Source organism: Typopeltis vanoorti, chromosome 18 (assembly GCF_054136105.1).
Source record: "Typopeltis vanoorti isolate ZY-2024b chromosome 18, IOZ_Tvanoo_1.0, whole genome shotgun sequence".
NCBI lineage: Eukaryota > Metazoa > Arthropoda > Arachnida > Uropygi > Thelyphonidae > Typopeltis > Typopeltis vanoorti.
In genome coordinates, this window is record NC_143566.1 from 57,260,694 (window position 1) to 57,371,651 (window position 110,958).

Sequence of the window (110,958 nt, forward strand, 5' to 3'; positions counted from 1 at the left end):
ATGCTATGTTGATGATGTGTTTGCTATTTGGCCACATGGTCCAGACACATTGGATACATTTTTAGTGTATTTAAATAGCCAAACATTAAAATCCACTTCACAATGGAACAGGAAACTAATGACTGTCTGCCATTCCTGGATATACTAATGACATGGCTTCCAGATGGTTCCTTATCTTTTTCTGTTTATAGAAAACCCACACATACAGGGAGATATTTACACAAACAGCCACGCCATCATCCAGCTCAACAGTATGGTATCCTAAAAACACTAACTCAGAGAGCTAGAGCTATTTGTTCCAATGACAATGCTCTTACTGCTGAACTCACTTAAGTCACACACTTCTTAGCCAATGGCTATAATCTCCACAAGATAGAAAAAACACTAAATGCTCCCCAGAAATCCCCTCCATTGCCTACCACACAAGACCCCAGCAAAACTGTTACCATCCCATACATTCAAGGCACGTCTGAAAAGATATCTAGAGTGCTCAATAAATATCAGCATTTAAACTTTATGTCAAATTGGCAACTCGTATCCATTCACTTAAGGACAAACTGTCTTCTTTATCACATCCAGGAGTTTATGAAGTGCCCTGTTCTTGTGACCGGGCTTACTATGAACAGACAAGAACTGTTGATATCCACCTTGGTGAACATAAAAAATACATATCGTGCTATCGTTATGGCATGTCGGGTTTAGCAGACCATGCCTTGGATATCACTTCACACAGGATCAATTGGAAGAAAACTAAAGTGCTACACAGAAGTCATTATGAGTCAGAGATTGTTTTTGGAATCAACAGCTTTAAAACATACTCCAAACCTCAAAAAATATGGCTGTATAAATATACCAAAAATCTGGGAGACAGTTATTTTAAGATCTAATGAATATTTGTTTTCTCTCTTTTTCCAACACAGATGGTGCTTAATTAGGACTTTAGTTCCTTGTGTTCATTACAATTTTTTTGTAACTAGTCCCACTGTTATACCAAATTGTTGTTTCATGAACTGTGATGAACTGTTTTTGTACTCGATTATATACTGAAGATGTAGGATATAATACCAGCAAAATATCAGAAAATAAGTAAATAATATTATTTTCTTATCATTCTGTGTTGTCGTCAATACTGTGAAAATAAATAACATAAAGATAAGATAATCCAGAAACCCAACTATAGAGATCAAACAGAATTTTTTCAAGCCAATTCAGGTCTTCAGTAAGTAGATGGGTAGTCTCACACTTGGAAAGAAATTCCTCTATCACCTAAAGACATTCACAAAAACACATGTCCACAGTGCAAACCCATATGACCTCTGGTTGGAGAGCATAAGTGCCATTCTCTTGGCAAACCAGGTTAGGAGATTATTCAGATCCCAGATGCCTTTCAACTAAATAAACACCTCTATTCAAAATGTCACTCGACGCAATAAAATATTAAAATTAGCAAAAACCTATGATGAGAGGCACCTTTATCAGATATTTTCAATCAAATGGTGAGTTAGCCTGTCTCATATGGAGGTGGAGGGTTTTTCCTCTAGGACTACAGTCACAGGACTGTAGTCCTGGAACTGTGAGATGGAAGAGATTAGAGCTTCACAATCTTATCTTTCTACTGTACATTATGGATTTCAGGTAGAGATCCATAACAGTCAACCTCCTGGATGGAGCTGACACCTGACAGGACAGTACATTCTGACAGATGATATAGAAATGTGGGAGGTTTCAATATACTGGAATGATGAGTAAAGTAATGAAGCAGCAAGTAATTCCCGAAAAGAGTCACTGCCACATCATAACTAGGAGAGAAACCTACTCTTTCAAATTTTCAGAAACAATTGTGTAGTTATCCCAGTGAAAAATAAACTTATCAGTTTGGATGCAAGTGAAGTGCATTTGGATTCTGTTTTATTTGATATGAATTTGTGTTTTTATTATTATCAATTTGTTATGATTAAACCTGTATTCTGTCTTGTTCCAAAGGACAGAATATAAACATGAATGAAGAGGGAAAAAACTTGGGTCCGTGGGTTTGGAGATGAACTATGAAGGAGTACTGAATAGCTGAAATGGATGATGATGAGCAGTGATTACAACTAACTGCTCTCAGTTCTGTAATGGGTCAAGAATATTTAGAGAGCTCTTACAGGCCCACTTCAAATATGAGAACAGTATTCAATGGTGGGAAGGATTTGTAATCCGTCCAGAGTTAACAGTTGTTCAGATGTAAAGTAATACCTCAAGTAAAAGAGAAAACCAAATATATGCTGAGCAGATATTTGTAGTATGTTTATTTATGCCAAAAAAAGATTGGAGAACCATCCTCCACTTCCAAGAAAACAGGAGCAGAGTAGAAATAAGACAGGACTGAGATATTTTACTAGCATTGGAGTTAACAAGTTGAAGCAAAACCCTCACTGAAGAAATGGTTTGGAGATTAAAATTTCAGGTTCTAAAAATTGCATGTTTCATTGTTGAATACACTAGTTTCTGTTCTTGTTGTTTAATTTAAAAGTCATAGTGAAGATGCCCTTGAAGGTTAAAAAATTTTATACTAATAAAAACATATACATAAGTTAAATCCATTTTATATTTATTGAGAAAAAAGAAGTACAGTGTACTGTCATCAGGAAAGTTATGAACCAGATTTTCAGTCAAATGGAAAAGTTAGGTGATCTACAGAAGGAAGAGAACTTTGTGGAATCCCAACATTAATTCAAAAGTCTGAGGATAAAGATCCATGAACTGTAACCTAGTTGTATAGGTTAGAAGAACAGACCACACAAAGGTAGCTTATTAAACAAGCATATGTCAAATACAAATATCTTAGGGATAACAAGAACTTGACTTCAAACTTTTCCATGGCATTTGTCCACAGATAGCAAGTAGATACTCTGTTGATTGAGGGTGATGGAATCCATACTGGCACTCACTTATTAACTGAGAGGTTTCCCAGTGAATAGAAGTTCAGTTAACAGTTTCTCCATTACTTTAGAGAGAACTGAAGTGAAAGGCATTGGATAGTAATTTGATGGAAAAGATTTGTCACCATTCTTAAGAATGGGTTGAATATGGACTAATTTTCAAACTAAGTAGCATAGATCAGTGATGGAGGAGGGAATAAAAAGGCAGCCTAGAAGAGAAGACCAGAGCATAAACTTTTAAAAGAATAACATAATGTACTTAATGTAATTATAACATAACTGTATGAATGTCAGCAAGACAGGAGACTTTTTGGTATTAAGTATGGACAAAATTCTGGTCTCTCACTGGTGAAAAATCAAAGGAGCGGGATGGGAGTTATTGCACGTTGCATCATTTTTTGATTACGACTGTTATTACCATAATAAATAAGGTATGTAATTTATGTAATGTGTATTACATAAAGAAATACCTTAAATTATTTACAGCAATGTGATCTATTGCAAATGCATAAATTTATGCATGTAAGTTTGAAAATTAAAAAAAAAAAAAAAATTACAGAGAACCAATGTGTGAATGTGGACAGAACATCATTCCTTTGGTTAGCCTGAATATGGGTTCCCCAAAGGCAACGATGAGGTTAGTTTTCTACTCATCCAAACTAATTGAACTCATTGTATATAACGTATACCTTATTCCTCCTTTCATTCAAACCAATTTCCAGATGATATCCATTATGCAACCTGGAAATTTATCCATATCCAGCCCACTGCTAACCAAAGAAGGATAACAAACCTTTGTCATCAAATTATCCAATTTCATTGAATCTGTTGCTTCCTCAAGTAACAGAGAAAATCACTGAATGCTACCTTGAAGCCTCTGAACTAATAAATTAATTCCTTCACTGTATTAATTCCATCACAGTTGATCATTAGCAAACATTCATGCTTAATTCATCCACCCTTGAAAAAATGCTGTGGAGAATCTCAAGTCAGTGCTTCTGATATTGCTAAGGCATCTGATCAGGTTTGGTACAAAGACTTATTAAATAAGCTCTCATCACATGCTTTACCTTTTTACCTCGACCAAACTGGCAGCTTTCTTTTTTTGTGTGATAGTAGATGGATACTTTAACCTTGCAACTAATGTTCTACAAAGCTCTTTTCTTTCATGTATGCTCTTCCTTCAATATATCGATGATATTTTCTAGCTGACTGCAAATCCAGTAAAGTTTAGCTGATGACAGTACTACACTTCTTTTTCTCATTTGACAAACCTTGCACTACACAGATTACCAAAATTTCTACAATATCAACTTCCAGAAGAACAATCGTATACCTTATTCCTCCTAAATTTTGATCTCCAAAACCATTTTTCAACAGGATATAGACAACTATGTTAAATATAATCTTAAGTAAAACCGAATCCTGTTTTATTTATCCTAAAAAAGTACTCTTTTTTCCCAATCTTCCTTTTGAAACATCCCAGTTTCTAGACAAAACGAAATGTCTCCTCTTGAAATTACTCTGACATCCAGTCTTTCTTATATAAACATATTATTAATATTACCTCCTCAGCACCCAAAATATCTCTTTATCAATTTATCATTAACTGTAAAGAAATGACAAATTCCTCTAATTATTGAATACTGTTCTAATATTTTAGAGCAGTAGTCTTAAGAGCTCACTTAAAATCCTTGACTTACTAGAGGAGAGAAATTAAGTTGATTAATGACCAATCTCAATAATTCATTATTTCACACAGATTTTCAGTTTTCTGCTGCTAGCATCTACTACAAATATTTTCATTGTCACTATGCATTAGAATGTTCCATGATAATTCCCCCCCCTCACTTTTATATCTGTTAAAATATGTGCAGCAGCCATTTAACACTCCTTCAAAGTGGACTCCAAATTGATAGAAAAAAAAATCAATAATTAAAATTATTAATTTTGACATTCATAGCACTAATATACTACAGGTTGAACAAATTCTCATGTTTGGGATTTCCAGATTATTAGGGGGAAGTCAACTCTCACTACAGAAAACAGTATTATACAAAACTCACTCACTATAACAAAAAGACCTGACCTAAGTCCCATAGGCACAATACTATTCTGAAGAACATTCCTGTTATCTTCATAAGTTTTCTATAGTAGGAATTGACTAGGTAAGGAATATTTCAAAGAGGTAAACCGTGAGTAGACATAACTATACATAAAAATATAACGGAAAAACTCACGTAGAAAAATTATTTAATGGTATAATTTTCGCCCGTGTGTCACAGGCATCTTCAGTACAATTAGGCACTGAAGATGCCTGTGACACACGGGCGAAAATTATACCATTAAATAATTTTTCTACGTGAGTTTTTCCGTTATATTTTTATGTAAAGGAATATTTCATTCTTACTACTCTCTACTCATTCAACTGCTCTGTAGTTAAATTTTAGTTTTAAGAATTAGTCATCTATGATAATTTTTATGGAAAGTTATACAAGAATTTAAATAAGATGAGTATGAACAACTACAGTACATAAAAAGAAATAATTGGAACTTTTATTGTCCTTCTCCTTCATAACCTATTGCAATGCCTTTCATTCCAGGGACCACATCTACAACAAGAGTTTCTCCCAATTTCTGTTCTAATCCTCTCCAACTGCGATTTGCCAAGAATTCTCCTAATAATAATGATAAGTATTATTATTATAATAAAAGACTGCTTTACTATATTTTACTAAGAGGTTACTGAATTTTTTTTTTTCTTTAGCATTTTAGTTTATGATATGTAAAATGCATATATGATAAATCAAAATTAGTGAAAAACTGCTCAAAATATTTATAGGTTCAAGTTAACATAAAAATTAGGTCTCTGAGAGCAGAAATACAAAAAGCAGGTACCTTGCTGATAATGTGAGGCCATACAAGAAATTCAGGAGTTGCTGACACAGTTTTGGTGAGATGTGCTCTGGTATCTGGAATGTGGCATATGTTCCCATTAGGGAACATATGGCAGATTCACCTTTTCCCGATGTGTCATTCCTATCTGACTAATTCCCAGGAACTAAAATTTGACCAGGTCACAGATAAACACAACAACTGTAGTGACAACTGCCTAATGTAGGTTCAAAATGTTAAAAAAGAGTAAGTGTAAAGAAATAAAAGGCTCACAGCAATATTTTATCATCAATCCCTTTAGCATGCTGCTGACGTATGCATTGCATTTTGATGGTAACAAAGGAGAGTAAGCTGTTCCTTTTTTGAAGCAAGGATGGCAGCACTCCTAAAATACTGGATAAAGTGAACAGTGGATGAATAGTATGTCATATTGCTGACTTTGTTAGCTGAGTAGTTAACATAGTTCTCCAAACCACAAGATGCTGGTTTGAATCCTACAATGGTCATGAATGTCTAATTGAGAGACATTTTTCATCACCAGTATGAGACCACAGATCTTCTTACTAGAAGCCTGAAGAAACTTAAAAAAGTTCTACATTAATTGATAGAGCAAGGCTTCATGATTACGTAACAAAAATGATAAAAATAAAATAAAAACCTTAGCCCATCCATGGCACTATGCTCTCCAAGTATATAACCTTTTGTGGACAAAAGTCATAAAAAATGATGGCAAACAACAAAAAATTTAATTTAATGTGGATTAGTAGAGAACTATCAAAAAATGAAATACTAATACCATTCTTACTGCAGCAAGATCAACTTTAGAAAAGCAATTTCATCTTCCTCTCGTGTGTCAGGCTCAATTACCTGTTCTCAAAATGAAGTAACTCGCTTTCACAAAAATGATATTAATGAAATGACAGGGCAGTTAATCATATCCATACAGATTGGCAAACTTGACTTCAGTTGAAAAGCCCTTATAAAGTTTCTTTGCATCCTAGATGGAATATGAATCCAGGTCTTTTAGCCAATGTTCATTACCAACTGAGTACAAAGGTTCCGCTTTTCTCAAGAATGCTGGATTTAATAAGTTTCTTGGATTGGATGCACATGGACTTTTAGTGCTACATATATATATATATAGCTTCAAACTCAGTAGCCTGATGAATTATAAGCCCCAAAAAGTAACCTGTGTTATCCAACTCCACATCTGAGGAATCTAGAAGTCATTCTTTAGTGAGTTCGCTATGCCTGTCAAATTTACATTAACACTAGCCTCTCCCTCATACATAATTAACTTTGAGTTACCAAATGAGATCTCTCCATCAACATTCTCTACACTTCTGAGCTCCAGAAGATTATTTCTGTCTTAGACACCTACTTACTAAATGTAGCTCTTCAGTATCTCTGCTGCTCTTTCAATAAATACAGCTGCCTTCTTCACTACAAGTTTGACCCCTGCCATCTAAGTAGTACCAGCTGACATCAAACATTGATGAAAAACATATGTAGTCAACATCTCCAGACATCCTTTCATCCCCAACAGACACAGTCATTCTCTCTAATTGACACATTTTGCCACATTTCCTAAGAAAATTATTAATCTAGATTTTCTTCACAATATCGAGCATAACTTATCTACCTTCTGGAGTGATGACACCAACAAACTCCAACTTTAGGTTTCTTCTGCACTACTCAAAGCTAAATAGAGACCCAACAGTCATTTAACTCTTATAAAAGCTGATACAAAAAGAAACATTGTAGTTATAGATATCTTTATTTACAACAAAAAAAAAAAAATCTCTCCTTTTATGCAATAGAATCACCTATCACAACCTCATTAATAGTCAGATCAACAAACTGTATTCTCTACTGGATGAAGTTGACACCAAAAAATTGAACTCATTGGTAGAATATCTTGTTTATAAAGTGAGCCAAAAATCAATACAGAAGTTTCCTCTCTCACCTATTGTTGACTGTAGTGATTCTCCTATGTATGCACAGCAAAATTCTCAAGTGCTCCAACTGGAGATCCCTAATCATTTATAAAACACTCTTCAGATTTCATGACCAAAAAAAAAAAAAAAAAAAACTTATACTTACAGAATCATAGTCAGTTTGACATTCAGTTCTTATTTATGAATATTCCTCTGAAGGTTACAAGATGTTAATTCTGAAGTAGTGCAAATTTTTATTCCTTACAGCCTTCTAGAACAACACTTAAGTAAATTAACTTAACATGCTTGTTATATATACTTGGTATTTATTATTATTATGTAACACCTCCAGGGAGTCCAAAAATCATTGAGGGATTTATATAAATTAAAAATGCCAAGAAATTATTTTCTTGGAAATATACCCAAGTGTAAGCAAACAAAGTTTGCAAGTGAAGTAAAGTCACAACTAGGATACTTGTATATACAAGCTAATCACATCAATTACCTTAGTATCCCATGACGTAAATCACACATCCTTTCAGGTATGTGTAATGCTATGCATTATGGAAAGGGCCACTAAACAAACCAGTTTCGACCTTTATTGAGGTCTTGTCAGTGGGACCCACATCCAAAAGGGATATAAAGGTTGAAGAAATGCAGAAGTTATATATTTCCCATATTCAACAACTAGCTCTGATTCCAGAGTATTTTAATAATATGCTGCTACACCTTTTTCATACTTCATCATCATCAAATTCCTGATATGTAACCTGAAGGAGTGTACAGGATATGATAGTACTATATGAAAATCTTACATTAATATTAACTTCCTATCTACAATTTTCCTCCAAATCAATCTGTTACCTGTCAAGACTTCAACATTATCAGATCTTATATTTCTATATTCTAAGGCATTTTTTACTGTATCAATCCACCTATCTCTTGGTCTTCCTCTTTGTCTTTTTCCTGCCAACCTGACAGAGAACATTTGTTTTGCTAATCTTTCCTTTCCCATTCTGCTTAAGTGACCATACCACCTGAGATTAGCTCTGCTGACACATTCCTGAATGCTAACAATGTCGAGTTCTTTCCTAATATCCTCGTTTTTAATATGATATTACTACTGATGCCATCTGTTAATGCTCTAATCTTTCTCAGGACTCTCATATCAGTGGTCTCTAGTCTTTGGTCAAGTTTATTTCAAATCCAGCTATCAGATCCATAAGTTAAAATTGGCTTGAACACTGTCTTATATACAACTAATTTAGCATTTTGACTAATTTCTCTCTTATGCCACAATTATTCAGTTGACTTTCTACCATACGAGCTTTGTTGATTCTGTTGTCTATTTCCATATTTAATTTACCATCTTCACTAAAAATCATGCCTAAGTAGCATGGTAGAATATCTTGTTTCTAAAGTGGGCCAAAAATCAATACAGAAGTTTGAAATGTTTTACTTGTTCGACAGGTTCTCAATTCACAATGCAATTGATATTTTCAATGCTTCTGCCTATTTTCATTGTCTTTGTCTTGTTTTGCTGACTTTCATACCAAATCTATTACAACAGTTATTAAATTTAGTCAGCGAATCTTGCAGACGTAGCTAATTTATATAGAAGTATAACATCATTCACATAAAGCAAAGAGCTGAGATTTAACATCTCCAATTTTCATATCAGGTTTAATATCACTTTCTTTCATAATGTGATCCATATAGATAATGAATAACAGAGGGGATAATGTACATCCTTGTCTTTTCCTACTTATACATGGGAAATACATGACTTCTGCATTACTTCAATGTTGGTATCCCTTCTGGGTCTCGCTCCCACTGACAACACCTCAATAAAGGTCGAAACCTGTCTGATAAGTAGCCCTGAAAAGTTTGTTTGGTATGTTTGGAGTTGTATATGGCGGTTGACAAGTGGCTGCTCTACTTCTTACACAGGAGAAAGTAGGGGAATTGTAATGGTTGGGAGGACTTATAAAGTGCAAGGAGTTGAGCAGAAGAGAGGGAGTTTTGAACAAAAAAATAAAAAAGCATAGCAAGTTTTTTAGAGGCTGAGGAGGCGATTAATGTAATGTGTTTGTGACAGGATAAGCTTCATGTGACAGTCAGTCCAAGAGAGGAAAATTGATCTTGAAAGGTTACTGAAAAACATTATCAAAATGTAAGTAGGAGTGAAATAGAATCTTTCTTGAAGGTAATAAGGCAGGACTGAGTTTTAATAGTATTGAAATTCACTAAGTTGTCTTCACCCATTTAAGAATGATAAAAAAAATCAGTATTAAAGTAATCGTTTATGGAAAATCTTCAGACTTCAATTATTTAAGTACTACAGAGTTTCTCAAATAAAGAGGAATGAAGAATTCTGTCATTAACATAACTATGAATAGGATTTGAAGTCGAAGAGAGAGGGGGTTCATTGTTATAAAGGTGGAGGAAGAGTACTGGTGAGAGTACAGAACTCTGGGATACTCCAGCATTGATAAAGAAATGTGATGAGAATAAGAGGAAATTTTACTATAGTAAACTCTTCCTATGGTCACAAGTTTGTTATAGTAAGACTCAACTGTATTTATCATCTTTTAATTGGGCTTGTCAATTGTACATGCAGATCCTAATGAAGTTTTTAGGCTCTTTTAATTTAATCGTTAATTTTTTTTCTTCCATTATTTTAAAAAGAATTGACTTTGCATATTCTGTGGAATGCAAAAGCACTAATTCAAATATGATTAACACTTAACTAGACAAGTCCAAATAATGACACCAAGTTGAATTTGAGTTTTTTAGTTCATAAATATATGAACTTGTAACTAAAAGTACTATATTCAAGTAAGCACTTTTTTTGTATATGTTCTTTAAATGTTTTTAAAAGTTATATTTCTTTATAGTGCCTTATTAGCAGATGGGAGTGATGATTGCATTCAACTGCAAAACTTAGATTTGAATCCTTTTAGGATGAGGAATATTTATAAGGAATTTTCAATGAAGGGCAAGATATATGGGTGTGAAAGGGCTTTCCCTATAAACATTGGTTTTAAGCACCCTGCAAAACAGGCAAACTAGACAGAGATATATGCTACTGGTAGACAGGTCACACTATGAATATATGATTACTACCCTATCACATTAGGTTTAAAAGAAACAAAGTTACCTAGCTATAAAGGGCCACTGAATCTAATATGATAAGGAAAGATTAAAAGAGATATTTCTTTGTGTATTTAAACTATTAATCTCACAATTAGCTCAGATTGAAAACTCTAATTATTAAAAACTAATAAATTTTTGAACATTTTTTAATATTTACTAATTGGTCAAACTGCCAGAAAAAGATTCAAGTTCTTTGAGTGAAAAACAATCTTTTATCTTGAATGTTACCAGATTTAGCTATTTTATTAAGAAACATGTTATATTCTTACCTGCTGCTTGTGCATGTAATGGGGCAACAATCATATTATTTCTAACAGCAACAGAGGAGTCAGCGATATTCTCATCATTAGAAATGTCAGTACTCTGTAAGCCAAATGATCTCATTTTTCCAGAAACTAAAGAAACATTATTTTCAAATTCCACTCCTGGATTTGTGGGTATATAATTTGCTGATCCTGTTTGGGAATAAATGTTTAAATGGTTAATTTATATTTCAGTAGGTAATAAAAACTTAATTTTGTTATTTTTAAGTAAAATATTAAAAAACATTGAACACAAATGTTCTGACAAAGAAGATTTTCTTCAAACAATTACTTAACTAAAATAACACATTAATAAAACTTTCTTAACACAAGTTATTAAAATTAATATTTTCACAAGATTATGATTCATCAATGATTTCAGAATAATAATGTATTCTAAGTGGGATGGATGCCAACATTGCAAACTAATCAAAGAGAATTTCATCAGTATATGTTATATTGGTGTAAACAATGCTGTTCAATGGAATTTATATTCCCACAGTCTATAATATCCATATTTTAAAATTAATATTGTCAAAAAAACATAAAAAAGTAAAGCAATTTAATAAATTAATGATTAGTTTTGTATATTACTATTGTGTACTTCTTCAGATTGATACAAGAAACACAAATAAAGAAGTATTAACAAAGAGATTTCTAAATAAAAAACTCATTTTTTTAATTCATTCAACATGTAACACATGAATGTAGGAATGAGATAGCACAAGCATAGGTATTATTGCAGGATATAGCATACTTTGTCTCATAGCCTAATTCATCAATATGTAGATCTCTCATGTACGTCACAGAGAGTTGATTTAATATCAGGCCTCAGTTTTTATTAGACTAGGTTGGAGGTGATATCATTTTGCATAAACTAAAGATTTCATAAACAAAATAAACATTAAACTTAATCCCATAGACATCCTGGATACTTTGGACATAAAAAGCATATTTACAAATGTTCCAAGAAAAAAAACAATCTCGATTTTAGAAGATATCTTCCCATCTAATACTGTTAAACTTTTCAAACATTGTCTAGAGAATCTGAATTTGAGCAGTCTGAAGGCTTAGCAATTTCTTCATATCTAGTGAACCTATACATGGAACAGTTTGAACAATCAGCTATTAAAAAATACCATGCTGAAACAAGATTATGGGATATGTGAACATTGTTTTCATCACTTGGCCAGGTTCAGAAGAATCCCTCAATGACTGACTTCAATCATCATCATCAAATTCCTGACATGTACCCTCAAGAGGTGTACAGGATATTATGATAGTACATGAAGAACTTACATCATTACTAACTTCCTATCAACAATTTTCCTCCAAATCAATCTGTTACTTGTCAAAACTCTAACATTATCAGATTTTATATTTCTGTCTTCTAAGGCACTTTTTACTGTATCCATCCACCTACATCTTGGTCTTTCTCTGGGTATTTTTCTTGCCAACCTGGCAGAGAACACTTGTATTGTTAATCTTTCCTCTCCAATTCTGTTTAAGTGACTATACCACCTGAGATTAGCTCTGCTAACTCATTCCTAGCAATGTCAAGTTCTTTCCTAATATCCTCGGTTTTAATGATATTAAAACTGATGCCATTTGTTCATGTCTCTAATCTATCTCAGGATTCTCATATCTGTGGTCTCTAGTCTTTGGTCAAGTCTTTTATTTCTACTTCAGCTCTCAGATCCATAGGTTAAAATTGGTTTGAACATTGTCTCGTATGCAGCTAATTTAGTGTTTTGACTAATTTCTCTCTTATTCCATATAAATTTATTCAGTTGACTTCCTATCATACCAGTTTTGTTGATTTTGTCAAAATATTTCCATATTTAATTTACCATTTTCACTAAAAACTGTGCCTAAGTAGCTAAAATGTTTTACTTGTTCTATAGGTTCTCCATTCACGATGCAGTTGATATTTTCAATGTTTCTGCCTATTTTCATTGTCTTTGTATTGTTACTGCTGATTTTCATACCAAATTTATTACAACAATTATTCAATTTAGTCAAGGAATCTTGCAGACTTGTACTGGATTTATCTGATGTGAGGTGGAGTCTAACAAGATCAAATACATAGTGGTGTATAGTTACAGACCTAGTGGATCAGTTGCTAATGATGAAGAAATGCATCATCAAATAAAGACAATGAGTGCCAAAAGAGTAATCAAAGTGGGAGACTTTAATTATCCAAACACTGATCAGGCAGCAGTACAACCTTATGAGAAGAATGAAACTGAATTTATTGAGCTGTTGTGAGACAACTTTTTCATATAGTATGTGAAAGAAGGAACTCAAGGTCAAAGAGCTGAAAGTTTATTTTTCACTCTGTTAGACTATAATAAATTTAGTTTAATCCTTTATCCAAGTGTGAACAAACAAAGTTTGCGCCTGAAAGTATCTTCAGGACTGGGGTAAGGTGGTACAACATCGGGCAACTCGTTGCAAAGGTGGAGCAAGCTAACATCACTCCTATCTCAGTATCTCCCATAATGCAAAACACATCTCCTTGAGATGTGTTTTGCATTATGGGAGATGCGTTATGTGTTATGCATTAAGGGAAGGGCCACTACCGAGACTAGTTTTGACCTTTATTGAGGTCTCTTCAGTGGGAGCCAGGCCCAGATGTGGAGATACCAGGCAGAAGCATTAGCAAGGTCATCTCTACCTATAGGAGTTGCCAAACGGTGTGCCACCTTTTTATTAAATTACTCTGGATTTAAAGAAAGATGTTGAAAGTTTATTTTTCACTTGGTTAGACTACAATAAATTTAGTTTAATCCTTTATCCAAGTGTGAGCAAACAAAGTTTGCGCCTAAAAGTATCTTCAGGACTGGGGTAAGGTGGTACAACATCGGGAAACTCGTTCCAAAGGTGGAGCAAACTAACATCACTCCTATCTCAGTACTCCCATAATGCAAAACACATCTCCTTGCGGATATGTATAATGTTATGCATTAAGGGAAGGGTCACTACCCAGACTAGTTTCGACCTTTATTGTTTGCTCACACTTGGATAAAGGATTAAACTAAATTTATTATTATTAAGGTCAAAGAGTGTTATATTTGATTATAGTGTCATGGGAGGGAGGCAATGTTCCCTCTAATTTTTTGCTGTGAGTGTGTGCAGAAATTTGCATGTGTGCAAAATTTGCCTTCTTTTGAAAAGTATGTGCGCATCCATACGAGTCACCGTACTGATCATTTAAGCAAAAAAGTTAAAAGATTTTAGTTCATTCTTTACCTTCTGGTGTCAATGGGACGTCAGCCAGGTCATCCCAACTCCCCACCATGTTCCCATACATGGCAGTAGCCTCCCCAGTAAATAGTCGGAAATCACGATTCACAAGCCTTGGGCAGGACTCGATCTGGGGACTTCGCGCATGCGAGGCCAACATCATACCAACCGTACCAGATAGGATTCTAAGTGTGTGTATTATTACCATCACCAAGTAAGTTGTGTGGCATCAATCACAGAGCTAACATAAATATTTTATATGTATTTAATATTGATCTGATTAGAAGTAAGAAATAAAGTAAAAAAAAAGATAACAATAGTGACTGATTGCCTTTAATTAAATTTTCTAACTTTGCAAATAACTCTAAACATACATAATAAAATATTCCCATTACTAATTCTCACCTTGTTAATCATTCATAATAAGTCTGTTACTAATTCTCATCTTGTTTAGTTCTAGCTTCTATCCGTTTATTTTTTCTCTCTTCTGTCTTTAGCATTCACCCACTCTTTATACACACTATCTAAATTAACTGAATTTCCATATAATTGGTAACTTTTCATTCTCATTAGCATATCCAAATGACATTCTCCTAAACGGTTTCTAAGTTGGTTTTTTATTTGATTCATTAGACTAAAACCTCGCTCACAGTCTGCATTAGATGCAAAGAAGGTTCCTCCAATATCCATCAACTTTGCCAAATCACAAAACTGCTCATTTTGAAGAGCAAATACAACCATTTGTATAAAATTTGATATCATTTCGCATTTAATTTTTTCTTGTACAGAAAATTTAAAATCATTAAACTGACTAATTATTTCTGTAGTATCATCCAGAAAATCATGATATTTAAGACAAAGGGCATTAACATGTTCACTACCAAATGAGAAATCACAATGTGAAATAGAGGAGATATCAAACACTGACCATTCTTGTATCTCATTCTCAGGGAATCTGTCCTCTAAATGTGCACATAAACAATTTATAAAATTTAACAGGGGCCTAGTATCTACTGGTTCAGTCTCTTCTTGTTTAAGTAAAGCATTTACTCTGTCACTCCAGCAAGCATCACCTTCTAAATACTGATTCCTGATTTTGTTAATCTTCCCTCTGGCAAAATGATGACTGTCTAGTGGTGTAAGGTAAGATTTTGCACAGGGAAGCCATTCTTCAAAAGCATCACTTAAAACATTAACAGCTACTTTGAATATCACGTTAGTTCATTTATTGTGACATTAATTAACCACGGGATCATTTGAATTGTCTTTTTCAAAATATGTGATCAGTCCCTCATAGTTTCTTATTATTGCCTGTAATGCAAAATGTCTGGATAGCCACCAACATTGCCAAGGGCAACACAAGAGCTAAAAGATATGCCTAGAGGCTAAATTTAATTAACTTGGCTGTATCTCAATGCGTGTACACGAATGTTATTATTTAGTCTACTATTTTAAAATTCCTTTTAAAAATTAGAGAATTTTGAAACGCTACAATATTTTTAATTGCACTCTAATTTAAGTTTTTAAAAGTATTGAATTATTTTTATTAAAATTATGAAACCATTGTTTTAATTCATCATGATCTTGAACTAATTTGATCAGCCAATCACGTTTGGGAATTTTCCATGAGTCAGGCCTGAGATGTAAACAAACCGCTCGCCATTCTATATGCTACTTAAAAATTACACATTTAAGCCACACCCCTTTCACTTTGGCATCAAATCGCTAGTCTCAAATAGGGTTACTGTTAATAATTTATAAGTTTTGTGCAACTTTGAGAATGTAATAAAAAATGTGAGGTTATAGGCTTGGACGTTGCCGAGTTACCGTATTTTTTAAAGAATTTATAGGTTAATGTTTAGGTGGTACTACTTTAATTAATAAATTTTAATTTCATCTTGAAAATCTAGTGTGTGCATATTTTTTGCTTTGTGCGCTAGTTGTAAAACGTGTACATGTGCACATGCGCACAGCTTAGAGGGAACATTGGAAGGGGGGGGGTCATTTAAAGACATAACTATTCTGTCTCCAGTTGGTCATGTTGACAGTGATCATGAGGTATTCACTTGGGAAGTGAGTAAAGTGAAGTCTATAAATGTTTCATTCAAAAAAGGTTACATTTTATTATGACCAACTGAGGAGTATGCTGGATTCTGTGCCATGATACTGATTGTTGGATGAGAAGAATATCGTCAGTACATAGAAAGCATTTAGAAATTACCCAAATGATATAATATCAGAATGTGTCATTAGAGTTCGAAGAATAAATAGGGTAGGAGTGAAATGGATCTGCAAGCTTACTAAGCAGGAGATTTGTCAGAAAAGGATTATGTGGAAGGAATACTGTGTGCACAATTATGAAAAATATAAGGAGCAGGCCAGAAGAGTCACAAATATTGTATGGAAAGCTAAGTCCGAGTATGTAAAGAAATTGGCTCTGCAAACTAAAGACAACCCCAAAGAATTCTATCATTATGCTGCAAGTAAAAAAAAAGAATGAATATGAAAGAATAACTCAACTGAATACAGTTGGCAAGCTGGTGACAGATGCAGAACAGATTGTTCAAGTAGTGAGTGTCCATTTTTGAGGCAGCCATTGTGAGACAGAGACCAACATGACAAAATATATAGCTGGTTGCTGCTATAGGCCAGAGGGTTCAGGAAGTGGAGGATATGCATCAGCAAATTAATATAATGAGTAAAGGTCACGTAATTATTATGGGGGACTTCAATTATGTAGATGTAGACTGGAAGGAGGAAAGATCACATGGCAGATAGGAAATGGAAATTATACATCATCTAAGAGATAATTACTAGAAATAGCATGTGATGGAAGGGACTCGCGGTGTGAGCATGTTGGATCTGGTCACAAGATCAGAAGATCCATCCATAAGCAAGGTGGCCACATTATCTCTGATTGAAAGAGAGAGAGTGATCGAGGCCTTGACTTGAGATGCTGCAAACGTGGGAATTTTCTGTCAAGAAGCTGTATATGTGGAACTACAAGGCAAGTGATTATGACAAGCATAGGAGGAAGCTTGAAGTTGTGCAAAGACATAAAAACCTGAATAGGATGAAATTTTTAGCAGTGCACTGAAGATAGTTAAGGAGTATCTAGAGGAAACAATCTCAGATTGTATACCCAAGGTCAGGAGGATCAATCAAGTAGGAGTTAGATCATGGGTAGTATCATTAATTAGAAGCTACAAAAAGGAAGTGTTGTGGAGGGTATATAAGTAGAAAGGTGAACAGCAAATTCATGAGCACCAGTACAAGAGTCAAGCAAGAAAGAAAGATAATCAGCATGGCAAGGAAGGAAAATCAGATTATGAGAAGAAATTAGCTGAGCAGCCTAAAGGAGTTCTTTTGTTACATGTCAAGTAAGAGGAAGAATGATTATGGAAGAATATCTTGAATGAGTGGTAATGGTAGTGAGATGACAGAAGCAGATAAAATAATTGAGTAACTGTGACCACTTTGTAAGAGTATATCATCTGATGTGAGAATAGAGGTGGATGAATTGTAGATTCTTAGAATATTGCAGAATCTCAATGTAAATATGGCTGTGGAATTAGATGGAATATATGTCAGCTAGCATTTTATGAGAATGTGAAAGGGAACTGGCAATGCCTCTGACTAGGCTGTTTAATTTAAGTCTCGGCTCTGGCAGAGTTGCAAGTGTGTGGAAAGAGGGCAAAATAGGAAAAAAGTTAAAAGAAAAAGTTAGTCAAAGAGAGACTTCAGAATGGGTAGATAAGAATATGATACTCTATGAGGGCAACATGGCTTTGTGAAGGGTCAGCAATGTCTTAGTAATATCCTAACTTTTTATAACAGAGTGACAGTTGAGTTGGACAAAGGGAATGGCTACATGTTACTGCTAGATTTTTGCAAAGGCATTTCAGAGAATATACATAGAACTCTGTTATGCATATTAGAACAAACTGGAATGCATATCAAATTGGTTATATGGATAATGAGTGTGGTTTTTGGACAGATAGCAAAAAAAGTAGTATAGGGAGAAAAAATCCAGGAAAAGCAGGTAACTAGTGGTGTGCTGCTAGGCTCTTTGCTGGAATCATTGCTATTTAATTAGTATGTAAATAATACAGGAAATATTTCCTGGTTATTGCAAAGTTGGGTAGTGTAATAGTTAACCAAGGTGATATGGAGAGCTTGCAGGATGATTTAAATATGCTGTTGATAATGGCAAAAGACCATGGTTTCAGTTTAATGTAGAGAAATGTGAAGTTATGCATTTTGGAATAAATAGATTATAAGTTATATGCCACATTGATGTAACTGTACCCAAGAAAATAGATGAAGCTAAGGATTTAGGGATGGAAGTAGACAGAGTTGCAGTTTAGAGGGTATACTGCTATGGCTGCCAAGGAAGCTCATAGGATTACTTGGCTATTTCCCCTACATCAATCCTATAATAATAGTTATAGGATTGATGTAGGGCAAGCATGTCAAACTCAAAGGCTAACACGGGCCAAATAAACAAGATTTAAGTTTATGTGGGCAGCAAAAAAACAAAAACTTCAATTTTCATAAAAACGCAGGTTTATTTTGAAAAGTACAGTATAAAAAAAGAAAAAGAACAATGATAAAATTAATGTTTTCTCCCTGACACTTGGCATCTCTTCTCTGCTCGGGGGAAATCTTGTTCGCAGTGATTACTTTCAAAACTGATCCAAGGTGAATGGCAGTAATTCTGGATTTGACAGGAGACTTATTTCCCTCCATAATTGTAAATAACTGCTCACACCGATAAGTACTTCCAAACATGGATATAATTTCATATGCGAATTTTCTAGTATTTTTAAACCTGGCAAATAAATATTTGTAAAATCCAGGCACGCCAACTTCACTGAATTTTGCCATCAAATCTGAATCGCACTGGATCTCAATTACATCCATTTGCATTTGATTAGGTACTGATTCAATATTTATTGAAAAAATCGAAGAAAACAAAGAAAACTTGTCTTCCAAAAATTTAAAATCTGCAAACCTTGTTTCAAATTCAGTTCTAAGGCTTACAATTTTTTCTGTGTATTTTTGATACGATGCAGTTTCACTTAAACTTGATTTATTCATGTTGCATGTCGGAAAGTGCGTTAAATCTTCATTTTTCAACTACTTTTCCCAAAGAACTAGTTTACATTTGAATGCCTTAACTTGGTCACACATGTTCATAATGATCTGATCTTTTCCTTGCAGTTTTAAATTTAAATCATATATATGTTTTGTTATATCAACCATGAAGGATAAATCTTGCAACCACACTGTGTCAAAAAACAGGTTTGTGTCTTGATTTTTAGTCATTAACAACTGACGTATTTCTTCTTTCAAGTCCCAGAATTGTTTAAGAATCTTGGAGCAGGATAGCCAACGTATCTCAGTATAGTAGGACAAACCGGAATATTCGCTGTCTAATTCACTTAAGAAAGCAAAGAACTGTCGCTGATTTAAGCCTCGAGATTTTATGAAATTAATGATTTTTTTGATAGATGTCAACACATTTTCCATGTTTATTACTTTCGCACATAATACTTCTTGATTTATAATATAATGCAATGCGTATGATGAATCTTGGATCCGTCATAAATTTCACTTTGTTTTTTTTGCAGTAATGCCACGAAATCATTGTTTTTTCCGGTCATGGAAGGAGCTCCATCTGTAGCTACAGAAGTTAATTTTGACAGAGGTAGATTGTATTTTTGCAGAAGTTCAAAAACACAGTTAAATATATCTTGTCCTGTACTAGTGTTGTGCATTGGTACTAGTTCCAATAATTCCTCAAAAATGTTGAAATCCATGTCACAAGCACGAAGAAAATGGAAAAAGCCTTTGAAACTAGATGATTTTGCTTTGATCTGAACACTTAAATTGTCGGCCAAATCAGTAATTCTTTCCGCAACTGTATTTCGAGACAAAGAGATTGTTTGAAAAGCCTTCATATTTTCAGGACAGATAATTTCTGCAGCTTTAATTAGACATTCCTTAATGAAATCACCTTCAGTAAAAGGTTTCGAGTGTTTAGCTATCAACTCTGACAAGACATAGCTAGCATGCACCACCGCTTCACTTTCTGGTGATACTATAGTAAACACGAACTGTTGTTTTTTCAGTCCCGACTTGAGCTCTTTCAACTTTTCTTGTCTCATTAATCCCTCGTAATTATCATATTTTGATTTATGTTGTTCATAGTGACGATTAATGTTGTATAACTTTGGTACACTGATAACATTATTACATATTAAGCAGATTATTTTATTTTTTACTTCACAGCAAAAATACTCCTATTCCCACTTTTCTTGGAAATTTCGATGTTCGTCAACAATTTTTCGTTTATTACTATCACTTGGTTTCGATAGAGACATGATGAATATTTTAATAAAAACTGATATTTTTTTTGAACATCAACTTACCAGACATTAAATAACTGCACAAATTAATAAGCGTAACATAAATAAACTTTATTTTTCTTGTTCACCGAAAGTGAAATATTTCCTGTTACGCACACCAAATAAGTCAGTTCAAACAAGACTGATGACTAGACGTGGGCGTGGCACGTGATAGTAGGTATATAATCGGCTGGTAGAAATAGTGGGGGAAATGGTTCGCCTGCATGTAAAGGAAATGCATGCAACATAGCTATATGTGGTAATCACTTTCATTGGCAAATGTTTGGCTGGGCCGCAAAAATATTCGTCAGAGGCCGCATGCAGCCCGCAAGTTTGACACCCATGATGTAGGGGAAATGTTTCAGCATGTAGCTAGATGGAATAGAACAATAGCTCATCGATGGAAGATGAGTAACAGTGTTATTAAGGATGTGAGGAGTATATTTTTTGCATGGAGAGTGGTGAATGAATGGAATGGATTGCCAGAGTTGAGAGTGCTTTGTCTGTTCATGGTTGCAAGGAGAGGTTCAATAGATACTGTGTGGAAAGCTTGGGTCTCCCACGATGAGTCTTTGGACTCCATTATAATAATAATAATAATAATAATAATAATAATACAGTACTCATCTGTCACATATCACACTGATATCAATTCAATATTTAGTCTCACAAATTAAATCATGTTTTTTTTTTGTTGTTATCTAATCCCTATCATTGCATTAGTCTTAATCTACATCATGAAGGAAACACCAGAAATTTCAATTTCCACAGAGGCCTGAGAACAAGGTCAGGATAATAAAATACATCCTTGGAGCAAATTTAGTCTGCAAGATAAACCTCTGCTCTATTTTTAGCAGAGCATAGGTTTTTCTTGTTTTCTAATAACAATAAATGCTCTACAAATGCTTACCTGGTAGAAGCTCTCTGAAGTCTGTGATGTAATCACTAGTCCACTGTCTGCATGGATTGCAAGCCATCTCTAATTCAAATGGAGTCACGATTGGCTGATAAAATTCCTTTGAATCAATCAGTGTGTTCTCTTGGCATGCAACAAGAACAAAAACATCTATTTCAGGAAAGTTTGCCAATTTAGCAGCATTTAGTTTACCTACAGAAAGAACATATGACTTTTTTCCTGCCTGTTTTATTAAAGTTTTTAGATGCTTAATGACTGATAAATAATTGACAACTCCCAAAGTTCCTACAAGGATTCCAATAATTTTTGCATCTTTAGCTTTCTCTATCATATAATAACGTTTCCTTAACTGTTTATTAACATCAAGTGTTTCTTCACGACTCTCTCCTTTTATTGGATTATAGGTGAAAAATTTACACTGGTTGAATGTCATCATCAGATTAATCAATGTCTGGTTTTCAGTTCCCACATAAAACATACAGTACTCATTTAAAGATATAGAATAAGGAAAACTAATAATCCTTCCACATTTAGTAATAACTTGATTATCATTTGTTATGCTTTCTTGAATGTTATTAACCACTTCTTCTGGAATAGTTTCTGCACAATGAGAGTTTCCTTTTACCATTTCAGGGATCTGTAATGTAGATATAATTAAACTCTTGTATTCTTTTAATTCTTCATGTAGCCTGTCTGTTAACAAGAAACATAATAAATGTAAGTATATAAACAGAAGTACATAAATTTTATTAATCAATAATTCAACACAACTACAGTTTCTGTAACTTTTTAGGAAACTATTTTTAATTTAAAATCTTTGACTTTTTTGTGGTTCATAAAAAATAACAAAAAATAAACAAAAATTACAAACCTTAATAATAATTGCAAAAGAAAAAAGTTTCCATATCAACTTACCAATATTCATGGCCTTAAGAGCAATTTCAATAATGTTTACTACTACCACGTTACAGTCATCCAAACCATACTCAGCAAGCAACCTCAACTGTCTACACCCACCGACCCCATTTGATCTGCTTTACTCATAACTTACTGCACCACTTGGATACATTCATTTGCTATCACTATCACTCTCCAAATTCTAATAACCACACTGACTTTGATTACCTATCATTAATGCTTGATTTTCTACAGAACAAATACGCAAACAGTAAGGTAATCTTTTATGGGGACTTCAATTCAGATCTTAAATAGCATGCCTTCTCTAACTCCAGAACTCAAGCGAGATGGGATGCTGAGGTATTTGCTATTAGCAATGGCTTAATACAAATAGTCCATCAGCAATCAGAATAGCAGATAATCCTCACCAACTGCTAACATTCGTGACCATTTCTTAAGCAGCTTTCCTTCCAAATACACTGCAGATGTCAGTTCTCCTTTTAGTAACTCAGCCCATAACCTTATCTAATTTCCCCTTCCTTTAGAACTCTATTAAAGCAGCCATTCTCATGCATCATAAAAAAGCCAAATGGAATAACCTCCATGACTTCTTCATATCAGAATGAAAGCCTGTAAGAATTATTCTTGAATGAAGTAAGAAAGATTGCAGGAACATAGCACTTTGTAAATTTGTGCATACTACACATACTGCCATGTGAAAATGGGTCAAGCTTATCTTATGGTTAATATAAGAAAGAAGTCGCCTACATATATGACAATGTGATCAGCACCCCCTAAAGAATCCAGAAGTCTGAATATCTTTACTAAAGTGCCTTAGATATAAGGCATAGAAATCCTGATTGTCTTCTGGAAGAGATGAAGCATGGTGACCATATCCCATTATTGGAATGGGAAGCCTGCAACAAAGAAAGAAAGGTGGATTTAATAAAAAGCAAATTTCTTTTGCAATACATTTTCTGTAGAAAATAACATGAGCTTGGCAGACAGTACATGATTTTGAAATTGGAGGATGATGAAATAGAATCTAGGTAACTTCCTGTGATACTTTTCATTATTATTAAGAGAGACCTCTAGGGAGTCAGGGACTCATCGAGAGAGGCCACATACTACACACACACACACTGCCCTGTGAGAGAAAAATCTAGCCCTCACCCCCTCCTTCTTATCGACATTCATTCTGAGCTTTCAAGGATGCCCTCTTGTCCTTTCCCCACCCTATATAAAATGAAAAATTCCATCAACTGAATCATAACATCCCTCTTTCTTCTGTTTGCAAGTGCCTGCTGCAGTCTACAAATTCTCAATCTGTCTTCATAATCAATATTCCACAATCCTGATATAATTTTTAACACTCTCCTTTGCACTCTCTCCAATATATCAGAATCACAATGGAAACCAGGAGACCAGACCTGTGCACAATAGTCCAAGTGAGGTCTTATCAAGGCCTTAAATCTTGCAGACTCACATCCCCCATATACCGCTTTTTGTTATCTGTCAGTCAGCCATCCTCTTAGCCATGCTAATATTTTATAATCCAAACTCATATTCTCTAATTTATTCAACAGTCTTCCATGCTGTATTCTGTCAAAAGCCAAAAGTATCAGAGTGTATCCATTCCCCTTGTGTAGTTCAGTGGTAACATTCGTATAGAATGTGAGTAAGTAGACCTTCCCTTAGTAAAGCTATGCTGCTCATGGCAAAGTAGAGATTCATATCAATCCATTTCTGAATGCGAGCCCTAACCAATTTTACCAAAATCTTCAACACCACTCCCGAGATACTGATTGGTCGATAGTTGGATACATCTGTCTTTGTGCAACAAGATTACCATACATTCTTTTCATTCCTGCAGAATCTTCCCTGTTCTGAGACTCAAATTATTTTCATACTCAAACTTAGCTTTCAGTTGTGACTATTCTAGCCTGCTACTCATATTCATAATGGATGTCATGCTTATGCATGTGGCATTCCTTCACATCATCCATTTCTTACAAATCCTTGCTTAATAAGATCACACATCAACTCCTATCCTATTTAATCTTCAAACACTTGGAACACATTCTGATATTGCATCATTTAAGTATTGTTTAAATGCTTCCCATGCACAGTCGATATTCTTCCTATCCAGCAATTAATACCATTCTGCTTAACCCAGTATATTCCTCAATTTGTCATAATTTTATGCTTTGTAGTTCAGCATGTAACCTTTCCTGAATGGAACATTCATAAACTTAGTCACTTCCCAAGTGACTAATGCATGAAACACCCTCTGACACTATAATCAAATCTAGCATTCTTTGACCTCGAATTCCGCCTCAGATAGTTGTCTAGCAACAGACTCAATAAATTCAGTTTCATTCTTCTCATGAGATTTTACTGCTACCCAATCAACATTTGGTTAATTAGTCTCCCATTATGATTACTCTTTTCACACCCATCGTCTCTATTTGATGATGCATTTTTTCATCGTTAGCAACCGATCCCCTAGGTCTGTAACAACACCCCACTAAAGGTGGAGAAATAGGACTTCCCCATTGCTTCTGACCTTAGTATCACCACTTCTGGTCTGGCTCCCACTGACGAGACCCCAATAAAGGTCGAAACCGGTCTGGGTAGTGGCCCTTCCCTTAATGCATGTCCACACGGAGATGTGCTTTGCATTATGAGAGATACTGAGACAAGGAGTGATAAGAGCCTGGTCCACCTTTACCATGAGCTGCCTCAGTCCTGAAGATACTTCAGATGCAAACTTTGTTTGCTTACACTTGGATAAAGGATTAAACTAAATTTATTATAGTCTAACCAAGTGGGAAAAAACTTCCAATATCTTTCTCTAAATCCAGAGTAATTTAATAATAAGGTGGTACACTTTTTTTGGCAACTCGTATAAGTAAATATGACTTCTCCATTGCTTCTGACCTTAGTATCACCACTAAGATATTGAGGTATCATCAGTGGGTCTAGCTCCCACTGATGAGACCTCAACAAAGGTCGAAACCGGTTGGAAGATTGGGTGATGAATGGCAATGCTGTAGCCCTTGAAATTTTAACTGAGGCTCAGCTGTTGCTGTCACCTAGGTCTCAGGTGGGGTGGGGGGTAATGAATGACAATGCTGTAGCCCGTGAAGTTAACTGAGGCATGGCTGTTGCTGTTACCCCTCGGATGAGATATGAGCAAATGAGCGGCTCTGCTCTGCTCAGTGGTGGGGTGAGCCTGCCACAGTGTAGAGCCAACCGGTTCTGAGAGTTCTTCTCAGTAGCAGAGTGAGCCTGTTACTGAGGGGAACAACGCTGAGTTTTTGGAGTTTGACCTATACTTGAACATTCAATAAAGGTCAAAACCGGTCTGGGTAGTGGCCCTTCCTTTAATGCATAGCATTATACATGTCTGCACGGGAGATGTGCATGAGTTACCTCAGTCCTGAAGATACTTCAGGCGCAAACTTTGTTTGCTTACACTTGGATAAAGGATTAAAAAAAAAAAAAAAAAAATCAGCTAACGCCTTTTTTTTTTTTTTTTTTTTTTTTTTTTTTATTCCCGTATATACGGGAGTAGGCGAGGCCATTTAGCCCTATCTAACTTTTGGAGACTGAGTGGGCAGTTCAATCTCCACTGGTACCCAATCAGAGACAGATGGCCCAAGGCTACCACTAATTAAGCGGTACGCAGTGAAGAGAGACGGCTCAAATGTGCCGCCATCTCGTGGTCCCTAAACCTAACACAACATATTTAATGTCTGAAATAATGTGGGTTCTACGGTCGATTTTCTTGAGTTTACAGGACGAAAAACCCGAGTTTCCGGGAGGAAAAACCTGCTTGCCCGTGCCAGAGATCGACTAACTCGGGAACCGGTCGAAAAAAGGCTTAGAAAAATTTCCTCTAGTCGCCGACTAGACTCGAAACCAAGACTTCCTTCGTGCGGCCTAGCGCGGTGGTGTGCAAACGCCACATCCACTGAGCTACACAGGCTCGGATAAAGGATTAAACTAAATTTATTATTAACTGTCATCAATACAATGCTGTATGCAGATGATCAGATTATATTACAAGACAATGAAGATGACCTTCAAAAATCAGTCTATGAATTAAAAAAGTAAGCCAACAGTAATATTTAAAAATCTTACAAAAGAAAATAAAACCATGGCATTTAAAGGTTGAGATCATGTTAGATCAAAATTTAATTATTTAGGCTGCATAATAACATATCTAAAAGATAAAGATATAGATGAAAAAACAATGAAATTTCAGGAAATTTCTGTGGAACAATTAAAAGGACACTGGGAAAAAAAAACTATATGGTTCAGAAACGTGGACTGTTAAAAAGAAAGATGAAAGCAAAATACAGGCTGCAGAGATGAGATTTTTAAGAGCAATTAAAGGATGCACAACTCAGCCATGCTTAGTGAAAACTTGACATGCCGGTCCCAAGCCCGGATAAATGGGGAGGGTTGACAGAGCGCAGGGCTAACAACACAGTCTCAGAAAAAAATTTTTGCTATGCAAACTGAAACCTTCCAAAGATACCGGATGAAGCAAAAAACAGAGTCCGGTGTCAAATAGTGGTGGAAGGCCTATGCTCCCAGGTGGAGTGAAGAGGATTAAGTAAGTAAAGGATGCACAAAATTGGACAACATAAGAAACGAAGATATCAGAAAAGAACTAGATATTTATGACATAAATGAAAAGATCAAGGAATATAGAGAGAAATGGAAAGAACATCTATTTAGGCTGGAAAGATATCGGCTATTAAAACAGGTGGATAGATATAGACAAAAGGGAAAGAGAGAGGAAGACCAGCTGCAAGATGAAAAGACCAATGAAGTCGAAACAGGCAAAGTCCTAATCCTTGAAGAGAAGAAAAAGTTTACAAGGTTGTCCTTGCCCCAAAGGGATATAGCTAGGAGATCTGAGTTCAGGTCCCTGGTTGTGATAGCACTTAAGGATTCTAATGCTTGAGCACTAACAAATTTGTTGAATGAAAAGGAGGAATGGAGTGTGCTGTCATCAGCAAAGCTATGGATAGGACTGGGTCTGTGAGAGCAGGTTATTTACATGCAAGAGGAAGGGAGGGGGTGAAAGAACAGAACCCTTGGGTACTCCTGCATTGGTGGGAAAATCTGAGGAGAGTAAACGATTCACCATGATATGTAGTGAGTGACCAGTGAGAAAGTTGGCGATCCAGTTGAAGAGTAAGGAAGGCAGACCATAGGATTATAGTTTGTTGAGTAGGCCCATGCCAAACCCAATCAAATGCCTTTAAAATGTCAAAGGCAACCACGTGAGTTTCTCCAAATTTCTCCATGGCCTGAGTCCACAGGTGGGTGGTGAAAGCAAGAAGATCAGCTGTAGACTGCGAGTGGCAGAATCCATACTACTGGTCACTGATTAGTTGATATATCTCTAGGTGGTTCAAGAGTTGGTTGTTGATGACCTCCATAATTTTTGAGAGAACAGAAGTGAGAGCAATTGGATAGTAGTTTGTTGGTTGACTTTTATCACCTTTATTTAGGATGAGCTGGATGTTTTAACACAATGCTGTGAGGTAGATGCCAGTTGAATAGGACAAACTAAAGAGTCAATATAAGATAGGCGTTAGTTCTGGGGCACAATTTTTTAACACAATGGGTAGGATACCATCAGGACTAGATGCCTTGTTTGTGTTCGGGTTGTTAAGGATTCTTCAGATTTCTTTTTGTTGGAAGACTATGGGAGACATGATGAGAGCCATTCTTTGTGGAGTGGAGGGAACTTTGTCCAGGTTTTGCTGCAGCATTTGGCCGTTTCAAAGTCTGACTCGGACTTGGTGAAGATTCTTTTACAACTGTTGTGGTCTGCAGTATAGGTAGAGAGGGCAGCTGGAATTTTGGTCTTGAGCCAAATGAAGTAAGCAAAGATTTTTTATTTTACAGCATTGGCATACTTTTTTTGAGAACCAAGGATTGGATTTTGGCTTAGAATTTGAAGTGGAATGAGGAATGAAAGCCTTTATTTCTGTGAGGATGATTTCTGCTATTTGTCTGGATGTTTGGATCAGAAGAACTGAAGCAGTAGATCCAACCATGGGAAGGAGGAATAGAAGTCATAGAGGTCCTCCTAGTTGGCATCCCTGTGGTGCCAAAGGACACAAAGACTGTGAACTGATGGGTGGAGGTCATTCTGCAGCAAAAGAGATTTGTATGAGGTTGTGGTCCAAGCAAGTTTTAAAGATAAGAACTGACAACCACAATATACCTGGAAAGGGAGATTATTAGGAAGAGGTCAAGTGTGTTGGCAAATTAGAGGGAGTTATCTGGTATTCTGGTGGAAAGATTGATGATCTGAGATATGCCATTGCTGATGGTGAACATCTCAGTATCCTTACTTTCTTGATCAGTGAAACTGGAGAAGGGGAGCCAATATGCGTTGTGGACATTGAAGTGGGGTGCTTAAGGGTCAAAGTTGTATAACTGAGAGGATACCTCCACATAGCCTTTAAAGGAATGCAGAGAACCAACCAGGGCTTCTGACCTAATGTCTAATCCTCACCTTCTCATGGGGCATCCTGTTGAGTATCTACCTGGATACTTAACGAACGAGGATGGGCTGGCAATTTGGGATTTAGCCGACCAAATTGTATTCTTATTGGCTTAAACCACAATATTAAATGATTGTACAACATGACAGAATTTCATGCTGGAGGATGGGGTGGCGTCTGGTTCCCCCCCCCCATTGTTTTTGCCAGGGAATGAAAATTCCCTGGCAAAATGAAAAAGTTTTAAAGCGAATAAAAGTTGAGCAGCTCTCAGATGTGAAATGTAGACTAAAATACACAAACATTATTCAAGAAAAAATGAAAGAGTTTGAGAACAGAAACCAAACCTTGAAGATTCAGTGGCAAGTCCTGAAGAAAACATTGATTGATTCTACCAGAGAGGCATTTGGTGAGGTTGTCTGCAAGGATAGAAAAATCAGAAATTCATGGTGCACACAGGAAGTTAAAGAGGCAGTGAAGGAAAACAAGAAAGCATATCAAAAGTTCTTGGCAAATAAGTCAGCTTGTGCTCTTAGAGAATACAGAGACAAATGTAAGAAAACTAAACACTGTAAAACTAGCTAAACAAAAGTCATGGGATGACTTTGGTAAGAACATGGGAAATAAGTATCAAGAAGGTGGCAAGATAGGGACATGGTCAACTGGGCAATGGCCAAGTGGGTGACAAAATAATAGATCAAATATGCAATGCTATTCTATTGTTCTACTACTGGGTAAATTTAAACAATAATTTTTTCAGAAACTAGTTAAAACAATGATCATCATCATCATCAAATTCCCGCATTGTACCCTCAAGGGATGTACAGGATATGATAGTACTACATGAAAAAAATTACATCATTATTAATTTCCTATCTACAATTTTCCTCCAAATCAGTCTGTTACCTGTCAAGACTCCAACATTATCAGATCTTATATTTCTATCGTCTAAGGCACTTTGTACAGTATCAATCCACCTATATCTTGGTCTTCCTCTGGGTTGTTTTCCTGCCAACCTAGTAGAGAACGCTTGTTTTGCTAATCTTTCCTCACCCATTCTGTTTAAGTGACCATACCACCTGAGATTAGCTCTGCTAACGCATTCCTGGATGCTGACAATGTCAAGTTCTTTCCTAATATCCTCGTTTTTAATATGATATTGCCATTGATGCCATCTGTTCATGCCTATAATCTTTCTCAGGACTCTCATATCTGTGGTCTCTAGTCTTTGGTCAAGTGTTTTACTTCTGACCCAGCTCTCAGATCCACAAGTTAAAACTGGTTTGAACACTGTCTTGTATACAGCTAATTTAGTTCCGACTGATTTCTCTCTTATTCCATATGAATTTATTCAATTGACTTCCCACCATACCAGCTTTGCTGATTCTGTTGTCTATTTCTATATTTAATTTACCATCTTCAGTAAAAATCGTGCCTAAATAGCTGAAATGTTTTACTTGTTCCACAGGTTCTCCATTCACAACACAGTTGACATTTTCAATGATTCTGCCTATTTCCATTGTCTTTGTCTTTTTATTGCTGACCTTCATACCATATCTATTACAACAGCTATTCAATTTAGTCAGAGAATCTTGCAGACTTGTAGCAGATTTATTTAGAAGTACAACATCATCCGCATAAAGCAAAGAGCTGACATTAACATCTCCAATTTTGATATCATGTTTAATACCACTTTCCTTCATAATGTGATCCATATAGATAATGAATAACAGAGGGGATAATGTACATCCTTGTCTCACACCAGATTTAACATTAAACCATCTTCCTGTACTTCCTTCAATTCTAACTGCTGACTTACAACTCAAATAAAGAATAAGTATTGCTTGATATAATGCCCCATTGACACCATATAACTGCAGCGTATTGAATAGCTTCTCTCTTGGCACCTTGTCATATGCCTTTTCCAGATCGACAAAACTTAAATACAGATCTTTGTTATATTCCCATGCTTTCTCGACTATTTGTCGTAAAGTGAAGATCTGATCCTGACAGCCTCTATTTGGCCTGAATCCAGCTTGTTCTTCACCAAGCTTTTCTTCTACAATTCTTCTCAACCGTTTCTCAAGTATACTTGCATAGATCTTGCCAGGAACACTCAGTAGGGAAATACCTCTATAATTCTCACATGCAGTTTTATTTTCCTTTTTATATATGGGTACTATGAGAGCTCTACTCCAATCATTGGGAATTCGTCCCTCTGTCCAGGCTTTCTGAACTATGCAGTGCAGCCACTGTAAGACTCTTATACCACCATACTTCAGCATTTCTGGTCGAATATCATCTACTCCTGCTGCCTTTCCACATTTCAAGTCTTTGATGGCTTTTTCTACTTCTAGTATGGATATGTATTCCTGACTGCATGCCTGGTCAGTGTTTTTTACCACTGTGCTGCCATCACTGCTTGTTTCATTTAACAGTTTTTCAAAGTAATTACTCCATACTTCAAGGATATCTTTTTCTCCCGTTTTCATGTCACCTTTATCATCTCTAATTCCTTTTACAGCACTCTTTCCTCCATTCTTAAGCTTCTTCAACAACCTCCAGAATATTTTGCCACCTTCTTGATATTTATTTTCTATATTCTTGCCAAAGTCCTCCCATGACTTTTGTTTAGCTAGTTTTACACTGTGTTTAGCATTCTTGCATTTGTCTCTATATTCTCTAAGAGCACAAGCTGACTTATCTGACAGGAACTTTTGGTATGCTTTCTTCTTTTCCTTCACTGCCTCTTTAACTTCCTGTGTCCACCAGGGAGTTCTGATTTTTTTATCCTTACAGATAACCTCACCACATGCCTCTCTGGCAGAATCAATCAATGTTTTCTTCAGAGTTTGCCACTGAATCTCCAAGGTTTGATTCCTGTTCTCAAACTCTTTCATTTTTTCTTCAATAATCTTTGTGTATTTTAGCCTACAGTTCACATCTGAGAGCTGCTCAACTTTTATTCGCTTTAAAACTTTCTTACATGTTATTCTTTTCAATATGAAATTCAATTTTATCCTGCTCAAGACTAAATAGTGATCACTTCCAATTTCAAATCCTCTGTACACTCTGGTGTCCTGCACCAGGGAGAAAACATCACTATCAACAATAACATAGTCAATGAGACTTTTCTTATTCCTAGCCTCTTCTCTCCATGTGAATTTGTGCACATTTTTATGTTGGAACATGGTGTTAGTAATAACCAGTCCATGTCCTGAGCAGAAATCCAACAGATATTTGCCATTATTATTAGCTTTGCTCTTTTCTCCAAATTTTCCCAAAATATTTTTGTATGTCTCACAATCATTTCCTACTCTGCTATTTAGATCCCCAACAAGGACCAACTTTTCATTTTTCATTGTGTCAGTTGCTTTTTCTAAAGCCTCAAAAAATTCCTCCACTTCTACCTTAGTAGAACCTTCTGTGGGACCATAGGCACAAATAAGTCTCATTGTCCAGTTCCCCATTCTCATATTTGCCTACATTACTCTACTCGAGACTGACTGCCATTCTAGAAGATTAGCCTCGTATTTTGTGTTGAATACTATGGCTACTCCTTCTTTTCCTTGATTGTCATTGCCTGAATATAACATTTTGTATTTATTGCTCAGAAAGATCTCACCAGTTTTCTCGCTTATAATTAAGTTTATTTTTATTGTGTAGAATTACGAAATTGTAGAGAAGTTATACTGAAATTTCCCATGCAAAAAATGAGTCAGCTAGTTAATAAACATTTTATCATTTGCTTTAGAAAAATTTGTTTTCGAAAAAATGAGTTTATATCATAATGAGAATATTAATTTTTGGTCGTTAAAGTCATACAATGCCCGTGTGGGGACACCTGTAACCCCAACCAGGAGCGCCCCCTGGTGGTTAATCGGGGAATGCTCGTCATAGTTTACACTATGAAGGGTAGGAGGGAAATAAAATACCTCCGGCGGACCAATAGGATAGCACTTCCCTCATAGGCCGGTCTGGGGACTTCGAAGGTGGCAGCCCCACCACCAGACTCAGGTGCTGAAGGCTAATCCCCTGCACACCTTAAAATTTCTCCCATTAAAAGAAATCACAAAGAGATAGCCGAACTGCCTAAATGGTTAACGACAAAGCGAGGAAAAAAGGTACAGGATGCAGAACATGGAACGTTAAAAGTCTACATGCAAAAGAAAACAAATTAATAGATGAATTTAAAAAATCAAGATTGGATCTGCTAGCAGTCATACAGGGTGTCCAAAATTCACGCAAGAAGTAATTTTGATAGAAAACACAGGTTTTTAATTAAAAATTGTAATTTCTTATTGATTCATAAAGTATACAGTTTAGGGTTATGCATGGAATAGCATATCGGGTAAATGGTCTCCACGGCTTTGCTGGCACATACGCACTGTTTTGTCAAAATTTTCCATGACTGTTTTGCATAAATAAATACCTTTATTAAAGCCACTAGTGTGTATTTAAGAAAACAGTAAAAACATAAAAAGAGGTGAGAATAGAAAGAAGAAAATATATGAAGTAACAGAAGGGAAACAAGAGTGCCTTCTATTTACTTTATCATCTTTTCTTCAAAATTCCACTTTCCAAAAACTTAATTTTGTCTTGTCTGCATTAGTACTTAATCCACTGATCTTGCTGAATTATTCATTGCATATGATTAAGCCATATTTGGAGAAACTTAAGATAATCTGCAAAATAGTGTATATAAATTAAATTTAATAATGAAATGATGTCAATTTCTCATGGGAAAAAAAAAAAAATAAAACCATGACATATGTATAGGAAAAATACCTATCCAACACAAAATAGTTGGTGAAAGTTTTTTCACTTGGTTCTACTATAAATTAAAGATGCCCAGAAATAAAGGTTTCATCATCAAATTGCTGGCATTTACCCTCAAGAGGTGTACAGGATATGATAGTACTACATGAAAAATTTACATCATTATTAACTTCCTATCTACAACTTTCCTCCAAATAAATGTTACTTGTCAAGGCTCCAACATTGTAAGATCTTATATTTATTTCTTCTAAGGCACTTTTTACTGTATCAATCCACCTATATCGTGGTCATCCTCTGGGTCTTTTTCCTGCCAACCTGGCAGAAAATGCTTCTTTTGCAAATCTTTCCTCTCCCATTCTGTTTAAGTGACCATACCACCTGAGATTAGCTCTGCTAACACATTCCTGGATGCTAATAATGTCAAGTTCTTTCCTAATATAATCATTTTTAATATGATATTGCCATTCATGCCATCTGTTCATGATCCTAATCTTTCTCAGGACTCTCATATCTGTGGTCTCTAGTCTTTGGTCAAGGGTTTTACTTCTGAACCAGCTCTCAGATCCATAAGGTTAAAATTGGTTTGAACACTGTCTTGTATATAGATAATTAGTGTTTTGACTAATTTCTCCAGGTGTGGGGACACCTGTAATCCCCATCGGATGCATCCCCTAGTGGTGGATCGGGGAATGCTCGTCATAGTTTACTATGAAGGGTAGGAGGGAAATAAAATACCTCCCGCAGACCAACAGGATAGCACTTCCCTCATAGGCCGGTCTAGGGGCCTCGAAGGTGGCAGCCCCACCACCAGCTCGGGTACTGAAGGCTAATCCCCTGCACACCTTAAAATTTCACTCATTAAAAGAAATAACAAAGAGATAGCCAAACTGCCTAAATGGTTAACGACAAAGCGAGGAAAAAAAGGTACATGAGATACAGAACATGGAACGTTAAAAGTCTACATGGAAAAGAAAACGAATTAATAGATGAATTTAAAAAATCAAGATTGGAGTTGCTAGCAGTCACAGAAACAAAAAAGAAAGGTCAAGGTTGCCAGAAAATGAAAGATGGATATATACTTTTCTATTCAGGGATAAACCCAAGAGAATGGGGAAAACAAGGGGTAGCTTGCATAATTAAACCAGATCTCAAAGAATACATTACTAAATGGCAACTAATAAACGAAAGGTTGTTGACAATCACTATAGATTTTAAATCAGACAACCAAGTATTCACTGTAATTGTTGCATATGGCCCAAACGATAATGCTAATAAAGAAATTAAAGATGAATTCTTCGAAACTCTTACAAAAAATAATTGAAGAAGTTCAAGGGCATATCATACTACTACTAGAAGACCTTAATGGCCAGGTAGGGAATCAAGTAGATGAAGAAACGAAACAAGTGTTGGGATCACAAGGAGAAATAATCTGGAATAATAATGGAGAAAGAATAATAAATCTTTGCCTTACAAATAATTTAATAATAGCAAATACAATGTTCAAGCATAAAGAAATCCATAAGGAAGAGCCCAATATATAATCTACCAGGAAAGAGCCCAATAGAAATGAAAAATCTATAATCGACTACACCATCATAAGCAGATCGTACTGGAAGTATACAAAAAATGCAAGAGTCTACAGAGTGTTGTGTCCTGAATAAACCAAGAAAAAGAATTACTATTTTTTTTATTCAGGAACAACTCTTTGAAAATAGGCAGAGAATGTGGTGTGTTGGCTATAAACTGGAAATGTATATATATGTATATAACACTAAGATAGGAGTAAGAAATTATATAAGAAATGAAAGAAAATTGTAAGACCTAACCTGTTATGTATAAGGGTCTGATAAAGAAATTATTTAATGTATTGAATTAATTTAAGAACTCCATTTTTTGTGTCATGAGATAGCAAAATCTGTAAGCCAGAGTCCAAGGGTCACCTTTTGATCGTTCAGTGTTATGTGTACAGGGGGGGGGGGGGAGAAATTATGAGAAAGAGAAACTAGAGTGCTTTCTAAGAGAACACGCCAAGAGCACGTGCAATGTAGTAGTGGAAGGAGCTGGATGCCGTGACGAAAACCCACATGACCGCTTTGGCGAGCATCGCGATATACAAGAAACACCGGGAAGAGCATGAAAACAAAAAGGTCAAGCAAACCCCACTTGAGGTTTTTTTGGTTCCTGTTTCATGACCTCTCGGATGTTGGTCCAGTCCACACCTACGGAGAAGTTCCAGGCCGTAGAAAGTATGAGTCATCTGCCGCAGCGTAAGGAATAAGGCTAGCTATTTTCTTGGACTAGGATAGCTATGCTATATCATGCGACTGAAAAACCAAGTAGATACCATCCGGCTAAGCTCCTGAGCCATGTCGCCCTTCCCACTGAGAATCTGGCCATACAGTTGTCGAAAGATGACCAGACGAGCAGCAGACTGAGAAGAAGCCTTGATGCCCAGACAAGGCAGAAGAAAGGAACGAGTATCATTTCAAAGACAGTAATGTAGACTCCTGTATTGTATATTCACGGTTAAGGAATTGTGTGTTTTCCATTTTGTGTAGTGGACTTATTATATGGAACTTTAGGAACTGCCTCCAACTTGGCATAGACCCATCTTTGTTTAAGAACTGTCTGCCTAGAAGGGCTCTATTTAATTTGTATGAATTAATTGTGTTGTGTTAAGTGATATAACTGGTGACCACGTGAGTGTAGAATGTGTGATAACTTGTGATGAGATAATGTTAGGTTACATATAGAGGTGGTCCAAGCCAATATGTTCACGTATTTCATTAGTAGTAATGAACCAGAGATCTTACTAAAATTTGATTCAGATTACCTAGAAATAAGACTTTCATGTATCATTTCTTTAATTAATAAATATGTTTCTTAGTACCTGCCTGATCTGGTTTAGTATATGAATTCAAACAGCCACTCATAAAATTATTATCAAACTTAGCGGGAAGAACCCACATGTATAATTTAACAAAGCGGACCACGACTGCATGCAAGAATATAGTGAACAGAAGTTAGAAATTTACTGTAGTTTAGTTACTGTGTATCACTCTGAGAGAGCCATCCTGGATAAGAGTCTCATCTATCCTCGGTATTGGCTGGCGCAGTTAAAAAATAAATTTGTCAATGCTTATCAGGTGGACTGTCTCAGAAGATATGTTTAATGGCTGCGTCTCATTCTAGGACAAAGCCCTAATCATTAAGTATCCTACACGTAATTAAACTTTAGAGCGGCCAAAGATTTTGTTTGTTTAAAAAGGGAAAAAGTTAAGAGAATAACAAGTTAAGTGTAGACTAACCTTAAAGGCTAAAAGGGACAAAAATATAGAAAAAGAGTATATAACAAGAGGTCCTGAAATAGGCAGTGACCACTACTTATTAGTATTGGAAACAATCCATAAAATAAAAGTTGAAAAATGTAGAAAAAGTAGCAAGGAAATAAATGTTAAGATAAAGAACTACAAACTAAAGAAAGAAGAAACAGCCATTGAGTATAAAAGTAAAATAGAAGAGAAGATGAAAGAAGTAGAAAAGAGATATATGAAGACCAAGATGTAGAAAACCTATGGTACAGGTTCAAAACACTTCTTCTAGAAACAAACAAAGAAATTTGTGGTGAATCATTAAATAATAAACAAAAGTAACATAAAACACCCTGGTGAACTGAAGAACTAAAAGAAGAAATTAAAAAGAAAAAACAATTATGGAAGAGATATATAACATCAAAGCTGCAGGTTGATAGAGAACTATACGACAACCAAAGAAATAAAGTTAAAACCTTAGTGAAAGAAGAGAAAAGAAAATGCTGGGAAGACTTTGAACATACTTTGGAACAAAATTTTAAAGGAAACCAAAAACTCTTCAGTAATGTTTTAAGAAGAATGAGGTAAGAGAAAGAATGCCCCATAAAGTTTATCAAAAATAAGGATGGAAAGTTACAAATTCCGAAGATATCATGGAAAGATGGAAACAGTACTTTCAAGAATTATTGGAAGATGCAGGACACGGAAAAAATAGAACCCTAAGAGCAAGACACAGAAGCAAAATAGAAGATCAGAGTGAAGAAATTCATGCAAATTAACTGTTAGGAGCAATAAATAAAATAAAGCTGGGCAAATCAGCAGGTCATGACCAAATAACACCAGAAATGGTGAAGAATTCAGGAACGAAAGCCATAAAATTTCTTTTACACCTATTCAATGTTGTATGGAAAAAGAAAATTATTCCCAAAGACTGGGAAGTAGCTATAATAATCCCTATATTTAAGAAAGGAGACAACCGCAAATGTGAAACCACAGAGGAATTTCGCTTTTAAGCATTCCAGGAAAATTATATACCCGTATTTTAGAAGCAAGGCTTAGGAATCAAATAGAGGATACACTGGATGAAATGCAATATGGCTTTCAAAAAAATAGAAGCACGCAGGATCTTATCTTCAGTCTTAGACAAATATCAGAGAAAACATTGCAATATGGAACTGTTTTATAGATTTTGAAAAGGCCTTTGACCGAGTTCCCAGACACTTAATATGGCAAACATTAAAGAAAAACAAGATATAAGATAACTTAATAGCAGTCATACAAAGCCTCTACAAAAGTAATAGAAATTATGTAAGAACCTGTAATAATAGATCAAAAGAATTTGAAACAAATGTAGGAGTGAGGCAAGGCTGTATCCTCAGCCCTCTTCTCTTCATTGTAGTAATGGATGAAATTTTAAAGGCATGCCAAACAAAAAAGTTCCACTTAGGATATAGGAAACTGAAAGAAGCCAGGATTTCACACGTGGCTTTTGCAGATGATGTAGTGATTCTAGCAAATACAGCTGAACATCTGCAGTACAATATCAACATTTGGTATGAAGAAACAAAGAAAAGGAATATGACTATAAATATAAATAAAACTAAAACAATGACCATATCTAGAAACCAACAAAAACACATAATAAAAATAGAGAATCACCAACTGGAACAAGCCCACTCCTTTAAATACTTGGGATCATATATACAAGAAGATGGTAGACTAGACACAGAAATTAACAACAGGATAGGAGGGAGAACAAAGCTATTCTATGCAATGAAAGGTCCACTCCTAGATAAGAAAGAAGTCATCCAAAATACCAAACTGGCAGTGTACCATTCAGTGTTTCTACCAACATTAACATACAGTTGTGAGTCTTGGTGTTTAACAACAGGAAACACAAATAAACTACAAACAATTGAAATGAAATATCTCAGGAAAGTGGCACCAAAAACAAGACTAGACCGAATAAGAAATCAAACCATAAGAGACAGCCTTCAAGTTGCACCTCTGAATCAATTCATAACACAAGGCCAAATGAGATGGTTTGGACATCTTAATTGAATGGAAGAAGGAAGAATAGCAAAAACTGTATACGAAAGCCAGAAAATAGGAAAAAGAAACATAGGCAGACCCAGGAAAGGTTGGCAAAAGGAAATTAAAGAAAAATTGGAAAAGAAGGGAATTAACTGGAAAGAAGCAAAACAACAAACCTTAGACAGGATGGCATAGAAATCTCTTTGGCAAAATATCTCGACGCTTAAAAGCATAAGAGATCATAGACGAAGAAGAAGAAGTCATACAATGTGGAGCCAAAGCATGAATGAATTATTTGTGAATGGAACATTTTTACTTTCTCCCCCTCTTTTTGATCATATTTTTGTTATTTTGGCTAGAAAGGATGGAGGTCCTGTTTTCCCTGTTTTGTATTGTTTACTACCTAATAAGACTTGAAACATACATAAAATTATTTTATACGATACATGAAATATGGCCATTACTTGATCCTGAAAATATAAATGCTGATTATGAAATTGCCATTCATCAAGCTTTACGTATAGTATTTTCACAAGCTAACATAAATGGTTGCTTTTTTCATCTCATAAAAAATCTTCGTAAGCATTTAGCTTCATGCAATCTTTTAACCAGATACAATTCTGATGCGCAATTCACTTTAAATTCAAAAATGATCACTTCACTTGCTTTTGTTCAAGAACAAGATATTATTTACGCTATTTCTGAAATTGAGAATCATTTATCTAATGAATTTGAACCAATTTTAGAATGGTTTATGAATACATACATAGGTCGTCTAAGGAATAATAGAACCAGGGCTCCACTGATTTTTCCCTCAGACGTTTGGTCTGTGGAAATAAATGGAAGCGATAAGACAAATAATTTTGCAGAAGCCTATCATCGAAAATTGCAGTTGAGCTTTGGCAGCAGCACAAGTTATCCAAATTTATGGATTTTTATAAATGGACTACAAAAATTAAAAAAAAACATATGATGTTGATAATGAAAGAGCAGTAGCAGGTGTTCAACATCAGCACAAAGGTAGATATTATGATGAAGCTGACCAAAGAATTTTGAAAAAAGTTATAAATTACGATAAGGAAAATATAATAGAATATTTATGTGGTATTGCATGTAACTATAATTTTTAAAATAAAAATTTTGTTTTGAATTACATGTACTTTTTTGTTTTAATGTATATATGTAACGTGTAAATATGTTTGTTAATTACAAAATAATATTAATAAATGAATTAAAAAAACTGCATTTTTTCTTTACTTTATTGTGCAATTATACCTTTTCAGTTTTAAATCATTCTTTTTAACCACTCACTTTAAACCATCTCTTTCTAAAATGATCCTACAAATTTTGATATATGATATAATTCTTTGAAAAAAGAAAATTTTTTAATTTATCGAAAATTAGAATATTGGAGACAAATTCATGCAGGTAAGTTTAGGTCAGTCTAGGTCTGCTGGATTATTATTATTATTATTATTATTATTTTTTTCAATTATGTGAAAATAACTCATACCTCATAAGTCTTACCCATATTTATATTTATATATATTTTACCAATATTTACAAAAAAAAAAATCCACCAAATCATATGCCTGCTAAGCGTGCAAAAATTTGTAAGTTTCTGCCTGGCTATCACCCAATTGTCGTGTATCAGCAAGATATTCTGGAGGTTGTTGAAAAAGTCAGAAATGGAGGAAAGAGTGCTGTAAAAGGAATTAGAGATGATAAAGGTGACATGAAAACTAGGAAAAAAAGATATCCTTGAAGTATGGAGTAATTACTTCAAAAAATTGCTAAATGAAACAAGCAGTGACAGCACAGTGGTAAAAAACACTGACCAGGAATGCAAACAGAAATACATATCCTTACTTGAAGTAGAAAACCCCTTCAAAAGCCTGAAATGTGGAAAGGCAGCTGGAGTAGATGATATTCGACCAGAAATGCTCTAGTATGAAGGTATAAAAGTTTTACAGTAGCTGCACTGCATAGTTCAGAATGCCTGGACAGAAGGACGAATTCCAGATGATTGGAGTAGAGCTCTCATAGTACCCTTATATAAAAAGGGAAATCAAACCGCATGCGAGAATTACAGAGGTATTTCTCTACTGAGTATCCCTAGTAAGATTTATGCCCATATAATTGAGAAATGGTTGAAAATGATTGTGGAAGAGAAGCTTTGTGGAAAAAAAGCTGGATTTGGGACAAATAAAAGCTGTCAGGATCAGATTTTCACTTTACGACAAATAGTTGAGAAATCATGGGAATACAGCAAAGGTCTGCATTTAAGTTTTGTAGATCTGGAAAAGGCATATGACAAGGTGCCAAGAGAAAAGCAATTCAAAATGCTACAGTTGTATGCTGTCAATGGGGCATTATATCAAGCAATACATAGTCTTTATATGAGTTGTAAGTCAGCAGTTAGAATTGATGGAAGTACAGGAAGATGGTTTGATGTTAAATCTAGCATCAGACAAGGATGTATATTATATGTGGTATTAAACCTGATATCAAAATTGGAGATATTAATCTCAGCTCCTTGCTTTATGCGGACGATGTCATACTTCTAAATAAATTTCCTACAAGTCTGCAAGATTCCCTGACTAAATTGAATAACTGTTGTAATAGATTGGTACAAAGACAATGAAAATAGGCAGAAACATTGAAAATATCAACTGCATTGTGAATGGAGAACTTATAGTACAAGTGAAACATTTCAGCTACTTAGGCACAATTTTTAGTGAAGATGGTTGTCTATAGAAATAAACAACAGAATCTGGTATGGCAGGAAGTCAACTGAATGAATTTATATGGAATAAGAGAGAAATTAGTGAAAACACTAAATTAACCGTATACAAGAGTGTTCAAACCAATTTTAACTTATGGATCTGAAAACTGGGTCAGAAGTAAAACACTTGACCAAAGACTAGAGACTGCAGATATGAGTCCTGAAAAACATTAGTGGCATGAACAGATGGCATCAATGGCAATATCATATTAAAAACGAGGATATTAGGAAAGAACTTGGCATTGTCAGCGTCCAGGAATTCGTTAGCAGAGCTAATCTCAGGTGGTATGGTCACTTAAACAGAATGGGAGAGGAAAGATTGGCAAAACAAGTGTTCTCTGTCGGGTTGGCAGAAAAAAGACCAAAGGAATATAGGTGAATTGATACAGTAAAAAGTGCCTTAGAAGATAGAAATATAAGATCTGATAATGTTGTCTTGACAGATAACAGATTGATTTGGAGGAAAATTGTAGATAGGAAGTTAGTAATCATGTAAATTTTTCATGTAGTTCTATTATATCCTGTACACCCCTTGAGGGTACATATCAGGAATTTGATGATGATGCCATTGAAGTAACCAGAAGGATGACCCCACTATTGGGATACTTAGACTGCAGAAAGTCAAGCTTTAGAGAGAGAAAGTTGAAGAGGTCAGAGTAGTTGACAGAATTTGGAGAGTGGTAGAGGAAGCATAGGAAAATGCAGGTTGATTTGGTAGAGAAATTTTGAGCCCAATTAGATCAAACAGTGGGGATTCAAGGATTTGCTGTCTCAGTTCTCATGAATGCACGAGTGCCACCCTTGTGGCGAAAAGAGCTATGTACTGTGTACTTTGGACGGTTGAGGTGTACAGTGGCTGTTGAGGTTGCCAGTTGGGGTTCTGAAAGGAACAGTAGTTCTGGTTTAAATGACTATAGGTGGTGGTGGTGGTAGTGGTGAACATCAATTAAATTGCTGTTTCGACCATGAATGTTGGTGAAGTGGATGTGAACTTTTTTTTGGTAGGAATTAGTGTTGGTGAGTTGTTTGATTGGATTTCTGTCTTTTATGAGCTTATCTGCCCTCCAACAGATTGTGGGCTTGAATTCTGGCATGGGCAGTGGTTGTTTGTAACTTCTTTAAATGGTAGATGAATTTCAGCATCCCAGTGTTTGAGGTCTTAAGTGGCTTGAAATAGTTCCATGTTTAGTCTCTAGAGCAGGGTTTCTGGATAAGGTAAAAAAACAAAAAATATATAAAATTAAAAAAAATAAGAAAAAAATAAAAATCCTTCAGCTATTCATAATACGAATATACTATAGATTGTTAAAACTTTTTTATGAGTGGAAGCTACATAAAAAATTACATTAAATAATTAAAATGGTTAAAAAATTCATCATATAATTAAAGAAATACAAATGATATAAAAAGAAACCTTGGGTAACTGAGTCTGTTAATACTAAGTACAGTAAACCCTCAATTTAACGGACAAAATTTCCGGTCCGTATGTCACATGTGAAAATTAACACCCTATTAATTTTAAAATGCTTTTAACCAAGATTTGCTTATAATTAAATTAACAGGTTATTTTTTGTTATTAATTTCCTGTTATTTTTAAAAAATTTTGGCGAATAGGCCATCATATGTTGGAAAAACACTGTAGTAATTTAGCCGACATAAATGAGTCACTGCTCATAAAACATGTTCGGTGAATGATTAGGACGTGATCACACTAATTGCACTGTAATTGGTTCTTTTGTCGCATGGCGTGACTTTCTGCGGCAGTTTTATTACACACATTTTCATAATTTTAGGGAATTAATTATAAAAACACAGCAGAATTCAAAAGTTCAAAAAAAAACTTCATAGTTTTTTTCAAAGCAGGATTACCTAAACCAAGCGCCTCAACATCGAACATTAACTTCACATTAACTAATCTAAAATTGTGTTAAAAATTGTGTGTAAAACAATTTTTTTGTTATTACAGTGCTAATATTGATAAAATTGCAGTATAATGTTACAGATATTTTTAATTTAAAAAAGTCGCAATTTAACAGACACCCCTTAGCCCCTATTAGTCCATTAAATCGAGGGTTTACTGTAATGCAAACTTGACTGAAAAGAGGATTTAACTTACCTATGATATAAGAATATACTACATCATATACTATAACAACACATGTATCAGTATCTGGTATACACTTTTCAAATTCTATCTTCACAGATTGAAGACTGATGGTTGGACGGCCAAAAATATATAGTACAGGAAGTCGAGCTGTTGGGCTCAAACAAGCACGACCAAAATGGATTATAGCATCTGCGTTGACATGTTCTGCTGCTACCTCATCTACACAACAGCTTTGAAGGAAAGAAGTAGAAAAGAATACAAAATAGTTTATGGTACTCAATTATAATTTCATATATGTATGAAAAATGGCAAAAAAACATCAGCTTTCTACAAACACTATTACAAATTTTACAGTTGCCATTTTCTTTAATTTTCTTCTTCTACAGCAGTATGTTTGTATTGAATATTCATTTCATTCTTTCATTCATTTCATTAATGAATATTCAAATATTTTTACACATATCACAAATAAAAGTTTCATGAGGTATCAATGCATATAATTGGAATTTTGGACTTATTTTTAGCAATATAAGGGTTGGTCTTTTGTATCAGACTTTGACTACATTAACATGTTCTAACATATTCAAATCATATTATTTTAATTAATCAAAGGAAAGTAATTTTTCATGCTGGCTGAACACTAAACAGCCATTTTTTTCATTTTTGGTGATTAACAATGCTTATTAAGAGTTATAATATTTTGCCATCCTTGTTACATCATGAACTGACAATTTTCTCAAACTAACAAGCTACTGGAACTTAAAATCATCGAGTCTACAGTTGTGCTTAGTTAATCAAAGAGGTCCTTAATGGGTTGTGTTACTCCAAAATTATTATAGAAGTACTGTAGTAGTAAAAAGTCACTTGAAGTCATAAATATCTTGATATCCTTGCATTTTACAGGAATTCAAAAGTTGCTTCTAAAATGGATAACTTAAATGAGTGCTAGTCAGACTATCTCTTTTTTTTTTTCATTCTTTATGTCATATAAATACAGTCAACTTTCATCATAATAAACACAGTCAGGGCTCTAGAAATACAACTTAACTCTGCTATCCACTAAAAAAATTTACCATTAACCCCTTAACATACAAAGATGTCTGTGACACATCTTTTGTTTATTGCACCAAAATTGATTTTGAATTTTGGTTTCACATATAAATACAACCGAATATAAACGCTAGACAATCTTGTGCCTATTTCCTTTCAGCCGAGAAAAGTTGCCAACGGCGTGTATCGGCTATTTTGTTTGCGTTTGCACAAATTCATCATTATTTGAAAAATAATGATGAATTTGATCCAGCAAATCACCCTTGCCCAAAAAATTGGCAGAAAAACAATCGCTTTCTGATTTTTAATTGGTACGTTAAGGGGTTAATGAACCAATTAAAGGTAAGTTGTGTGCATTTTAAACACATGTGAAGGAAACTATAATTGTATAGAATTATAGTTTCCTTCACATGTGTTTAAAATGCACACAACTTACCTTGCAGTTCATTTCCAATAAGGACTTATGCCCTCCACTTTATCTTTTTCTAGTGCAGATATCACTTATTCACAGATTTATCTTGAATACAATTTCAAGATGTTTTGAGAGAAAAGCAAACCTGTCATTACTCATTCCACTTTCAAAGAGATCTTGTATGTTTAAATGCTTCCCCACAACTTTGAATACCTTTCATCCTTATTGACAGTGATCCGAAATTTTAATTTTTTCCCTTCCTAAAACTTTCCAAATCTTCAGGCTAGATATCCAATACAGGTAAATGTACCAAAACACTGAGACATTTTTAGCAATTTCTGATTCATTTTCATCCAACTATTTAACAAATACATTATTCCTTCATCTGTTATTTTTTTTATTTTTTCCATTCAGCATTTCAGTAAGCCCTCTGCATGTATCAGCAGAATACCATCATAAACACCTAGACTATTTATGTTACCTAAAAATTTCTCCCCAAAATATTATGGAACGTCATTCATTTTTTTATGTACATTGTTTTATGCATTCAAGGTGCTGTTCATATTTTGTTTGGCTACATAGCACATTTGTAGTTTGCCTTTTCGAAAAATCAGTGATAGTTGCTTGAATAAAGTTAAAAAATCTATAATAAAATGGATTCTTTTTTGCAAAAGAGACATTCTCGTGTCTTTGTTTTCTCTAAGTGTTTTGTAATTGTAGTCTGTGCTCAATTACTCAATTTTACCACTAGCTCATTGTCCAATCTTGGTAAACAATTACCATTTTTTTTCCCTCTGGCAATAACGTGTTCGTTTCACTCTCAAATGTATCAAAATAGTCTGCAGCTGCTGAATTTTGAAGCGGTATTGTGGAAACAAATGTCTCTTTCAATTCTATTTACATATCTCATATAAAGGACAATTTATCCTCATCTGAAATATTTGTAGAAGTTTAGAAGAAAACTCGCTCTACTGGAGTCTTCGATTGTTTAATTGTTGGTTAATGACATCAGCAATAACTCACACAAATACTTTATATTTGATATTTGTTATATTTTATATTGGGGTGCTTAAGGGTCAAAGCTGTATAACTGAGAGGAGACCTCCACATAGCCTTTAAAGGAATGCGGAGAACCGACCAGGGCTTCTGACCTAATGTCCAATCCTCACCTTCTCGTGGTGCACCCTGTTGGGTATCTACTTTGATACTGAACGAACGAGGATGGGCTGGCAATTTGGGATTTAGCCGACCAAATTGTATTCTTATTGGTTAAACCAAAATAAAAAATGATGCTACAACATGACAAAATTTCATGCCGGCTGGGGCGTCGCCAGGTTAAACAAGGCCCCCGTTGTTTTCGCCAGGGAACCAGGGCGAACAGCAAAAAGTCAGCTACTGGAACAAATCTGAAAACAAACCCCAACTCAACATCACCAGAGTTAAAGATCGGTACTATCAACGAAAGAAGCCTGAATGGCAAAGAAATGGAGCTAGCTGAGGAATTAGATAAGTACCAGATCGACATCATAGGGGTGACTGAAACAAAAAAGCCCAAAACTGGTGAGATCTTTCTGAGCAATAAATACAAAATGTTATATTCAGGCAATGACAATCAAGGAAAAGAAGGAGTAGCCATAGTATTCAACACAAAATACGAGGCTAATCTTCTTGAATGGCAGTCAGTCTCAAGTAGAGTAATGTGGGCAAATATGAGAATGGGGAACTGGACAATGAGACTTATTTGTGCCTATGGTCCCACAGAAGGTTCTACTAAGGTAGAAGTGGAGGAATTTTTTGAAGCTTTAGAAAAAGCAACTGACACAATGAAAAAGGAAAAGTTGGTCCTTGTTGGGGATCTAAATAGCAGAGTAGGAAATGATTGTGAGACATACAAAAATATTTTGGGAAAATTTGGAGAAAAGAGCAAAGCTAATAATAATGGCAAATATCTGTTGGATTTCTGCTCAGGACATGGACTGGTTATTACTAACACCATGTTCCAACATAAAAATATGCACAAATTCACATGGAGAGAAGAGGCTAGGAATAAGAAAAGTCTCATTGACTATGTTATTGTTGATAGTGATGTTTTCTCCCTGGTGCAGGACACCAGAGTGTACAGAGGATTTGAAATTGGAAGTGATCACTATTTAGTCTTGAGCAGGATAAAATTGAATTTCATATTGAAAAGAATAACATGTAAGAAAGTTTTAAAGCGAATAAAAGTTGAGCAGCTCTCAGATGTGAACTGTAGACTAAAATACGGAAATATTATTGAAAAGAAAATGAAAGAGTTTGAGAACAGGAATCAAACCTTGGAGATTCAGTGGCAAACTCTGAAGGAAACATTGATTGATTCTGCCAGAGAGGCATGTGGTGAGGTTGTGTGCAAGGATAAAAAAATCAGAACTCCCTGGTGGACACAGGAAGTTAAAGAGGCAGTGAAGGAAAAGAAGAAAACATATCAAAAGTTCCTGGCAAATAAGTCAGCTTTTACTCTTACAGAATACAGAGACAAATGCAAGAATGCTAAACACAGTGTAAAACTAGCTAAACAAAAGTCATGGGAGGGCTTTGGCAAGAATATAGAAAATAAATATCAAGAAGGTGGCAAAATATTCTGGAGGTTGTTGAAGAAGCTTAGGAATGGAGGAAAGAGTGCTGTAAAAGGAATTAGAGATGATAAAGGTGAAATGAAAACAGGAGAAAAAGATATCCTTGAAGTATGGAGTAATTACTTTGAAAAACTGCTAAATGAAACAAGCAGTGATGACAGCACAGTGATAAAAAACACTGACCAGGCATGCAGTCAGGAATACATATCCATACTTGAAGTAGAAAAAGCCATCAAAGGCTTGAAATGTGGAAAGGCAGCAGGAGTAGATGATATTCGACCAGAAATGCTGAAGTATGGTGGTATAAGAGTCTTACAGTGGCTGCACTGCATAGTTCAGAAAGCCTGGGCAGAGGGACGAATTCCCGATGATTGGAGTAGAGCTCTCATAGTACCCATATATAAAAAGGGAAATAAAACTGAATGTGAGAATTACAGAGGTATTTCCCTACTGAGTGTTCCTGGCAAGATCTATGCAAGTATACTTGAGAAACGGTTGAGAAGAATTGTGGAAGAAAAGCTTGGTGAAGAACAAGCTGGATTCAGGCCAAATAGAGGCTGTCAGGATCAGATCTTCACTTTACGACAAATAGTCGAGAAAGCATGGGAATATAACAAAGATCTGTATTTAAGTTTTGTCGATTTGGAAAAGGCATATGACAAGGTGCCAAGAGAGAAGCTATTCAATACGCTGCAGTTATATGGTGTCAATGGGGCATTATATCAAGCAATACTTAGTTTTATTTGAGTTGTGAGTCAGCAGTTAGAATTGAAGGAAGTACAGGAAGATGGTTTAATGTTAAATCTGGTGTGAGACAAGGATGTACATTATCCCCTCTGTTACTCATTATCTATATGGATCACATTATGAAGGAATGTGGTATTAAACCTCATATCAAAATTGGAGATGTTAATGTCAGCTCTTTGCTTTATGCAGATGATGTTATACTTCTAAATAAATCTGCTACAAGTCTGCAAGATTCTCTGAATAAATTGAATAGCTGTTGTAATAGATATGGTATGAAGGTCAGCAATAAAAAGACAAAGACAATGGAAATAGGCAGAATCATTGAAAATGTCAACTGTGTTGTGAATGGAGAACCTGTGGAACAAGTAAAACATTTCAGCTACTTAGGCAAAATTTTTACTGAAGATGGTAAACTAAATATAGAAATAGACAACAGAATCAGCAAAGCTGGTATCGTGGGAAGTCAATTGAATAAATTCATATGGAATAAGAAAGAAATTAGTCGGAACACTAAATTAGCTGTATACAAGACAGTGTTCAAACCAATTTTAACTTATGGATCTGAGAGCTGGCTCAGAAGTAAAACACTTGACCAAAGACTAGAGACCGCAGATATGAGAGTCCTGAGAAAGATTAGAGGCGTGAACAGATGGCATCAATGGCAATATCATATTAAAAATGAGGATATTAGGAAAGAACTTGACATTGTCAGCATCCAGGAATGCGTTAGCAGAGCTAATCTCAGATGGTATGGTCACTTAAATAGAATGGGAGAGGAAAGATTAGCAAAACAAGTGTTCTCTGCCAGGTTGCCAGGAAAACGACCCAGAGGAAGACCAAGGTATAGGTGGATTGATACTGTACAAAGTGCCTTAGACAATAGAAATATAAGATCTGATAATGTTGGAGTCTTGACAAGTAACAGACTGATTTGGAGGAAAATTGTAGATAGGAAGTTAGTAATGATGTAATTTTTTCATATAGTACTGTCATATCCTGTACACCCCTTGAGGGTACATGGCAGGAATTTGATGATGATGATGATATTTTATATTTAAATACTTTATATTTGCAGGTCTGGTTGGCCGAGTAGTTAGCGTATCTGCTCTTCAACCAAAAGGCTGTGGAGTTTTTGAATCCCGACATAGGCATGGATGTTTGTGATTGTCTATGAAAATACTAGTGGTGGCATTGGTGTAGATGATGATTGTAGTTGCGGATCATTGTAGTTGGTGGATTGAAGTAGTAGTAGTGGAGACAGAGTTATGAAGTAGGTGACCTCTCTCGATGAGTCTTTGGACTCCCTGGAGGTGCCACGTAATAATAATAATATTATTATTATTGCTGCTATTGTTCCACTACTTGAACTGCACTCCTGTATCTACAAGCATGTTTAGCAGGGCTATCAAGTTTTTGAAGTGAGTTAATGATTTATTGAATTTAGTTGTAACATGCTGTATTAAAAAAGCACTTAAGGTGTTCAAGCAGCAGCAAGAGCTGTGTTTTCTAGGTAATTTCTGGCCAGGTCTATCTCATAGAATTTTTTGTGACAATTGAGTGCCTCATGAAACCTATAAGTCTCCACTTTGAAATGCCCTCAAAAGTCTTGTAATAATCTATGTTTCCTTTTGTTTACTGTTCATTATGAAGGGTAAATTTACATAATTTATCCAGAAAAAAAAAATAATTCAATAGAAGGATAATAAAATTCAGAATAACAATACAAAGGTGAGTTGGTCTCCAACTCACCTTTGCAAGCTTTTCTTTATTTAAAATGTTCAAGTATATAAAAACTAGCCAGCCTGGTTGGCTGAGTGTTTGGCATATCCACTACACAGTCAAGGGGCTATGAGTTTCAATCCAGCCTAGGACATGGATGTCTGTGATTGTCTTTCACATTCATTCATACAAATATGTATACACTTTCTCAAGATGGACTGGGTCACCGTGGGAGAAGTAAACTGAATTCTTCAATAATGGGAGAAGCTGTCACGCTGTGGTGGGTGAAAATACAAGCTGATCATCATCATCATCATATAATTACACTAAGCAACGTTATCCTTGTAAATTGTTAAAACAAGATTACAATAAGAAGAATATAAATTCATCTTATTTTGTATTACGTTTGGCAGTGAAACTTTTTACCCCCATATAATGGGGGTAAAAAGAACATTATACAGAATAATACATAGTCTATATTTAAGTTATAAGTCAGCAGTTAAAATTGAAGGAAATACAGGAAGATGGTTTGACATAAAATCAGAAGTAAGACATGTACATCCTCTCCACTTTTATTCATCATCTAAATGAATCACATTATGAAAGAAAGTGGCATTAGGCATGATATTAGAAATGGAGTCATACTTAGCTCTATGCTTCATGCAGATAATGTATTCCTAAACACATCTGGTGCAAGTCGCAAAGATTCTCTAACTAAATTGAATAACAGCTGTAACAAATTTGGCATGAAAATAAGCAATAAAAAGACCAAACTTATGAAAAATAAGCAGGGACATAGAAAACTTCAGCTGCATTCTGAATGGAGATCATTACAGAACAAGTAAAATATTTCAACTATTTAGGCATAGTTTTTAGTGAAGATGGAATTAAATCTGGAAATAGACAACAGAATAAGTACAGCTGGTATAGTGGGTAGCAAGTAGAATAAATTTATATGGAATAAGAGAGAAATTAGCCAAAATACCAAACTAGCAGTATACAAGACAGTGTTCAAACCAGTTTTAAGTTACGGATCTGACAGTTGTGGGCAGAAATAAAGCACTGATTACATCAAAGACTAGCGACCACAGATAACAGGATTCTGAGAAAAATTAGGGGAGTGAACAGATGGCATCATTGGCAGAATCATATTAAAATGAAGATATTAGAAAGGAACATGTTAGCATGTGATTAAAAGGAACAAATATTAAATCTCATCTTATCTTCTTTTACCCTCTTTTACCTTGCGGTGTCGAGGGTTAATTAATCATCGAACCTCAAACTGTTCACAGGAAAAGGTGGTCAGCCCTATGCCCAGATGTATCCTATGTCCTGTAGTGTTGAGTTCTCAAGGCTGGTTTGCCTGCTTTGCAAGATGAAAAACCCCAGGTTAAAATGGGGAAAAACTACTGTCCACACCCAAGACCAGCTAACTTGGCTATGGCCAAGGAAGATCCTTCAGCTCCTCACGTCTCCGATGGGAATAGAACCTAGGACGCTCCCAGGCATATGGTTGCGAAGCGCACAGCCACTAGGATAACTGTGCGGATACTGAATTGAATATTGAAAAAAATTGAGTATTAAAAACAAACAAAGTTAGCACATGGTATAGCCACTGAAATAGGATGGGTGAGGAAAGGTTAGAAAAACAGGTGTTTTTGCTAACTTTCCTCACGCACTTCCTCTGGGTCTCGTTCCTGACAAGATGGCAGGAAAGAGACTCGGAGGAAGACCAAGGTCTAGGTGGATTGATTCAATCAGAAGTGCCTTAGAAGCACGAAATGTTCAACATGACAATATTAGAGTGCTGGCAAGTAATAGACCAATTTGGAGCAAAATTGTTGATAGGAGATTAATAATAATGTAACTTAATCATGTAGTACCATCATAGTAGCTGCCTGAATCCCTTCATGGTATATATCAGGATATTGTTGGTGAAGATTATGGTAGTTTTTGACTAATAACCAACATAAATAACAAATTTTTGTAAACCAACAATTAGTGTTTTCTAGAATAAAAACATAAAAAAATTCATTTAATCAGCAAAGAGTTCGAAGCTTTCGGAAAAATACAAAAATGAATTAAATTTACAACAGAACCAAAAAGAAATGTAGATTTTAATCATACATTTTGAAAGAAACCTATATGACAATTTTCATTTTCAACTAGTCTCCCACCATGGCACAAATGTTTGTAAACACTTTCCAATTAAAGCTGACAAAACTGGAAACTTATGATGAAGATTGTTTCTAAAAAGCTGGGGGCGGGGGGAACCAGATCATCACAAATGTGATATCACATAAAACCACATTTAGTCTCCAGGAGAAGGTTCCTGGAGTAGTGTACTATAAGGATTTCAGTACGCGTGGGTGGGAATCCCATAAATCAGGATATATATGCTTTTGGAAGCAATAAGGCAGAGGATGTGTTCAAAAGATCCAATGGCTGAGTTGTGTGTGTGTGTGTGGGTGGGTGGATGGGTGGGTGGGTGTGAATGGCCGTTATCACATCCTATCATAGTAACATAATCTTACGCAGTAAGCATAATTCATTAGTCAATGAGATGTCTCCAAAAAACTGTTGTGAAAAAGTCCTCATCATTTTTTATGAGGAATTTATAATAACTAACGTGTTCCAATATGTGACATGTGGATAAACATCTTTCTCCTAACCATAGTGCACCAAGAAAAAAAGTAGCCCACTTTGAAGGGGATTAACTTTCATACTCTGTGCAACATGGTTTTCAGAGCTTCAGTCTAGATCAGTGAAAAACATGCTGCCAAAATGTGTGCCATGGCACAGTTTGGGAACATGTTTTTCAAACAGCCACTAAGTTCTTAAGACACAAATACTTAGTAAGTAGTTTGGACCTAACTATTTAATAAAAGGAACTGTTAGGTATTTTTTTTTTTTTTGGTCTCAAAGTGATGAGCTGAGAAAATTTGGGAACCATTGGTCCAGATCATAGGTTGCCAAACTTTTTCGGGCCACTGCCCACTTTGCAAGACATAAATTTTGTAATGCCCCCCCCCCCCATTATAACAGTTTGAATAAAACCATATTTCAAATACTCAATACTGTACTGTCGACATTCCTTCTTATATTCAGACATAATGAAGTAATAAAATTTGCAAAAATATTCACAAAATAAAAGATTTAATTTACACTTTGTATGACTCCATTTTATCTATCACACTTTCGACTGATGATTGTTGGCAAAGCACACAAAAAATAATGAAACTTATTCCTAAACCACTGGTATTTATAAATTTGAAATCTAGCCCGAATCGACTTGCATGCATTGACTTGTTTGTGATACCATCGTACCCGTGCTTTGAACAAGTCACTGTAAGCACCCATATTCCTGTCACTATTACGTAGATAATTGAGTGAATTACCTACGTAATAGTTGACCGACATACTACTAGTTAAGACTCGTCTGCTGCGTGGATAGACTAAAGCCCATATGGCACAATCAATTTTTACAATAGCAAAAAATGAATAAATTTTTTAAGTATATAAAAAATAGAAGTTAAAATATCCTGTATGACACGTTCAATTTTTTATTTTGCACGCAAGCGCATTTTGTTCGTCCGACCATGACATTGTCCGAATAATTATAAATAATAATTAATAAATAAAATAATTACACAAGATATAAACAACAAACCTACAAAACATAACCACAGAAAACAGTATAAGTTTCGAATAATATTTGCTTTGTTTTTTCGCTCTAGTTAGCAATATAAATTAGTACTAACTAGGCTAACTAAAATTTACGATTTTATTTCTTTCTTGCCATTATTATTTTTACTCGTAATATTAAATTATATAAAATTGGGTTTATTTTTGTACAAATCAATTAGAAAAGTGGTTTTATATATTTTATATACATTTTGAAATGAAATATAACGAATATGTTTGCTACTGTAAACATAACCTATTATACACACATATATACGTGCTCTATTTTCTCATTGACATAGAAAATTGACATCTATTTCTATCTGACATGGTAATTTTTCAAATGATTAAATAATTGAAATAGAAAATTGATAAAAAAAATTCATCGTTTAAGACGGGCATAAAATGAATTAAAATGCAATATTTAAATTTTAAATGATTACCTAATTGCAAAATCACGAAAATAATTAATTTTTAAATATATATTATTAATTTCTTCTATAAAGAGCCACTGACCCCTAGACTGACTGAATGCCCCCAAATGCTTCTGATCCCACTATAGCCCGCCTAGAAGGCTTCAGCGCCCACTGGGGGGGGGTACTGCCCACTTTGGGAACCTATGGTCTAGATGCTTTCTAATTAGACTCTGAAGAGCACAACCTACAGATACTCATTGCTGCTACTGTTAATAACTTTCATATCCATTCAGAAAAAGAGTTTACCATAGTTAATGTTGCGTTCTGGATCACTAAAAAAAAAATTACATCTGAATGATAATTCTGGATTTCAAATGGTATGATGTGTGATGTGATAAGTGCAACTGAATTAATTTCCAATATTTTATGTACTTTTTTATTATTACAAATGAAAAATCTGGAATAATGATAACTTTTACTACTTAACAGCACTGTCAAGATTGTTATAGAGGTCTATCATTTAAATACAGCCTTACATAATTTAGAAAAATTTTATTAATAATCAATCAATAAATAAATTAATTATAATAAAAATAAATTTTTATTTTATTTTTTATTAATCAGAGATATTAACCTCCCAAACGGCTGATGTGGATGATATAGTCAGCTCTCCCTAGCTTTTTTCATGGATCAAAACTTCGTCGGCATTCTACCTTTTATCATGCCATTACCTTCCTCTGCCGTTAATCTCGTTACGGCTATTCTATAGCCATTAGTGGATTAACTGTTGCTGAGTGACCTTTGTGTCCCCCTGTCTTTACATCTATTGTGTTGCTTAGAATTTCATTTACTGTCCTAAGTTATTTGACCTTTCTTGCCTCTAAAATGATTTATTGTCTCTCTTCCCAAAAATTGAAACGAATTTCACATATGCGAAAAAAATCAATCCTGAAATGACCACTGATCAGCTTTTGCAATGAATCTATTTAGTGATAGTAAATTTTGTGTATTTTATTCTACAAATCAGTGCACCGGAAGAGTTGCACTGATTGTTCTTTCACTTTACATATAAAATTGAATAATTTTTTTTCGAATTTCAGAATTTTCAAATGTTTGGTTTGAAAATATTATGTCAAATATTTATATTTTTAAATAATATTTATTGAAATATGTCCTTTTGCTTTCGTTTCTAGCCAAATAGCATTATATGGATCATCACATTTCAGTTTTAGAAACGATTTTTTGTTATTCATAAAGACAAAATAAAAAAAAAATGTTAAAATGCTAAATTGCATTACTCGGTTTCCGATTGTGTCTTTTTGGTATCAAAAATTTATATCAAATGATATTTTAGCAGTGAATCTTCACCTTGGTCTTTTATTTATTTATTTGTATTATGCATATTACGATAATATCTAATGCATATCCTTGTAGATATGTTGAAAATATGTGAAAAATATCATATACGGAATGATTCAAAATTTTTGCTCATTTTGAAGATTTTCTAATGCTCCCCCCCCACCCCCTTATTCTCTCCTGGAACTCAATTGCATAACTACTCTAAATTTCTATATAGCTTTGAAAGCTTTTCTAGTCAGTATTCAAAATCAATTACTTCATTTTACCATTTTGACAAAAGATATACGGCAATCAGAATGTACCGTGAAGCTTCTAATTCTGTTCTATTTATTTGCAATCTAAAACCAGCTGTTCTACTGTCCGCTGAAATTATGTGAAATTTTAGAAATAATATGCTATATTTTCACCATACAAAATTGTTTATATGCATACCACACAAAAGAAAGTTCAGTAGTATTTTTTTGTTATGTGAAATTTTAGAAATAATATACTATATTTTCACCATGCAAAATTGTCTATATGCATACCACACAAAAGAAAGTTCAGTAGTATTATTTTTGTTTGTTTTTCTTTAAAAAAATCTAAATATTACTTCTGCTGCTGGAAGCTATTTCTGAAATAATCTACGTCTTATAAATACTTGGTAATATCCTCTTAGCTGGAGGATATTCAAGGCTTATTACTCAGTGTTATTGAGAAGAAAGGGGGAGAACACTAAAGTCGCACTAAAGTGCCTCAGGCTGTAGTGCAGAATATGTCAAGAATGTCTTGTTTCCTTTTCGATTGTTGATTACCTATATCCTAACAGAAATACTGACATTTCGTTTACATGCTTATACATTATTTATGCCAAAATAATTGCTTAATTTATAATGATCAGTTTCATTTTTATTATCGAAAAATTAGAAATTAAATCATACAATTATCTTGAAAAAGAGGATTTGAATTATTTTCAAAGAAAAGGTGCATATGCGTTTCATAATCTTCTTTTTTTTTGGGGGGGTGGGGTATAGACCTAATCAATCTGCAGATATTTCAGATAATTTATTTCATAAATCGTTCGCAAGATAGCTGTTACAAACGTAAATCACTTGGGGAACATACCCATTCATTTTTGTGTAAAATAGTAGCAAAGGTTCAGTTACTTTAGATATGTAATCTAAAAGAAAATGTTATGTCTGCTGAGATTAGAATCTTATGTGAATAATTTTTCTGACATGATTTCTCTATTTGTTATAATGTAACCAATTTCCAGATTTTTTCCCTCATGCAGACTCCATGTTATATGCAGTGATTTCTTCTTTGTACTACAAGAAAAAAAAAAAAAGATAACAGAAAAAAAATATGTAGTATTTTCTTTACCACTGGCTGAATTTACAATGTCCTTTCTTTGTGTTTTGAAGAGAAAGTGCAAATGACTTTTTTCTTACTATTTTTGCCATTATAACATCTCATATAATTATAAGAGTGACATTTTACCGTTTTTCTCCCACACGAGAAACAGAAATAAGGTAGTAATAATATTGTTGATTATGTCAAACTTCATTGTAGCAGAACTTTTTATTACAAAACTTTGTAATATATATCTCCGAAACAAGAAATTTGGAACCCATATCACATCAATGTTGAGTGTTGGCAAGGTGAAAATGTTCCTGTTATTATTTATTTTTTCATTTATTAACTAGGGGGGGCTATGCCCAACCCCCTGTGTTCCGGTCTGGTAGGCCAGTTCTCCTTCAATTGTGATAACTCGATAGGGGGTTCCACCCCTGAATTCTGATGACTCGAATTTTGAAGACTCGACACTCAGGGTAGCCCCTGAGTTTCAAAACGTTTCGAAAAACATGACATAAAAAGGCTTATCATTTTATATGTATATAGGGTAGATTTTATTTAATTATTTTTTATTGTTTTGGTGAAATACTTTACCTGGAATACTCTTATATTTTATTCCTTCAAAAATATCATTCTGTGTCATAAAAAGAAATTAAAAATTCGCCTTCAAGATGAAAAGGAAACAGTTCATTCAGGTATCCCTCTATCAATATTTGTAGTCCTGAAAAGGACTGTTTTGATGGCCTTGAAAACAAACATTTTTTATTTCATACTGTTCAGAATTTAAAATTCTTGAACAGTGTGGAACACCTTGAAGCAAGAGTAAACACACAAAGCAGTTTTACACTCAGGGCAGCAGATTTTTGTTTCCTTTCTGATATTTTTTTTATTACATACATAACATTTGCGTGCGGGTTTTTTTTTTTATTAGCCGCTGGTGGTAGATTTTCGGGAAAATGGTTGGAGTTAGCAGCGTTCAACCTCAGATGTCTGGCAGGATTTCCTGTTTTTCTGCTTGCTGAAGAAGGCGCATGTGCATGCAGCAATGCTTTCGCAATTTCTATTCTGTATTCTAGATATGTTATGGTAGACAACATTTTTTCTTGTGCAGGAGGAAACTGTTCCAAATAACAAAATCTAATACATGTCCAAACACTTTTTTGTAATATTTTTTTATGCTGTTTCTCATTACAGAGTAGAATGATAGCTGCTGATCGCACCTGTCGACTCCACCCATAGTGTCGTTCTATGCACACACAGCAATGGGTTTTTTCTTTCTTCAAACCATGCTTCTCCACGGATTCCGTTGATGGATTATGCAGGGAAGAGAGCAGAAAACATCTTTTTTGTCTTTCCATCATAGTGCAAAGACTTTTTCCCTCACTGATAAGCTCGGATTTCCACCTTCGATAGCTTTCCTGAAGCCAGATCTGGAGGCATATCTCGCCTTTTTGCATTTACAGTACCATAACTATCTGTACAATGCTGTAAAAGCAAATCAGGGAGTTCAGGACACATATAGTAATTATCCATTGTAATGCAGTAACCTTTCCCCAGTAAAGGGTCTCTCAATATCAGACAATATACATAAATAATATGTATATTGTCTGATTTATAATTTGCTAATTTATAATAATCACCACATAGTTTCAGTATCGAAAAATTAAAGTTATGTGGAACAATTACTAGAGAAAAATAACGAATTAAATAAAAACGGTACCTATGTTTCATAACAGTTTTTGGGTGTGATAGTAATGCCATGGGGGGGGGGTAAACTATCAGAGGCGAAATAAAGTTCAATTCTATTATGAAAGGAAATGAAATTTTGATATACATATTTTGAATGATAAAAATAAGCAAATGTATCGCTTACTTTAAAAATTGGAGAATAAAATACCTGAATTATGCAGAAAATATAAATTTAAATTATACTAATTATTTATTAGTAGTATTTTTGTCTGAGTATCACAGGCATCTTCAGTACATGTAAAAAAGGCTAATTAAACAATAACTGACAATTCCAAAGGGTGCCACCTAAGTAGCTCATGTAAGATAATTAAAAGTTCACTAAGTTCCCTAACTTATTTAAAAAAAAAAAAAAACATATATATATATACACACACACACACAATTAAAAAGTTAGGAAAGATTAGCTGATTTTAAAAGTACTATCTCCCACAAAGGGGATAGGTGTAGACCATTGGATCTGTTTAAGTTGGGAGAGTGAAGTAAAGTTTCACATGTTTCTTTATAAAGCCGTTCCATGAGGTACTGACTTTTGTGAAGGACTCTTGTCTTGTTCCAATGAACTGTATGTCTAGTGTTGATTGCATGCTCTGCAAGTCCAGACTGTTCAGGTTCAAGGTATTGAATATATGACTTGTGTTTTTATATCCTAATAAAAGCAGATCTTCCTGTTTGTCTGAAATAAGATAACCCACAAGCACAAAGAATTTGGTAGACAACTGGATGACTTAGATGTGGAAGCTTGTCCTTTAGAGAAGTGAGAAAGGCGGCGATTTTTTTGATGGGTCGAAAGGCAACAAAAATATTTAATAATTTTAAAACTTTCGCTATGCATTCACTAATGCCTTGCACATAAGGGATAGGAATACGTGTTATTTCTTCTGTATTTGAAGAGGAAGATATATCAAAACTACTTAAAGCTCTTTTGATGAAAGAATTCTTATATTCGTTAGATAAAAAAGAGGAAATAATATATTGCAATTCTTTCTGTAATAGTTCCTCTGAAGAACAAAAGGAGTGGGTCTGATGAACCAGTGTTTTAATAGTTCCCACCATTTGACTGGGATGGTGATGAGATTCAGCATGGATATAATGGCCTGTATGAGTCTCCTTCCTATAGACTGAGAAATGTAGGTTATCATCTGGTTGGCGAAGAATTAATAGATCTGAAAAGGCTAACTGCTTATTTACTTCTACTTCTAGGGTGAACTGGATCCTTGGATGAAGTGCATTTAATTTTGAGAGTAATAACTGTTGTAATTCATCAGAAGAGCCAGTCCAGCAAAAATGTCATCTACATATCTGAACCAATGAGTAGATCTAGGTGAAATTCAAAAATACGTTGTTCAAAGTGCTCCATATAGAAATTGGCAATAGCAAGAGAAATAGGATTGCCCATTGCTGTTCCTTCGATTTGTTGATATGACTTGTTTTTAAAGGAAAAATAGCCAGAATGCATTATAAAATCGAATATTTTAACAATGTCTGAAGGAAATTCTTGTAGTAATTCAATGGTGTTAGATAAAGGAACATTGGTAAATAATGAAACAGCATCTAAACTAATCATAATATCCGAAGCGTCCAAACAAAGATCCAAAATTTTATTTTTGAAATCCAAAGAATTTTTTATGTAAGTGGCAGTTCTTCTAGTTGAAGAAATGAGTAAATTTGATAAAAATTTTGAAATTTTATAAGTGGGACCAGTCTACAACTGGTCTTAATGGAATGCCTGGTTTACGAATTTTTGGAAGACCATACAATCTAGTGGACGACCAAAACCGGTTTTAAGTTTTATCTTTTGATCTTCATCCCATATAGATACATTATCTATAAGAGAATTAAGTCTTTTTAATTGACTATTGGTAGGATCCGATGTGAGGGGCCTGTAAGTTGAATAGTCGCAGAGCAGTAGAGATATTTTTCCTCTCAAATTCTCCTCTATCTTGAATAACTACAGCCTTTCCTTTGTCAGCTTTCATAATAATTAAATTATTATTATTTTTCAGTGATTTCAGTGCTTTTAATTCAGAGTAAGATAGATTAGGACAAGGAGACTTGGCATTAAAAAGAATTTTTGCACATTCAAAATGTGTCCTGTTAGCTGTTTTTTGGGATAAGGATCGAATACCTTTGTCTATGCTATGAAAAAAATCCATCAGGGGTACCTTATTCGGAGCAACGTCGAAATTATGTCCTTTTGATTTTGATAAAACAAGACGTTCACTGTCTGTTAGTGGACAGTCAGAACGATAACTACTCTATCTGTATTACAGACATTAGTAATGGATCTAGGGAGGCTCACCAGTGCATCAAACTTATGCTTTAACATCATCGGATCTATGTCTATCTTCTTTGTGAGAGATAGTACTTTTACCCCTATTCCTCACTGCCTTCCTTATACAGCTTCCACGGATAGCATCTTGTTCTATCATGTCTCCCCCATTCAATGGAAAATCTCTTACACATTAATCTGGCAACATCCCACTACTAATGTCTTAATCATATCCTATTTTATTCACAAGGAAGTAAGCTACATTTCCTCAATCTTTCTTTATACCCAGCATTGCAGAGAATGGACACCACTTTATCCAATGTGCTCTGATCCTTTTCAATATATCCTCAGCCTCTCACATATATGGTCTTGATAGCCTCTTCAAGGTCTCAACAAGAGAATTTCCTCGTTTATACATGCCAATATTCTTCATATTGCTTTGGTGATGTGAAGAATACTATATAATCTGTGGTGATATCCTCACAATTTTAGCAATGTATTCCTCAAATTTCAGGATCATGTCTAACATTTCTCCCAGATTCCTTATTAAAATTTGAAAAATCATTCTCTTTGCCTCTTGATATCATCTCTTCATTTCAATCTACATCATCATAATTAAAATCCTTTTCTTGTTTGCTTAGCCAATTTGCTTATACATTTCCTGTTGTCATCCTCCACATTCCCATGCTTAACATTTCTGGAAAACACATCAGATATTTCTGAATTAAAAGGCAAATCTTCTGCTTAATTATGATTAAATATCCTTGAAATCTTTCTTCCCACCCCTCTCATTTTGTTGTTTCCATTTATGAGTTGGGAGCTAATGCTGTGGCTATGATGCAAAGAGTGTATATTTATCTTATATTGTTAAATGATAAAACAGTAAAAGTCGGTGTCAAAATCTAGAGAATACGAATTGTTCGTTCAAAACTAGCCATTCAATTGTCTCCTAATTTATGTAATTAATTTGTCTTTATATTTATGTGAAGTACAAGTTAGATAATATTCAGCATTTTTATAGTGTTTCACTCCTGTAGTCTAAACTTTAATTGAAATTTTTAAATTAACTTTTTAATTTAAAAAATGGATAATAATGATGCAAAAATGTGTCCTCTAGGATTGTGTATAATAAACAGTGCATTATCAAACAATAACAGCAAAGGAAACTCAACAAAGTTTCACATGTTATAAATAATATTCTCACTTATTTGATTTCTTAGCACAAACATTAACTTGCATATTTGATTTAAAAAAAAAAATGGATATTTTAGCTTTATTCTAAAATTGAATCAGATGCTTCTAAGGCTCTTTCTTTGAAATTACAATTTCAACTATGAAGTCACTTTTGGAAACTATGATCTCTTAGCACAAAGGTCAATTTTAAATGCTTATGCTGTGATAAAATGGATATTTTATTCTTACTGTAAATAGTTATAAAATTATTCATTTCTCTGAGTTTTGTGATTTTGATAGTCATAGTTGTTCAAATATATAACACAAATATGGGGGGAGTAGATATACAGTCCTTATGGAGGCAGTTGAATGTAAGAATGAATATAATATGCCAGAGCAAATAAGGACAACAAATCTGAGTGGGATAGTTAATATAAGGCATCAAGGTAGGGTTGGAGCTAATGGGGGTCTTAAATTCATGTACACTAATACTAGGAGTATTAGGAACAAGAAGGAAGAGTTTTTGGCCATGGTTGGCACTTCCAGACCACAGGTTACAGGTATTAGTGAAACATGGCTGACTGTAGATGATATAACTAGTGGGATTGAATGTGATGGGTATAGTGTGTTCAGGAATGACAGAGAGAATAAAATGGGGGAGGAGTATTGTTGATGATAGCTGATGAGCTCCAGCCAAGGAGAATAGAAGTTGAATTGTAGGATAGAGAAAAGAGCACATTTGAGGCCATTTGGTGTGAGATTGTGGCTAGCAGAACTAAATATACAATTGGGTGCTGCTATAGACCAGGTGATGGAAAAGATGGTGGTGACAGTATGCACAAGCAAATAGAAAAAATGGGTGGAAGGAGGGTGATTATTATGGGAGATTTCAACTATGGTCGCATTGATTGGAGTGAGGAGAGGACACACGGAAGGAAGGAACTGGATTTTCTGCGGTTATTAAGGGATAACTATCTGCGACAGCATGTAATGGAAAATACTAGGGGTCAGAGAGTGCTTGACCTAGTAATTACATCTGAGGATTTGGCTGTAACAAATATGACCACATTGCCACCAATCGGTGAGAGTGATCATAGGGTCTTAACTTGGGAGGTGGCTAAAGGTGTAGAATTTTCAATTAAGACAGGGTACATGTGGAATTATCGGGCTGGAAAGTATGATAAACTTAGGAGTTTGATTGGTTCAGTGCCATGGCATGTACAACTGCAAGGACTAGAAGTTGATAGTGCATGGGAGGTAGTTATGAAGTGCTTGCATGAAGCAATGGCTGACTGTATACCTAGAGTCCGAATAATAAATCAAGCAGGGTTTAAATGGATGAATAACACTATTAAGCTTGAGCTGCAAAAAAAGAAACAACTATGGAGGGAATTTAAGGAGAAGGATGACTGGCAGGCACATGAACGGTATAAAGCGCAGGCCAGAAGGGTGACGAGTGTGGTAAGAAAAGCAAAAAAGGATTACGAAAGAACATTGGCCATGCAGGCTAAAGAGAATCCTAAACAGTTTTTTAGATATGTAGCAAGTAAAAGGAAAAATGTACATGGCAGATTGATTTTAAAGAATGCCGATGGTAGGGAGGTAACTGAATCAGTTGAGATAGTTGAGTTACTGAGTGAGCACTTTGCAAGAGTATATCATCCAGGTAGTGACATTGCAGAAACGAATAAACCAGTAGATTATACGGGAATTGTGGTTAATGAAGTGGAGGTGAGTAGTCTATTGCATAACCTCAATGTCAATACATCTGTGGGATTGGATAGTATACCAGCTCGTGTTGTACGAGAAGCAGCTAAAGAATTGTCAGTACCCTTGACCATTTTGTTTAATTTGAGTCTCGGGTCTGGGTTAGTCCCAAGCGGGTGGAAAGAGGGGAAAATAGTTCCACTGCATAAAGGTGGTTCCAAGACTGCTGTTGTAAATTACCGACCGATTAGCATATCAGGAATCATTGTCAAGGTCTTAGAGAAATTAGTCAAGAAAAGAATACAGGATTGGATAGATGAAAATGGGATATTGTATGGGGGACAACATGGTTTTGTGAAGGGTAGATCATGCCTCAGTAACTTGCTCACGTTTTATAACACAGTCACGGCTGAACTGGATAGGGGTAATGGGTTTACAGTGATACTACTGGACCTTGCCAAGGCCTTTGATAGGATACCACATGGAACCCTAATCAGTAAACTGGAGCAGATGGGTATAGATATAGGGTTGGTGAGATGGATAGGAGGGTGGTTGAAGGATAGATATCAAAGAGTGGTTTATTCAGGAGTGGAGTCTAAAAGACGTCTTGTGACTAGTGGAGTGCCACAGGGCTCTGTTCTTGGACCACTGCTTTTTAATTTGTTCATCAATGATATTGGAAAGGATCTGAGAGGAAGTGTTCACTTGTTTGCTGATGATGCAAAGTTGGGTAGAGCAATTGTGAGTGCACAGGATGTCAAAATTTTACAGGATGATTTGGATAGTTTGGAGGACTGGGCTAGGAAAAATGGATGTCAATTTAATGTGGCAAAGTGTAAGGTTATGCACTTTGGGGTGAAAAGAATAGCAGCAGTATATCGCATTGGTGGAACCATACTCCAGGAGATTGATGAGGCCAGGGATTTGGGAGTGTTGGTGGATAGGGAGTTGAAGTTTAGGGGGCACATTGCAAAAGTAACTAAAACAGCTCACCAAATCACTTGGCTTCTGAAAAATACTTTAACATGCAGAGACGAACAAGTTGTTGTTCCTCTGTATCGAGCCTTGATAAGACCCCATCTGGACTTCTGTGCCCAGTTATGGGCACCAGGGTTTCTTCGTGATGGGGAGGAAGTGGAGAGGGTCCAGAGACGAGTGACCAAGATGATAGCAGGTCTGTGGAATGAACCTTATGAGAATAGGTTGAAGATTTGTGGGTTGCAGAAATTGGACGATAGGCGAAGGAGGGGTGATATGATTGAGACATTCAAATTACTGAAGGGTTTTTATAAGATTGATCCAGAAGATATTTTTGAAAATATGACTGGTGGTGGGAGGACTAGGGGCCATGCATGGAAACTGGGCAAGAGCGTGGTTGACAAGGGTGTTAGAGCTAGGTTCTTTACTTGGAGAGTGGTGAATGAGTGGAATAAGCTTCCAGAGTCTGTTGTGGGTTCTACGACCGTGAATGAGTTCAAGGCAAGGTATGATAGATACTGTGTGAATGTTGAACAGTTGTTCTTGACATGATGTTAGGGCCTCCCTCGATGAGTCTGTTGACTCCTTGGAGTTTCCCGGAACAATAATAATAATAAAAAAATATCTAAAATTTTAAATGAACTGGTCTCCCTAGACTTCAATATGAGCCAGATATGAATTTCCATCATGCTAACATGCCATGAGTTAACAAACCACATAAGTACAGACATCAATGCAGAAATTATGCTACTATAGATATGTACACTCACTTTATTATCAAAGTACATTTTTTATGAACTTTTTTTAAAGGAATAAAATAGTTTAGTATAAGTACAGGTGGCCATAAAATAAATTTCCCTCTTTGGAGGCATCTGTAGCTAAAACCAATAAATGGAATGAGACCAAATTTTATATTGAGACTTTTGAAGGCATGGGGAGATGATTTCCGCGAAAAAAAGATTTAGTACCAAAAGTCGCCAATAGGGGAAATTGACGCTGGAGGTGCCGAAAACAAGCAGAAAATTAAATTAAATGCAGATAAAATGGAATAAGGCAAGGTAGGACTCATTGAGCACAATTTGTCAGTCATTCGAATAACTGCCTGAATGTTCCCAATCCCTTTTTAAGTGGAATTGGTGGTGCTGCTGTAAGTATGCACAGTAAAATTTACATAAGCCTTTTTATAGTTCGCCCACCGTTTGCAGGTCCCTGCTTCGTGCCTTTTCAAAAATAGTCGATTCATGCTGAAGGGGAGAAAGAATTGAAGGACGTCCGAATTGGTCGCCAACACGCGAAATCACGTGCTTTATAGGTAAAATTTTCCAACTGTTATACAAGCAACATAGTTAACCACAATAATCATAAAAGTGAAGTTAATTTTCGGACCGGTAATAATAAATAACTCATCCCACTATACGGACTGATTACCCTATTATCGGAATGGATTCTCCTTTTTCTGAGATGTGCAGAAGTGTCGAGGGACCTCAAATCGGTGGGCGAACTATACCTGTGTTTACTGCAAATATTTGACTGCTTTCGGCTCCGCCAGTGCCAAAATTTCCCCTACTAGCGACTTTTGGTACTAAATCTTTTTTTTGCAGAATTCATCTCCCCATGCCTTCAAAAGTCTCAATATAAAATTTGGTCTTGTTCCGTTTATTGGTTTTAGCTACAGATGCCTCCAAAGAGGGAAAGTTATTTTATGACCACCCTGTATTAGTAGGATAAAGAATATCTTTATATGACCACCTCTAATCAGCATGCATGCATGCATAATAGGGAAAGCCATATCAACTTATTATAGCAATTCAATAATTTAAAACAGCTGAGTTCAGCAAGTTATAATAAAGAATATGGCATGTGAAGAAATATACCTGCCATAAGATGTATCTCCTAAAATGAAAAACTGGCTTCCAGTATTCTTATCCAGGACCAAAGCCACTTCTGCAGAATCTACTAAGAGCTCATCAGGAAACTGGAGTGCAATCTGGAAGATGCCCAAAAATATATCAACATTCATAAATTAATTGTGAAGAAAATATTTTATTTAGATTGGTGGTAAGCAATCCATGGTATACAGACCCTGCAGTCCTTTGCAGTGCACAGCAAAATTTAATTCTACAAACCAAAAGCTAAAACAAATATTAAAGTTATAACCAATAATACAGTGAATTATGACACAGATCTTTGTTCTGGGGAAGGGAGAGGGAGGGACAAACGGTTGTGAATAATTAAATTTTAGGGCGACACTCAATGTTAGGTTGGTAAAACTGCAAATTGCAAATGACAAAGAAATTAGTGAATTTCGAACTTTTCCAATAATATATGGATTTGATGTTTAGTTAATCAGTAACACTGCAAATACTGGAGATTGAAATAATGACTGGGTTTAGTATGTTAGGTTTGAGTTCTAAAAGGCTGGCCAGATGTTATGTAACTCACTGTATTTAGTGGACATGGATAAATATTTATATTTCTTAATTAAACATTAATTTATTTCCATTAGGAAATAAACTAATGTTTGTACTAAGAAAGAAATTAAAAATGTAAAATGTTTTACAAGTGCCAAGACTGCAGCTCAACCAGTCTACAAAGCATACAAAGAGGATAACACATTCATATTTCTTAATCATGCAAGACTAATACCTACACTGAAAAACTGAAGTTGCTGAATGTAATGGGAGCTTGTAGAGCTTACTCCATAAAAGTAAAGCTTTTTCAGCCCTCCCTCCAAACAGGGGCACGGCGGCCATATGTGCAATGTGTGCGACACACATAGGTGCCAGGATAGTAAAGGCACCAAAGAGGAGGAAATATTTAAAAAAAAAAGTTTTCTTAAAGTGATTTTTTTATTGGAGGGTGGGGGAATAGGGGCACCAACTAAAGTTTTGTACACAGGCACCAGACACTACTGGCATGCTCCTGCGCCCAAACTAACAATTTTCACCTATAACTGATTGTATTTTAGGAAATGACTAAATTTGAATATCAGCCACAGCTGTCTAAGATATTCATGATAAAATGCTTCTCCAAACTTTCCTAAAGAAAACAAACTTCGAAGCAGTACTATCAGTTCAGTAAAATTCTAAAAATGAGTACTAATAAAAGGCAAAAAAAATGTACTTTTATGATGCTCTCTCTTTCAGAAAGAAAAAAATATTTCTACAAATATTAGTTTGCCTTGCTCATTCATGAAACATAGATTGTCAAGATGTAACTTTATTAAGAACCTTTTTTCCATCATCATATTTCTGAAATTTACCCTCAAGGGGTGTACAGGATATGATAATACCACATGAAAATTTTACATCATTACTAACTTCCTACCTACAATTTTCTGCCAAATCAATCTGTTACCAGTCACAGCTACAACATTGTCAGATCTTATATTTCTATCTTCTAAGGCACTTTTTACCATATCAATCCACCTATATCTTGGTTTTCCTCTGGGTCTTTTTCCTGCCAACCTGGAAGAGAACACTTGTTTTGCTAATCTTTCCTCTCCCATTCTGTTTAAGTGAACTTACTACCTGAGATTAGCTCTGCTAACACATTCCTGGATGCTAACAATGTCAAGTTCTTTCCCAATATCCTCGTTTTTAATATGATATTGCCATTGATGCTACCTGTTCACGCCACTAATCTTTCTCAGGACTCTCATATTTGCGGTCTCTAGTCTTTGGTCAAGTGTTTTACTTCTGACCCAACTCTCAGATCCATAAGTTAAAATTGGTTTGAACACTGTCTTGTATACAGCTAATTTAGTGTTTTGACTAATTTCTAAGTAGCGAAATACCTCTATAATTCTCACAATCAGTTTTATTTCCCTTTTTATATATGGGTACTATGAGGCTCTACTATATGGGCTCTACTCCAATCATTTGGAATTCGTCCTTCTGTCCAGGCCCGTTGAACTATGCAGTGTAGCCAATGTAAAACTTTTATACCTCCATACTAGAGCATTTCTGGTCGAATATCATCTACTCCAGCTGCCTTTCCACATTTCAGACTTTTGATGGTTTTTTCTACTTCAAGTATGGATATGCATTCCTGATTGCATGCCTGGTCAGTGTTTTTAATCACTGTGCTGTCATCACTGATAGTTTCCTTTAGCAATTTTTTGAAGTAATTACTCCATACTGCAAGGATATCTTTTTCTCCAGTTTTCATATCACCTTTATCATCTCTAATTCTTTTTACAGGACTCTTTCCCCCATTTCTGATCTTCTTCAACAACCTCCAGAATATCTTGCCATCTTCTTGATATTTATTTTCCATGTTGTTACCAAAGTCTTCCCATGACATTTGTTTAGCTAATTTTACACTGTTTAGCTTTCTTACATTTGTCTCTGTATGCTCTAAGCGCACAAACTGACTTATTTCTCAGGAACTTTTGATATGCTTTCTTCTTTTCCTTCACTGCCCCTTTAACTTCCTGTGTCCCCCAGGGAGTTCTGATTTTTCTATCCTTGCAGACGACCTCACCACATGCCTCTCTAGCAGAATCAATGTTTTCTTTAGAGCTTGCCACTGAATCTCCAAGGTTTGATTCCTGTTCTCAAACTCTTTCATTTTTTCTTGAATAATGTTTGTATATTTTAGTCTACAGATCACATCTGAGAGCTGCTCGACTTTTATTTGTTTTAAAACTTTCTTACATGTTCTTCTTTTCAATATGAAATTCAATTTTATCCTGCTTAAGACTAAATGGTGATCACTTCCAATTTCAAATCCTCTGTACACTCTGGTGTCCTGCACCAGGGAGAAAACATCACTATCAACAATAATATAGTCAATGAGACTTTTCTTATTCCTTGCCTCTTCTCTACATGTGAATTTGTGCACATTTTTATGTTGGAACATGGTGTTAGTAACAACCATTCCATGTCCTGAGCAGAAATCCAACAAGTATTTGCCATTATTATTAGCTTTGTTCTTTTCTCCAAATTTTCCCAAAATATTTTTGTATGTCTCACAATCATTTCCTACTCTGCTATTTAGATCCCCAACAAGGACTAACTTTGTTAGTCCTTGTTGGGGATCTTTTGAGGATCTTGTTGAGGACTAATTTTTCATTGTGTCAGTTGGTTTCTCTAAAGCCTCAAAAAATTACTCAAATTCTACCTTAGGAGAACCTTCTGTGGGACCATAGGCATAAATAAGTCTCATTATCCAGTTCCCCATTCTGATATTTGCCCACATCACTCTACTTGAAATTGACTGCCATTTAAGAAGATTAGCCTCGTATTTAGTGTTGAATACTATGGCTACTCCTTCTCTTCCTTGATTGTCATTGCCCGAATATAACATTTTGTATTTATTGCTCAGAAAGATCTCACCAGTTTGGTCTTTTTTGTTTCAGTCATCCCTATTATGTCGATCTGGTACTTATCTAATTTCTCAGCTAGCTCCATTTCTTTGCCATTCAGGCTTCTTATGTTGATACCGTTCTTCAATTCTGGTGATATTGAGGTGTGTTTTAGGATTTGTTCCAGTAGATGACTTTTCGCTGTTCGTCCTGGTTCCCTGGTGAAAACAACGGGGGCCTTGTTTAACTAGGCGATGCCCCAGGCAGTATGGAATTCTATCACATTGTACCATCATTTAATATTGTGGTTTAAGCCAATAGTAATACAATTTGGTCAGCTAAATTCCAAATTGCCAGCCCATCCCTGTTCGTTCAGTATCCAGGTAGATACCTAACAGGGTGCACCACGAGAAGGTGAGGAATGGACATTAGGTCAGAAGCCCTGGTCAGTTCTCTGCATTCCTTTAAAGGCTATGTGGAGGTCTCCTCTCAGTTATTATACAGCTTTGACCCTTAAGCACCCCAATATTTTAATAAAAATTAATTCTAATTAATAATTTTATTTAAAAAGAACATTAAAGAGATTTCCAGCTGAACATTCTACTAATTCTGACAAGCAGGGAAGAAAATTTTCAGAATGCACAGTGTTATATGTAAAAAACATATGACATTGCATTCTAAAGATTTTCTGTGTGTGGGGGGGGTGTCCTTAAAATAATCAAGTATATGATGTAAACAGACCCTTGTATACAGAGTAATTTATAGCTTATATTTAAGCTTATCTATATAATTTTATATCAAAAGAACTGAAGGATGTAGAAAAAGGTGATTTAATACTAAATCAAACGTAAGGAAAGAATTATACAATATATCCACTGTTATTTATAATATACAAAGACCACATTATCATAATGATATAAAAATTGGAGATGTTAATGTCAGCTCTCTGCTTTATGCGGATGATGTTATACTTCTAAATAAATCCGCTACAAGTCTGCAAGATTTTCTGACTAAATTGAATAGCTGTTGTAATAGATATGGTATGAAGGTCAGCAATAAAAAGACAAAGACAATGAAAATAGGCAGAATCATTGAAAATGTCAACTGTGTTGTGAATGGAGAACCTGTGGAACAAGTACAACATTTCAGCTACTTAGGCATGATTTTTACTGAAGATGGTAAATTAAATATAGAAATAGACAACAGAATCAGCAAAGCTGGTATGGTAGGAAGTCAATTGAATAAATTCATATGGAATAAGAGAGAAATCAGTCGGAACACTAAATTAGCTGTGTACAAGACAGTGTTCAAACCAGTTTTAACTTATGGATCTGAGAGCTGGGTCAGAAGTAAAACACTTGACCAAAGACTAGAGACCACAGATATGAGAGTCCTGAGAAAGATTATAGGCATGAACAGATGGCATCAATGGCAATATCATATTAAAAACGAGGATATTAGGAAAGAACTTGACATTGTCAGCATCCAGGAATGCGTTAGCAGAGCTAATCTCAGGTGGTATGGTCACTTAAATAGAATGGGCGAAGAAAGATTAGCAAAACAAGTGTTCTCTGCCAAGTTGGCAGGAAAACGACCCAGAGGAAAATCAAGAGATAGGTGGATTGATATGGTACAAAGTGCCTTAGACGATAGAAATATAAGGAGTATAGGAGTCTTGACAAGAAACAGACTGATTTGGAGGAAAATTGCAGATAGGAAGTTAGTAATGATGTAATTTTTTTCATGTAGTACTATCATATCCTGTACACCCCTTGAGGGTATATGGCAGGAATTTAATGATGATGATGACATTATCATAAACAATAATAAATAAATATTAAATATTGGTAGGATTATGACAGAAGAAAATAATTAGGGTAGAAATCTTAGAGTTTTAAAACATAAGAAATTGAAGTTTAGAGGCCATATAGCAAAAAAGATCCCAAATACAACTCAAACGATAATTGCAATACTAAAATGAATTGGCATGTAAGGATAAGAAGTCATTGTTCCTCTTCATAAGGAATTGATATGACCTCAACTTGACTATTGTGCAGATCTGGTCACCTGGTTTCCAAGGTGATGTAGATATAGTGCAGTGCAGACAGTGCAAAGGAGAGCGTTAAAGATGATACTGGGAATGTGGGTTATCAGAAATGAACTGAGAATTTGTGGACTGCAGATATTATCAAACAGGAGAAAGAGGGGTGATATGAGAGAGACCCTATAAACTTCTAAAAGGTTATACAGTCAGTAGATGGAATTTTTTTCATTTTATGGGGGAACAGGGAGAGGATGAGAGGCATCCATGGAAGTTGAAAATGAATGCATTCAAAAAAAAAGGGATGAGACAGATTTTTCTCTCATAGAACAGTGCACAATTGGAATGACTTGCCTTTGGAGGTGGTGAGTATAAGCAGTGATAATGAATTCATAATTAAATTTAATGGAATAAATACAGCAAAGAGAAATAACTAAACAATAGGTTTAACTTCAATATTTTGTTTCACACAACAATATGTGGAAGAAATTAGACTATTTAAGCCTAAAGTGTTATGAGGGGGAACCCTCTATGGGTGCTGCTGGCTAGCCTTAGCTGTTGGGTGGGAGGTCCAAGAATTAAGGTTTCACAAATCTTGGAAAGTTTAACACAACCATATTTATTTAGATTAGACTGTTTTTTTTTTTAAATCTGCTGCAGATTCTAAAAAGGGTCTTTCATGTTTGTATTTGCTGTGATGAAACATAGTCTCCCCCCCCTCCATCTGATCCCATGCAAGGCACCCAAGGCACGGTTAGCTAGACCTGACTGACCATAGTTGTGGTAGCAGATGTATTTCTTTGTGTTCACCAAGGAGGATGTTGACAGATCTTTCAGTTTGATCATAATATGATAAGTTGCAAGAAAAAGGGACCTTGTAAACATTTGAAACAGAAAGGGGGAAGGTGGATCCTTAGAAGAGCTGAGAAAGGAGACTAGCTTCAAATGAATTTGAATGCAGTGTAGAGATTATATTTCTTTAAAATTCTGGCTATTTTTTTGAGGCACCCTGGATATAGGGCACAGTAACAGCATTACTGTAGTCTGTATGTCAAGAGGGATGGGAGAAACAGTTAATTTGTTGATCTTTTTTGGCATTTCAATCACTGAACAAGAAGGTGGCAAATAAAGGAAAATTCTACTATAATAGAAGCCTGGGTAGAACAGAGATTGGAGGCTCTGCTGACACCATGTGGTTGAGAGGGGGGTGGGCAGATGAAAGAAAAGTATGTAGATATCTACAGTGGGTGGGTTTTTTGTAAACTGAGAAAGAACGGGTGCCATTAGACAGACGTGTGATTAGAGTATCTAGAAAAGGCAAACTATCGTGATTTTCTTTTTCTACAGTGAAGAATATCAGATTAATTAAACCTGTTGTTTATTTATTAAATCTGGAAGGATGGATCTATCTCCATGGGAACAAAGTTGAGGATTTTGGATGCAGTTGTTTTTCAACAGCAACTTATGGATGTGAGACATGGAACCTAAAGAAGTCAGATAAGAAAAGGATACCTGCTTTTGAGATGCGGTGTTACAAAAGGCTGTTGAGGATATCAAATACCGAAAGGTGCACAAATGAATGGATGTTAGAAAAGATCAGCAGAACTTTAAGGCTCCTTAAGGATATTGATGGAAGAAAGTTACAGTATTTTGGACACATTGAAAGGATGGAAAGAGAATTTCTCAGAACAATAATAGAAGGTGAAGTTCCTGGTAAAAGAAGAAGAGGTAGACCGTGAATGAGATGGATGAATTGGATGGTGTGTGTGTGTGTGTGTGTGTGTGTGTGTGTGTGTGTGGAGTGATTGATCTTCAGAAAACTGAAGCCTCCAGAAAAGCTACAACAGGAGTACATGGCAAGGCCTGGTGTGGCCCATCACCAAGCATTCATTCATTCATTTCGTATGGTGATTCAACAGCCGTGAGCCCCTTTTACGGGGAGGTATGGCACCACCTCAATCCCCCTATTTTCATCCAGGCTCGGGACCGGCATAGCTGACAATTCAGATCTATGGCTGGAGGGATTGTCTTAAGTATTCCTGAATGTATCCATATGTGTTCACAGGGCCGGTTTGCCTGCTCGCAGGATGAAAAACCCCAGATAAACTGGGGGAAAAAACCCTGCTGTCCATGCTAAAGAGAGGCTAACTTGGCTATGGCTGAGGAAGATCCTTACGTTCCTCACATCATCAACAGGAATCAAACCTAGGACACTCTTTCCCAGGCATATGGCTGCAAAACGCATAGCCACTAGGCTAACCGAGCAAATCACTGAGCATTGAAGTGACCATATGGCATCTGTGGATGCCCAGTGAATAGATGATGATGAAATTTAATTATTTCTTTGTGTTATATTTATTCCATTAAATTTAATTAAGTGTAAAGCAGCTGTGGCTACACTGCATAATTCAGAAGGCCTGATCAAAGGGTCAAGTTCCAGATGACCAGAGTAGGGTGCTCATAGTACCCATCTATAAAAAAAGGGAATAAACCTGAACATGAGAAGTACAGAGGTATTTCTATACTGAGTGTTCCTGGTAAGATTTATGCAAAGTATACTTTAGAAATGGTTGAAAAGGATTGTAGAATAGAAGCTTGGTGAAGAAAAAGCTGGATTCAGGCCAAACAGAGATTGTCAAGATCAGATTTTCATTTTAAGACAAATAGTTGAAAAATCATGGGAATATAGCAAGGATCTGTATTTAAGTTTGGTAGATCTGGAAAAGGCATATGACAAGATGCCAAGAGGAAAGCCATTTAAAATTCTCCAGTTATATGGTGTAAATGAGACATTATATCTCACAATACATAGTCTCTATTTGACATAGAAAGAGGCATCAGGTCCCTACCTAACAATATAGTCGATAAAATACGATTAGAAACTAGTAATGTCCTGAACATTAAGAAAACGATACAGAACAATCTCACAAAAACAGAACTAGCAGCAATTAAGTCATTAAAAGCCAACCAAGACATAATAATAATGAAATCGGATAAAGGCAATGCCACTGTCGTCCTTCACAGGTCAACATACATACTTCAGATGAATCAACAAGTAGCCGATAACAACACATATAAGCTGGTAAATTATAACACAATAAACAGGATAAAGGATAAAACAGAGAAACTACCCAAGTCTGTCACTTCTTGTCCACCGGACACGGTTAAAAAATTAAACCCCACTACGCCTGCCCCCCCCCCCCCAGAATATATGGGGTCCTGAAAATACACAAACAAAATGTGCCGCTTTGACCAATTGTGGAAGGAATAGAAAGCCCTAATTATCACTTAGCTAAGAAATTAGCATCATTAAAGAACACACGACACTTTATAAACAAAATTAAAAACATAACACTCGACAAAGATGACTTATTAGTCAGTTTCGACATTTCTGCCCTTTTCACAAATGTCCCCATCAATGACACAATTCTCCTACTACAGAACAAATTTCTGCCTGACATTACAGCCCTCTTTGCCCACGTACTACAGTCCAGTAACTTCATGTGGCAAAACAAATTTTACCTACAAAAAGAAGGTACAGCCATGGGCTCACCACTATCCCCCCCAATCGCTAACTTCTACATGGAAACTTTTGAGCAAAGGGCTCTTGATTCCACCACACTAAGACCGACAGTCTGGCTTAGATACGTTGACGACGTGTTTGCTATCTGGCCGCATGGGCGACAAACGCTAAACACATTCCTTAGCCACCTGAACAATCAACACGAATGCATACAATTTACCATCGAAATCGAAAATCAAAACGCGCTCCCATTCCTAGACACACGTCTTCCTTCAGGCAGTCTATCCTTCACGGTCTACTGAAAACTGACACACACGGGCCAATACATACATGCTAATTCATACCACCACCCATCACAAAAATATGGAGTCATTAACACCCTTAAAAACAGAGCTACAACAATTTGCTCTAACCAGCAAGCCTTGAAACAAGAACTAAAAATTATCAGCGACACATTCATAAATAATGCTATAACAAAAATACTATTAGTAAAATACTCCATAAAACAACAACAAAAATGAATCTAGATTACAGTAAAACCATAGCCATCCCATATATTAAAGGGTTATCAGAAAAAATCAACAGAATCCTACAACATTATAACCTCAATGCCACCTTCAAGCCACCCACTAAACTTAAAACCATATTCAGCTCCTCTAAGGATCCTCTCCTCCCATTGGCACATCCTGGAGTCTATTGCATCCGCTGTACCTGTAACTTACTGTACATTGGTGAAACAGGATGGACAATCCCTATACCTAAGAAAGAACATATAAGACACATTAAATATAACCATTATGGTGAAGCAGTCCTTTCAGATCACGTGCTCAACACCTTACACCAAATCAACTGGAAAAGCACCTGCTCTTTACACCATACAAAAACCTGATAAATCATCCAAATATCAACAACAAAGATGGCATGAAAATTCCAAGGATCTGGATGGCACACATTCAGCCTACCTAATATATAAGATCCAGCATAAGTCAGGACTCTAGCCAATCTTCAGCTAGTATTAGAAACCAATCCATACCAACTGGCTGGAATGTACATGTATAATCATGATGTTAATATATGTATATAGATAGATACATAGACTTGTTGTTGCACCTAATGTATTTCTACAACCAATAGATAACACTAATAATAGGACTCTAGTGTTGATGCATAATTTTTTTTTTCCCCACCAGAGGTCAGGCCAACAATTGTTGTAGCAGTTGGTCAGTAACTTTAACAAACCAGTTTGATTGTAGTGTAGCTTGTTTTCTCTGTATAGTGTGTACACTCCAGAAGATGAGCTTGACATAAAGGTCGAAACATCGAATGTAGATTTTAGTTATATTAAACTAAAGTTTTTATTCAAACATGGTAGTTGTTTCCATAATTTTCAAAAATGTCTACTTAACTCTTTTTGCAGACCCCCCCCCCTTCTCCTCAATTACATGAAAAATCTCTTCCATAATTACAGCATTCTAGTTCCGCATATATTCTTTTCCTCCAGCAGTCCTCATATGGCTATCACCACCCATGTAAATCACCTTATGGTAACTCACTACTAGAGGGAGATTCAATCCCATTACAAAAACATCCTCTGACAAAATCATTAAATAAAATCTTTTGATGCTTGAATGTCTTCTGTTACACAGTGCCTACAGTTGCCTCTCAAAACTCAAGAAATTCATTCTCTTTGCTTCTCGTAGACAGGCTTATACGTTGGTTATGCATTTCTAAATCACTTAGGGAATTGTTCAACGTAGATCCGAATATAAATTAAATTATACTTTAATAAATATTTCCAATATTTCGGCAACGTCACGTTGCCATTTTCAAAAGGAACTTACAAAAAAGGCACATACACGCAGGCACTACAACACAGTAACTGAGAATGAAGATATGAAGTTATCGTTCTCCTAGAAGTCCTGATGGTGCCCTCTAGCGGGCTAAGTAGGTGTTCTTGACGTTGGGCTGAAGGTCTGCCTCCCAAATTTGGGGCAGTCGCATACAACCAAATTTGTTGAGGTTTGGAGAGTTTCTTAGGGCTGAGGCTGATTCCATAGTCTTTCGAATTTGTATTTGAAATGATGTATTACTGTAGCTTTCTTCCACCGTATTCTGTGGCGTGTATTCAGAGCATGGTCTGCAAGACCAGAATGGCTGTACTTGTGAAACCGGATGTAGTCCTTGTGTTCAGAAATTTTGATATTCGCTGTCCTGCCTGTTTGGCCAAAGTACGATAGTTTACAACTGCAAGAGACCTGGTATACACCAGGTAGGTCTAGGGGAAGTGGTTGGTCTTTGGTGGATAAGGGATGCCAATTTTCTGTAAGGCCTGTAACAGGAGGAGGTCATGTTTTTTTAAAATTTTGGTGATTTTTTCCTAGGTGCCTGGGATGTAGGGAATGGTGATGGATTTAGAGTAATCTTTGTTGTGGAGGGGGGCTGTGGTTTGTAGGTTTTAATATTTTTTGGATTTTTTTTGGGGGGGGGGTAGCCATTGGCTGAGAAAGTGTTGAGGATGTGATTTAGTTCAGTGTTTAGGGCCATGTCGTTAGAACAGATTAGTTTAGCCCTGTTGTATAGTGTTTTCACCACTCCATATTGTTGTGAGGGGGGGGGGGAGATTGTTGGTGAACGTATCTGCCTGTATGGGTGGGTTTTCTATAAACTGAGAAAATTGGATGCCACCTCTTCATTGCAATCTAGATAGTGTTTATTTAAAAACTGGCCACAAAGATCCCCCTTTTTTTCCCTGCTACACCAATTTGTTTATATATTACCTTGTCATCACCCTTCACATTACCAGGAATAACAGCAATATCCTGGTTATTACTGAGATAGACATACCATACTGCCTGAAAACCAGTGCACTCTTTCTTACTTATATCTCCATCTTATGCAAGTATAATATGTTTGCTATTCATCAACAGCATTCCTCTTCTTAAACTTCCTATTTTCTTAAAAAACATCATCTTTCAACTCTATTCTCATGAAGATTATCATCCTCCCCTACTACATTTCCCTTATTCCAACAATTTTGGGTAAATGAAATGAATTTATACAGCAAATCTGTTCTTATTTGTGATCCTTCTAAAATTCATAAAAAACAAACACAATAATTCATTTCTGCATCTATGAATAACCCTCCCCATGCCAATTTTCAGCTACAACTTGTCAAAGAAAGCAAAATGCATCTGTATAGTAGTTGTTCAGCCACTCTTCACTGTGCTTTGCTAATATTTGTTCTTCATAAATTGGTTTTGATGATATCAAATTATATGGTGAAATGCAGACATAACAATAATACATTACACTTGACAAATTATGTTCTTATTTTCATCCTTATTTTAATGACATGTAATCTAAAAAAAAGAAATGTTTGCATATGAAATGTCTTCCCTACTGTGCTATTTAAAGCAAGCAGTTGATTATAAATCAAGTTGCTTTTAGGGCACTAATTACAGATGATGCTGAAGCCCAAGATGTTTGGGCACTGCAAGTTTTGCTATATGAGTAGGAAGAATGGAGAATGCTATCATTGGCAAATTGATAGACAAGATTTATGGTCAGAAGTATTTTTATGTACACAAGAAAGAGAGTGGACAAAACAAAACACCAACGAACACCTACATTAGTAAAAAAATCTGAAGAGAGACCATCCTGCACCATTACTTGCAGTGAACGACCTGAAAGAAAGATGTCAATCCAATTACAAAGGACAGATGGCAGACCACAAAATATGCTTTCTGAAGAAGCCCTCGATGCTAAACTCTATGAAATGCCTTGTAAATGTTGTTGAACAGCACAGGTTTTTTTCAAACCTTTCTGTGGCACATGTCTAGGGGTGGGTGAGGAGATCTGTAGATCTTGATTGGCAGAATCCATGTAAATGATCATTTGTTAGTTGACAATTTTCTAGGTGTTAAAAGTTAAGTGTTGATGACCATTACTTTAGAGAGCATTAAGGTAAGAGCAATAAGTTATTAGCTGGATTTTTTTTGAATCAGCTATATACTTGCTTCCATGATGTGGGATAAATGCCAATGAGTAAGGACAGGCATGGCATTAGTTCAGGAAAATATCTCTTGAGCACAATTTGCGAGATACCATAAGTCCAGAAGTCTTTTTGATATTCAGGTTGTTCAAGATTCTTCTGATGTTCCTGTGACCCTCTTCTTCTAGAAGAAGAGAGTCACAGGAAGCATGCAATGCAATATTCCAGATAAAGATGGAGATGATTTGCCTTGGTAATCTATGCAGGTGATGAATGAGATGAATGATGCCAAGAAGTCAATTTTATCTTTAGTTGATGATACAATACAGTGTATGTGAGCGCACGCATGTGAGAAAGAGGTAAAAGCACATATGCACAGAAATTGCATCCAACAGACTTCACTAGAGACCAAAAGACAAGATTGCCACTGGTGCAAGAGGCAAATTTCTTAGGTTTAGCCCTTTTCAAGTCAGATTCAGCTTTCTTAATGGTTGTTTACTGGCATGATTCATCAAGTAGATAGTGTACCTGCTCTTCAAAGGCTATGGGCTCAAATCCCACTGTAACCCTACACTTATTCTTCTTCTAGCAGATATTCACTCCCAAAACCCAGGTACAGTGTCAAATTGTGAAAATCTAACTAACAAATCAATGTTCTGCAAGTATTGCAAGCTATCATTATATCTGATGATAACTTTAAAGGAGAATATTCGTTTGGATAAACTTGTATGAATTATCAAGCACTATCCAAAAGTCAATACACACACACACACACAGAAATAAAACATGTCTTTATTCACAGAAATTAATGTGTTATTCTATCTCTATCCAAAATAACTGTTTTAATGCACTATGGAAGATGTAATTTTGGAGAGTTTCGGGTATTGTGTGCCATTCTTCCTTTAAAATATTAGCTATGTTGCAAAGTTATTCTGTTAGCATTACACGTCTGTTATCACTGCATGATGAAAAAAGTGTTATCATGTTGGAAGGTGTAAAAGACAGTATTAGAAAACTGCCACAGTGCAGGACACTCGTGATTGTACAAAGCATCAAATAATTTTGACTTGGCAGTCATGATTCCATGAAAAACAACTCATGGACTTAATCCATAACACAAAAAGTAATCTCACATTAACACACTTGCACACACAAACTTCACTGTCAAGAAAAATTCAGGTAGAAAGTATTCTTCTACAAGCATCCTATATATCTAAGCATATTCATCCAGCCAGAAGAGTGTACATGACTTATCACTTAAAAAGACCAATTTCTATTGCTCCACAATGCAGGTTCCATGTGTGTTAGCATATGTATATTTGAGCTGTGAGCCACAAAAAGCATGTTCTGGAAACTTATGAGGTTGCTCGTAAGTGCTTGTATTTCCAGGTTCTGTATGGCATGATGAAGTAACTGGCATTCTCAAAGAATGCCTGATCCACAGGTTACATGGATCAAGCATTCTTTGAGAATGCCAGTTACCTCATCTTGCCATCATGCTATACAGAACTTGGAAATGCAAGCACCCACAAACAGTCTCATAAGTGTTTCCAGAACATGTTTTTTGTGGCTTGCAGCTCAAATACATATACACTTAACTGTTGTACAATAGCACAAATAAACATTTTCCCAAAATGACATCATACTATAATTTTCCCTCTTGAACAGTCATTCTGTATACCCATCATTTGGGATACTATATTGAAATGACTTTCAAGGGAACTGCTGATCTTCTTTATAAGTCATAAAATTTGCATAATGCACAGATACAACCACTTTCATGTAGTCAGAGGGATGTCCCATGGCTGTTATGAGAAGCTCTACAATAGCAGAGCATGAATAACAGCAAGTTCTTTGCATGTTTTAGCAAATACTTAAAGTACTTGCTAAAGAAAAAGTACTTATGTGTAAAAACATTTTACTCGTAAGTACTTTCTATTATACCTAACAAGAAATTATATTCTTTTGTTTTCTTCATTTTTGTTTCTCAAGCATAAAAAAATAAGTATGCATGCGAAGTACCATCACACCAAAACTACTTGACAGAAGTTGACTTCAAGTTGCTCTATGCCTAATAATGTATAGCACGCTGTCCTCCCAGTGATCCTCACTATAATGCCATGCACTATAGAGTGAGATTTGCTTTTCAGATTGATATTGACTTTTACTGAAGTGTCAAGTGGGAGTGAAATCAGTGGTGATACCAAGAGCTAACTCACTGGAAGAAATCATATTTCTATAGCTGATAAACATTGAAACAAGCAGTATGGGAGAAGAATTAAGCAAACATATTTGGCCACTTAACTGGTGTTAATGAGTCAAAGAAAACTAAAACAATTTAGTTATTATTTGGATGTGAGAGATACATCTAAATAATAACTATAAGATGTTCATACAGGGAATAGATAGTGATTAGGGAATGGAAGGAGCAGTTAGAAGATTTAACATTAAATATGAAAACAGACTTCTTAAAGATACAAATTTAAATAAGGTGATGGCAAAAATGTTTAGACTGGAAAATTGGATTTATTTTCCAATTTTATTTGTAGAGAAGACAGAGGAAATTGAGTTTGATAGAGGAAGCAGCAAACTTAAAGCAAAAGCTGGTTGGAGAACTAACCAGCAGAGTAGAAAATGAATTTCAGATATGCAGATATATTCTGGGAAAATTCTATTCAGGACATTGCTAAGTCAATTAATAACATTGAGTTTCCAACATAAAGATGTATATAAATATGGAGAAAAAGAAGAAACAAACTATTTCTGTATTCCCTATGAGTCTGCTATAGTGAAAGCCAACTATATTACAACAGACTATGAAATCATATCTTTGATACTAGTATCAGCACAAAGCTTTATGATGCCTGAAACAAAAAATAATTGTGTTTTTCTTAAATTTAATTTCCATAAATTATTGTCTATGTAATTTGACACCTGAGCAAATGCATCACTTGTCCAGTTTGCAGTTCAGAATTAAGTTATTCATATATATTTAGGATAGATGTATTTCATCACCCAGTGCAAGACCTACTTATTTGTATTTGAGGCTTGAAGTAGCCTGAAAAAGTTCCATGTTTGGTCTCTAGAACAGAGTTTCCTAGATGATTAGGTGTGAAAGATAGGTTACAACCTTTTATTGGATGCATTCACATAATATATATATCTTAAATATTTCAATTGATATATTAATTTTGAAAGTCCTATTAACCATTAAAAGCAAATATGTTAAAATTAAAAAATTTAATAGAATCCTTTTATTTCTTTTATTAATGCAAAACAAAGTTTCCTTCTTTCTTTAGTCTTATCTAATAAATGAAATATCATCACTGCAAGTATTTCTTAGGCATTCTCATTCCTTACCCAATAAATTCAGATTTCATTATTTGAGAAATGATACATGCCTGTTTGAAATGATGATTAAGAATCCACTCGGCACAGCGAGGCAATTCATAAACTTCTTCAAGTAAATCAGCTGGAGTAGAAATTGATTGGTTACTAATTTCAATCTTCCTGTTAATAATATCTGCATCATTACTACTAAAGGCTAGGGACATTCTATATATATCTAAAAAATAAAATAAAAATAAATTAAAAAAACATAAATGTAACATATAATTGATATTCACATTTAAAAGAATGATTAAATGAGGACTAATCAAAAATTCAAGTTAAAGTGAAAAAGATTATTATCTAAAAAACATAACCCATTAATAATCATGAAATGCTCACAGAAATAGAATGTTAGAGATATTGTATTTTCAGGGAGAAACAAAAGGAAAGGATGAGGAAAAAGTATGACCGAAGAGTGGAAGCCTAGAAGCAGTAATGGGAATTGTGAGTACATTTGAAACTATCTGATATGATACAGTATATTGTATTTACACGAATATATAACTCGCACCAATAATTAATATCGCACCAATCATATGCATGTCTTCATAGCTGCGCTATCTCTACCAGCATACCATTGCTGTCCGTTTCACACTCTGCTTTCACTCCACGAATGACTAATGGTAGTCATTCGTGGAGGATGGTTCAAAATGTATTTCAAGTCTTGTAAATTATTGGTAATTTTTGCTTGAAATATGAAGAAACATTCAAGTTACAGTACTGGTTTTAAATTTAATTAGAGAAGCAATGTTGCTAAAGATTCAAATATATCGCGTGATGAAGGTGAGCCACCGATCGCATAAATGACACTGATAATTAAAATTTAAATGCATTCATTTTATAAATAATTTGAGCAATTATAAATTATAATGAATACTGAGGATTTAATTATAAACATCAATGTAGATTTTTTTCCTGAAAAACTTTAGTTTCCAAAAATCTTTGCATATATCTCACACTATGGTTTTTTAAGTTTAATTTAGAGGAAAAAAGTGCAAGTTATATTTGAGTAAAGATGATATATATCTCTCTCCCACAACCCTTTCAACATACAAATCATATTAATGCTATTACCATTCCATATATCCAGGGCACTTCAGATAAAAATAGCTAGAACTTTAAAGAAATATAATCTCTGCACTGCTTTCAAACCTAATATGAAGCTGAGACAAAAGCAGTTATTTGCTTTCTCTTAAAGACCAACTTCCTTGCCTCTTAATTCCAGGTATATACAAGGTTCCTTATTCACACAACTTGTTGTATAATAGACAAACCAGAAGATCTGCTAACATTTATTTTAAAAAACATGAGAAATATATCTGCCACCACCACCACCATAATTATGATCAGTCAGGTCTAGCAGACTGTCTTTGACACCCTCTTGCACAGAATAAAACAAAAAATAGCATGCTTCACTGAAATATAAAACACAAAAAACTTTTTTTTTCTTTTTCAGAATCAGCTGTAGATCTAACACACCAACAGAAACTCAACAAATATGGTTGTCTAAAACTTTCCAAGATATGGGAAACAGCAAATTCTGTTTAGCACAACAACCAGGACTGCCTACTAGTGCACATACTTTCCCTCTCAGTACTAGGCTATCAATCTAAGCTCTTCCACTTCTTCTTTGTGTACATGTTACAATTTACGTATCCTTAAGAGATCTGTGATAAAAATGAAATAGTGCAAGCATTAAACCTCTGTTTATTTCATTCAATGTGATGTCTTCATTCCATTAAATCACAATGCAAACACAAATGTCATTAATGAAATGAAAAGAATCAAATAGTGTGTACCTGGGAAATGTGAGATGAGAGTTTGAAATAGCATCTGAAGATGATATTTTCAGATGAAAATATTGCTGAGAATGAATTTTGCATACTTGTGAAATGAATCTGGAAGACTTGAAAGTTTACCTTTTACTATATGCATTTACTATATTCATTTCTCTTTATCTGACTTTTCATGCTTGAGATGAAATTCAGAATGACATGGAATATACATGTAATGGATTCTTTAATAAGCCACATATAGTGGAGAATTTCAAACTCCTCTGCAGATTGTGGTCTTGGCAGTGTTTCCTCACATCACTACCTGATCCTCCAGGCATAGCAACAGCAGTGAAAATAAGATTATTTGCTAGCTAACCTGGAAGCTTTATCAAGCTTCTAGGTTAGCTAGCAAATTTATGATTAGTTTTGGGTCAATAATATAATACTATGCAGTGGCTGTTCTACAGAATAAACATCTTGAAGTTTTACTCCAAAAAAGAAACATTTTGTTTCTTGATGATGTCTGATATATAACTTGGAAAATAACACATATGCTGGAAGAAATAGGGAAAGAGTAAAGTAGATCTTTGCTCTAGAGTCCAAACACAGTTGATGGAGACTGAGCTTCCAATAAGAAAAGTGATGGTATTACACTGAGCAATGAAATTCACCTACCACCTAGTAGTGTTTAGTACCACAAGCCTTAGCCATAACTCTAAGGGATGTGAATGCTACATTTTATCTCCTGCATATGTTACATCACTCCTGGTTGCCTTTGGTGTGACGGTTTAATGCAAGTTGCCTAAAGACAATCAAGATCTCGATAATGTGGAAATGTAATTTGATTGAATATGGATGCTACATATTTAAATGTACCTGCAGCACAGCTATAAAACAACAAAATTACATGATAATGACAGTAATAAAGTTTAATAAAAATACAAATATTTCACACTGAAAATAATCCATACTGTTATTTTATGAAATATTTGTACTTTCATTACTGTTGTTATCATATGGCTGCTACATACTGACCAGAAAATGAAGTTCAGTATACTCCATATTGTGGTAGCCAGAACCAGTTCCACAGCACTTTTGAGTTTAATTATGTTACCTTAGTTATGCGAGATGTTTTCATTTCTCTTTTAACCCCATCTATCCTACAAATTCCACTTAATACATTTGTTCCTATCATAGCCTCTATCTTCCAGCTATCAACCAAATTTTGCAACCCATCAGTCTTAAATCTATCTGCAAACGGGAACATTCTACAGGCTGTGACCATCTTGCTCACCTGCTTCCAAATCCTCTCCACCACTGTCTATACCACATGAAGCTCAGCCAACTAAGTCGAGCATAACAGTTCAGAAACAGTTATAACACTTTCAAAGTATGTTCCCTATCCATCACTCCCAAATTCCTAGCCTCAATTCCTTTCGGTCAGTTTTTTAAGGTAATATGTAGCTTCTAATATCTTCAATTCAAAATGGCATAGTCACAATGTCAGTCCATTCAAATTCTCCTGTGTATAATCAGCAAATACCAGTCTGGTAAGCCAAATGAACAGCATATCAACTCAGCCAACTATTTATTATTATTATTGCAGCAACATCCACGGAGTCAGCAGACTCAATCTGGAGGCCTGCTTAACTAACAGCATCTCTATTCAATTGAACCTTGAACTCATTTAACTATCTACATCCACAAAGCATTCTGGCAATATGTTCACCATACCTTTACACAACTTCCAGGGATGGCCCTTCATTCTTACTTTCTCACCATCTGCTGTTATAATCTCTCACTAACTTAAACAGTTCTATCATATCACATCTTTTTATTCTACCCACCAAACTCTGCAATTTACATTCTTTCCTCAACCTCTCTGCATAAGCAACATTTCAGACTTCTGACATTACCTTAGTCATTCATCTTTGAATCCTCTCCAGTGTTCTCACATCACAATAAAAACAAGGCGACCAATAGTCCATGTGTGGTGTAGTCTAATCAACCATAATTATATAGTGCCACTACCTTCTTATCCCCACTTTTCAATGTACTGATCATAGCAGCAGCAGCAGCATGATGTTATCTTTGCAACATCTGCAATGCGCTTTTGAATTTTGTTTCCCTTTTAGCCCCCCCCCCTAGTTCCACCAATGCAGTGTACAACCTTCTATCTTTGCACTCCAAAGTACAGCACATCGCATTCATTAATATTAAAACTACAACCTCATTCATTTGTCTAAGCTAAAGGTCTATTCAAATCTTCCTCTCAGAAGGATTTGAATACTTCTTTTCTCCTTTTTTTTTATATTCAGCACACAAAAAAAAAAGTCAGACAAAAATCAATCTATGTCCCAATGTCAGCAGCAAAATTATCCACACCAGACACAACCAATGAGAAGTTTAAAGAATTGGTATACTTACTCTTGACATTTCCAGAATATTTGAATAGATTCGAGCATAGAGGCCTAGTTACCAACTTATTGAAAGTTGTTTTTTTTTTATCTTGATTCTACCATACATTAAAGATGCCAAGAAATTATATACTTCGTTTTAATCCTTTATCCAAAGAAGAAAACAATGTTTCGCACATGATATATATTCGTCTGAACTACTTGTATATAGAGGCTAATTACTTCACATCACTTGCCTTCGTATGTATCCCATAACGCAAAGCACACATCCTTTTGGACGTGTAAAATGCTATGCATAATGGGAAGGGCTACCACCCAGACCAGTTTCAACTTTTGAGGTTTCATCAGTGGGATCCAGACCCAGGGGAGATAATAAGGTTGAAGTAATACAGAAGTCATATATATCTCATATACAAGTAGCCAAAAGGTGCTAGATTATTAATAAAAATCTCTGCATGAGAGAAAGATGTTGAAAGTTTTTACCATGGTTTTACTATACGTTAAAGATGCCAAGAAAGTGTGGGAGTACAAGTGGAGGTAGTAAATACATTACTAAGTGCTAAATACTTTATTAAATACATACTAAGTGCTTGTATAAAAAACTGATTACAAATCTTGGTCTTCAAACTTGTATGCAAGCTTAAATGATGGCTTGAACTCCTTATACAGGTTTTGTGGAAATAACACACTTCACTAAGGAATGAAATTAAATATTAGTTTAATGCTTCCAGTATTCTGTTTGCATGTGTGCATGTGACAGTCCTATGTCATATACCCCTGAAAGATGCACACAGAGGCAACACAATGGAAGTGAAATTAGTCAGACTTAGGCTGAAAGTCCTAGGAAGGGTGGAATCCTTAGAATTACTGTTTCTCATATTTTAGGAAGTGTCACATATTTAAATATATATTTAGATAGTGATATTTTAAAGAGCAGATTCAGACACTAGAAAAAAAGTGTTTAATTTGCTGCCATGCTACCATGAAGGATTTTTCCCCCCCATTTGATTCTGTGAATAGTGTCCACGATATGTTTTGCTAGATCTGACTGCCCGCAGTGGTGATAAATTCAATTCATTCAATGTGACAAATGCTGCTGGCTTTTTTCTTTTACTCTGTAATAAGCAAACCTGAAGATAAGTAACTCAGACTACTGGAAATGAGAAAAGAAAAGTTCACAGATTCACTGATTAAATGCTAAGGTGAATAAAGAGGTGGTTGGGATATATGAGAAGCAGGGAAATGCCACAAAAAAGGCAGCATGCATAATATGCTATAGAAATTTTTTCTAGGCAAGTCTAAGAAGTTCTGCATACCTACAGCTGTATCATTCATTTTTTTTTTTTTTTAATATCAGTCCTACACATGAGAGGTGACATAGTCTACACATTAGTGCATGTGTAGCAATGTAGGTGACGATTCAAAAAGAAAGAACCTACTTATATTTCTTGAAAATCTGTAACTAGAACACTTCACGAGGAAAGCTGTTGCAGAGAATGGAGCCAGCTGGAATAAAAGAGGAAGAGAAGAAGTAGGTTCGGTTAATGTGGACTATAAAAGGATGTTGAGGAGCTTAGGTTTCCATTATAGCAGGCCCAATGGAAAGAAGAAGAATGATGATAGAATGCCAGTTTAGTGGAACGGTGTTAATGGACATATCTGTAGAAAAGTTACTGTGATATAGTCAAGTCAGTCAGTGAGAAAGGGAGAGATCATCTCTCAGCCAATCAGCCTCCTCTGGATGGTATCAAGAATTTTAGACATTTTTGGTGAGCCAACTCAAAATGTGAACAGTATTCTAAGGTTGGATGAATTTAGGATCTATCTCAGCAGTTTTTTCAAGGCTGGTCATCATCATCATCATCATACGTAATCAAGGATTTAGGCCTAGTATGGCCTGTTCCGGCCTTAGAAGTCATCGTTGAATCGTTTAAGAGGACGTCCTGATTTTCTTTTTCCTAATGGCTTGTACTTTAAGGCTTGTTTTGGTAGTTTCAAGGCTGGTGAAGCTATTAATGCAATGTGCTTATAGCAAGAAATGGTAGAAGTAAATGTCAGTCCAAGAAGAGAAATACAATCCTGTTTGATGATAATTTGAATATTATCAAAAGTAAAAGATGAAGAGATCATTTTTTGTGAGAAAGCAGGCAAGGCTGTATTTATTAGGCAGCTATGAATATAACTAGGTTATTCATATCCCACTAAAGAATATTATGGAGATCAAAGTTAAAGATACTGGTCATGGAAGAACTTTAGTTGGGATGTTTATGCATGTGTACCTCATAGTTTGCCAAATGTTCAGGAGGAATGAAATATATTGTCTTCAACACGATTATGGATAACATTGCTAATCAGTGAAAGAAAATCATTAATGCACAGGAGAAAGAGTGGATGAAAAAATAGGGACATAAGGTACTCCAGCAGCAGCAGCGCCACAACATGCAATGACTGACAGAGAGAAAAGAGATTGCTCCATTATAGAGAGAGAGAGAGTAAAAGATAGGCTGAAGGATAAACAATTACTGAGCAGGCCTCAATGCTAGACATAAGTAAATGCTTTGGAAATGTCTAGAGCAAGACTCTCCAACTCTTTCTGTGGCATACATGTTAGAGGTGGAATATAGGCAAAGAATCCATAGTAAGGGTAATGATTTGATGTATTTTGTGGGGGGGGGAACCTAGGTTGTGAAGAAGCTGACTATTAATGACTTTCTCCATTATTTTAGAGTGATGCAAGGTAAACTTCTATCTCGCTTTTCTTTTTTGAATGGAATGAATATAAGGCTGATTCCACATATTGGAATAGATGTCAGCTGTGTATAAAGGGATGTAGAGAGAACACACAAAATGTTGGTTCTAAAGCACAGTTGGGAGAGATACCATCAGAAAGAAGAATTTTTTTGTGTCTAGGTTATTTAAGATTCTTCTGATGTCATTTTGTTGAAAGACCACAGAAAGCATGTACTACACTGTTTCTATGACAGGTAGTGATCTCTCTTGGTCAAGTCACGAGTTGAAAGAAAAAAATGATGCTAGGTCTGCTTTATTTTTAGGTAGTGTAACAGTGGTGTCATCATAGGGAGAGAGAGTGTGGGGAAGATATGGATGAAGTAGAGATGAGCAGAAATTGCACCCAATGGCATTTGCAAGAGACCAGAAGACACAACTGATGTTTGGAAGGAAGCAAACTTTTCTGCTGTTTTTATGAAGTCATATTTTAATTTGATAACTGTTTTGTAGGCTGAGTAGCTAGTGATCTTGTCACAATCATCTGCAGGCTGACTTTTTGTTTTCTTGAACTATCTTAGTACATCTATTGTTAAACCATGGCTTTTATTTTGTAAAGTAAGCAAAATTTGGAATGAAGCAAATAAAAGCCTCATGCTAATGAGAATAATTTCTGCAACTTGCTCAGAGCAGGTAGGTGTTTGGACCAGGAAAGCAGAAGCAGTAGCCTCTATGGAAAGGAAGGAAGATGTTGGTCATCCTACTTGGCAACCCTGCAGCACCAAAGCACACGAGATAGGAAATTATTAAAGGGAGGGGGTCATTCTATGGAGTGGAAACTTGCACAAGATTGAGCTAAGTTATTACCAAGAGGGGAAGTGATCTCTACAGCATACAAGTGGGAAGAGATTTGATTAAGAAAAAAAGCAAGAGTACTGGGAGAGTGGAAAGAGCATCTGATGTTTGGGTTGGTAGATGGATGATTTGCATTAAATTGTTGTTTATAGCAAATATTTTCACATCTCTCTCTCCCCAGCTTGGTTAGTGGAAATGGAAACAGGAGATAGTTACAATAAACATTGAGATTACCTAGAAAGATGATTTTGCTGTTTGGGTAACCAGACTGCAGAATGTCAAGATTCAGGGATAAAAAGTTGATGAGATATGAAGTCCAGAAATATTTTCAGAACATGGAGAGTGGCAAATACAGCAGCTAACCATCATCGAATAGGGCAAGGAAACCTTATGCAACAGTCAAAAACAGAGGATTCTGAATTTGGCATTCTCTGGCATGTAATATCAGATCCTACAAGAGTAACATCTCCTGTGGCAAAAGGACCTGCAGAGAATGTAATGCAGATAGTTGAAGTGGACTGTGGTTGCTTTAGCTGCAAGTTGGGGTTTGAACAAAAACAGGATCAGGTTTAATGTAACCAAGTATGATAATAGTGAGTTGAGTCTAGTTTTGATGGGCAGTTGGAATGGTTTTAAATGAGATGGGTTGTATTTGAAAGAATGTGCATTTGTGTGGGGGCAGAGAGAAAGAATGGGACAACTTTGTCATGTTATGCTACCCATAAAATATGCCTTACGTATCCTTTTTACATTTAAGTTAGACTTTAAGAGTGTTCCCCCCCCCATTACAGTGACACTATGATTGTTGTACATTTCATGGTTTTTAATTACAATTTCAAAATGGAAGATTCATTTTGTAAATTGAATAGAGGGCAGGGGGGGGGCATGCAGTGAGAGGAGCTGGACTTTGAATCCCATCATCCATAGGTCCACTCACCTTCCCTGACAGTATCCCACACCACTACACTTTGCTACCAGGCACAATCTAACAAAGTATGTGACAGGAGGATTATGCACCAGCTGATCACGAAATTACCTGATACATTAATATCAGGTTTAAGTCCATGTACCATCTGGCAGCTGCCTGCTTAACCATTTTACTGCTGTACCCTTGAATGGAGGACGTTTTGGATGTCCAACATGGACATCCCCTTAAAGGTTTTCACTCATACTGCATAAAAAAAATAGAGGGTATATACTGGATAAGAAATCATTGTTCACTGTATGTGCATTTGTGTGGGAGGAGAGAGAAAGAATGAGAGAACTTTGTCATGTTATGCTACCCATAAAATATGCCTTATGTATCCTTTTGTTCACCTCACATCTAACATTTAAATCTCCATAAGACTACTCAGTTATTTTCCTTTTTCATGATTATGTTATCTCATTCTTTCTCCCCCCCCCCCCCCAACACACACACAAATGCACATAAACTGACAGTGATTTCTTATCCAGTATGTACCCTCTACCTTTTTCATGCAGTATGAGTGAAAACCTTTAAGGGTATGTCAAACATACCTGGACATCCAAAATGTCCCCCATTCAAGGGTACAGTGGTAAAATCTTAACTGCCTTCAGTTAAGTCTTGTTATGACACCCAAAATAAATGGTAGAGTTAATGGTGATTACAGGCATAACTGACTGGAAAGGTGGAAAAAAATGGATGTTTAAACGATTTAAGAATGCTGTTATGGAAGGTGAAGAATAACAGTTTAAATGGGAAAATGGTTAGTGTAACCATGTATGATAATAGTGAGTTGAGTCTAGATGCGCAATGCAAAGTTGTGAAATCAGTGATTTTGATGGGCAGCTGGAATGATTTTAAATGAGATGGGTTGTATTTGAAAGAATTTGGTGGACATCTGAAATAACTGCTGTTAGATGTGAGAATGAAATTATACTTTTAATCCTTTGTGAATATGCAACCATGGTGGGAAAACTTTGTCCTACCATTGCTCAGTTCAATATTATAGCCCACTGTATGCTACGCTGCTATCAATCAGTAAGTTCAATGGTTGACACAAATTTGGCAAGCTGGTGATGTAAGTGACAATGTACAGTGCAACAAAATTTGTGTGTGTATATATATATACATATAAAAACATATATACAGTGCGTTTTCTTTTTTTTCTATAAAGCAGTGGTTCTCAAACTGGGTGCTACAAGTATGCCACAAGGGTGCCTTGAAATTTTGAATCGTTTATTTGAAAAAAGCAAAATATTCAATTGCCACAAATAACTAAATCAAAAAAATTATATATTTTGATTTTAATGGATGAAGCGTATATAAAAATTATCATTTTTTGTATCACCCTTATATTATATCCTGGGATTTCATTAGATCACCGCATGTCGTAGTAACTAGATATGTGACAGCACATAAATACTGGGGAGAATGAACTAATGAATGGTTAGTTGTCCTGCTGTCTGTTTTAGTATTTCTCTGTTCAGTGTGACAAATATTTTAACATCTACAGATAAAATTAAAGCTTTTAAATATAAAATAAAAATGTGGAAGATAAAATTAAGCGCCAACAATGTAGAAATGTTCCTTAAGGTTGCCTCCAGAAAATGTAAGAACACTGATCTGCAAAAGCTTATTTACAGTCATTTAACATCATTAGAATAAAAAATTGACCATTATTTTCCAGACATTTCAGTCAATTTATACGATTGGATTCGAAATCCATTTGTAGAGTCAACATCAGCAATGAGTGAGTTAAGTCTTATAGAAGCCGAAGAATTAATCGATATAAGTAACGATCGTATGTTGAGATTGAAGCATTCAGAAATGTGTCTGAATTCATTATGGATAACAACTATGAAGGAGTACCCCAATATAGGATTCAAAGCACTTAACATCTTATTGCAATTTTCTACATCTTATTTGTGTGAACTGTGTTTTTCTGCACCCGTAAATATTAAAACAAAGAAGAGAGAAAGAACTAAAGGCCCTTGAAAATGAGATGAGAATATGTCTCTCAAAAGCAAGGCCTAATATCAAAGAAATATGCAAACAACACCAGGCACATATTTCACATTAAGTTCATATTTTATTATCTGAACCTTTATAATAGCTTTTGTTTTGTATGTTTTTGGGTTGTTTGAAAATAAACCAATTTAGTTTAAATAAAATCTGTTTTCTTTTAAACACGCTTTCCTTCATATCTTTAGTATCTGTAATATCAATTTATTTATGGGTTATATATGCGAGTCTTTCAGAATCAATTAATCGGCACTTTACTCTCTATAAAAAGCAAATAATACTAGAGGTGCCGTGAAATTCATTTATTGATTTTAGTGTGCCGCCAGACAAAAAAGTTTGAGAACCACTGCTATAAAGCAATAGGTGCTGATACTCCTCATAGCAGAAAAAAAAAAATGAAAAGGATATGAAAAGAAAACTAAGAAATTATTTACTGATATTTTCACTCCATAGTGTGATAACAGTCTTGAAATAAGAAAAGCAAATTAAGTTTCTAATAGTTTATTAAGCATAGATTTATTGTACAAATACATAAAAAATAACTAAAATTTACATGATAATTTTTGATAAAAATTTTATGTAGGAAAGAACTTAATAATAGTCATAATGAAAAATGCAAATTTCAATAAATAAGCTTATTTGAATACCTGGTAAACATTGCACACGTTTCGGTTAATGAAGTGCCAGTACGTACACCATACCCCCCCCCCCCCCAAAAAAATAGGTGTATGCGTGTTTTTTATTATTTTTTTAAGGGGAATAAATGAGATAACTTTTGACAAAGACTAAAATGGAAGATTAAAAAAAAAAGAAAGGCATTCATCCAGCAAAAGAAAGCGATGACTGTCATAATGTGGAATGCATCCTATGACAATCAACTGAAGATCTGTGGCTCCAAAAACTAGCTCATATACAGGGTGTTCGGGATAAATTTGACAGTTTCGTAAGGAAAAAGAAAATCTTCTTTGTATCTATTAAATTTAATGAATTGACAAAAAAACATTACAGGCAGAGTTAATTACAATACTATCAACAAGATTTACTCAAAATAACCACCATTAGCATCGATCACAGCTTCAATTCTGCTTCGGAACCTCGAACAAGCTGATGCTACAGTCTCCCTGGGAAGGGCCGCAAAAACTGTTTTAATTTTATCCATTAACTGGGCTTTTGTATTACTGGAAGTGCGATTGGTGTCTTTTTCAACTGCGCCCCATACAAAATAATCCATGGGGTTAAGGTCTGGGGAGTTTGGAGGCCAAACATTTGGACTGGTGAAGTCGTAGAAATTTTCAGACAACCATTTTTGACTTTTCCCAGAGGTGTGGCAAGGGGCCGAATCCTGCTGCCATACATACGGCCTACCATTGGCTACCCTTGTTATCCAGGGCTTGACTACAGTTAGCAAATCCACGAACAAAGCCCGAATTCCAATGCCAGGGTTCTTCAACACCTGTTCCTGCAGATTTGCGAGGAATTCTGCTGTACGAACGCAATCAGATCGTCTGCTAGGGATCTTTCTTCTTGCTACATCCTCGTAGTCACCATTGCAAGTCTCTAGTTCATGCCTGATTGTTTTTACTGTATTCAGGGAGCATTGGGCAGCAGTCGTAATATCCTTATTTTGATGGCGGGCACGAATCATCATGATACAAGTTATTCTCTTCCATGATTCAGGTGGGTTCCAGCTATCCATCCTTTCTGACTTCTTGTATATGAATGAAGAAGGGTCCAAACTTTTAAATGAAGAGAAGTGTGTGTTAATACATGTAACTTACGGAAAAATATAATTAATTATAAATATGTCAAATTTATCCCGAACACCCTGTATATAATGACACACTATCCATAATGGCTAGTGTGTCAATATAGGGGTCTCTTCTCATGATATCTTCTAACCCGATGGAGACACCCATATAGTTTGTTAGTTATTTGCATGTAACATCATTTTAATGCTGTATGGTCACTTCTATATTTCAATGGGTTTTAGGAGTGATGACTTCTGCTAGAAGAAGCAGTAGGATCGCAGATGCTCTTACCATAAAGAGTTAGCAGTACAATCACAAATATACATAGCCGAGGCTGGATTTGAAACCGCAGCCTCTTGGCTGGAAAGCGGATACACTAACCACTCAGCCAACCAGGCCAGAACTTGTATTATAATAAGAATAATATATCATTATACAGCTAAAACAACCATATATCACATATAGGAAGGAAAATAAAGAAAACATTTTTTTTATGCATCTACATAATGCCTTATGATTTTATTTGCAAGTGAACCACTTCATTAAAATATTTAAGATTTTACGAATATTTACATTTAGACTTCGCTTCGTATAACAAAAAAATATCGTGATTAGTCACATTAGCGATCAACGGCAAAGTGGTACTTACAAAAATTTTGGAAAATATTCTTCCCTTACAACAATAAATTAAGTATTATTGTAGAATATGGTATTTTTGCAAACCAGATCATTCCCCTGGAAATCTCATGTTTCATAAATGGCAATTCCTTGCCTTCCTAATATTCTAGAACAGGCAAAAATTCCAAAGGACTGATCTATTCTTCCCTAATACCATGAATTATAAAGAATATGTTCACTTTTTTGGGCCTAGGACAAAAAAGAAAAGAAAAGATGCGCTAGTTCGTAAAGAATCATTTCGAAATGTTGCTCTTACTTTCACAAACATTTAGTCACTCATGATTCAACAAGAAATTACAGACATCACTCATACAAAAACACCGCAGGTTTGACTTCTAAAACCTGTCAGATATATATCAAAATTAAATAATTACCAAGTCAATAACAAACCACGTTACTACCTAGTCACGTTGAAAACGCACTAGTTGTTTACATTTGGATGTGCTAGCAAGCGACCTCTCTGAAACGAATCTATACCTATTTCATTTTAGACAGGTTGTATCAAATCAGATATTTCATTTGATGCAACAGATTTACTTGGCTATATGACATAATTTGAAGAAATTTAAATTATTTGAACGCACAACTAGTTTTGGCTGCTTAGAAGGCTTATTCAGGTGCATAACATGAATAGAAAAATACGAAAAAGAAAAGAAAAAATATAAATTAAGTTGCAAACGGATTGCTGACATTTGAACGTGTTCTGGAAGAACAGTATTTGTAAGCACGTTCACGTGGGTATGATCTCATGAACGCCAAAGCTGGATAGCTGAAGAGGTACAATGAGATAGATTATAGCTAGAGTTAGTATTAAGAATTAAAATGGACCGAAATGAGGAAAATTTCTGTGGATTCCACAATTCTATTCTCAAGCTCATTGCAAAAATCAGAAAACATTTAAAAATGTTTTCTGATTTTTACTAGATCACTGAACGAGTGATAGAATCTTCATCGTTAGGGTGAGCAGAAGTAAGAACATGATTAAATAGTGATTCTAGTTCTGGCATTATGCAATGTCTCTCACATCCAGGGGCGCGCCTGTGTGCAAAACTTTAGTTGGCGCCCCTATCCCCCCCCCCTCCAATAAAAATATCACTTTAAAAAACCGTTTTTTTGAAGTATTTCCTCCTCTTTGGCGCCTGTGTGCGTCGCACACATTGCACATATGGCCGGCTCGTCCATGCTCACATCCTCTTTCATTCACAGCTCAATAGAATTTTCCGTCTGACCAAAATCGGGCACACTGTAGTTACACCATAATACGATAAACTACTGTATACTATAGGCCATTGGCGCACTCAGGGCCAAGGGGGCCCTGACCCCCTTGGCCCCTTTTCTTTTTTTCCCCTTTTTCCAAAAGAAAAAGGAAAAATAACACTAGAAAATTTTCAAAAAATCTTTTCCTAATTAAAATTCTTTTTTTTTTTTTAATTTATGTTATGTCGTGCCTTCTATTTCTATGCTACTTATGAATTAGTGGTCACATAAGTTGTGAATACCCTATAGCTCTCGGGAATCCTGACCGCTGTAAACGCAAAGCGAACGAGGTAGTGCTCTGGTTGTCGTTTGGCCGAGTCAAACCAGAGGAGATCACGGGTATCATGCATTCGCGATCACTGCAAATGTCAGTCATAGCTCACATGCAATGCGTAGTGTGTACTCAACTCCCCCCCCCCCCCCAAGATTAAATCCTGAGGGCCATTGCTATTGGCTGTCATATTTCGGTTTAGCTGTACCAAGTAAAGAACGGAGTTTGATCAGAGGAGTAGAAGAATTGCATATTTAAAATTTCTTGAGAATTTTAGCTAACCTTATTGAAACTGAGCTATATACGGTAGAGATATATACAGGGTGTTCGGGATAAATTTGACATATTTATAATTAATTATATTTTTCCGTAAGTTACATGTATTAACACACATTTCTCTTCATTTAAAAGTTTAGACCCTTCTTCATTCATATACAAGAAGTCAGAAAGGATGGATAGCTGGAACCCACCTGAATCATGGAAGAGAATAACTTGTATCATGATGATTCGTGCCCGCCATCAAAATAAGGATATTACGACTGCTGCCCAATGCTCCCTGAATACAGTAAAAACAATCAGGCATGAACTAGAGACTTGCAATGGTGACTACGAGGATGTAGCAAGAAGAAAGATCCCTAGCAGACGATCTGATTGCGTTCGTACAGCAGAATTCCTCGCAAATCTGCAGGAACAGGTGTTGAAGAACCCTGGCATTGGAATTCGGGCTTTGTTCGTGGAGTTGCTAACTGTAGTCAAGCCCTGGATAACAAGGGTAGCCAATGGTAGGCCGTATGTATGGCAGCAGGATTCGGCCCCTTGCCACACCTCTGGGAAAAGTCAAAAATGGTTGTCTGAAAATTTCTACGACTTCACCAGTCCAAATGTTTGGCCTCCAAACTCCCCAGACCTTAACCCCATGGATTATTTTGTATGGGGCGCAGTTGAAAAAGACACCAATCGCACTTCCAGTAATACAAAAGCCCAGTTAATGGATAAAATTAAAACAGTTTTTGCGGCCCTTCCCAGGGAGACTGTAGCATCAGCTTGTTCGAGGTTCCGAAGCAGAATTGAAGCTGTGATCGATGCTAATGGTGGTTATTTTGAGTAAATCTTGTTGATAGTATTGTAATTAACTCTGCCTGTAATGTTTTTTTGTCAATTCATTAAATTTAATAGATACAAAGAAGATTTTCTTTTTCCTTACGAAACTGTCAAATTTATCCCGAACACCCTGTAGAGGAGGATCAAGCGGGTGTCGGACTTGGCGACCGCCAGGGACCACGAGTTATGTGAAATATTTAAAAGAGATCTATAAAAACGATATAGATATTATGCGTTTTGATGATGAATTGAAACTTTTTATTATTTTTAAAAAGAAGATGGACAAATTCAATACTGCCACATAAGTATACCAGACTGCAAGAGGAATGTCAACTTTTCCAAATGTAGAAATTTTAGGGCCCCATAAATTTTACTGCCAGAGGCCCCAACTAGCTTAATTCGCTCCTGGAGATATAAAACCTTTTACATCATTACTATCTTATATAGGGTGAGCAGGTAGATTAAATAGCAGCTCATTAATAGTCTTCTCAGTTCACCACCTTTAGTTCATCACCATCAAAGAACTAAAGTTCTTTGGTGGTGGCGAACTAAAAAGATAGAATGATAAAATGAGTGATAGAATCTTCATCGTAGGGTGAGCAGAAGTGGTGGTGATCTCTTCTTTATCGAGGAGGGAACGAACATGTTTACCTAATGTAGATATGATGCTAAGCGTTTGAGTTGGCAGACGATGAGATTACAAGTAAAGGTATCCATTGGTATGTGTCGATTTTCTGTAAATAGAGATCTCCAGTTTTTCTGATACACGAGTAAGTTTCACATCCCGGAACGAGAGAGAACCGTTACCTTCCAATTACAAAGTAAATTGTATTTTTGGGTGTTGATTGTTGAAATGGTTCAGGAACTCCTTCAAGGAATCTTGTGCATGTCTATCAATCAAGAAATAATCAATATACCTTTTCCATAATCTTGGCATTAATAGGAAGGAATTGATTGCATTTTCCTCAAAGGTTTCTAAATATAAATTTGTTAATAGAAGAGTTAATGGATTGCCCATGCCAAATCGAAATTCTATTTTTAATATACTACATACACTATAGCATTTTTAAAAAGGAAGTAACCAGAATTTACACGATTCAAGAATGACATTACTTTTTTTCGAGAATTTTATTATTATTATTTGACACCTCCAGGGAGTACAAGGACTCATCAAGGGAGAGCACCTGCTCTATAACTCTGTCTCCGGCATTCAATCACCAACTAACCACAACTACACCAATGCCATCTCTCACGGACCACCACTGGTATTTCCACTGACAATCACAAACATCCATGCCCATGGGATTCGAACCCGCAGCCTTTTGTCTGGAGAGCGGATACGCTATCCACTTGACCAACCAAACCAGCATTTATCCTTTAAAAGAATTAAAATATTTTCTGTAGGAAAATCAGTGAAGAGGGAAATAACATCGAAAGAGGCTAATTAAATTAAGGGGATATTAGATCCCGCATCGTTTTAAAACCGAATAAGAAACTCAAAGATTGGAATTAGAGAGTTTCATGCCAAATATAGTATAGAAAAACTATAAAATTATCGGCGAATGCTAGCGTGAGCTAAATGCAAGTAGTCCTACAACGTCGTACAAACACGGGCAACTCGTTGCAAAGGTGGAGAAAGTTCTGATCGCTATCTTGGTATTTTCCATAATGTAAAAACACATTTCCTAGGAAATGTATGCTGTTATTACATTATGGCAGGAGGTCACTACCCAGACCGGTTTCAGCCTTTATTGAGGCTTCATCAGTGAGTAACTAGACAAATTAATACCAAAGGGTATAGCGAAAATAACTTATATACTCTGCTATGAGTTGTCGAAAAGGTGCACCCATTAAGTTACTTAAATATAAAGAGCCAACAGGCTTCATTTCGGTGATATAAACATTAATTAAATTAAGGGGATATTAGATCCCACATCAATTAAATATAAAGAGCCCGTTGGCTCTTTATATTTAAGTAATCGAAAGAGGCTATAATTTCATCTTTTTGAAGATGCACGTCTTTGAAGATGCTTTCTACAATGGGTCTTAGTGGAGTGTTTTTCTTATGTATTTTAGGCAAATCATATAATCGATGGAAGAGACGATTTAGGAAACGAATATATAATCTTAAATTTCCAGGAAATTCTGTAGTGGCTCTCAAGAGATTATTAGTACGATTATGAACTTCAGGAGTTGGATATCTTTCAAGAATTGAATAAGTATCTGCTTGAAGTAACTGCAATTTTTTGCTTTTGTATTCTTCAATTGTCCGTGTGGTTAGCCGCTTCACAACCATATGCCTGGGAAAGGAGTGTCCTGTGTTCGATTCCTGTTGCTGACACGAGGAGCTAAGGATCTTTCTAAGACATAGCCAAGTTAGTCAGTTTTGCGCATGGACCACAGGGTTTTTCTCCCCAGTTTATCTGGGGTTTTTCCTCCTTCAAGCAAGCATACTGGCCCTGTGAACACACTTATACAGACATAGGATACCTCTAGGAATAAGGAGTAACCAACCTATTCCGTAGGATTCAGTTCAGAATACCTACATGGTAAAAAGTGTAGGTCTATGCACGAGCATAAATCAGGAATTCTTCAATATCTAAGATGAGAGTCGTGTTATCTTTGTCTGAAGGGAGAAGTATAATATCATTATATATCTGTAGATTTTCTACAGCTTGACGTTCTATTAGTAGCATTATCTATTAGGGATTTGAATTTTTGACTGTAAAGATGGATTCCAAAAAAAAAAAAAAAATCACCTAATGCCTTTTATTCCCTTATAGGGAGCAGACGAGGTCTTTATAACATATCTAGTATAACATATCAATTTTTGGAGACTGAGCGAGCAGTTCAGTCTCCGCCAGTAGCCAATCAGAGATAGCTGGCTCATGTCTATCACTAATTATAGGCGGCCACTGATGAAGAGACTGGTAAGCAAGTGCTGCCATCTCTAGGTACCTAACCCTAACAGGATATGTTACTGCCTGAAATAATGTGGGTACTAGTCGATTTTCTTGAGTTTACGGGACGAAAAACCCCAGTTTCCAGAAGAAAAAACCCGCTTGCCCGTGCCAGAGATCAACTAATTCGGGAACCGGTCTAAGATAGGCTTAGAAAAAGTTCCTCCAGTCAGCGACTTGACTTGAAACTAAGTTCTCACTTCGAGCGATCAAGAGCAGAGGATGCAAGTGTCACTTCCACTGAGCTACATAGTATTCCATGTGATTAAATTAGCTTCTTAAGGTGAAAGAAATTATTATTAGTAGTAGTATTATTATTATAAAAATTTAGTTTAATCCTTTATCCAAGTGTGAGCAAACAAAGTTTGCACATGAACGTATCTTCAGGACTGGGGTAAGGTAGTACAACATCGGGAAACTCATTGCAAAGGTGGAGCAAGTTTACATCACTCCTATCTCAGTATCTCCCATAATGCAAAAACACACTAAATTTATTATAGTCTAACCAAGTGAAAAATAAACTTTCAACATCTTTCTCTAAATCCAGAGTAATTCGTATAGAGATGATCTTGCTATTGATTCTGACTGGTATATCCACATCTGGGCCTGGCTCCCACTGAAGAGACCTCAATAAAGGTCGAAACTAGTCTGGATAGTGGCCCTTCCCTTAATGCATAACATTATACATATCTGCAAGGAGATGTGTTTTGCATTATGGGAGATACTGAGATAGGAGTGATGTAAGCTTGCTCCACCTTTGCAACAAGTTGCCCAGTGTTGTACTACCTTACCCCAGTCCCGAAGATACTTTCAGGTGCAAACTTTGTTTGCTCACACTTGGACAAAGGATTAAACTAAATTTATTATAGTCTAACCAAGTGAAAAATAAACTTTCAATAGTATTATTATTATTATAGGGGTATCTCAATGAAGTCAGAAAGCTCGTTGCAGAAAATCCATCATTTACGGAATACTTATACCTTTCCTTAAGCTCATTCACTGATGACGCATCAACAACCACCTCTGGCAACCCATTCCACCCATTTACCACTCTCCAAGCAAAAGATCTAGTGTCATAACACCCTTGCAAACCACACACTTACACAGCTTCCACTGGTGACCCCATGTTTTCTCCTTCTTGCCATGTACTGAAAAACGAATTGAATGTCAATCCCATACCTATAAACCGCCTTTAATAACTTAAATGCTTTTATCGTGTCTCCTCTTTTTTGAAGTCTACAGACTGTTACTCTATTACACATTTCCACAAACTTGCCATAATGAAGTTTTTTTTTTCTATTTTACGAGTATAACAGAACTAAAACCATTATTGAGAATATTCTCTTCAACATTAGCAATATGTTAACTTGATTTGTAATAATAATCTTATCAGGAGAAAGCTGAAATTGAGAGTTGAATGATTTTTGCTATTTTCTCATTAAATTTAGCTTGTTGGTGTTCTAGATATTACATACTTGTGAGTTGACCACATCTCTTAAATGCCATAATGAGATTGAGAGAAGGATCATTCAATCAACAGAAACTGACATCAAACCTTAGTATTAATCTCAGCTATAATTTCTTTGTCATTCTTCAGCGGTCCAACTTTGGAATAATCGAGATCATGCTCGCCTGACATGGGCAATAATTTTATGGCATCCAGAATGCCTTTAAATGTCAGCAATCCGTTTTCAACTTAATTTATAGATGTTATTAACTTGTAATGTATACTTTTGGTATTTCTCTTCTACTGGGACTAGAGAAATTTCTAATGAAGAAGAAAATAGTGGATCACCATGCCTCCATATATTAATTCTATTTCCATAAAAGTGGCAAAAATACTTAAGGAATATAAAATCAAAGTAGTATTTACTCCCTTTGTCAAGATGAAATCATGACTCCGATCCACAAAAACTCCACATACGTTACTTCATTATCCAAGTGTTTATTGGCTATGATGCAACTGACGGTCATTTTACTATGGCCAGACAGAAAAATCGATCGAACAACATATTGAAGAACACGGTCGAGATATTGAATACCGTAGGAGTGAAGCCTCAGCTTTGTCATCACATGTGCTCTCTTCAACTGTCCCAAAAGACACTTCACAAATAAGACATCAAATGTTATGGGATAAATCGGAACTATTACGCTGTGGCTATGATACAACAGAGAGAAAAATTTGAGAGCTTTGAAAATAGCATTAGATTTTACACATCTAAATATTGACCAAAGTATCAACAACTTGTCTGATAAACAAGTGTACATGAATGCATAAATATGTGCATCATTCTGAACAATGCACCACACAATTAGAAATATTTTAAAATAACATCCGTCTCTTCTATGACTACATAATAGTTGCCACCTTTGTTAATCCATACTGCTTTGTCTACTAGTTTATGTTCACACCTGAAAAAATTAGGATGAAACGTCGTGTTATCAATAAAAATAAATGTTATCAACTTATCCTAGTGTTCTGCCTTGGAAAGCAGTCACCGGACACTGTAATGTGAGGAACAAACAGCCATTGCGCCCACCCCCTTAATAAGATATAGGACCTTATTTCACTGCGATGACTGCAGCAATACTATGGAGCAGACTTTCCACAAGCATACAATAATGATCAATAGGAATTTTGGACCACTGTTCCTGTAGGCATGTAATGAGGTAATGGACAGTTATAAGCAAATGTCCCTTGACTTCACCCAACGCTCCAGTTCATCCCACAGATGTTCAATAGGGTTGAGATGAGGCAGCTGTTGAGGTCAGTCAGGTGTAGTTCATGTCCACAAACTGTGCAGTTACAGCAGCAGTCTTATGACACAGTGCATTGTCTTGCTGAAAAAGACAATGGTCAGTTCTGGAGAAACACGACAATGTAGGAAGCATTGCATTGTATAGAATGTTCAGATACCTCTCGGAGTTCAGTGTTCATGGCATAACAAACAGATGTCTGAGGCCAAAACCAGCAAAAACAGGACCATACTATCACACTGCCACCTCCGAATTTCATGAGGTTAAGCACTCTGATTAGAGACGTTCACCAAAACAGCCACACCCAGTTATATGCCTGGTATAGGGTGTAGCTTGATTCGCCACTCCATGACACAGCTTACGAAAGTTCCATGTTCCACTATACACACTCATTGCACCTCTGAAGAGGCCAATGGATATTGGTTCGGGTCATGTGGGGCTTGCATGAAAATCATGATTCCTACCATGGAAATCCATGTTGTGAGTCTCTGTGCTGAATGTTTTTTTTGTGCAGATTCGTGTTCATTTCTTGGAACTTGGCATTCAACATTAATTTGTTAATAATTTTAAAATATAGCACTGCAGCTGTTTTTTTTTAGTTTATTGAACCTGTAAGGTTCTTTACTGAAAATACTATCTTCTGACAATATTTTATCTAATGAGCTCTTTCAGTTCACTCCAGGAAGCCCATCACATCTAAGATTTTATGAATGTTATTCTCCAAATATTGGCATTGTCTTCCTCCAGTTTGCTTTCCATAAGGCCTCTTCCTGAATGTTTTACCATTCTTTTCTTATTTATTCCTTCCACATATCCATGAAATCTCAGACTACAAACTTGGATATAATAATTTAGTAGTGGGATCCATAGAGTTAGATATATTTCTGGATTTATGTGTATTTTCTATTCACCTGTTATGTAATCTCTTACAGTTCCAAAGATTCTTCTCAGGATCTTATTTTTTCCTAAAACTGCAAACTGCAAGACTTTTTCATCTTGGATTGGTTATTGTAAGTTTCTACTCTAAATAGAGTCTAGTGAAGGTCTTGTCTACAGTATTTCTATTTTTTAGTTCACCAACAGAGAATTTTGGAAGAATAATTGATAAAGTGAATGACAAGATTTATTGTAGGCATGTACACTACTTGAAAGTAAGTCAACAGAACTTCCCCATGAGCAAGGTGCATCGTGCCATATAACTAGTCCAGTGTTTGCAGCCAGTATAAATTGGAGGAATATGATGCTCCCAAGTCAGTGGAACTATGCCCGGGTGAAATGACTGCAAGAAGGAAACTGATGGCATTTGAAAGAGATGGGATGGTATGCAAACAATTTTCCAAGGGCCTTTTTTCTCATTCTTAATTATTTTGTACTTTTTTGTTTTATCTCTCTCATATTTTCTTTTTGTCTAATATCCTGTTTGTTAATATTATATCTGTTGATTCATAGAAAAAAAAAATAGCTAACTTTTATTTCATTGTAATGGAATAAAAGTTAGCTAAAAGGGAGTAGGCAAGGCTGTTTTAGCATTATCTAACTAAGTGGCAGTTCAATCTCCTCCGGTAGGGAACTGATGTTGCTGGCCTGTCTGTTCATTGATTTCTATTGTATGCTTGAGGAAAGTATGTCCTGTAGGATTGCTGAAATCATCACAGTGAAAGGTCCTATATCTTAAAGTGGATACCATGGCTGTTTGTTCCTCATGTTATTGTTTGAAACCATGTGGTTTCTATGGTTGATTTTCTTGGGCTTATGGGATGAAAAACCCAAGTTTCTAGGAGGAAAAACCATCTTGCATGTGCTAGAGATTGACTAACTCATGAACTAGTCAAAGAAAGGCTTATCAAAAATTCCCCTACTCTCAGCAATTAGAATTCAACTCAGAATGCTTTTTCTTCAGGCAGCCTAGGCTCTGGAAGCACACACACCACTTCCAATGAGCTACACAGGCATCTTGTTTATATTATGTTATAAAGATATGTGCATGCCAAATATTTCACATAAAATTATACTCTAATATTATTTATTGCTTTTGATATAAGTCGACATCATTATTATTCTAGGTAATAGCTCCAAAAAGAAGCATATTTTTAAGATGATTGTACTGTTTTGCATTAAATTTTGAATATAGATTCAAAAAGTAATTCATGAGATGCAAGAAGGGGGGGGGTGTAAGGAAATTATTGCCAACAACAAAAAGTGAGTCCAATAGTGTTCATGTATAGTGACACCATTCATCATCTACCTGGTTGGTCAATAGTGGAACTGGCAGTTTGCAAACATTGTCAAAATTCTCACCATGGAAATGGATGTTTGATTGTTTTTAGATCAGGGATACATCTTATTTTGTCCAGTGTGAGCACACCACATTTATGTCTGAAAGGGATTGAAAGAATTTGATGGTGATGTTGACAGTTTCTGAATTGTCTAAACATAGTTCACCTACAGTCTAATGCTGATGTACATCAAGCCTACAAGGCTATCCAGATAGATGTACTGTAAATATGCCTATCTAGACAGTCTGCCCATTTCTTTTTCTATTAATACATTTTCTAAATGTCATTAACTGACATTTAATGTTTTCATTTCACATGGTGTATATATGTATTTTTTGATTCCATTCTATAGTTGTTTCCTACAATGTTGAATAAAAAATATCCCGATAATTTCATACTTTCAAAGATTGTTGTTTTACTTCTGTTATATTTTCACTATTAGCAGTTATGCCCAGATATTTAAATTCTATTATTTGTTCTTATTTGCATCATTATTGACAATACTGTGTTAAAACTGCTGCATATCTGTTGAAATTTAAACACAGCATTTCCTTAATTTAATCAACAAGATTTTCCATTGGACATTATACACCTCGCTGCCAAGATATATGTAGCATGTAAAATAAATATACCATAATATCTGTATATTTTTACTCAATTTTATAACAATAATTTTTGGCTAAAGGAATCACAAAAATATAAGAAATACCATAAAATCTGGTAAACCAGAAAGTTATGCATACTGCTTGCTTCTGGTTAACCAGAATCAACAGCTGCCACCAGACATGGCAGTACTGCAATGAAAACTCACGTATAGTGAATTTGTATACATGTAAATACGATGAATCCAGTAAAAATAGTGAAAAACAAAATAAGCCAAAAAAAGCAGGTTGACATATCATAAATATGCTGACTCTTGATATACTGATTGGATTTTTACAAAAGTACTGTATGCCCACATTCCATAGAAATGAACCAAGAATAGTCAATTCATGCTGAAGGGGAGAAAGAAATAAAGAATGTATGAATTGGTCACCAACACACGAAATCATGTGCTTTATACGTCAATTTTCCAACTGCTGTACAAACAAAATAGTTACCACTTTAAGAACAAGAATTTTCATTAAAAAAAAAGCTAATTTTCTGACATATAATAATAAACATTCATCCTGCAAAACACATTAATTACTCTAATATCAGAATGGATTCTGCTTCTTCTGACATGCTCAGAAGAAGGACGTACAGTACCACCATACATTGTGAGAGTTCTTGTGGAAACAATGTGAACACTGACAGACAAAATTTTAACTTGAAACTTGTTCAGAGAATATAAAGGTGATGTAGGTAAATAATTAAAAGAGACTGGTAGAACAATATGAATTTGGTCATGTGCTTGCATCCATATGCAGTAATGAAACCAAGACCTCAAAACATCAAAAGGGGAAATAGAAGATAAAAGTTTTGAACACTTAACCTCCCTTGGGTTAAACCAACAAATTTGCTTCTATGACGAAAAGCTTCTTTCTTTTTTTTTGTGGTAGATGATTTTCACCTTGCTCATTAAAGACTAGAAGAGACTCAAAACAATTCCATTTTCAGTCTCTAGGAATCATCATCACGAACCATGGGCTCACTGTCAGTTGATGTCTGATGCCTGTTTCACTATCTTCTTCTGCCTTTCTTTGTCCAGTGCACAGTGTCGCAGTATTTGTACACCCATTCCACACCAGTCTTTTATATCGTCTATCCATTCTCTGTATGGTCTACCTCTTCTGTTTAAACCATCCAAAATACCAAACATAAATGTCTTTATCTTCCGGTCCTCACTCATTCTACAGATGTGTCCAAATAATTGCAGAATAAGAACCCATCCTATTCTTAGAATCTTCCTGTAACAAGTTCTTTCAAATGCCAAAATTCTTTTTCTTGATTCCTTATTTATTACCCACGTTTCAGATCCATACAGTACACCGATGAAGATGCATGTTTCCAATACTCTTAGTTTTGTTTGCAGATTGATCACTTTACTTTTCCAAATGTTATCCATGGCCTTCAGATTTGTTCTTCCCTTTGCAATCCTGATCTTTATTTCTTTTTTACAGTCCAAGTCATATGTCAGTTTACTTCCCAAATATGTGAATTGTTCTACATTTTTTATATCAGTTCCATCCACTTGTATCTTTTGTTTCATGTGTTTCTCACCAAATACCATTGTCTTTGTTTTTTCAAAGTTCATAACAAGTCCAAATCTCTTAGATTCCTCATTTAACAGTTTCAGTGTTTTTTGTAGTTCTCTTTCGTCTTCTTCAATAATAACAATGTCATCTGCAAATCTCAGATTGTTAATTCTCATTCCGTGTACAGATATTCCTTTGACATCTTCTTTCATTTTATCCATTGCTCTTTCTAAATGTGCAATGAAAATGCTTGGTGATATTGGGTCTCCCTGTCTAGTACCTCTGCTTGTTTTAAACCATTTCCCCAAATCATTACCTATTCTAACTGCTGCAACTGCATTCTAATAAACATCTTTTAATATAGCTATTAGTTTTTTTATCAATTCCATAGGATTCCAGAACTGCTAATGTCACTTTCTGGTCAATACTGTCAAATGCTTTCTGAAAATCAACAAAGCAAGTATATATGTTTTTGTTTTTTCTCTAGGAATAGGGGATTCTAATCCTCAGCTCCCTCCCTGATACTAAACATAAGACACATTTAGAACTTTTTGCAAAGGGGATGCACATAAAAAGATAATGCAGCAATTGTTTGTTTAGAGTACAGCTAGAATAAAAATACAGATATGTGACAATACTGTATGTATGTATGTATGTATGTATGTATGGCAGCTAGTTTTATATATGTGGATTATCTTGGTTGAACAACAGTTCAGCTGTGCCATAGGAGCAATAGAAGTAGCAACCACAGTCATAAATAAAAGACCATGACCTGGTCCAGGAGTCCAGGAGTATCACAAATCACACACAAAACACAAATCACATGCAAAAATTTACAACAGGAGATAAAAAGATGTACTTCTTCTTCTTATTGTGCTATCTTCCATCGAAGGTCAGCGACCATCTTGGCGAACAAACTGCGCTCGTGCTAATCTGAGCAGTTGTGCACTGCTCTTTCCTGTCCACGTCTTGATGTTGTCAAACCATGATATTCTTTTTCTTCCTCTAGTTCCTTTGCCATCAATTCTTCCTACCAAAATAGTTTGTAGAAGTTGGTATTTGCTGTTTCTCATGATGTGTCCAAGATATGATGTTTTTCGTTTCTTGATTATTTGTACAAGATGTTTAGCTTTGCCAATGGACTTTAAGACATCTTCATTAGTAATTTTTTCTGTCCATGATATCTTTAGCATTCTTCTCTATAGCCACATCTCAAAAGCTTCGATTTTCTTGATGGTTGTCGCCTTCAATGTCCATGTTTCAACTCCATAGAGC

General features: G+C 35.4%; 1 protein-coding gene across 4 annotated transcripts; it reads right to left on the minus strand.

Moving 5' to 3' along the window:
* Positions 1-5,461: 5,461 nt before the first annotated feature.
* Positions 5,462-97,489, minus strand: Dph2 (Diphthamide biosynthesis 2). Of its 4 annotated transcripts, none has more exons than XM_090408364.1 (7): positions 97,259-97,489; positions 83,710-83,873; positions 67,320-67,432; positions 44,242-44,462; positions 21,781-22,479; positions 11,182-11,367; positions 5,462-5,602 (listed from the first exon to the last, which is right to left on the minus strand). In XM_090408364.1, exons 2-7 carry the CDS (start codon positions 83,860-83,862, stop codon positions 5,481-5,483), a joined length of 1,494 nt encoding a protein of 497 aa, XP_090264490.1. In that variant the 5' UTR covers positions 83,863-83,873; positions 97,259-97,489; the 3' UTR covers positions 5,462-5,480. The 4 variants fall into 4 exon arrangements, with proteins under 4 accessions (XP_090264490.1, XP_090264493.1, XP_090264492.1 ...); XM_090408367.1 differs by having other exon boundaries at positions 97,286-97,336; XM_090408366.1 differs by lacking the exon at positions 97,259-97,489 and adding an exon at positions 97,141-97,245.
* Positions 97,490-110,958: the final 13,469 nt, after the last annotated feature.

What these genes read in the sequence shown, in the direction of transcription:
- Dph2 (XM_090408364.1), bottom strand. Translation starts at nt 83,862, where the DNA reads ATGTCCCTAGCCTTTAGTAGTAATGATGCAGATATTATTAACAGGAAG. An exon ending in TTAATCATCATTTCAAACAG is followed by an intron (nt 67,433 to 83,709) that starts GCATGTATCATT and finishes GGCATCTTCCAG; the next exon opens with ATTGCACTCCAGTTTCCTGA. An exon ending in CTTCAGAGAGCTTCTACCAG is followed by an intron (nt 11,368 to 21,780) that starts GTAAGCATTTGT and finishes ATTCCCAAACAG; the next exon opens with GATCAGCAAATTATATACCC.